The sequence below is a fragment of the Cyrtonyx montezumae genome, unplaced genomic scaffold (assembly GCF_038088225.1).
Source record: "Cyrtonyx montezumae isolate F1298 unplaced genomic scaffold, pur_monq_1.0 scaffold_32, whole genome shotgun sequence".
Lineage (NCBI taxonomy): Eukaryota > Metazoa > Chordata > Aves > Galliformes > Odontophoridae > Cyrtonyx > Cyrtonyx montezumae.
Window position 1 is genome coordinate 2,748,416 of NW_027072037.1, and position 144,179 is coordinate 2,892,594.

At 42.6% G+C, this 144,179-nt stretch overlaps 4 protein-coding genes across 10 annotated transcripts; 2 read left to right on the forward strand and 2 right to left on the reverse strand.

Annotated features, from left to right (window-relative positions):
- Positions 1–8,671: 8,671 nt before the first annotated feature.
- Positions 8,672–32,138, reverse strand: SNAP47 (synaptosome associated protein 47). 3 transcript variants are annotated; one of them, XM_065744962.1, is made up of 5 exons: positions 32,114–32,138; positions 25,919–26,453; positions 21,384–21,868; positions 17,344–17,474; positions 8,672–9,139 (listed from the first exon to the last, which is right to left on the reverse strand). In XM_065744962.1, exons 2-5 carry the CDS (start codon positions 26,413–26,415, stop codon positions 8,993–8,995), a joined length of 1,260 nt encoding a protein of 419 aa, XP_065601034.1. In that variant the 5' UTR covers positions 26,416–26,453; positions 32,114–32,138; the 3' UTR covers positions 8,672–8,992. The 3 variants fall into 3 exon arrangements, with proteins under 3 accessions (XP_065601034.1, XP_065601032.1, XP_065601033.1); XM_065744960.1 differs by having other exon boundaries at positions 25,919–26,474; positions 32,114–32,129; XM_065744961.1 differs by lacking the exon at positions 8,672–9,139 and adding an exon at positions 13,680–14,754 and having other exon boundaries at positions 25,919–26,474; positions 32,114–32,129.
- An 80-nt stretch (positions 32,139–32,218) lies between these two features.
- Positions 32,219–38,078, forward strand: JMJD4 (jumonji domain containing 4). Its single transcript, XM_065744849.1, has 7 exons — positions 32,219–32,304; positions 32,812–33,306; positions 34,169–34,334; positions 35,450–35,575; positions 36,298–36,565; positions 37,096–37,242; positions 37,743–38,078. The coding sequence occupies exons 2-7, from the start codon at positions 33,048–33,050 to the stop codon at positions 38,052–38,054; spliced, it is 1,278 nt and encodes a 425-aa protein (XP_065600921.1). The 5' UTR covers positions 32,219–32,304; positions 32,812–33,047; the 3' UTR covers positions 38,055–38,078.
- Positions 38,079–40,266: 2,188 nt separating this feature from the next.
- ALS2CL (ALS2 C-terminal like) lies at positions 40,267–102,383 on the reverse strand. 5 transcript variants are annotated; one of them, XM_065744855.1, is made up of 26 exons: positions 102,339–102,383; positions 66,382–66,490; positions 64,800–64,992; positions 63,997–64,062; positions 63,373–63,538; positions 62,812–62,940; positions 62,388–62,507; positions 60,550–60,626; positions 60,090–60,156; positions 59,323–59,519; positions 56,218–56,283; positions 55,188–55,286; positions 54,005–54,163; positions 53,616–53,727; positions 51,623–51,700; positions 50,025–50,152; positions 49,091–49,264; positions 48,435–48,528; positions 47,733–47,890; positions 46,246–46,314; positions 45,264–45,437; positions 44,858–44,900; positions 44,366–44,427; positions 43,350–43,499; positions 41,866–41,962; positions 40,267–41,579 (listed from the first exon to the last, which is right to left on the reverse strand). In XM_065744855.1, exons 2-26 carry the CDS (start codon positions 66,485–66,487, stop codon positions 41,508–41,510), a joined length of 2,856 nt encoding a protein of 951 aa, XP_065600927.1. In that variant the 5' UTR covers positions 66,488–66,490; positions 102,339–102,383; the 3' UTR covers positions 40,267–41,507. The 5 variants fall into 5 exon arrangements, with proteins under 5 accessions (XP_065600927.1, XP_065600922.1, XP_065600924.1 ...); XM_065744850.1 differs by lacking the exon at positions 102,339–102,383 and adding an exon at positions 75,654–75,881; XM_065744852.1 differs by lacking the exon at positions 102,339–102,383 and adding an exon at positions 75,263–75,328.
- TMIE (transmembrane inner ear) lies at positions 93,285–119,413 on the forward strand. Its single transcript, XM_065744827.1, has 5 exons — positions 93,285–93,422; positions 99,943–100,060; positions 114,319–114,468; positions 115,714–115,733; positions 119,063–119,413. The coding sequence occupies exons 1-5, from the start codon at positions 93,285–93,287 to the stop codon at positions 119,378–119,380; spliced, it is 744 nt and encodes a 247-aa protein (XP_065600899.1). The 3' UTR covers positions 119,381–119,413.
- The last annotated feature ends 24,766 nt before the right edge of the window (positions 119,414–144,179 follow it).

A 144,179-nucleotide genomic window follows, 5' to 3' on the forward strand; every position in this document is an offset into this window, starting at 1 on the left:
CTAGGCATCCAAAGCATTGCTTATACAGAGGTGAAGTCCTTCGGTACCACTGTGCTGGGTCACTTGGCAATTTCTTTCATGTATGTTGTCATTTTCTGCTATTTAATTTTGAATTTGGGACAACGTCTTATGCAGACATTAATTATGAATTCAGTTGTGGCCTCCGGATTTAGGCTGAGCTTAAAAAAGCAAGCAAGCAGAATAAGTGTACAAACAGTTGTCCTTTCTCAACTGCTCTGGGAGCTTCTCTCAGAGCAATGTTATGTGGCTGGCATGAGGCAGACCAAATCCTTCCAGAGAAAGGCTTCTCATCCCTGCCCCAACTGTTGGTAGGATTTGTTGGATTTGGTGACAAATGCAGTGGGGTAAAGCAAGGACTTTACTTTCAGTTTGGCCATAGCACCGCTCTACAACGCTACACAAGCTATTGGACCACCCAACGCCTTGGTTTTCCCATCTCCAATTTATCAAAATTATACCTGAATACCCCACGATGTGACATTTGTGGAAAGCACGATCTAAAAGCCAGGCTTTGTTATTAAATCTCACCCTGAGTCAGCAAAACACTTAAACACTTAAGATTTAGGGTATGCTTCAAGTGCACTGGGACTCAAACGCCTGATGAAGTGTCGTGCTGAAGAGAGAGGGATTGCTGAGCGGTGGTAACAGACTCCCAGGTCACTGATGGCACTTAATTCTTTAGGACTGACAAAGAGTAAGTTGGAATAAAGCTGAATTCCACTGCAGGGGGGAAAGGGCACTAAGTGTTTACCCGTAAACCCATCTCTCCATCAGTCTGTTACAGAAGGAGCACAGGACCACCAGCAACTTAACTTTGAGCCAATCTCAGAATTACAGAAACAGGAGAAAGATCTTAATTTTAACACAAATCAACACCCTGACTTGCCTTCGTGGCCTCAAAGAAGTTTGTAATGTTCTGAAAGCAAACAGAATTCCATCATTTTGGACATGGGTTAACAAAATCATATTCTCACTTAATCACCAAAACTTGGGGCCCAACCTTTTTGAGAAAAAAATATCATATTACATGATATTTCAGATAAAATTGCTGGATTTGAGAAAACAGTAATTCATGGTCTCCAAACCATACAGTGGTTGTATGTAGATGGTGTAGAAGTGTCTGGTTTGTTATATTTTTAAAACTCTCTGTTTTTGCTGAAGAATATTTCTACAGCAGTCTGTTTGGGAGCCGAACCTCTTTTGTGCTTGCATTCAAACAGCATATTGCTTTCATTTATTTATTATTTTTATGAAAGCATAATAGAAATATGTCTGTGTAGTTCTACAGAGGATGACTTCCTTTGAACAAAACACCGCCCCACAATCTTCCAGCATTTATCTGTTCAGGAAAGGGCAGTCCAGACTCTGGGCCTGGTGTCAAAGACTGATATTATTTTTATTTTGTAGGTGGTGGGTTGTTTTTTTTTTTCTTTTTAACCCATTCATTTGAACATGGGGTTGAATTCACTTGTTTCAGAGTTCCTGAGCAGCTCCTGTGGGTACAACGAAGTCAGGCAATCAGGTCTGATCATGCAAATCCATGTGCAGAGTTTGGTCCAAAGCATACAAAAAAACATCCTTCAATGATGAAAAAAAAATGTTAAACCAAAGTGCCGTCCCTGGAGACTTTCAAGGTCAGGCTGGATGGGGCTCTGAGCACCTGATGGAGCTCTAGATGTCCCTATTCACTGCAGGGGATGGCTTTTAAGGTCTCTTCCAACACTGAGGAGCCTATGATTCTATGTAGAAGGATGTTGCTCATGCATATGCAGAGAAGAGCAATGAAGTTGGTGAAGAGACTGGAAAAAAAAAAGCATACTGAGGAGTGCCTGAGGGAAATGGGATTTTTTGTTTAATCTGCAGAAGAGGAGTCTGGGGGAACACCTCATTACTCTCTACAATGACCCAGAAGGAGATTGTAGTGAGGTGGGGGTCAGTTTCTTTTCTCAGATGGCATGTCTCAGGTCATGCTAGGAAAAATTTAGATTGGATGTTAGGAAAAACTACTTCACAAAGAGGGTGGTCAGGCATTGGAATGGAAGTGGTGGAGTCACCATCCCTGAAGTATTTAAGAGATATGTGGACGTGGCACTAAGGAACATGGCTTAGTGATGAGACTCAGAAGGTCAAATTGATGGCTGGACTTGATGTTCTTGAAGGTCTTTCCAACTTAAAGGATTGTCTGATTCTATGATTATCTGATTCTGTTTGGAGAAGGCTCAATGGAAACTGGAAAGGTGAGAACAAGGAAGGCGAGGAGACAGTAGGGCATCACAGCTCCCCATCGTTAGGTGGGATGGAGGAGGAGTGGGATATAACTATCATGCATAGAATCATGCACATCAGCCTTGAAAGAGAGATAAACTATACCATAAAGTGATTCTTTCTTCATGGAATCCCAGTGCAATGGGAACATCTAGTGTCCAAGAGAAAGTTCTGCCTCTATAAAACACTACTTGAGAGTCCAGTGAAACAAACTCGCCTCTTTTCCACAGCTGCAACTGCAAAAAACCTAACGTGATCACTAGACATCTGAAGAATCAAAGCTAACTCACACAGGGGTAGTAAATAGTCTGAAGACAAATATTAACACTACTGTTTGATCACATAAAATTTCCATTGCTCTTCCTCAACGCTAGTTCATGAGTCATCCTACAATATGCAAGCTTTACTTCAGTATCAAATGCTCCTGCCTTTTCCTATCGTGGCTTATTGACAATTTAGTGTCACCCCTCTACACACAGTCCTCCTTATGGTTCTGCAGTAGGATGCGTTGCCTAGCAAATCTCTGCTCCTCTTTCTGTAGGCCATTAACTCCATTGCATGCATGGGAAAAGCTCTGCAGTTGTGGGAGCCCTGAGCAAAGAGAATGGCCACTTTTTAACGACCTCATTTTTACTTTCACTGCCATATTTAGAGAAATGCTAAGCTTATTAAAACTTATTAATAGCTCAGCTGAGCATATTGTTGTTCATACTACAGTGACAGCCGAAGACCCACTTTGCTGAGTGCTTACAAATGAGCTGGTGATTTCATATCCCAGAGGTTTACCATTAAGTATCTTAAAAACAGGCACCAGGTAAACTATAACAACCAGTTAACCACACAAGAACTGAGGCACAGAATGTTTCCATGCACGTGGAAGATCACAGGGAAAGTTCCTCATCAAGCTGTACCTGAATATACATTTCTCTTAATTATCAACTTTGCACACTGACAAATAGGAATTTTGAGGTCTTGCCATGGTTATGTTCCAACTTCTCCACCTGCTATCACCTCTGTACAACACAGGGAGTGATTTTTACGCGACTTTTTGAAAGCTGTGAGATGAGTTAAAGCTGATAAACCCCCCAGGATTTGCTGTCCAGCATACCCAGCAAGTCCTATCAAAAACACAGCATTAAGTGATTAATACAGTGCAGTAGAGGGGAAAATACAAGCTTGATCTGTAACTTGCTTTTTACACAGATGTTACAAGGAAAAGAATGGAAGCAACCCAGGAGATGCATTTCCTAGGGAGAAATCAAGTGCTGGAAACTGTTTCATCGACCATGGATTGATTCCTTTTCTAGCCCCTGGCATTAAGCAGCTTGGCTGTGCTGTGAGAGCAGAATGGAGATGCTCTCACACAGACAGGAGCCCTTGGCACTGCTGCATATCTGCAATTGCCCTCTCCTGTCACTCTTTGCAACTTCATGGCTGTGAAAAAGAGCACTCTCCGCTGTACATCGCCAACGTGTGCCACACCAAAGACATCAGAGGACTGCAGGGAAAGTATTTCTTTCTCAAAGCAACTGAAGCAGTCCTTGCAGATGTTATCACAAAATCACAGACCGTTTGAGGTCAGAAGGGACTTCTGGGTCTATCTGGTCTCCCCCCTGCTCCTGCAGGACCTCCCAGAGCGGTGCACCAGCACCACATCCAGGTGGTTTTGGATACCTCAAAGGAGAAGACCCCACAACCTCTGGGTACCTGTGTCAGCATAATCTCACTCCCCTCCATGCTTTATAGCTTATCTTAGTCCTCCTTGCAGGCAGATCCTTAACAAAGGTGTCAATAGATCAAGATTCTTAGCTTTTTGGGTGATACCAGAGGGATGAGAAAGTGTTGTTGCCACGTTATAAACGAGAAATTCAAACACTGAGGGAAAGACCTCTGCCAGCCAATAGCACTACCACCAGAAGTGGAATCTTGCCAGACTAAGGGCAGATCTTCCACCTCTCGTTTCTTGAAGTTTCTGAAGTGGCTCCATCCCACCCAGCCCAGAGGATTTCCTTCTCCAGAATCTCAAGTCTTGTTTCCCCTTTGTGTCATGACATAACCCAGTTCTCCAAAGCTCACTCCTTGCTACTAGCTCCTGAATAAATTCTCAGCCAACAAAACCAGAGTTATACCCAAATCGACATTGCCCTTCTCAGAGGCATGAGCCCCACTGCCCCTCTTCTTCCTTACCACTGTCCCACCCCCATGAGCATCCTTGTGGCTCCATGTGTTCTGGAACACCTCCAGAGATGATGACCTCACCACCTCCCTGGGCAGCCCGTGCCAGTGCACTGCCACTCTTTTTATAGATTATTTTTTTCCAGATATCCATCTTCAACCTCCTCTGGTGCAACTTAGGGGCATTTCCTCTTGTCCTAAAAGCTTTTAATACCATCATCCATTTGTCTGTCTTCAGCCCTTTTTTTTTTTTTTGGCTTCCCCAGCCTGAATGATCCAGGATGCAATTAAAGTCTTAGCAAACAATCAAAAAAATATATATATATCACAATGATGCTGGAACTTGAGCTTCTTAATTTTGTTGTTGAATGCTTCTAACTCCCCTACTGCCAAATCATAAAAGGGTTAAAAATCTGCAGGTTTAAAATTAAACCACTTGACAGAAGCCAGGCTGAACTTTTAAACCATTAAGCCAACACTGTTCCACTTCAAACAGGAGGCAGCTTGAATGCAGGGTGCTTGTTTTGCTGTCCTTGCCGCCTGGCTCACAGGCAGCTGGCCCCAAGCACTGCATTTACCTTGGTGAGGCAAAGCTTTTGCCAGTGGCAGCACAGGCTGGGGTGGGTGAGGAGTTGCTGTGCTGCTCACAGGGAGTGGGGCTGGTGGACAAAGCCCCAGTAAGCTGGGATGCATGGATGGGCAGCACCGCCAGCCCCAGTGCTGAGCTGCAGACATGCTGCTGTGGAAGCCAAGCACTATTTACTCTGCAAAGCCCAGCTGTTAAACTGATGACTAGCACCGTTACAAAATTAGTTTTCCCTATACCAGGCTGAGGTTTGATACTGCTCACACACAGCGAGAGGCAAAGGGATACCACTGCCACTGTTTGTCACATTAAAAATTAAACACAGCCCGTTTCTCCCCCGGAGGCTGGCTTCAACACTTGCTCCATTTCCTTCCGTAAGGAGCAAACCAGTGGTTTCAAAGCACTGGCTTTGGAAACAGACAGCTATTATGAGGCTTTAGTTCAATTACTTAATTGCCTGAAAAAGCTCCTTACACCACCCGTCTGAGGGCTGCAGAGTGCCCTGTTTATTACCAGGATTCAGCGATTCCACCGGGGACATTCACACTCTCACGCAGAAATACGTTTAAGTTGCAGCTATTTCAGGCTCACTCATCACTGCCACAAACAGACACTGGATTATGAAGTGACATTAAGACACAGCACGATCTTGTTCTGCTCTGTGCGAGCCGAAAAGCCTTCTCGAGTAAAACCTATTTGTAATTGTAATCTTCCCCCAGTATCACTTCTCTGTTTCTTAACCACAGAAAGATAAAGGTTGGAAAAGACCTCAAGCCAAACCATCAGCCCATCCCACATGCCCACTAACTGTGTCCCTGTCAAGGATGGAGCCCCCAACTTTACACACAGGAAAGACATGCAAAGACCTTACAAGTCCTGCACATAAAAGGCCTGATTTACATTAGAAGTGTGGTTAACTGGAAGTAACAGTTGAGTCGATAAGGAATTAAGGACAGCAATATTGTTTTGCACGTTACCTTCTGCGTCCTCCTTCCACAGACACTATTTGGAAAACATCACTTGGGTTTATGGCAGGATACTCCGGAGTTTCTAAGCACTTCTGGCTGTAACAGAGAGCAAATTATTCTATATTAAGAGAAGATCTGACCACAGTAAAATCCCTGTACTTGTTTACCATGAGGCTGTTGAAGCATCCAAGCAATTCTAAATCCAAAAGCTGGGCAGCTCCTGCACACCAGCCTCCAGGACTGTACCAACTGCCACATACCTCGTTCACCCACTTTGTCCAGCTGATGATGGGTGACATCACGATGGGAGTCACTGTCCCTGGAGGTGTTCAAGGACCACGGAGACGCAGCACTCCACAGTGGTAACGGGCACAGTGCGTTGGGGTTGGACTTGGTGACCTTAGTAGTTCTTCCAGCCTTGATTCTGTGATCCTATAATCATATTGGTAATATTTCATCAGTTCATATCCTAAAACATAACCCTATGAGAAGTTTTACCTTCTGTTTCGTGGTAAGAGAAGGGAGAGGATGGAGCGTTTTTTTTATCGTAACGCCTTGACTGAATAAATACAAGACAGAAGATCACTAGTCCAATATATTTAATAAATTACAGAATGAGACTCCTCCAGGCATTCAAAACTCATCTAGGAGGTAAATGTACATCTCTAGAATGGGCGACCTCTTACAAACTGTATTACAATTTTGTTTTAGCACGGACTCAGACTAACACAAATCACAGATGTGGTATCGGATGCAGCAGCTCATGGTAAAAATTACAACAGTAAAAATATGGCACAAAGAATGCTAAGCTAAATGCTGTGCAATTGCCATTTGCTTTTGGCAGTCTTGATCTAGATGAGTTCAGTGTACACATCCATTCCCAGTCAGCACTAGGGTCAGTTAAGATACATTTTGTGCAAAGTGTAAATTCATGACATAGTTGTGTAAACATAACTTTCCCTTCACAGTAAAACAACAGTGATTTATGTATCAGGAAACAAATAAGAGAATCCCAGACAATAATTTATTTCACACTACACAGCGTATGTATATATCATCACCATATTCAGCAAATAGGTAAAGTGCATGCCAGTAACAACTTTGACTGTAAGTGAAGGACTTGCAGTGCAGAAGCACAACTTCCTCCAACACTAATATGCTAATATGAAGCAATACAAAACAAGGTAGAGTAAGGTGTCAGAAACAACACACTCTATGTGATCTACTGCATATTTCTTTATAAAGTAGGCTGAATTACTCTAAAACAGGAAATTTTCACATCAGCTATTAGTGGAATAAACAGTTCAAAGCTTCACTAGTTAAAAAATATTGCAGGTTGTATTTGAGAGCAATACAAGAGGACATTTTTAATACAAAAACACTTGGGAGAGAAAAAAGAAGAGATTGCAACAGCTGTTTTGAATGAAAGTAGCTGGTCAACAGCAGGACTCAATGAAATGTGAGGTGAAAAGCAATTCTGTCTTTCAAATACTCTGTCATAGGTTGCATTACCTAGAATCCCTCCAATACAGTGTCTATTAAGTTAGGAAGAAAAAACATCTCCCCAGTCCTGTAGACTCAGCAGAGCTGACTGAAAACAAAACCTATTAGACAACAGTTGGCCATATTCCCTTTTATTTTAGAAATGCAGAACTAAGTCTTGAAATGTTTCATCGCCAGTTAGTGCAAATAAATAATAATCAGGAGGCAGACAGATGCACAACAGCAGAATGATGTGCAGGTTTCTACCGTTGCAGCCACAGGCCTCCCCACAAAAAACAGATGATGCTCCCCAAAACACATGAAGAGACAGAGACAAGTGCTTGGGGGATCCCTGGAAACTGAAGGTAGAGATGCAAAGGTACAAGGTGCCTTCCACTAGCCCCCATCAGAAATGTAGCAGCCCAGCTTCAACAAAGTAAGCAGGCACCACACTAAGTGCACACTGGGTTCATGATGCTCTGAGGACAACGAATCCATCAGACCACTATCAAAAATATAAAGCCATTATGTGCAAGGGAGCAATGCACGCAGTGAACTACAAGAGATGCAATGAATAAATTAATCCATGAAAAAAATGACTTCCTCCACTCCAGAATCAATGCTTTCATGAATTCTGACTATTATAAAGGGGAAAAGTAAAACAAAAGGTGTAGGTGTTCATCAAAGATCAGCAATTCCCCATTGGAAAGGAGAAGCATATATTTGACACTCCCTTTTTGTAAGAGACCTAAGTAAGCAAAATGTTCATCCAACGGGAAAGAAAATGAAAGCTGTTCAGTAAGTCAATGTCTGTACCAATACATGCACATTAACTAAAATTCTTCTCTTGATTTCCCTGGACGTGGCACAACAGCCGTGGCCACTAATCCTTCATTACTCTTATAAAATTTCTGAGCACATTAAAAATATGTTTGAAATTTATTAAAACTACTTGTTCAGTGAACACGAGGTTTTATCACCATCATTTGCTCACCTCAGCATTAGCTCACACACACACACAAAAAAAAGCCTCAATGACTTGCAGTCAGACATCTGGCCCTCAGTTCAGCTACTACTTTCAAGAAATAGAAAATTAATAGGTTGCAATCATCTAAAGTAGTCTCATATGCAGTTCATTTCTCCCTTTTTTTGCTGCCGTGAAGAAAAAGCAACCCTTTCAAAAGCAACAACATAAAAAGCAGCGTCAAAAGTTCATTCAGATGAAATCACATCCCTTCATATTTACAGATTTTCTGTAGTAAAGAATCCACTATCACTGTTTCACCGTGATTAAAAGGTTTGGACTTTTTCATCCCTAAAACAGCCCACCAACACCACTCAGGTCTGGAAACGAGTTCAGAACTCTCGTGACATCAGCCCTACTGCACTCCAGACAGTATCACAAACAGCTCCCATGCAAAGTGTCCATACAGAAGCAGTCTTTCAAAAGACAATTCCCTCTTCCCCTCTTCCTCGTGGTGCCATCCCATGGATGCTACGTTAGTTTCCTTATCCTGCGGTTCTGCTTGTCGATGTTCAGTGTCGCACGGTCGACGGAGGCAGTGATGGAATCGAGAGCTTCATCCTGTCTCTCCAGTTCTGCTTCTGTCTCTAAGGCAAGGCTCTTCAACTTCTTCAGTATCTATTGGAAGAAAAAATTCTGACAGTTTTGAGCGGAAAACCACACGATTCTTTGAGAAGCGTAACAGATACGTGGCAGTTCCTTATTTCTTTGTTCTGAATGATCAAATAATTCCAACTCATGCCCTGAAGTGCTCTGGACAAATTTCTCTCCTCCACTGATGCAGTCGCTCCATCATAGAAGACTACCAGATTGGTCAGGAATGATGTGCCTTTGGTGAAGCTGTGCTGTCTCGTATCACCTCCCTATCTTACACGTGCCTTAACATGACTTCTAGGAGGATCTCTTCCATGATCTTCCTGGGTACAGATGTGAGACTGACTGGTCTGCAGTTAACAGAACCTTCCTGTCTTCCCATTTTAAGAACAGAAGCGATGCTTCCCTTTATTCAGACACTGCAAACTTTGTCTAATCACCGTGAGGTTTCCAATATGACAGAGAGTGGCTTGGCAATTACAGCACCTACTTCCTTCTGGCCCCTGTATGTCATCCAGCCCTCTACACTTATGAATATTCTGATGAGAAAACGAGGAACAACAGATGGAGGAACAGCATTATACAACCAATTTACAGTATACTTAGTAATTTACCATATGTGGGACTGTGAGCAATCAGCCAGAGCTACTCCATAAAGACAAAGAAACCCTGTTGTCTGAAAAAGCCAATGCTGGTCCAAAAAGGGCTGAAGCTTCTCAAGTTGAAGGAGAAAGCCAGGCTGATGCATTCCTAAGGGCAGAAGACATCTGTAACAACACTCTACGATGACTTATTAGAACTGTTAGACTTAAATTTTCATCAGGTCACACAACCAATTCCAATAGTGGACTGCAAGAGGCTGCCCCAGGAGAGCAGCAGAGTCACCACCTCTCCGGAGATGATCAAGGAATGTGTAGATGTGGCACTAAGATGGTTTAGTGGGCATGGCAGTGATGGGCTGACTTGGAGATCTCAGAGGTCCTTTCAAACCTTAATGATTTTATGATCTTAATTTCTTACTCTGTAACACCAACTTATTTCAGCAGCACTCCTAAGTTACACCATCACCTTTCATTCCCACTTGTGGCTACTGCCTTTATAAGCCTGGAGGCATGAACTCAAAGCACCTGCCTGATGGGAAAGACTCAGCTGCCTTCTCTCAAATCTACTGGGGAGATTTAGAAAGCAGATCTACACAGAGTCAGAACAATTGGAAATGCACCCTCTCAAACCCTTCAGATCATAAAGGGGCTGTCTTTGCCCCCAGGAAAACAAACTATCAGCCCTAGCAGTCCACAACACCAATGGCTGTGGTACATAAGCAGCTACACAACATCACTGAAGATGCCAAAACTACACAGCACATCTATGGCTTTTGGTATTATAAGAAAATCAGTTGTACTCTATACGCCAGTTTAACTACCATTTTATTATTTCATAACTGGCAAACTTGGTTCTTGCTTTTCATAGCCTTTCTTTAAGAGGAAGCATAAGCCCCCAGAAAGCTGCTATGAAACATCAGCAGCCCCTATTTCCACACATGGGGCTGAATTCCACAGCAATCCCACTGTTTGAAGCTAGGTAAAGTTACTGGTTTGAGAAAAGCAATGAGGAATATTGTATCTAACTGGAATGGCAGGGGAATTTTATGCAGTCAGAATTCTTTGACTAAAGCTGGATGTCAGCCACAATAGCGGGATTTATCTCGTAAAATATCTCTCAGCTCTTTCCATAAATCACAAGCAGCTAGAAATGCAGCTGTGTGAATAACTGGTTTTGCAATTTGGCTGCCAAAGCAAAAATACAAAGCAAACTATGGATCAAGCCTAATCTACCTTTTTTAGTCCTAACCAAAACTACAAGTGAAGAAAAACTCTGCTTCGAACCCAAATGAAATACTTCAGGTTCTACCACTGTAAGAGGAAAGCAAGGCTGAATTCCCCACACTGGAAGTAGTAGATGCGTGTAGGATACACACCAAAAAGAAAAATGATGTGATCAAATCTACCCTGTGTGTGATCCAGGAAATAAGGCTGGGATGAGGTCTTGCCCCTTCTCAGGAAGTAACTACTTGGATTTGAGAAGTCAGAATGTGTTTTCACCTCAGTCCCTCCTTTGAGTTTCTTCTACTTAGGTGTAAAAGTGAACAGTGCTACACGGAGTAACTCCTACCAAGCAACACCGACTGCAGTCTTGCACTCAGGTCGTAGTATAACTAAGAATGGAAGAGACCTCTAAAGGCCTTCTGGTCCACTTCTCCTGGCATAGAGCACTGCCAGCCTCCATGTTCAGCTGACAAAAAGCCTACCAGGTTTCAGACTCCACGCCAACAAATCTCTGTGGTAATTTAAAAGTGAGGTCTGTCCTCTCTTTCAACACATCCTTGTACCACTGCAGCGTGGAAAGCTCAGCTTTCTTGAGCCACATCCTCACCCAGCCCACCTTAGTTTGTGAAATCTGCTGAGTGCAGAAGATCAGCGCTCCCTCCAAGACACCTACACAAAGCTGGGGGCTGGCACAAAAGGATGCAGAAAAGGAGAAGGGACACTCCCTTTCCCACCTCTCCAAAAGGCACGCAATTTATTTATAAGTCAAAGCCATGCCAAAAAAAGCCCAGGTTCACCATGAAAGACATTTTATTTTTAGCTCTAAACCCGATTACTTTTGATAGGCTTCGCATTCATTAGAGCATACTTAACATTTAAAATACAGAAAAAGACACAATTGTTGAGAACAGAAAAGCTTTTAAAATTTGAAAGCAGTAAAATGGAAATTCAGGCTACAGTGCTCTGCTCAGTTCACCTGCCAATTACACTTTGCTTTGAAACACAGCAGGCGATGACTGTGTGGTTACTTGCATGAAAAAAATAAAAGGCAAGTGGCTCACTTTCATCTGCCTTAAACAGTCTGGTAATAAATCTCTTTAAGCCTTTTGTCTAGCAAAGCTTCGACCATTTGAGATGAGCACTGCTACTCCATCCAAAGGGACTTGAAACTATGATGATGCATTTCCCACACAATTCACAGAGCTTGCTGGAAAGAATTAACTGGAATCCAGTACCTGGCCAAAGCTGGTCTCTAGTTTTGTGAAGTGAAACGATGGCAAGATGACTAGTTATCACTGCTTCAGCTCTGTCAGCTGCTTGGAGCAGCAGTTCCTTCTGGGCCAGCATATACTTTAGGTCATGAACAAAACATGAATCTGTTACACGAAGCGGATGGGCAGGTACAATCCCATCAGGGATGCATTTTAAAGGCACTTTTCATCAGACACTGGTAAATCTTAGAGACAGTCTCAGATTTGTGTCACCAAATTACAATTTGGAAAGTCTGACTTAGCTCCCTGGCTCTACTACAAATTCTCTGTGTGCTTCAGGTGAGTTACTGAGTATTTACAAGTGCAAAATTGTCATTGTAAAAAGAAAAACAATGTAAATTTGTCACAAAAACGCAATGTGATATGCTCAGTCATTGAAAGATCTGCAGGTGTGTCGTCTTAGAAAGCTGTTAATTAATAAAGTTATAAAACAGAAATAACACCCTGTGTCAAGTGCTCAACCACAGCAGACTTATGCCTTGCTTCAAGAACAGGTGCCCATCTGAGCCATGCAATTCTAAATTCTCATTAAACCTGTGGGAAGCTAGGCAACACAACTGAGAATGCTATTTAACTGCTCAAGGAGTTACAAGCACTGCCCATTTCTCCCTCCTTTTGCTAAGGAGGAGCTGAGATGATCAGCTAGGCTGCAAACCATTTCCATGCAGACAGAGCTGGAGTAACAACTGAGCACTCTAAGCCCCCAGGATCTTCTCCAGTACTTAACCCTATTATCATTTTGCCACTTCACCTGATGGCTAAACTCAAAGCAGCAAGCATACAAAGACTGTATGCCAAAGGTCTTAACACAGAGATCCAACCTCGGTTTAGGTCCACAGATGTTATCATCATGCAGCTATCTAAAGCTTGTGAAATGCGATTTAGCACCTCAATACACTGAATATCCAGTGGTAAAAATAAGATACAAAAAGTGACAGAGTGCAGAAAATAGTGCCAATTGTAGTTTGAACTCCCCAAAATCCTCAGGTAACCCACTTCACTTTCCCTGTGCAGCTCAGGGAAGGGTCAAAAGCTAAAGCAGAGTACAAAAAACAACAACAAAAAACCAAACAGAAATGGTTCTTGGATACAGGCTCCCAGGTCAAATTCACCTGTCAGGAAGCAGTGAACTGTCACAGTATTCTGAACACTGGTGCAAATAGAGGTTTTGATGTTCATAACCTGTCCTGCTTTCACATGATGCTTCACCTGTGTGCTGAACATACTGGAAGAGAGATGGAAACTGGGACAGCACCTAAGACATTGCAATTTAAAGCTCCATTATAAGCTCAGAACCACATCAGGAACTGAGTGATCTGCACTGAAATAAATAAGGGGCCTGCAGACCTCCTCTGGACTGGGGCTGAGAGATGGAAAGGAACAACAGTTTGCTATACCACTGCAATATAATCTACTAAAAGAGATTTGTCAGAGCCTCATGGAACAAAAGTAGCTTCCATTAAAAAAAATGGATTTACACTGCTGGCAATAGCTATTGAACAGCATGAAAACATCACTACTTGTTTAGTATCTTATTCTTAGTGCCTGATTTCCCCATTATTTCTTCCAGGACTGATAGGGAAATCTGATTTTATCTTTCTCTGCTATTTGGGAACATGAAGCACTGAGGGTGGTGGTGGGATACCACTGGCCTTGTCTGGACAAAAAAAAATATACACAAGCAGTTGTGACAAAGCCAGTTTCACCAGATTCACTATCACCTTTTATTTTGATATCACATTTAAGTTACAACACGAGCAAACACATAGCACCTGTTGCAAGGAACTCAGCACTTTCTCCAGATCATGCTCTCATAAACAAAACCCAGGGCATGATCACAACATGCTTAGATCAGTTGCCTGTTGCATGCTCGTGGCCATGGAATGAGGCCATCCCAATGAGCAAATTTGGTATTTAGCTCTTGGAGTGAATGGTTCCTCAACAAAACACTTTTTCTGTGACCTAACGGTTGTGATTTCCTGAGATGAAGGCATGACAGAAGGGTAACTAAACACTCGGGAGTCCCTAAATGGGGCATAAGACTGAAACAGAACAATCTAGACCTGAGGAGACAGTAAGGAAGTAAATGCTGAAGGTATGCACTGGGATGTGATTTTTTTTTCCAGATGCTGTGGAATTAACTTCTTTAATACTACCTCTGTCTTCATGGCACACACAACGTGCAGACCCAGTAAATAGCAAGACAACAATTCTTTGGCAGGAGGAGCTTAGGAAACTGGAAAACACAGGCTTGGCAAATCTAGTGAACAGAACTACTCCCCCTCCTCTTCAGCTAACATTATTGCATCCCCCCCCACACCCATTGCCATTATGTCAGCCACAGCAAGGCGGTAGGCAGAGGCTCAGCCAGAGACCACAGGAACTGTGCAGGCTTCTTTCTCCATCTCTATAGCACAGAGAAGGAACACAGCTCACATCACCAGTCTGTATTATGTTCAAAACTGTTTCCACACAAATGTCCTGGTGAGGTCTTTTACTCAGGCACCCCGTCACAACCGCAGACCAGCCAGCGCTTCCAGCTCTAATGGGAGGAATTCAGCATCATTCAACAATTCCTTCTGCAAAATAACTGTGATTGTCACAGCAACTACTTTTTCCTTTTTTTTTTTTTTTGTTTTGGAGAGGGGAAGAGACATGAACAGTTAATCTGCTCATTGCAAACTTCTCCAATTCAACCAGTTCAACTTGTTAATCACATAATAAGTAATGAGGTGAACTTAGCAGAGCTGTTCTGGGCTTTGTGATTTGTTTTGGTTCTCGGGTGTTGGCTCTGTTTTATGGGATTTTTTTCATATGGAAAAAAAATGCTCACATTACAGACAACCAAAGAATCTTCAATAAAGGAAACTGTTCAGAAAAAAACCAACGCTGTGGTTAAACAAATGCACCTCCAGCATGACCCTTAATTCATCCATCAGTGTGATATGGCAAATGTCATAGCCCTCAACGCATGCAAATGCATTGCTTTTATAACTATTTACACTACTTTATCTCTAAATGCTTTGCAAATATGAATAACCATCATCCTGTTGATAGACAAAGCAGGAGCTGAACTGAAGTGGTGCAAAGAGGCTCCCTGGAAGCAGCTGCAACAGTGTTAAGATAGCTTCTTGCTGTGGGCTGAAAAGACTTAACGAACTTAAATGCCTTTCTCAACACAGTTACAAGACCTTCCCTCCCTAACACTAGGGGCTGAATACCTAAAAGGTTCTGAGTGGCATTTACCTCGATGCTGCCCTCGATCCTCTTTAGAAGACATCCCCAACCTCCACCACACCTTTAAAATCCACTCTTGCTCACACTTTTCATCTTGACACCTCCTTCCCCTCTAAAGTTCACCACAGTTATTCAATTCTCTTTTAAGCTCCAGAGCACTGAGAAAAAGCAGTGTTTGGAAACCTCCTGGGAACAGCTAGAGAGAAACACCAGTCTGTACTAGATAGGAGGATTCATTCCCAGTTCACACAACTCGCTGGAAGATGCTGAACTCCCTCTGTCACACATTTCCTCTGCTTGTCTAGTCACAGCCAACTGCTTTGATAACATCAAGCACTGACCAAGGTTGTTAGCTGCTCAGCTGTCAAGAACTGGCTCTGGGGAAGCCATTCCTAGAGAGTCTTTTTCTTTTTTCAAGATATAGCAGTATGTGTGTCTTCAAAAGCATTACATGACCACTAACCCTTAATATAATAATATTCAGCTTTTTTGGTCTGGCTGCAAATTAGAATTACAGTGCTGAAAAGCTGACATTTAAGGGAGGAATAACTAGCCCTTCTGAGTACCTAATAGCTGTAACAAGTCCATGTATGAATGATTAATGGAATTGCTGATATCTGTACAACTCTGATTGAGAAATATTCTCTCAAAACCCTCCAAAAGGTCAACACAGCTTCAGAAAATGCTTTTTTTTTTTTTTATAAAGTGACAGATCACAGAGACAAGCTCTTCAAGAGATGAGGAAAAAGGGAGAGCAATTAGAACGTGACTAGTTCACTCTGATTTTGAAAAAGCCCAAATTAGATATTTGAGTCAAAAGATCTTGATTATTTTGATTAATTAAGCAAGTTTGGGTCTAAAAGGCTACATTTATGTGGCATTTTCTAGCAGGAAAAATGAACAGGAGTTTAATAGGCATTACTGCATGTACTTTAAAACTATTAATGTGTGGAACGATGATTAAAAAGGCCTGATTCTCAAGGAACAGGTGCTCAACAATTACTGGGAGAAAAAAATCAGGGCAATTCATAGGCTGTCAATTTGGCATTCAGATCCTCTCCCCACCCACCCCTACCCACAAGTTTACCCCAAATCATCAACTGGTTTAAAAATTCCTGGCTTGGTGTGGTATAAATAAATACCAGAATTGTCTCTAGGGCTCTAGTTAATCATCAAAATGTTCTGTTTTAAATAACAGTGGCCATTCAGCATGGCTTCCAGTCCACCATCCCACACAGAAAATCTTTGAAACTTACATTTAACAAAGGTTAAACCCCCACCTACCCAACTAACTTCTGGTTACTTCTCATGAATATCTATGAATACATTGCAAGAAGTTTTCATTTTTGGTTGCTTAATTCACTGCTGTGTGCTCATGGCTCTCATACGCTCATCTGCTTTGGAAACATCCAGAAACCTGAGCAGAGCACTTCTTATCAGAATTGCTACTCCTCACTAGAAGGAACAAAAAAGAAAAAGGAAAACAGGAAAGAAGCTAAAAGTTATCTGTTAAACTTCTTAATCTACAGATAGAACAGGTTAAATATAAGGTTTTTCCTTGTGTTATTCATCCTCTCATTTGATATATTTTGCCAGTAATTTCCAGTCTGTCCAAAATAGCTAAAAACAAACAGTAAGTTGTCAGTGTATTTTGATCATGAGCTTGAAATACTTTTTTTATTTCTAATGTTTAGGAAAATGAATATTTTGTTAAGAATAATGACTACTGCTCCATTTTAGGGAATCTGCTTTGGCAGGAATGTTGTACAAGATGATCTCCAGAGGTCCCTTTCCAATCCCTATGATTTTATGACTACATTTCCAATGAAGGAAGAAAATGAATGTTGCTAAGGATAAGGAGGGAACAAAACAACTCAGTTATCTCGACTTATACCTGTTTCAACTCTTTTGCCTCCTCCTGAGAGATCTTCTCATGCTTCTGCAGCTGAACCTGGTCATTATCCACCCCTTCTCTGCCTTCCACCGGAGAGCTGGGCTGCACCACTCCTCCCAGGAGTCCTGTGGCTGAAAGAGAAATTCCCATGGTCAAAGACTGCCATCTCCTGTACCAACAGGGAGCACTAGAGTAGTACCAAACAGGCTGAACTCTGCTCTGTAGCAGTTTGCAAGAGGACAAGCTCATTCAGACACACCAGACCCATCCTTGCTTTTGAAGCTAAGTTACCTTAGGAAGGATTCAAGCTGTATTTTGTACAATGCCCAAACTGAAGGCAAGCACACAGCTGAAAGACCATTCTTAAAGGCAGCACCTGAAGAATGTGTTCATCTTGGGCTGTGGGCATGCATCTGAACAGACAACAAGCAGCAGCAATGTACTCCCAACCAGATAAACTAAGAATCTCCACCCGCTGCTTCTTTTTAATCCTTTTAATTAAAGAATTTAAAAGTGATGGACTACAGACAGGGCCAAAGAGTCAAACCAGTGAACCCCTGAAGCAGAAGGGCAGCACTGACGCTAACAGCCACCCCCAGCTAAGCAGCATGAACGCAGTCCCTGGTGTAACATGGCACCTGTCCTTTATTTAAAGCATCAGCTCCTATTGCACTATCTGATACTGCCCAGTGGGGTAGCAGGGACGTGCTGCAAGGAAAGGTTGTTATTTTTGATGCAGATGGGCTCTAAACACCCAAGACGCACATCTTGGCTCCCAGAGGCACTCCAAACATCTCCAAAGCGTTTCCCACTTAAAGAGGCACCAAGAAGGAAGGAAGCTAATGCTACCACTGCCACCTGGGAACAAACAGCCAGAACTGTGCAGGAGAATGACAGCAGATCTTCAGGAGATCAGGCCAGAAAGCACGTCACAAGTCAGAGCTCCCTGACAGGTCCAAGCTGGTGCCCAGCTGGCTGGCTGGCTGACAGCATTCACCTCACTGCTCTGGGTAGTGTTACTTCTCCATGAAAACAGAGACAAAAATCTAAATCAAAAGTACCAAACCTTAAATCCCTCTCAAGTAATTACTGCAAGCTCCTAATCCCTGGACATACTCGGTTATCAGTCTGAGAGTCACTGGACTCAGACACCGTCGAGATTTAAAACAAGCAAATCATTCATTGTACTAATGTTACCCTGTGCAAATGCTCTTTGTACTCAGAAGGGGTAGGAACTGGGCACTGAAAAAACACTGCTTATGGTATATTACTGTCATGGGCTCCATCAAAGGGGAAAGTGGGGAGGGAATGACAGACCTTCCTACAGCAGCAAACAGCCAGACAAGAGTCCGTGTGGTTCTTATCAGCTCCCTGCGCACTAATTACTTCATTAAAAGCATAAAAGTGATCCATTTCACTCCCATTAATCTCTGAGGACAAGAACAGGAAAGGGACATGACAAAGGCACGTAGAAAGAATGGAACAGGAGAAGGAGATCTGGAGATTCTCAGCAATTTCCAGTAACAAACAAACAAAAAAAGAGAGAATGAATAAAAAGGCATAAATATTTAAAAAGCAGAAAAGCAATTTCATTTAGCTTTGTTACATCCATTTGGGTCGCAGGACTTGCTGCCTCCACAAGATGAACTAGCAAAGTGCTGTAAACTCCTAAGAATGAAAACACAGTCACTGTGGCTAAGCAGGGAAAAGGCAGCAGCTTTGAAAGGGATCTAAACTTGTAAATGCCAGTCTCCAGCTATAGGATTAATACAGCACTGCCCTAGACTGCTATAGTGCAAGCACACTGCAGGATCTCTCGAGTCTCTTAGTCTAAGGGAGCTGTTATCACCCATTACTGGTGAGGAAAGTACTGGAATTAATCCATCACAGAAAAACCTCTGTTACAAAACAATCCTTTTTGTGCTCCCTCCAACATTTAAACACTCCATGCAGCTTGGTCCAAAACCAAATAAACGCAGTCAGGAAAGAGGTGCTAAAGTAGTTTCAGATAATCTAGTGTGTATAAGGATAGGAATTAGCGAAGCATTTAAGTGAAATCAAGCCAAAACTTTTAGGGGAAAAAAAAAGTTTTGTTGCATTTAGTTATTCAAACATACAATAAGCACAGCTTTAAGGCAGGCCTTGTGTAAGCAGCCCGGATCTAGAGGAGATTATGGCAGTTGTGGAAGCGTTCACATCCCTGAGCTGAGCTGCCAGCAGCAGAGTACACCAGCAGCCACTTTGCTGTCCCTCCACTGCAAGCATACTTCTCCTGTACACCTCTGAATCAATGTTTGCAACCTGAAATCACGTTCACAATTTATGTGGACTAGGAGGCAGGCGCACATAACGCAGAATACTCCCCCCTGCTTTTAGCAACAGATCAGATAAATGATAACCAACATCATCTTTGCTCGCAGCACGAGAATAGCCCTGGAAAACAAGCGTGGGGTAAAGCACAATCCGTGACTGCCATCTAGTGACAGGGGGCAGGCAGCGGCCGTCTCCAGGGAAGGAACAAACAAGAGTTTTGGTGGAGCTGCAGAAGTCAGGATTTCCATAACCTCCCGTTTTCTTTGCTAGCGTTTCCAACTTCAACAGTCAGAATGCAGGTGGGGGTAGGAGAGCAATATCCTTGAGTCACTGACTCAGCTGCAAACAGAGCAGAGCAGCGGGGAAATTAAGCACAGTAGGGCTGTATAACCAATTATTTTATGTAACCAGTCTTAAGACCATCAGGAACTGAACACCAATTTGCTGGAATAACTCAGTGCTTAAGAAACCAGCAGGTTGTTTTTCCTCTAAGTTGTTGCACCAACACTTCAGTGCCAGATGCCCAAAGACTGACTTCCCTAAAAATTTACAAGCTTTTCCAAGCTATGGCCCTTGACAACTTGTCAACAAGAGTACACAATCCTCCCTGATGAAATCCAGTTTCAGCTTTGTGCTTAGGATTAATCTCATCTATTGTTTTAGTCTCTCTTCTTTACTTTTTATTTTTCATTTATTTCCTGAGAATAAATCCATCCACTGATTTACTCTTCGGTCACTAACGATTAGGGGAAAAAAAGAAGGATTCAGGCATGTTGACAGAAATAAATTCTTTAAAAAATTCATCACCTTTCCAAGTGAATCCAGCTTTGGATTACAAGAAATGAATACAAGCACAACCCTCTCGGAATTTTAGAAGTAGCAGTAGCTTAAGGATTTCCATTCTTACTGTTGTGAAGGAGTTGTACTCCCTCCTCCTGTATTTTTTTTTACAGCCATTTAAACTATGTTTTCACCTGATTTGAAACAAAAAAAATCTCCTAAATCCAAACAATGGAACTTCTTAAACAAATAATGTTTATTTTCACTTGTTTAAAAACCAGAATTCTTCTCACAAGTTATGTGAAAACTTGCTGGACTGCAAGTTTGCTGTAAACCTTTTACAGTTAACTGAACAATGGCTGGATAATAAACAATGCCTCCAGTTGCAAACTGCCAAAGGAAATATAGTAACAGCAGAGGACTCGGAAGCACACGCTCAGAAAAGGAGAATAGGTTTCTAACAACCCTTCCCTACTGAATTGGTCACCACTAGAAAAAGAATGACATCAAAGTTAAAACACAGCCCAGCAGCTGAAACTCAAATTAAGCTAATCCTTTCACAGACCAGTGTGGAGTTGGTGAAAACACCAGCTGAGACTACAGCATTAAAGACAGTTTGGCATATTCTAGTTGTCAGGCCCTCAAGAGACACCTCAGCTTCAGCACCCAGAGCCACAGGTTCTGCTAGTAAATCTGACCATACTCAAATGTTCTCAGCACTTCTGTTACCTCTAGCCTCGCCCTTGCCCTCTCGGCATGGGAGCCTGAAGTCAACTAGCAGTTATTTCTTACATTTTGTTACCAGTGTGGCCTCACCACTGGCTTGGGGGGGTAAGAGAAGGCTTGCCTTATAAACACTTTATAGCACTCAAGAGTTTGAAAGCCACTCAGAAACACCAGGTACTAGCAATAGTGCTTATGGATGGTTTGTTTTGTCTGTCACGTACCTGCTTGCCAAATGGAGGTGCCAAAATCTACCTGAGGAGACTTCCTGGCACCAACAAGTCCTAGGGCATCTTCTAAAAACTGTATCTTCTTGCTAAACTGCATCTCTAAGACTGAAATGGCTTCTGGCATCTTTGCTGACAAGAGCCTGTAAGAGGTGTCGGGCTTCCCAATAAACCTCTGACGGACACTGATTTCATACGGCGTGTGAACTTTGATATCATCCACATCCTTTGATTCGAACCGGTGAACGACCTGAGAATTGCAGTCACTGATTTCCAGGCCAGAAGCGAAGAGCGTGAGTTTTCCTGGCTTCACATTTGAGTCTGTTCTGTGGGTGATAATAACTGGAATTCTAATTATGATTCCTTCCTGGTTCTTCAAATCGGAAACTGTGGCAGTTTCCTTTGGCTTCGTTTCCAACGGTGCTTTCCAGAGCTTGCTGCTAAATGGCCACCAAGAAGGAGATTCGAGTTCTGTCAACAGCCTAGCAAAGAGAAGGGAGTGTTAGAAGGGAAAAGCCAGCAGGAAGGTCGTGCTACCCACCAGTTCAAAGCAAATTACTGCATATGCAAACATCTCTTAAATACTGATTCCAGTCCTCTGCTGTTATGCTTCTCAATCTTATTCACATCTTACCACGATCCATCCTTTTTTTTTTTTTAAAGGAAAAAAAACAGCTTTCTTTTATTTGCTAACAAGTTGGAAAGTGGTCCCAGAATCTCACCATTCCGAAGTGAGAAATTCAACTTCCAACTGGGTTTATTCAGGCCAACTTACAACCATTTGTTCTTCAGCTAACGCTGCCTTTTAGCCCAACGCTTCCACACTTGGCCATCATTCCTGCTGCCTTTTAATACTCCTCCCTACCTCTGTCCCATAGGCTGATGCCACTTTTTGCTTAGCCCCCAGTCCCAAATTCCCACTGCCAGGTCAAACACAAATGAGTACAAGGTTCTGAGCATTGGCTCGACAAATGCAGACAAGAAAGGCATTGTGTGCTTTTTCTGTACACCCAGAGGGAAGAAAGAGTAAGAATCTGGATATGATCCCTCTGCTGTATTTTCTATCAGTTTCCTTCATTATCTTTTTATGTGGTACTGTCCCAAAAAAGGATAAATATCACAGATCTCACTGAGTCTATGCCACCTAGGCAGCCTTTCCACAGGGAAAAAAAAAAAAAAGGAATAAAAGAAAAGGGTTTTGGTTTGATTTAGTTCCATTCCACTGCTCTAACAACTCTGCTGATGACAAGGCAGGTACCACAGTAGCTAAAGTAGATGCTCCTAATGAAGTCAAACTAACTGGAACTAAACAAAACACTGTCCTCTTAGTAAGGAAGGCTATTTACTGTCACACATCCTTGAGACACAAGCCTTACTGGACTGAAATACTTTATATTTCCACTTCATTGCTATTATGGAAAGCCAACTTTATTTAATTCACCACAAAGGCACTGCCTGATAAAACACAAATCACAGTGACGCTCCCAAGACATTGTTAATAATGATTTAATTTCCATGAAAGAATCAGAAAGGTTCTACAAAAGATTTTTCTATTTTAAAATCCAGTTTAATTTGGCTGTAAACACAGTCTAATCTGAAAGTGGAAACTAACTGAACCCCTTGTTTACTAGTCAGAGTAATGCATCAGCTCCAAAACAGGCCTACTTAAACAAGTCCAAAGCAGAAAAGGAAGCACCTTGGGAGCAAATCACATAGGCAGAGGCAGAATGAACTGGTTCAAGAGTATACTCCCAGCTAGAGTGTGGACATCAGATATTTATGTTGACAGCATGCAAGACAGGTCTGGGAGATATCCTGCTGCCCACTGAAGATGCTGTGATACTCCTCAAAAGAAAAAAAAGACAACAATGAAAGAGATGTAACAAAGTTCTGTGCTAACAGAACATGAAATGGCACAGTGACACAGATTTAGGGCTGAATTCTTAAACTACGAGGTTCAACTTAAGTTCAGCATGGGGAAAGATTGAAAAAACCCTCTAAGCTCTGCTAGCTCACAGCATCTTCCAAATTAAAAGCCATCTCCTACCTTATTTGTCATAACTAAATAGAAACTGACCTGATCTCGCTCCTACAGAGCTCGAAGTGCACTGTCTGGCCTTTTGGTGAAGGAAAGAGTGACAAGGTACTCCAGGACAACGACAGCTCATGCCTGCATCTGAATCTATGAGAAGTCATTGAATTCCTACTGTAGTATAAGTTTGCCTCATCACATTTACTGTGAGAAAAGCACACGTGTGTTCACTTACTGAGAACAGCTGCAGTGTGACAAATCCAAACCTCTATTTACACTGCGGCAACTTACTCTTGACAGATTTTAGCCTTAATTTTTATCCCTTTATCCCCTCGCTCTCCCCCTCCCTCCTTTCCCCAGGGAGGAACATCCTGTCTGTGCAATGTCTGATTTACAGTTGAGATTTCTCCATTGTGCAGCCCTGACAAAGGCTCCAGCCAACTTCTCTGGCCCTTCCAGAGAGGAGTCACCCCACTGTATCAACAAACTAGTACATCAGTCTTTATATACAAATGAAAACTTGCAATCAGAGTACCTTGTCCTATAATAGCAATATATTAGAAAGGAGCCAGTTTATTTTTGGTCTTTGAACATCTGCTAGCATGTCAGACTCGGCTCTGCTTATCTGCACACAGTTCCACCAAAAGCAGCTGTATATACCCAAGCACACACAAGAACAGAACTAATAATCAAAAGAAAAAAAATAAAAGCCCACACATACAGCCACAACAAAGTTTTGAAAGCATGAAAATAGAAAAAGGAGCTTTGTTTTATCAAAGAAAACTCCACCACATTGGTGTTGCTATGAAAATCTTTAACTAACACACACAGAAGTCTGCTCCCTCTTAATACTCATCTGCACAAAATCTTTCACATGTGTACAATGGCCCTGAATAATCTCTTCCACTCAGTCTTTTTTCCTCAGTAAGTTCCTAAAGTTAGCAAGAATCAGAGAGATAGATACATCCACATATTTACTTATGTTAATAGTCTGAAATAGGCAATACGAAACAATCAAGCAAGCTTTGAACACATCCATTTTCTACACTGTTCAGGAAGATGAAGAAAGATGTCAATAGTTTACCAGAAGATACTGGGTCAGGAGTGAGAAGGGGAATGGGTTTACTGAATCAAGCTACATACACAAACACTGTTATAAAACAAGTGTTAGAATTCCCTAAAAAACCCCTGGAAGGGAAACCAGCTTGGCTTATGACTACTGGTCCTTGTGTTAGGCTGTGAGGAAATTGGTTCAAATCTACACAGTTGAGATAAAACAAAGCATCACCTAACATTCAGTCAAGGTTTTCCTTTATTTTTCCATAATTAAAATCAAAGCATTTAGCTCTTCAGATTCACGAGGACAAGTAATACCTCCCAGTGCATCTTAACCCAAAATGAAACCCTCTTCCAAAAATAATGAGCAGCTGTTTATTTTCCCAGTCTCTGTTTATTGCTACAGAACTTTAAAATCTATTGCTGAAGCTTTCCGTTATCTTGGCTTTCCTTTAAAGGGCACAGGGAGTATCACCAGAATCAATGTGAAATCAACACTTTCCTTGAGACATGATATCTTTCTAAAAACAAATGCTTCTTCCAAGAACAATGAATTTGAACTTTTAGAGTGTTTGTTTCTTTATGCAGGTGTCAGAGCTTCCACAAAGACACACACAGCTACAGATCTTCAAATGGGACAATACTATTAATCTCGTCTAATTTGGACTGCCACTGAGTCCAACTTGCAGCATACAAAACAGAATGGAGTAATTCATTTTAAATGGTAATCATTAAATAAGAAAGCTGAAACGCTCTGCGACACCAACCGCTTATTATTCAAGAGTTTTGCAACAGCCAAAGGTACAAAACATCTCAAGTGCTCTCCAGAGCTCTTTTCTATTGCCTAAACTCAATCCTTAAGACACCGTTTAAAAATAAAAATTAGCCACTGTGTGCCTGAGCTTACCACAGATATTCCATCACTGCATTCCACCTACAGCCATCTCCCTGACTACATCTGCACCACAGACCCAGCCCTCACTGCTGTGCATAACAGCAAATCCAAAGCCCTCAACTACACCTGATAAAAACATGAATACCAGAATGTGCCATTCAGCAGGAGCACTCATTTGTATCTTACTCCTAACTAGTTTCCAATTTTCCCAATACAAGACATGTTACTCTTCTAGAGATCTCAAACATTTCTGCCAATCAAAACTCAGAAGAGCTTGAAAAGTCATCTGAAGGACAGAGGACACCTATGTACTGAAATTAATTCCTCCAGGGAGGAAGAAATGTTAGACAGTAGAAATGCAGGAACAATATCTCAATTTGTTGCTCAATATCTCAACGACAACTAGATTGACAAGAGACCATCACAGGCTTAAACTTTTACTGCAAATCAACACTTGGTTTCCTAAAGATTTCTGTGCATCTCTTATGGCAACAAAAAAAAAAAATCACACAACTATTACTTAACTCAGAAGATGTTACAGTACCATACCTGTCTGCGACATCCATATCCCCTTCAATCTTGTTGAGTCCTCTCATGATGTTATCAAACTGCTCGCCCTGGTAATGCAGCACTTTTGCTGTGTCCTCCAGCCGTTTCTGAGACCCAGACAATAACCCAGTCAGTTCCTTTCCTTTTGTTGACTGCAAGGCTGCTGCTTCTGCTCCTGCACCTTGACTTGACAGCAGCTGCTCCCTCCAGAAGTGCTCGAGGATGTTGAACACTGCATTTCTGCTGGGCTGCAAAGAACTGAACCAGTGCTTGGTGTTCTTCTCCAAGATGGTAAGAGAGCTGAAGATTAAATTTGATGATTCCTTCTTGATCTCACTGATACTAGAAAGATGGAAGTTGACCAAAACCTCCCCGGTCTTGTCAGCTGTAAATTTGATTGCCACAGGGGTCAGTGAGAGTCTGCCAGAGACCCATTGCTTGTTGGTATCCAAGTAGTAAGAACAAGGCCAGCTATGGATACGTATGTCTTCGTTCATCAGCTCGCTGTTCCAATCCTCTTCCTCAGCAGCAATGCCTTCAAAGCCAGAAAAAGAAACTAGAATGAAAGTGAAAAAACATTATGCAAGAATTTTTAACAGCATATAAAAGGTAACATTGCAAACACTCAAATAATGAACCCTATCCACAGCTGGCTTCCAGTACATTCATTATATCCTTCTGAGTACTGACAAAACAGATTCGGGAACTGGTACAGATGGTTTACAAAAGTTGGTAACTGTTACTAACTATTTCCCTCTGAGAAATGAAACAGAAAAAAACACCTCAGCCTTTCTGAACAGGACTGCCAGCAATATCATCCACTCCATAACAGCACTGCCACCCCTTCTAAGAATGTTCTCATCATGTTTAAGCACATGGTTTACAACAGCATCAACTTCAAATGAGCACTGCATTAACTCACTTGATATTGCTCTATGGGCAGGTGCTTTTTAATCAGATTACTCCACATTCATGTGCCTACATTCATAATTTTGCATGGAGGAGAATCTATCAACAACAGAAACACACAAAGTTTTCACCAATTTTGAATCTTTCACATGCCCTTTTTTACTGGAAAGCTATTATGTAAGAAGTCTTCTACTCCCCACCCATGAAATAACTGGTCCTTCTCTTCCCACTCTGAGCTATCAACAGTCAGTTGACATGTTCCCAGATAAAATTACAAATATCCCCAGATGAAAAAGATGCCACAGAGGTATGGCAAGAGCTGTCCTGGCATGTGGAACAATTCAGTAGGAATGACAGCAAAGCAAAGCTTAATAAAAGAGCCAGGGGAACTGATAGCTTAGCTAAGTGCAAACTGGCAACACCCAGGACAATGGCAATTTCATTACACTTCAGACAGCCCACATCTTCCAGGATGCCTGTGATGCTACCTGATGATGTAAATTTAATCCCATAAGGCTTGCTCACTAGCATCTGGAATCCCCAGCAGACAAACACCAAGCTGTCATGTGCTTTAAGGCCTGACCTGGTTAAAACAAAACAATCTTAAGTTTGGAATGGTCAATTAAATGAAACATATTGGGACCTGCACCCCTTCCCAAATTCCCAAAGATGTTTCTTGTACCCAGAAAGTCAGACTGTTTGTTGCAACATCTGTGCTAATTTTCAGCATGAGCATTAAAGACCAATTATGTTCCAAAACTTAATTCCCTGTGAATAATCATTACACAATAATGATTTAATTATTAAATCTTATATTAGATTATTCACTTATTCATAATTATTCTTCTCAAAATCCTGAATGTATTATAGCACAACCTACAGAATAATGCATAGCATTATCACAAAGTGCTCAGTTACTTTGAGAACAAAACACATGAGAAGATAAAGCCCTACAAAACCCCCTGTCAGACTGATACTGTGTGTAACTTCTGTAAGTGTAACTGACAACTGTATCAGTATGCGTACAAGAGTGTAAAAGTTACATGACTATTTAAAATCACTGACACTTGAAACTAAATCATATTATAGCTCTGTAAAACAGGAATTACAGAATCACAAACGTAGATTAGGTTTAACTGCCTGAAACTGCCTGGATTTGACACTTTGAGTTCTCCAGTTTAGTAAAACATTTTCAGAGATATCACCTTCTCCCTTACTGACAGTACATATTCAAAGACTTGAAATTGTCACCCACTCTGCTCGTTTGTAAGACAGCATACATATTATGCTTCAGCATTCAGCTTCTGTCACAAATACTGGTGCCAGTAATACGATAGCCAAAAAATAGTAAACCAAAATAAACATCTTGTATTTCATCCTCAAGCTTCTCATGCTCTAAACATACTGCTGTTAAATTAACTTCACAGAAACAAACAACACATCAGCAGCCTCCCTGTCCAACAGGGTGCCATGTTTAGGACCAACCCCACCACCACCACCCCCAATTTCAAGAGGATAAAACTTGTTACTGTTGCTTTCCTAAAAAACGCAGCCACCACCATGCTGCCCACAGCAAGCTCCTTCCTTGAGGTGCTATTTTATAAACAATATATAAAAAGAATACAGAAACGGAGGCACTGAAAGATGACAAACATTGTAGAGGATCACAGAAGAAAGCAGGAAGCAAAAAGGATCTTTCTTAGCCCTCACTGCTGAGACAGGCACAGTAGAACAAAATGTCAACTGGAAAACAACTCCTAGTCCCTGCTAAAAGCAGCAGCCACCCTCACAAGGCACAGCCAGGGCAAGGAGAAAGTTAACAAGTAAAAAACTTGTGTAAAATCTCAGCATAGAGCCTGTTTTCACAGCCTGAGTCCTACAAACCACCAGCTGCTCCCAGTAAAAGCAGCATGTCCTCTGAAGCCTGTTCATTACCCATACAATTATAAAAACATAAGCAGCCTCACAGCTGTGCCATTCAAGTACATTTCTAAATCACCTCCCTCCAAGCTCCTTACCTCTGTCTGGAGTTGTGGAAATCTCAGACAGTTTTTTGGGAACTGCTACGTTTACAAATCTGTCCATCCGTATGTAAAAGGTTTTCCTTTTTCTCTTCAAAGCCCAAGACAGCAGGTGAAATAAAAATTACATGTATCCAACAGAGGAAGTATGCTTACCCCTGGATCTAAGAGTAAAGAAGTCTTCTCAGACCAGGGGAAGAAACAAAGCTGTCACTTGACTGGTGTATATGTACGTGTGTGTGCCTTGCATCATATGACTTTTGACTCACCTGAGAGCTCACAGTCTTTGCCTGACAGTCAGCTTCTTTTCGTGCCTGAGGCCAGAATTTCCCAACAAAAGCCTATTTGCTAATTAAATCTATTGTTTCAGTACATTTTTCCCAACATAATCATGCTTTAACTAGAAGCAGCTCTGCACAAGTTAGTCCTCCACCCTCTCCCCCCACATCAGAGAAGAAATTTAAACACAGGATGAATGAAAACGCACATGAGGAAAACCAAGGATTACTTTATTCAACAACAAACAAAACAGATATCGTGGTAGACAACATTGCAACTGTTTAAAAGCATTAGACAGCAAGCTATTAATTTAAGACAAGACTTCACGGGGTTTAATTAAAACAGATGACAAACTTAAACAGCATCAAACAAAAATAAAGATGAGCACAACCATATGAAGTCAGCTGGAGAAAAAGCATTGTATATTTGCTTCACGTAGGATGCTGGTATACTGCATCTTTTAAATCACTGATGGATACTAACCTGCAATTACAGCTCCTGAGCAACTAAAAATCCTGACATCCTAATATTTTTCTAACTGTGCTCTCCTTGAGCTAATATTAAGGAAATTTCTACGTGGCCATCTCATAAACCAACTCTTGATTCTATTAAGAAGAGTTAATAGCTTCTTTTCTATACAGTGGAAGAGCCACCTAGAGTGATTTCACAATGAATTCCTTCACATTTTACAAACAAACAGAAGTTTGCCTACACGGTCATCTACCCAGCAGAACATCCAGGTGGTTTCTCCCAGAGCAGAATGTGGGCAATGTGCTGCTATCTCCAACACAGCAGCCCTTCACACTGAGTGCACTACCACACACAGCAAGAACTAGGATCAGCAGCAATGACATGGGGATTATTTTTGACAGTGTCACCACAACATTGCCTAAATTCTTTAGCTAACACACAAGTGGTGGCTGACTCTATAAAAAGAAGGTGACTCAGCTTCTCTTGTGAGGTGATGTGAGATCACTTAATTACATGTTAATTGCCCCAGGTGTGAGGAGATGCTACATATGCTCTGAGAAGATGCTGTCACCTCACAAGCAGAGCATCATCCCTTCACAATGCACCTACCTCAGAGCCTCCAGAACTCAGTCACAGCTTCTTGTCATCTTGCTAATTAACTGCAAAATGTTTCTCCATATGTCTCAATGTATTGATGTTTGCTTTTGGTCCTCCTTCATAGAAGAGCTCCATAAGCTCAGCACATGGATGGTCTATTCCCAAACTGTACCATCTCACAAATGAACAATTCTGTCAGCCCAGCAACTCTTATTTTAAGAACACTTAATAGGACTGTCAAGTTGTGAGTCCTCCTTTTTAATGGAAGGTTTATCATGATGCTCCCACCAAGCTTGTAGCTTTTCTATTCCCCTAAATATGCTAAAAGACACATTGTACTTAGAGGAGACACTCCCAGAAATACAACAGGTAAAGATTCACAGTAACTGTGCTGTGAGAGATTCATCTCCACGTGCTCCAAAAGACCAACAGACCCCTGCTAAGGGATAGCTCCAGGCCAAGGGGCTTCTCCATAGAATATCCTGAGTTGGAAGGGACCCATATGGATCACTGAGTACAGATACTGAGTACTCCACACGGCACCACCCAAAATCAGACTGTATGCTTGATATAAAGCAGCTCTCTTGAAGACCATAATTCCACCAAACCCTCCTGCATCTGATTAAATACAAGCTGCCTTACTTCCCACATCAGCCCCTGCACCACCCATATTAGCACTCATCAGCTTTCCCTTCAATCTTGACCCTGCCTTTACCCCACCATTTCAACACTCTGCTTCTCAAGTCCCACTTTTTTTTTTCTCCCAAGCCACATAATCATTAAAGTTGGAAAAGAATACCAAGTTGTCCACTAAACAACGTCCCTCAGCACCACATCTCCACGGTTCTTGAATGTCTTCTAGGAACGTGACTCCATCACCTCCCCAGGCAGCCTGTGCCAACGCATTACAACTCTTCCTGAGAAGAAATTTTTCCAAATATCCAACCTGAACCTCCTCTGGTGCAACTTGAAAGCCACTACATCTCATCCCATCACTGTTAGTTGGGAAAAAAAAAAAAAAAAAAAGAGGCTGATCCAACCTCGCTCCAACGTCCTTTCAGGAAGTTGCCAAGAGCAATAAGCTCTTCACTGGATCTCCTCTTCTCCAGAACCCTGTTCCCTCAGTTGTTCCCTGTAAGGTCAGACGACCCTTCACAGCTTTGCTGCTCTTCTTTGAACGTGCTCCTAGGCCTCAGTGCCATTCTCATTGTAAGGAGCCCAGAACTGCAGACAGCCCCCTGCCCCACCTCAGCAGCAAGCCCTTCTCTCTGCCCACTTTTCCTCCCACAGCTCACCCCTTTCTCCTTCCCAAATGCCATCTCCAAGACTCACTATTCCCTTCCTTTCCCAAAGCTGGACCTCCCCATTCCTAAAAAAAACACACTTTCCTACCTTTTCCATCCATTTTCCCCAGTATGAAAACAGCCTTCCTCCTCCTTACCCTGAATGCAACACAGTCACCTGCTCACACATTAACAACACAGCAGACGGGGGTGGATACAGTACATCTTAAAGGTCCCCTCGAACCCAAGCCTTCCGGCAAACAGATCGCAGAACGGTAGGGGTTGGATGGGATCACCTAAATGACACCCCTTTCTTTCCCCCGTCTATCACAGGACTCAGAAGGAGACGAAAACCTTTTTCCGTCCAACACTTCCACGCCACGGACCGCTACAACCCTCACCTCTCCATGCCAAACCCTTACAACCTCCCCTCAGCCACAGCCACATCCTCCGCCATCCCTATCCCCTCACAGGCAGGCCAGACCCTCACCCCACCCCTCCATCTTCACCCATTCCGTCCGAACTGCCCTCCCTACACCCTAACCCCCACCTCCTCCCTCCAAACCCCGGCTAAGCATCCCTCACCTCCCCGCCCCTTCCCATCCCTGCGCGGCCCCAGCCCGACCCACACCAACCTCCCTCACAGCAGCGCAGCCCGCAGCGACGCTCTGCGCATGCGCCCGCCGCCCGCTTCTATTGGCCGAGCCGAGCGCCGCTGCGCACCCCTTCTCCCGCTCCCCCCGACCCCTCCCCCCCGACGCTGAGGTTCCGGGAGCGCTGAGGGACTCCGTTCCTCCCTCCGCCTCTCGCCCCGCGGGGGCCGGGGGTGAGTATCCGCCTCTCGGTGTCCCCTCCGCTCCCCTCGTTCCCATCTGCTGCACGGACGGGTCGCGAGCCCAACGGGGGACGAAGTGTGCGTCGTCCTATGGCGTCCGGGTGCTGTTGAGGGGATGGGGGGGAGCGCCAAATGGCGGCGCCGCCCGCCCGCGCAGTGCTGCCCTCAGCGCCTGCAGTGCTGCCCGCAGCGCCTGCTGTCGTCTGTAGGCCGTCCCCGAGCTGTGTGCCCGCTCCTTCTGTGCTCAGCCGCATTCCTTGTTTATTAAACCTTTGTGTGTGTTTCGATCGGTTTTTTATCGTATTTTACCCCCTTGGAGCTGCCCACATCGTGAGGGCTCTGAGGGCGGTGGACGCTCCCTGAGCTGTGTCCTCACCTCACGAAGCAGCCCCAGCACGGTCACTTATTTCCTCAAGCCCTCGCTGTGTATCTGTGTGCGTTCCCAGCACTTCACCAGGAGCAGATTTCCCTCTGACATCGGTATTTCTGCTGTTCTAGGTGACGGGGAAACAGCAGCATCTCCACAGTGTGCTACCTGGCTTTGTTACATTGATCGTTACAAAGCATGGAAGATCCTGTTTATCCCAGCACGGTGCACAACTTCCTCCTTTACCTCTGAACGTTTGTATTTCCCACGAGCTGACACAGACCGAGAGGATCGAGGCATGTTTTGAGGAAAAGGTTTTCTACTCTGGCATCTGATCCGAGCTGCCTTGAAGGAGCATCCTGCCTGCATGGACAGGGCAACATTTGCCTGTTCCACCGCCTTTTTTCGTGACTACAGCAGTTCAGCTCAGGGCACGTGCCCCGCAGGACACGTTGACTTCATCGATAAAATCGAATCGTTCACTTATTCGGACTTTTTTCGGGATTATTTGATTCCCAACCAGCCCTGTGTTTTCTCTGAGAAATTCACTGATGGTTGGGGCAGCAGGAGGAATTGGGTGACTTGGGGTGGGAAGCCCGATTTCGATCATCTGCTGCAGGAGTTTGGTAAGTCATGGTGTTTTTGATACCTCATTGAAACATACGCTGAATGAAAACAAACTTCGTTTTGTTCATTTAAAAATTGAACCATTGGGCAAAACAAAATGATTTCTACAAACTTTGATTTGAAGTTAATGCACACGTTTTTCTGTACTTTTTGTTTCATTCGTGTTCTAATCTTGAATTTATATCCTTAATGAAATAAAATCAAAGTATTATTGATTTATAGAATCATACAGTCATTTAAGTTGGAAGGGACCTTTAAAGGCCATCTAGTTCAACTCCCCTGCGAGGAACAGAGACATGTGCAGTTGGATCAGGGTGCTCAGATCCCTGTCCATAACCATACTAATTTGTATACCTGCCTGACTTTAACTTCAGGAACGGCCTAACACTTAATAATAGACAAAAAAAAAAAAAAAGGATTACTACTTACAGTGAAAAATCTCAGAACAAGTCATTAGTCTGTAAGTTACTGATATATTTAACACGTATCAATTCCAAATTCATAGTGCAGTTTATTAAGAAGAAACTGAAGATCACATTAAGTAAACATCCTATGGTCTGAATCATGTTTGCCCAGAACTGTGGTATCAGGAGTGAGTGCAGTGCAAGCTGTTGTTGCTTTATGTATTTGGGCTGTGCTTAGCATGACAGTGCCCAGGCATTAGTGGTCTCTAAAGTTGATAAGGTTAAAAGAGCTCAGTTTCAGCAATATAGAATCATTAAAGTTGGAAAAGACCTCTAAGGTAATCTACTCCAACAATCTACCAACCTCCAGCATTGCCCATTAAACCATGTCCCAAAGCAGTTACTCTGTTCATGAGCTTTTCTGTTCCCATTTGAGTTCAAAGAGTTTGTATTTCAGGAGAGGCTATAGTACCTGTTGCCAACTGTGATGTCAAGGAATACAACTCTAACCCAAAAGAGCAGCTCCCCTTCAAGGAGTACATAAGTTACTGGAAAGAGTACATTAAAAATGGCTACCGTTCATCTCGAGGGTGCCTTTATCTAAAGGACTGGCACCTGAGCAGGTAAGAAAGCACTGTGAAAACCCCTGTGTGCCACACACAAATGAGAGGTACTGGGGAGCCTTAATTCTTGTCTTTTTACTGCTCAAGTGTTCAAATGCTGACAGTGCTATTTGTTAGCACCTGGCCACTGAAATCTGTCCTGTATTGCACTGTTCTTGGGATACTAAATACAGTGAGAGTCTTAAAGAGATCACTGTTTCCTGAAGAAGCTCACATTCTTGAGCACTGGCCTTTCCACTTGTCTTTTAAATGACTGCAAGCTATGCAGGAGCCATGTGCCTGTACATTTGTCTTTTGTTTGACTGCTACTTCTTAAAAAGAAGGGTAACATTATAATCTTACATAACTCCGTGAGCATTCTCTTTTATTTTTTCTTGAACAGGCTATAATCCTTTACTATCCATTTTCTTTTCTGTTAACCTTCCCAGCCATTAAGACTCTTCAGCCTGTGCAGCTTTGCTTTACCCCAGCCTGCTGCTTGTGAGGTGCTTGCACTGTCCATGCCTGGCTAGGAGTTTTATACCTTTTCATCCAAAACTCTTCCTCCTTAAATGTGTCCTGCTTCTAATCCAACTTCCTTGTTTTCAGTTCTGGTTCTCACTTTTGAATGTGCCGCTGACTTAAAATAAGGGAAATTAGTCAGTGCCCACCTCCCCTTTTCACTTAACACAGGCACCAGAGCAGTGGCTTGCTTCAGAAAATCTGCTCATGTGGCCTTGGTGGGAAAAGGGCAGCATGTACTGTAAGAAGAGGCCAGGCACTTGTTAAAAGCCTACAGCCTGGCTAACCCATATCCTCAGTCTGTCATCTAATTTGACAACTGGTCTTGCAGCCATCTCATCTGAAGAGAATGTGTTTACTAGAGTCTGTCTTTGTCATAATTAGGATTCTTCTAAGTAGCTAACCTTCACAGCTTTCCCAGGAGGCAGAAAAGCACTATTGCATATGTTTTTCAATGGAATTCGGAGCTGTAAATGAAATAAAGGAGAAGGAAACAAATATTAATGTCCTGCTAGAGACCTAGTAGGTCTCTGCTTCTAGATTTGGGGAATTTAGGTAGAGGGAACAGTGCTTCATTTTTCTGAGTCCCATGTCCAATGCATTATCTTTTGAAGAGCTTTCCCAGAGCAAGATGTTTATACAACCCCTGTGTATTTCTCATCTGACTGGCTGAATGAATACTGGGATGCTATAGCTGTGGATGATTACCGGTTTGTCTACATGGGACCTAAAGGTTCATGGTAAGACAGTTTGGTTTTTGTCATCGTTACATACTCTTTTGTTGTTTGTTTGTTTTTTAAGATTAATTTTACAGGGGATTATCACACTTTATTTCAGGATATCATTTTGCTGCAGAGGAAAATGCAGCCAGACTGCACAGTGCTATACCTGAACACAGCAGTCTTGTTTCTCAAGCAGATGATTAGTTTCTGGATGTGATCTGTCCTTATTCAGTCAGCTCAGGTGCTTTTGGACTGCAGAAAGCCCTGAGTAGTTTCCACAGAATCTGTAAAATGATCAGCTGCCTTACAAAATGTTCTAGAGATGAAAAGCCTTGGGGAATCGTCAGCCTCTTGTGACTTGCAGAGCCAACAGAAGCCTCGGAGGGGTGCTAATGAGTTGGTCAGGTTATTTTGCAGGTGAAAGATTGAGGTGAGCTTTGGCGGTACTGTCAGTATTCCCAGCAGTTCACATCACAGGATCTGCTACAGTTGAAAAACTTATATGACAGATTCAAAATTAACTGATGGAGAACCACTGGATATAAAACACTGCAATACCATAGCGTGAAGATGCAGTGGTCACTTAATACCTAAATCAGTCAAGATTAAATTAAGATGACAGTTTGGAATTGGGTTTCTGCAGTTAAGGTTGACTTCTGTGTGTTTGATTCTCAAAGATCTTAATTCACTGTAAAGATTTTAGGCACTGTCTTTACTTAAACCTCTGATTTGTCCCTCAGGACTCCATTCCATGCTGATGTCTTCCGTTCCTATAGCTGGTCAGCTAATATATGTGGGAGAAAGAAATGGCTGCTCTACCCCCCAGGACAGGAGGATTACCTGAAAGACTGCCACGGCAACTTGCCTTTCGATGTGACTGCACCTGGTCTTCAGGACAGGAGTGTTTACCCTCGCTACAACCAAAGCCAACCCCCTGTGGAAATTGTGCAGGAAGCAGGGGAGATAGTTTTCATCCCCAGTGGATGGCATCATCAAGTTTACAACCTGGTAAGATAACTGGTACCAGCATTTTCATAACACAGAGAGATAATCAGGCTTGAATCAGAACAAACTGTAATTGCCACAGTGTTTTGTGGACGTTGAAAGTCTGAGCTTCAAAAAAAATTTAGAGAGATTAATGGAAAAGTCTTTCAGTAGCTACTCAAGATGGCAGCTAATAGCAGCCTCAAACTCAGAAGCTCCGTGGATCACTGACAGCTAGAAAATACAAAAGCACAGAAATGAAAGATACTGTGTCTGCTCTCTGTTTTCTTATGCACTTCCTTATTAGATGCTACTCATCACTGAGAAATAGGATATCAGTTTTGTTTTCTAACTGTAAATTGCAGATGACTGTTGGAAAATGCTAACACACTTGTCTTTGTGATTAGAAACCACAAACAAACAACAACCTTGTTCCCTTTCTCCCCCACTCTGCCAGTCCCCACGTTTTTGCCTCTGTGAAAAGCTTGATGTTACAGCTGTTCTCTTGCATTGTGCTACTTAAAGATTAATGACTCTTTAAACTATTCCCTCAGGAGGATACCATTTCTATTAACCACAACTGGGTGAATGGCTGCAACGTAGCTATTATGTGGTGCTTCCTGCAGGATGAATTAGCAGCTGTCCAGAGAGAAATCAATGAGTGGAAGGACCCTATGGATGATTGGCACCTACAGTGTCAGGTATAACAACATATTGCTGACTGCCTGACCTGTCATTAGAGGATCAGATATTTCAGGGGTGCATTGTAACACTTTATTATACCTCTAAGACACACAATCTTTAACCTTATAGCTGGAATTAGGATATGATTCCTAGGTAAATAGGAACTGGTGACAACTTCATTTCTCAGAAAATTTTACTTGAGTAGGATGGGGAAAGGCTTGTTTCAGTACATATTTGCTATGTCATGGAGATTAGGATGTTGTCTGAAAACTAATGCTTCAGTGTCTCTTCTTCAGCTATCAAGGTTAGCATTAATGTTGGGATCAATCAAAGTAGTAATTAATGTCCCTTTTTTAAAACATAAGTGCTTTTCCATTTAAAGAACAGAAACGACAGATAACGAGCTATGGTTATTTACAATTCTGGGTAGCTACTAGCTCGATAAATTCAGTCCCTGTAATTCTTACTGTAAATAAAAGAGTTGCCTCCATTTCAGTACCATTTTTTTTTCCCCTAGTTGATCATGAAATCTTGCACTGGTATAGACTACAAGGAGTTCTACAATTTCCTCAAAGTCATTGCAGAGAACAGGATTTCTATCTTGGAAAACGGCCTCGATGATGAAGCTTCAGCAAAGAACACCCCAAAAGCTGCTATTTCCACCTTGGGTATGCTCCATGCAGTGTTTGATTTGAAGAGGACTGTGAAAGTGTTAACATCTCTGAGTGCTAATGAAGATTTCAAGAAACTAGACCTGACCTCGCTTTCTCCACCTCCGGAGGCATTGCTCCACCACTTGAAAGCAGCAATAGATACAGCACTACTCTAACTTCCTACCTGTTCTGCTACTTGTAAAATGGGTGTTTGTAGAAGAATGACTCCTCCCTGTTTGACAGCTGTTGCTATTCAGGTACAAAGAGCCTTCCTGTAGAGTGGGGAGAGAGTATATTCCTAAAATGTAGTTTTTAAATTTGAGCTTCTGGAACAATTAGGAAAACAACTCTTAGCTAACAGGGTGGGAAAAAAAACCACTGTACTCTGATAAATGAAGGCCTGCTGCTGAGTATGAATTCAGGGAAAGGGGAACAGCAGTTCTCTGTGGAACAAGCTTACATCTGACAGAGCTAAATACTGAGACTGAAGTGGTCTGCAGCTTATTTCTACTACTGAAAGCACGGTATGCAGACAGCTAGCCTGCACTGCAGGCTCCTGCTAAATCATTGCAGGTCACAGCTAAATTACTGTAAGACCTGTCTTGTTTCCAGGTGTAGCTTAGATTTCTTATTGCTTCCCCTGAAGCCTAAGCTGTCTCAACAGCTGTAGCTTAGGTATGAAAGAACTGACTACTGGTTTCTTACACCGTGGCATCGCTAAAGCTAAAAGTCTCAGGTATGCTTGGCTTTCATGTTGCTCTAGGGCCTGCAGGACTAAATATAACCTACAAAGAAGATGAAGTCCTGCTAGCAACTCTATCATTAATAATTTAACAAGCTCAAAACCTCATTTCTACGTGCTATTTCAAGGCACAATATTCTGTCAAGCAGAGACTTGATTAATCAGGGAAGCTAGCAAGTAACCTTGTATTATCTCCTTGAAAAGCCATGCTTTTAACAACAAATGGCACTACTGCATGGTTACAGAGCACAATTTGCTACCTGAATGCTACCCTTGAGCTCTTTAGAGCATTTCTAGTGAAGTACCCCTCTTGCTTTTACTGGTTGGCAAGAAAACCTAGAAGCACAAATGGCTGCACACTGTTACCTTAAGTTGCCCCTTTAGGGCTCACTTGAATTATTGATCAAAGACTTCCTGAATTTTTAAAGAGAGTTGATTGGTGAGAGCAACAAACAAACTTAGGAGTCTTCAATAGGCTGAAAAATCTCCTTGTTTTCTAGATAATCCTGTGGAGTTTGTACATGCATGCATTTCGCATGTCCTATTTTGTAGTAAGTAGAAGTTCAGCATTTTGAGTAGGAAATGGTGCTTGAAAGTAAAATATCCAAAGCATGGAAAAATGCAGTATAAAGAAAACAGCCTTTTTTAAAACAGCTGTGACTACATCTCTGTGATTCAGCCTTCTGGCAGAGTGTTTTTTTGGACTGAGAAATTGCCAGTTTTAGGCAACTGAAATTAAAAAGTTCACAGCTGTCACTTATGTTTTACACCCTCCAAGGCAGGCAGCTGGAGCTTCTCTTCCTTAGAAGAATGAGATTTCATAAAGATAAGAAACTATTTTTAAGCTGATGATCAGTGTAGTGCTAGGAAGGCATGGTTTTGGTCACGTGTTTCCCAGTCTCACTGCATGCTGTGTAAACTGGTATTGGCACCATCCACTTTAAACACCCATGGAGCTCACTGCAATTTTAAAAAGGTTTTGCTTAGCTGAACATTACTTTTCATTTCACGTCAATGCAAGTCAAGCTTTTACACTGAAACTGCTATCTCAGTATACCCAGGGTGAGTTCAGACACTCAAAACTGATGGTATAAATTTTCTGTGATTCAAATTCCAGGCAGCAATTCTCGGGGAAGAAACATCATCTCTGCTATTAGTTCCTCTTCCCTGTGAAATACTGATAAGAAGATAGGACAACATGGTAGGGTAGCTAACAGGTGTTCAAATGAAGGAAGGTGAGTCACTACCACTCACTCTTACTTTTCTTTTCCCTTTGAGCTGTCCCTGCACTACAGCATCTTGAGCCCTGAAAATGTGTGACAGCTCTCCTTCACAAGGGCTTTTAAGGCATAGTGAGGTCAGTGTGAAACAATGAGGAAATTGAGTTTAATTGCAGCAAATTAGCTGAAAGTTTCAGCTACGTTCTCCATACTGATTCTGCAGGGAAAAAGAGCACAGGAATTTATTGGTTCAGCCTCTCTTCCATTAAGAAACTGATTTGCAGTTTAAATTCTTCCATCCCCGTGAATAATCAGGGCAATAAGAGAGCCATAGATCTACTGAAGTTAAAAAATGAATAAGTAAAGGAAATCCACACAAGAATCTGAAGACAGCAACAAGGTTGAAATAAGGAAGCCTGGAATCTCTCAAAAATGAAACAGTTTTATTTAAATACAGTTACTGTAAAACATACATTAGGATGCTCTTACACCAACATATTAACTGTTGTAACCAGTGTACTATTTATTAAAGCATAATACTTAATGACAAACAGGAAGAAACAGTCTGTAGAGTTTTGATTTGTTTTCCTGAAGCCACAGACCTGGACCATTTAGAAGTTAAATGGTTAAAAATAATAATAATAATAAAAAGCAGGATAAAATCTAGTTCAAAAGAGCTTTTGCTCCAATACACAATCCACACATCAGTATTTTCATCTGAGAGCAATAGCATACCAAATATCCCTTTACCTTTTTTAAAGGCAGGATTAAAAACCAGGACAATTCTAATCTGATCTGTGCCCCACTGGTGTCAGTGGGTGTTCTGTCAGCACAAGGCTGTGCACCCAGGAAAACCAATGTTTCTGCAGCTCTGTCAGTGCAGAAGGCCAAATGTTTTTGTGTTTTCTCACCAGTGTTTGAGATCTCTTACCTTTTAGGCACACGCAAGCCCCTGCAGAATTAGAAAGCAGCACCAAACACTTTCGAGGTGCAACTGTGATATCCCTGAGATGTAATAGGAGTTGGTGAAGTATAAATTTACATTTAGAAGTGTTTTGAAACAGAGAAGTTAATCAATAGCAGCATTATGGTGCAATGGAGAGGTACAGAATTTGGCAAAGGGAGGAAGACAAGTGGAAAGATCTTCCTCTTGGGGATGCAAGAAGAGCCACCTCATTCCAGGAACATGTTTAGGATACAGACAGTCTCTCTTGTCCATCCCACGTTTCTACCATCCACGAGTCCCATCACAAAGGCTCTTCAGGCTTCGTTTGACCGCTTTCGACTGAATAATCTCCCTTCATGTCTGTTTACCAGTGCAAAACAAGCACAGCCACGGAGAAAACAGTTAAATGGAGTTTCAAGGGAAAGAGGTGGATTGCTGTTTTCAGGATCGTGAAATCAACAAGGGCAAAAGAAAGCTTCTCCACTTTCCAGCACAAGCTGAGGTTGCATAGAAGGCTTTCAGCCCACGGCACTTGCACGTCTGTGCTTTATAATAGCAGCTAGCCTACTAGAAAACCTAGCAAGAGCCCCTCCTCTGGAAAATAACCATCCTTCCCCTTCTTAAAGGCATCTGGAGCAGCAGTGTCTTGATTCCTTCTTCATCCAACAGTGTTCGGTCAAGAAAGCGTGGCAGGAAGGATGCTCCCTGCTGGTCCTGGGGCTCAGGAGGTGTGAGCCACGTGGCAGTTCTCTCTTTGGTGGAGTCTCATCTTTTGTATGTGTTCATAGCATGACTGGGCAAGAAAGAGAGCAACCCATTTAGAAGTTTTCAAGCTTCTTATCAAGTTTTTATCTCTTGCACATACAGTGAAGCTACAGTGCCCCCCAGGACAAGATGAAGTCTGCGTACTATAATAGTAAAAGTATTCTCTTGACTAGAAGGAAAATAACCTGTGCTAGGGATATAAAAAACCCTCTAAAATTAAATGAGTGTAGAGAGCATCAGTGTGTCTCTACCATTCAAGAAAGGTCTTCCCTATGGCAGCTTGTAACTGTCACTGTTAAAAACTATTTTCTTACCTCCAATGCTGTTAACAGAAAGTCGTACAATCCTCCTTGATTGGTGGGGTCCATCAAGTCTCTGATCAGATGGATTTCAGCTCCTAGGTGCTGAATTCTAAAGAAAAACACCATGATTAGAACAAATCTCTGAGCACCAGCACTTACAGATATGTATCTGCAATCAGATATTATCACAGAATTGTAGGGGTTGAAAGGGACCTCTAGAGATCATTGAGTCCAACCTCCCTGCCAAAGCAGCTCTCAGCCCAGGTTGCACAGGTGGACATCCAGGTGGGTCCTGAACATCTCCAGAGAAGGAGATTATGGAGAAGGAGAGAGAGATCTGCAAGTCCATTGCTGATTCCTTCAACATCACCTTGATCTTCCAAAAGCTGAGTCTTTGAAGTACCCTGTGTGACAGGATCTCAGCAAAGATGCCTAGCCCTAAGAAAATTTCAGGTCCTCTATTTTGTGCATTCAGTCCCCCCCCTTCCTCTGTCATCTACAATCAAGAAAGCTGCCTACCATACAAACCTGGATCATCCCATAGCAAAAAAAATAAATAAAAATTAAATAAGCACTTTCTGGATTTCAAAATTCAGCTCCAAGTTAGAACATTTCACCCTTTTTTTGGCACCAAGAACATCCAAGTCAGTCAAGGACTTGGGCTCAAACCTGCCAGAATAAAAAAGGTGCAGTTTCATTCTGCTGGATGTAAGCAGGTTCCTGCAGTTCCAGTAAGAGCAGCACAGACACAGCCTCTTTGGCAGAACTGTTACAATTACAGTCATTCCTACATGAGGAAAAACTAATTACTACATGGTCAGTATTCAAGACATTCCTAGTCTCCAAACTGAACCACACTGCCTCACTGAGAACAAAAAGTGGAGAGATTTCTCATAGCTTTATGAGGGCAGAAAGCAGTCAGCCCTTATCTGTTCACCCTCAAAATACAGCATCAACTAATCCATCAGCCTTTCTATAGCTCTTCCAAATCCCTTGAAAAAGAACTGAATACGATTAACATCTGCAAGAAGGGCAGCAAGGTAACCAGAGCACATTTCTTGCACATTTGCAATGGATGGAATAAGACTTTTTCCTTTTGAAGATCTGTTCTTCCATCACATCTCTCTCAACCCAGTGTGCAGATAATTCCCATGACAGTCTCAGCAATTGGCCTTCAAAGACTTCATATTCTTTTTTTTGTATAATAACTTCGGATGCCAGTCAGACTGCATTTCTCATGACAGCCCTGAACCATTCTCTGGGACAAGAGTTGGACACCTAGGAAATCCCTAGCCATATCATATCGTGACCAACACCACTAGAGCACAGCTGGCAGATTGTAAGACACAAGAACCCAAATACAACTCAGCAGGATGCACATTAAAACACAATCCTGAGTTTTACATTAACCTTATATGGCTTGGAAATGTAGATGCCCTTTCTTGAGTTGAGTTAGTTCACAACCATGGGATTGAGAAGTGAAAAACACCACTTACTTAGCTCGTGATACAACATACATCAGTAGGGGCAAGAGGTCATCCATGGGAAGCTTGTATTCTTTTTCCACCACTCGGGACACAGTGCTCTCTATCTCTTCATATGTCTTCTGGAGGATCAGCAGCTTTTCCCGGGGATCCACTGTGGTGCTATCAGTGTGAAAACAGGTATGTCAAAGGTGTTTCCACTACACAAGTCAAGAGATAAAGCAGTAGCACTTGAAGATACAAAAAGACACCAAGTAGACCCTCACGCTACAAGAAGCAGCATGCTGATCATCTCAAATGGCTGCACCAAAGAAAAAAGTCAAACAGGATGATACCAGGAGGTATCAGGAGGGACCAGTTGGACTTTGAGTCTTCCCATGAGCACCCTCGTGCCACCTTTCATTTTACATGAGTCACTCAAGTAAAACTTCAGGGTATGAAATGAATCCCTGGGCAGCTCTATCAAGAAAACTGCTCTTGCAAGGGAATAATACAGGTAACGTATCTATAACATTGCCCACCACGTCCTGAAAAGGTGTATGTTGTCCATGCTGCTTTCATGGAGAGACTCTCACCAGGGCTAGAATACACAAAGACCTCAGAACTTCCATCTGATGTCTTTCTCAACACTTTTCTGTACCATATCGTCACTCCTACTTGCTACTGTAGCACTATTCCCTAGACTGGCCCTCAAGACAATAAATCAAGCAGAGCTTCTTGAATCAAACTCTGTTTTTCTAACTTTAACATCTTGGAACACCATACTGGCAGGATATCCCTCACTTAGCTCCATCCATGTGCCCAGAGCAAGGGCTTCTATCATGACCTGGCAGAAATAGCCAGGTCCAATCTGCTGAGCACATTCACATGAGCAAACTCCTTTCCATCACAGCCAGATTTCATGTAAGAATGTCCCAGCAAAATTAAGTGGAGATATTTTCCAAGGAAGGATTGTGTTTAAACACTTTAAATATTGTCTTGACATCCTGGGGGAAAGAAAGAGTGAGAAGTTGAAGATGGTGACTTACATCAACTTCTGCAAACACTCTGTGGCAGACAGAAAACACTTGTCTTTGATCAGGGACCGCCTCTGCAAAGGAGACAAAGAGTTGTGTCTCTGCCAGAGCATCTCTCCAAGAGCCACCCCATGCCTCCTCAGTGCTGGATGCAAAATAAGCATATTTTCTGCTCACAAGGGGGCAAAATAGTGCTGTTTTATATAGTGTCACTGCTGACAAGTGGAACTGTAGATATTTAAGTGTGCACCAACTCAGGTGTCTTTGAAAAAGCCACCAAGCAGAACACTACAAAGCAATCCTATGCAGAATGCTTATTCCCACCCAGGGCTGTTGATATATGGTAGTTGCAGATGGTAACTAAATCATCACACATCAGCTAGCTACCGAGTGCAGTGCCTCTGTGCTTACTTATGTTAAGCTCCACCATGAGCTGGCACCAACATGTACCTCCACACCATCTCTCTAACACGCCAAAGTTAGCTTTTTAGGGCTACTTCTTACCTGGTTGGTTGTCAAGGTGAGGTCTTTCAGAGGCCAAAGGTGTCTGAAATAAGATTACAGAAACAAAAGTTTTAAAAGGCAGATGTCTATGTCTCAACTCCATCCTCAGCCAGACTTCATTATTAATGCCTCCTCATTGAAAGCCTTACAGGTACAATATGTAGAGTTCTCTACTCTCACCACATGGCTACAGGAAAAAAATAATAGCTCAGACTTGTTGACCTGAATGTAGGGTTGATTTTACTTATGGATGGAAGCCTAGGAAAGACTTAGCTAAAGCTAACAGTGGATCAAAGTACTAACACGTTATACCTTCATTCCTTTTGTGCCACCAGAGCTTACCCTGACTGTTAGCTTCCCAGCTGATATCAGTAGGATGCATCCTGAAGTAAAAGAGGTCACTTACTTCTGTACATCCAGAAACTCTAGCAGCTTGATGTCAGGAAATAGACTTAGGTCCACAATCCCTTGACAGTAGAGGTCATCTTCCCTTTCATGATAGAGCATGTAGAGCATGAAAAGCTCGGGGTAGAAGCAGGGCAAGATCAATGGAAGGACCACACTGTATGCCTTCTGGTCACTACAGCAGAGAAAAGAAAAGCTGAGTCCTGTAGTGAAGTCTATAATCTTGATAAGACCAAGAGCTATGCAGATACACAGGAGCCAGCATAAGAAACAACTCCTAGGACTGCAAAATCTGCAAAGAGCACTTGTTATTTCTTAAGCAAGAAAGAAATTTAATAGATGAAGCCTCTTTCCAGCTGCTTACCATTCCATCAACCCCTTGAATTCACCCACCCCACAAAGGGATGTCTGTAGATTACAGTGGAAAGAAATCCAGACCAAGTTTGGATAGACACAAAACAAAGATATCTCTACCCACCCCCAAAAAGCCTACACTTGTGTCTCCCACAATTACTCCTAGCTTCCTATTCTAAGAATGTTGTGTCTTCTGCCTTTTCTGCCAAATTTCCAGCTCCCTTTTTCCAAACCTGACTTTTTCTTGGCAATGGCATCGAAATCTCCATCCCTGGAATAAGCAAGCTCCTGAGATAATGCAAAGCACATGGTAGTTCTGGGGCTGCTGTCTTGCATACAGCTGTGCTCCTGCACAGTAGTTCATGCGAGTTACCTTGCAAGGCTGTGTTCCATACACCTCCAAATCCCCACATTTTTATTCTGCTACAGAACGCAATTAGGAGAAGTTGCTCTCCTGGAAATCACTGAGAGCTTTGCAGTCATAGAGAATCGTGTGAGAAGTAGACCTGAGTCTACTTCTACATACTATATGATTGCACAAATGAAATCATATTAGCACTCACTGCGTTTTAGAAGACACCTCATAGGTTCAAGCAATCTAAGGTTAAACTATCCATGGTGACACATACCTTACCTCTCCATCCACACATTTCACAGGTGGTTGACCTTTCTGTTCCAGTGCCAGATGGAGCAAACCCCTATAACATAAGCGGAACCAAATTGTGTTTCTCTGAAGACGTAGTTTGTGCTTCTAGTCACTCTGTTTTCTTCTACATTGAAACCTCTATTAAGAGTTTTACAGAATGATTTCTGGCTCCAGGAGCCATTCTCTATTACCAGACTAAGTATCACAATTCAAGGGCATTCTCCATCACTAGCAAAAGTTGCCAAAAATTAACAAGTGCTTTAAAATATAACTTCTGAAGACAAAGGCAGTCACTCCAGAAATCCTAACTAGTCTTCATTGAGCACCCTCTTTTTGTATTCCCACTTAAGAGAGACGAGGTTTTGTCACCTGTCACACCAGCAAGTTCTCTAATCCATCTACGAATGTTGAAGTTTTGTCATATTACATACTGACACAGTAGTTTGGGTTTACTGTTATACTTCCAAGCCAAAACTGCCTAATAACAAAAAAGGACTGGGGAGATGTTGCCTGCTCTTGGTACACATGCATCACTGTAGTAACCTTAGCCAGGAGCACAGCACAGCAAGGTGGTTCTCTCTCCCACACTGCAGCTGAAAGGCCTTGAGTCATAAATGAAGCTTTCCAAGGTATGGGCTGAGCTCAGAAACTCGTGAAGTTTCATATCACCCAACACTTAGGTCATCAACCCTGTTGTACTGTTCATGAACAGATTCCCTCTACTAATCCATCTCACGACACAGACATATAGCAGATGAACTGAGTCAAATCCATCTCGTTCCCATCAGACTGCTCTAGGACAAGTAACTCTTGCTGGCAGCCTTCCTCAGTACTCAAGGCTACACTGATAACAGCTTTTATTCAGCCTAGCTTTTTTAAGGCAATATCTTACTCCAGTATAGTTAGAGGCAGAGCTGAAAAGGTATTCAAGCAACAACACAGCCCCAGTCATACCTTTGATCCTTTCCTTATGTACCCATGGGCACATGCACATGACTGAACAACCACCATTCAGAGTTACTACCCAAACCAGCCAAACCTCAGTGACATGCTTACACTGCACGTTCTTAATTCCTGTTGAGTTGAGGCACGTTAATCTGAAATCACTTTTCACTCAAATATAGATATTGAGAACCACACTGCTTGCATGCTTTGATATACTTTGCTACTCTTGTTACTTATTCATATTTGTGCTTATCTAAACGAAGTATACTATGAGTAAGAGCTCATTACACAGCCATATTTCAACGATGCTTAGTCACATTAAAGCCATACCCCATGGTCTGTGTAATGAGCAATGGATGTAATACAATTCCAAGGTCCATAAGAGCTTAGGTATTTCTTTATCTAACACTGTTTTGAAGCCTCCCAAAAAGTGTAGTTTGAAATAAAACCATCCCAACACAAAGGAATTATCCCAATGATGTACTTTGTACACCCACTGGAAATGTCTCCGACTTCTTTACTTACTGGTAAAACTCCCATATTTTCTTTGCATAGTACTTGACTTCCTCTTGTGCCATAGTCAGCAAGTGTCTGTTGGCCCCAATCCCAGAATAAGTTGCCTGAAAAGCTATTGTCAAGGCCTTCAGCAGCTTTCCCAGTGGGTGCAGAGAAGAGTTCAATGCCTGATGATAGAGCAAAGTTAAGGTTTACAAGTCAGTCTTTGCCATCAGCAGAGGAGAAATACTGAAAGGCAACCCAGCTATCCTTTGCCAGCCAAGGAGAATAAACCTGGAGAGACAGATTACAATTCTGGTCTATTTTAACTGCCAAAAGCCCAATCTCCTTCCATAAATGAGCTTAACAGATCTTGCTGCTGTGATGATCTTTGCTGTGATATGCAAAAAAGGGCAAAGGCCTCAAGGTAAGCCTGACTGAGTGAAAAACAGGAGTTCACAGAAGTGGAATAATCATTTCCAGCTCCTGGTTACTTCCGAACACTGTTTGAGAACCAAGAGTAAAGCTTTATCACCATTTTCCTGACCTGTACAGAGGCATACAAAATGAATGTCCACAAAGCATGGGAGAAAACCCTCTTCTTCACAAACAGAGATATTCGCACTCATTTTAGTCACTAACTGCATTGCTGCTGCTTTCTATTAGCATACAGAAGTTACTATGACTTGTGTCTGTATTTCGTGGACAGACACAGATCTTTTTAGATCTCACCTTCTCTAAATAGTTCTGTAGTGACCCCAGTTCATGGTGCTGGACAAGCTCTTCAAGAATATCTTCTGTCTTCCAGGACCCTTCCTCAGCCCCCCTGAAAATAGTAAAGAGGTGAGAAAGGAAAGCCATGTAGGCCAAATCCAATCGGTATTGTGGGTGGGACACAAAGGGGGAAATGGAACAAAGGAATTTTACTTTACTCTTTCAAAAGGAATTGCCCCACCTACTTATAGAAGCTAGGTTGCCTAAATTCATTGTCTTCAGCTCTGGTCTGAATTACATCCTGCAGATGTTCATCAGAGCTTTTTGGGACACCTTCATAGCAAAGGAGTTCGGCCTGAATATGTTGATGATCTCAGTTAGGCCTCCCTCAACTAGAAGAGCAGCCTGAAATGGGTGGCCCACATGCAGATGCTTATATTTAGTCAAATAAATTCCATATTGAACATTCACACGTAAGAATCAGCCTCAACAGCACAAGTTTAGACTTAAAAGTCATCCTTCTCCAAGAAAGGAACGTTTCATGGACAGGAATAGCAGGATAATGCTATTCCTACGGTTTCACAGCTTCAGCACAAGTCAGAATCAAACACAGACCACCGTTCTGTTTACACAAATGGCTCCTCCGTTGCAATGATGGCATGCAGCACTAGTACCTTTGGCAGAAGAGATACTCCTGAGATCTCCGGAGTTCCTTGCTTGTTTGTATGTGGAATCCCGTAAAAGATTCCTCCATTTCTTCTTTGCAGCCAGAATGGATGAACTCCAGGAACTGGTCATAGATTCCCTTCCATCTCTTCTCCACCGGGAACTCCTTGAGGCCCAGCTGACTGCACAACATAACATGGCGTTAGTCTTCTTTGAGGAAGGGTGCAATCACTTCAGACTTCACTTTTTAAATATGGAAAGTTCTCCAGAATCAGATACCAACACAAGAACTGTGGGTGCAGAGAAGGTCACTAGTGCCTAACTGGTGAGTAAGACAAAAACAGACTATTATCCTGGCAATGAGATACTTTGGGCTGAGAGAAAATAATTCATGGTGCATGGGACAGCAGTAATGTGAAACTGCACTGATTAATTTCTGCTCCACCCAGGGTATTCTAAAGACAGACTTTGCTATCTCTTTCCTTTGCTACCTTCTTTGCTTTCCTCTCTCTGAAGTATCAACTGGAAATGTTCAGATAGGAGCACAGGGGGTCAGAAAAGGAGCAGGCAATATATTTCAGCAACCTAGCTTTGCCTGTATAGCTTCAGACCTGTCAGTGCATGTGCCATTGCATACACAGAGAAACGTGTGCACGCTTGAACAAACCACTTCCCAAACTCTCTCCAGATTGAGGATGGGAGCATGGGTGGCCACTGGGAAAGACAGGGGCTGAACATCTGTTTTCCACTTCCCACGTGACATTAATTTTAATGACAAGTAGTGCTCTCCCTCTCCTCCTCCTTTTCCTGTATAAACACTAGTTTTCAGATCAACGTTTTCAGGCAAGGACTGCTTTTATCCCTGTAGGAACTGATCCAGGACTTTTCCAGGTGCCTACAAAATAAAAGCCACAACCCAAGAAATCAGGTGGTTTTGCTCACGCTTTGGTTATTCTCTCATCCAGCTGCTCGTTTGATGTATTCAGGACACCTTGTGTCTGAAGGCCTTGGCCTGATTTGTTAGTAAAAGTTCCCTCCAGAATAAAGCCATTGGCAAATGACAGCTTCCCCTGCAACAGAGAAATATGGGATTACTGTGCCAAGATCTCATTAGCAAGAGGAAACAAGCTGGACCAAGACTTCAAATTCTCTTTTCCACAGAGCCAGCTCCTGACATGGTGACTAAGAACAACTTCCAACACTGATGTGAATGTTCTTAGCATTCAAAACAGTAGTACTATTAAGGTAACTATCACTGGAGAAAACACATTCCCAGTATTGAATGACACACAAAGGATTGTGGATGGGAAGACCATCACAATCACAGAGTAAGACTTCTGTGTTATACTTGACAACAAGTAGCCAATATCTTTGAGTTATAAAATTTTCTAGCTTGAAAGACATGGAACTGAAATTCCTCCTCTATTTTTCCACTGCTTGTTAAAACCACAAGGAGGTTTGGCTTCATAGATAGAGGGAAACATAAGATAGTCACCATAAAAGCTTTCAAAACGTTTTCTGCTACCAAGAAAAACCTTAAATTCTCTGGGGCCAATACAGGAGAAGACGTGCAGTAGCTTGATTCAAACTTTAAAGAATTTAATTAAACCAAATTCGAAGTCAAACAATATTGAAACAAATCTGTCTTCCAAAGCAAACCTGAAATTCATACTACTAATACCAGGAGGCATTCTATCTTCACATAATGAGCAGATTTTTTAAAGCTAACCACTCAAGCTAAACATTAATTTTGGAGGAAGCTGCATTCGAACACTACAATCAGTCTCTGCAAAATTCACCCCAGTGCCCCTGGCAGAAGAAGATTACAACAAATGCTTCCTCCCGTGACAAGTCAGTAAATGATGGGGCTGATTTGCAGTTGTTACCATCACTCATCAGTTGTTAACGTCAGCTCAGTCTGATCTGACCACACACTTCCTGTCAGACTTGCCGTACTTTTCTGTAACAAGCTGGAGGACTAGTTTTCCCTGCAGTAGAGCACTTAGTGATCACTTTGACTAGATATTTTGGTTAAAGATCAACTGAAAAAATGTTGAACGTGTCAGTGCAGCGACCAGATTGTAAAATCAAACTTCCAACATCGTTCAGCTACATTAACACACCCTGGTTATGTCAGCATAACATTGGGTCTGTAACTGTTTTGTTTGCTGCATCATTTCCTGTGCTCCCAAACCACTATAAAGGCTAAAACACTTGTTCTGAGAATACAACATCCTAATGGCAACTGTGAAATGCAACCAGAAGTCTCCAACAAATGGCAATAACGACTAAAAAACAAACCCTCAAGTTAAAAACAATGCAATGCCCAAAGCCCCTAGACCCATGTTGCTTGAAATCTCCCTGCTGTAGTTTCCATCATGTAAATGAGAGGGATAACAAAACAAGATATAACAAAACTAAAATAGTGTTACAATAAATTGTTATTTCATCTCAGCCTTTCTACATAGCTGCTTGCCCTCTGTGAAGCTAGTGGATTCCTCGAAGCTTATACCCTCTCCCTCCAGAAAATATGTGCTCACCTTTCCAACAAATGTTAGATCTTGCGTGAAGTTTCCTTCATAGACTGAGTCATCTTCCAAGAGCAGAATCCCAGAACCCTTCATTTAAAAGCAGAAGTAGTGAATTCATGACATTAAGCTCGTGCTTACTACTATTAATCTAGAAACGGCCGTTGGCTCCGAATTATTTATGGGCTGCAGATTCTGAGAACCTTTCTGAAAGCCCAAAATGCCATCAGCAACATTAAAGAGAAAAGCAAGGAGGTGGTCTACAGCCATAAAGCTAGGCATCACAGCATGGAGGAGACGTACTGAGCAGGCAGGTGGTTTGAAGTGACAGTACTACTACAATTATCTTCATAGAGCAAGAAACGAAAGGCAGTTTCCTGCTCCAAGAGTGGGCAATTTCCTGCTCCAAGAGTGGTCACCAAGAATTGTGACATGGATCAGCTCATGGTCCTTCGAGTTTTATGACCTTCTGGTGACTCTTAACCAGCTGCGTCATTCTTCGTAAGCGCACTAAGAGAAAAGAGGAAGGCAGCTGCCATGTAGGATTAGCTTTGTCCTTTGCTGTGCAGTCAGCAGGGCATTAATAAGCTTCTCCTAGGCACTCATAAAATGACTCGCTCCATTGCCTCCCAGCTCCCACGGGTGCTTACAGTAGCATGCATTTCAGGGAAAGAACACAAAGATGCAGAACAGACACAGGATAACTTATGCCAAAGGGGTAAGATACTTCTCACTGAGGCTTGGCCCAAGGTTTGAGCCCGGAGGTTTATTCATCCCCACGCCAGCCAGAATATGTGGTCACTTTTAAAGCTGTAACACATTTTCCACTGGAATGGTTTTCCTGATGGAAAGTGCCCTTTTTTGGCAAAAACAAAAGGTTTCCAGGGGAAGCTTCTTGGCCCCACCAATTTTCCACTAGGAAAACTGAAGCGATTGCTTCCCTCTCGCAAACCTTGTGAAGTTGAGGAGCCTTTGGCAGCTGGTAGCCCAAAAGACTGCTTTATTTTGGTTCCCCACAGATGGAACTTGAATGGAAAGCCCTTCCAACAGTTTCCATGCTAAACGTTTTGTCCTAATTTGGTGCGAGGGGAGGGGGGTTGTTTGCTTTTTTAAGTGCACATATTTCATGAGATGAAATACTTTTATTTCCAAGCCAGCTCTCCCATGCCAGTTCCTCACACCAACACCTAACTTCCAATGAATTGGAAAGACAACTTAACATAGGTATGCTCACATTGGCAAGGTAAAGACTTAATAAATTCCAAGACAGACACAGTATCGTATTTACCAGCAGAGAATTTGACACGTGAGTTCTGTTCTAGAATTGTGACCTGAAGAAGGCTAAACCTACAAGTGTCTTAGCATGAGCAAGAAGTGACAGCCTCACTTTTTGTTCTTATCTGTACTTCATGAAGGTGATAAGAATCATAGAATCATATAATTGCTCAGGTTGGAAAAAGACCTTCAAGATCATCAAGTCCAGCCTCAATCTAACCATACTACCCTAACAATCCACTGCTAAATCACGTCTCTGAGCACCACATCCAAACATATTTTAAACACATGATGGTGACTCAAGCACCTCCTTGGGAAGCCTATTTCAGCACTTAACAACCCTTTCTGTAAATAAGTTTTAATTTATATCCAACCTGAACATCCCCGGCTCAACTTGAGGTCATTCCCCGATGTCCTGTCACCACTCTCACTGCAATCACCTTTCAGATATTTGAAGAGAGCAATGAGGTCTCAACCTCCTCTTCCTCAGAGTAAACAGCTCCAGTTCCTTCAGTCACTTCTCAAAGGGGATATTCTCCAGAAAGAAACAGAAGACTTTATCTAGGCTCTGTTCTTCAAAAATGCTATTGTAGTAAAATATCAGTGTTTGATTTTCCTTGTCTTCTGTTTTCCCTCAGAGAGTAATTACAAAGTGAAATCTTAATCTAGTCCTTGATGGAGGAATTCCATGTCACATTACCTAGATAATCCACTGAAAATGGATACTCACCACCATTTTATCAGCATGAAACGTCCTTTGATAGCAGACACCTGACTGGGTGACTACAATGCCTTGTCCATGTTTGTGATCATCAAGCCATGTCCCTATGTATCTCTCCCCTCTGAAAAACAAGAGAAAAAAAAGTAAGATTTTTTCCTTGATTCACTACATTTCAGTCAATTTGAAGCATCACATACAGAGTGCTCCATGAAGCACAAAAGCCAGACTTAACTGCACAAACACAGCTCAGATTCCCCAGGAGTTCAAGCAGTGTAGCAGAGGCTGAACACTTTCGCTTTCATCCTCAAATCCCCATCAGACATGAGGTTTTCCTCATGCCAATAGATTGGACAAACTGTCGGGAACTTAAAGCCATCTCTGATCCATACTGCCTTTACCTGTCTTTGTCTTCCCAGACTCCATATCCATTCTTCTTGTCGTTTTCCCACTGTCCTGTATATTTAAATGGATGCTCAGCTGAGAAGTTCTCCAGTATCCCAAATCCTTGACGCACATCATTTTTGAAGTAGCCTTTGTAGACCATATCATTCCCATATCTGCAGGGAGCAAGTACATACTAAGACAGTGCATATTTGATGGCTATTATTGGAGTAGGAAGGCAAGAAAATAAGCAGATTGGGCTCATCTGCCTGCTAACTATTGCACATATTTGGCTGGTGGCTCTGGAGCTTGTGGCAGCACACTATTAGAAAAATGCATCACCCAATTCAATCACTCCACACATAGCTTCCAACATTACCTAAGCACACTCCACTTAGGCCTGCAATTGTCTTGGGAGAGGCTGCTCAAGTCCTTGACCTCTTGCCAGCCAGGTCCCAGTGACTACTGGTAAATCCAGGGTGGGAGTAGGTCAGATTGGGCAGGAAGCTAGAACTGCCTTCCCCTTCCTACACTCACCAGCCACCCCTTCTCCTGGGGTCACCCCTCTGGGAAGAATTGCTTCTCAGAGCTCTAGCCATGCTGGACAACAGATCTTCTTAACTGCTATAGAAAACACTTCAGCTAAGCAGAGCTGTCATCTTTAGTGGTCAACGTGCTTTCACGTTATACACTACACAGCAGCACAGCACTGTTCAGTTGGCTTTAAGTTCCCTAGTGGCTTCTCCACGTGCTATAAACTATGTTTTATTCATAAATAAGAAGTTTCATGTCCTTTGTTTTATGTCTTCTCCGGAAGGTTTGGTTCAGACAGCACCGTCAGATGAGAGAGAATGAATGCTGTGTGCTCCACCACATCTGTCCAGGGCTCGTGGCAACAACAGGAACGAACGCCAATGAGATTCTCACTTACAGGACATAGAGGATGTTCTGCTGGGCAGTTACAATGGCTTTAGCTCATGGAGAAGCTCTTATTATTCTGATGTTCCGGAGACTTAGGCTGCATGGCTTCTTCATCAGCCCTATCTCCAAAGCAAACAAAGCCAAAACCAAAAGCCACCCAGGCCTGAATTATCCTGGATTTTACACTGCAACTTGCCCTTCCATAGCAACGTGGGAACATTTCACCTGTTATATACACAGTTCCCTTTTCTCCAGAGTCCATCTTTAGCTTTTACTTACTCACAGATTCCATAGCCTCTCATCTTGCCCTCAAACCAGTGGCACTTATAGCAGTCGTATCGGTCTTCAGATCGGCGAGGGACGAGGCATATTCCAAACCTACAGAGTGCATATGGTAGAGGTCAGCATGGCAACAAGTGACTCAGCTGTACTGGATAAAGTTTAAAAACTAAGAACCTGCCAAAGAGATTTACATGGCTGGGGCTAGGTTTACCTCTGACATCAAAGGAAAGTTTTCTTAACCTCAACTCAAAGTATTTGAGACTTTTTTTTTTCCTCTCTTAAAAATCCAGTCTATTCTGGAACTCATTCAGAAATAAGACATCTAAAAAATGTTACTTTCAAAAAGTTTTAGGAAAATAATGTCTCAATTTTTTGGCATGGTTTATTTCCCTTGAAAAAGGGGGTGTAAGAGTTCATAAGTTCATAAGGTTGGAAAGGACCTATAAGATCATCTAGTCCAACCATCCTCCTATCACTATCTCTACCCAACTACTAAATTAAGTCCTTAAGCACCTCATCTAAACGCTTCTTGAACAGCGCTAGGGATGGTGCCTCAACCACCTCCCTAGGCAGGCCATTCCAGTGCCTGACCACTCTTTCAGAAAAGAAATGCTTCCTGAGGTCTAATCTAAATCTTCCCTGGCGCAACTTGTGGCCATTCCCTCTCGTCCTGTCATTACTTATCAAAGAGATTTTAAGAGATTTAAAAATTACTTTTCAAGGTATTTTATATGATCTATTTCATCTAGAGTTAGAGATCATGTGGTGATATTAATCCAATCGTATGAAGATATCTCCATCTGAACAGGTTCTATGCATTCTCTGCTTTTTGTTGTTGTTGTCACTAGCAGCAAAAAGTTTCAACTCATCAAGTCTACTGCAGGTGTCCAAAATCAGACAAATTGAGCTCTTACATTACATTCCTGTTTCTCTAGGAGGAGCTATTTCTCAGCTTATTTTGATAGCAAGTATGCAATCAAAACAATTGTGGTTTTTTGTTGTTTGTTGGTTTGTTTTTAGGGCTTACCCATGCTCCAAACCCTCTTTGAAGTCTCCAACATGATTGCGTCCATCCCGCCACTTCAGTGTCCCCCTGCAGTGTGAAGCAAGCATTACATAAGGGTTACCACCAGCATCATTCATAGTTGGACAGAAGTTATCAAAGTACAACCTAGAGATTGCTAACATAAAAACATTTCCTCTGGGGACAGAGAGAGAAATGTTCTTCATGCACCTTGGACTGTGCCAAAGGGTTTCAATACTCTGAAGTTTTTATGCTGTAGAATGAGCTGGAAGAATTTTCTTCCAAACTCCCTCATCTCAAAATTTTAGAGTTGCTGGGTCATTCATTTAGGACAATGTACACGATCCTTTTGTAATTACAGTGTAGTACGTGATCAGGCCAGCTGAAGTTCCAGCATGGCACATCCCTGTAGACAAGTTAATGACACCATGGCCCAGAAATTCACTCTGACAGATGCTGTGAAAACAAAAGAGACAAGCACTGGCCTAAAGGGATTATATCTTTCCATCTGTTTTGTGCTGGGGTTGTAGAAATGATTACATGAGATAACAATGCAACAATGAGACTAGAACAGTCAGTGCCATGCGTGCTCAAATTATTGCATAGATAATGCACAGCTGGGAATGAGTTTCCTCCAGCTCCCTGTCTCCCCCTCCACCCAACACCCACTCACTGTTTTTAAATCTTGCATCAGCCCAGACACAGCCATCTGCCTACAACCAAAGACAATACAAGATGGTGCAGTACCAAAGCCATGATGCATTGTCTTGACTTTCATCAACGTTGTTGTTCTAAACACCTACACAAGACAGACTTCTTTGGGTATTAGCACACAGCAAAGCGGTCACATCAACTTACATACATTTAAAATACATCTCCTTTTGCTTTGTAGTATCAGTGAAAGAAAAGGAAAGCAAACCAGACAGAATTCTAGCTCCAGCCACGTGGATGGTTCAAGCTATTCTCAACAGGGCTGCCTGCCTCCTTCACTTCAAGGCATCAGAAGTACTGAGACAGAATGGCAAAGAATGCAGAAATTATTACTGGAGAGCCCTGATTTGCACAACCACAGCCTTCTCCTCATGTGCTTTGCCATGCCAGTCTCTCCCTCAGAGGAAGAGGAGCCACCAAGGCCAGCGTTGAACTTCTATAACCCTGTATTAGTAGCACTTTCAGCAGTGGGAAGGAAAGCCTAGTAACCAAGCAATCAGTCAGTTCTGCCACAGGTTTCTTGGGATACTTCAGTTAAGTCACTTAATCTCAAGCAACAGAGATTTTCCTTCTTCACAACACTCCTCCATCCCTAACACGTCAAGGGGCAAAGTGCAAGGAAAGTGCATTTCTCTCTTGTGTCTGCATACAGGGGCTTTCTAATCTCCATTGGGAATGCAGGTGCTGGGTAAGGTTCAATAGGAACAAACCGTGTAAACAGATAAATAAAAACAAATCACATTTAGGAAGTATAAAACTTCAGTAACAACCTTGGGTTTGGTATCTTCATTTCTATCTGTCCTCAAAGAGATTTCAGCTAGGATCATTTAACCTTTCTTTCACAAATTGCTCCTTTTTGGCCAAGCTCTTTCTTAAACTTAGGTTGGACTTCACGAGCAGTTCCCACATTTTAATAGATTTTCAGACCACGGGGAAAAAGTTTCCCTTTTTATAATTGCCTTTTTTTTTCCCCTCCCTTCCTCATGATGGTATGATTTTATGCCTCAGGCTGACATTATAGTAATAGATGTTAGCTCAAGTCTAACTCCTAATTATAAGCATAATCCAGTGCATTGCCCTCAATGTGATCATTACCACATTAGGGGCAGCCTCTACAATCTGCTACATAAACCAGTGTAATTAGCAAGACATCTACTATACAGTAGATCAGATGGCAGGACTCAAGCTTTAACCAAGCCCTGAAAGGAAATAGGCATGTAAGTCTCAACTGCCCTCTGAATTTGTCCTCAACACCAGGTTTCTCTGGAAGCAAGAGAGGCAGGAATCAGAGAAGCCAGCCCACCCACCTCAGAAGACCACCAGCCCACAGTTTGTGTTCCAGACAATCAGAATGGGATGGAATATCCCGTGTCCACAGCCATTCTGTGGAGTCCTCAGTACAGGAGAGACCATGGACTTGTTGGAGCATGTCCAGAGGAGGGACACAAAAATGATCTGAAGGATGAAACACCTCCATTATGAGAACAGTCAGAGAGCTGGGGCTGTTCAGTCCAGAGATGGTTCTGGCAGAGCTGATAGCAGCTTTTCAGTATCTAAAGGAGGGATATAAGAAAGAAGGGGACAGACTATTCCTCATCCTTGGAGAGGTTCAAGGTCAGGCTGGACCAGGTCCCTGTTCATTGCAGGGGAATATGTCTAGATGGTCTTTAAAGGTCCCTTCCAATTCAAACAATTCTACAATTCTATGATCTATACATCCACTGGATCCATTGGTGTTACATCATTACACCAGCCCAGAAGGCTGACCGTATCCTGGGCCATATCAAAAAAGAGGTGACCAGCAGGGTGAGGGAGGTGACTGTCCCCCTCTGCTCCATCCTTGTAAGACCCCATCTGGAGTATTGCACCCCACCCTGGGGCCCCCAACACAAAAAGAATGCAAAGATATTGGAGCAGGACTAGAGGGGGGCCACAAAGGTGATCAAAAGACTGGGATACCTCTGCTATTAAGAAAGGCTGAGGCAGCTGGTCTGATTTAGTTTGGAGAAGAGAAGGTTTCAGGGAGATGTCATCATGACCTTCCAGTACTTCAGTGAAGCTTACAAGCAGGAGAGGGACCAGTTTCACACAAGCAGTTAGTGATAGGACAAGGGAAGATGTCTTTAAACTAAAACAGTGGAAATTTAGATTAGAATTGAGGAAGAAATTATTTACTCAGAGGGCTGTGAGCCCCTGCCACTGCTGCCCAAAGAGGCTGTGGATGGCCCAGCCCTGGAAGTGTTCAAGGCTATGCTGGATGAGGCAGCCTGATCTGGTGAGTGGCTGGAACTAGATGACCTTCTAACCTAAGACATTCTACATCCTATGATTAGGCCATCTTTGCATGGCCATCCTTGCATGCTCCTGCTCAGAAAAGGGGCAGAAAAGGCTTCTTACTTGCCATGAGGCTTTCCCCAGTGCCATTCACCCTCATAGGTTGCACTTTTGAACTTGCTCTCCAGCCTGAAGACGTAGGTGAAGAAGCGGCAGGATGAGGGCTCGGTGCCTTCTCCAGTTTTACCCCACAGGGGGAAATCTCGCTTCCCATTCAAAGCCTGCCGGATAGCTTGGTTCAGCTTCCACTGCCAAACAGCCTAGGAACAGAGGAAGAGCAATGCTGAAGCGAGGAAAACAAAACAGCTCCCAGCAGCAAGGCATCGAATCACAAAACATTGAGTTGGAAGAACCTCACCACGATCACCAAGTCCAGCTCCTAGCTACGTGTGGCACCATCCAATACCAAACCCCATGTCTGAGAGTGGTGCCCCAATGCTCTGTGAGCTCCAGCAGCTCAGGGCCGTGCCCACTGCCCTGGGGAGATGTGCCATAAGGAGGGGAATGTCCCTTCCCTCACCCAGCAGTGCTTTAGTTAATGAGGGGGAAAAAAAGGCCACAAAAATCACAGACAAAAGGTTTCAGCTACATTTAAGCAGCTGTAGAGCCCACTAATGTGCCTTCAGATTAAGAAGCTGCTTAATGGTATAGAATCATAGAGTGGTTTGGGTTGGAAGGGACCTCAAAGATCATCTATATGTCAGCTTCCACTCAGTAGGCAATGTTTTGATCTCACTACAGAGCTGCCACCCTCTCTATGCTGTCTGCCTATTTCAAGGCTTGGTAGATGGTATTTTCAGGTGAACAAAAAGGCCCTGACCACTGCTAACCTTCATCTGTGGGTCTCTGGCAGAGAGAACGAATGTTTCTTCTGGGGTTATGATGCAGAGTCCATACCTGTGAAGCAAAAGACATTTCAAGGACTATGACAAACACGTATCAGTCAAACAGAAGCTCATTTCTCTTCAGAAGCTAACACTGTTTTCACAGCCAATTCTTCTTTCTGAAGATGTAATCAACTAGTGAACTCATCTTTGTTCTCTATGTCTGCAGACAAAACCATTTTATTACTCACTGATTTCAAGATGTCAGCAAAACACAGGCAGTGCAAGTCCAAGCTACTGTGATACTGTCTGAGGAGTGCTGCAGTTGCCTGTGGCCCAGAAGCAACTCCACTAGGTGGAAAGAAGCTGATACGAAAGTTTGAACCATCCTCTCAGTTCCACAATCAAGTAATTAAGATGAAAACTTTCCCCACACACTTCTTCCAGAGGAGAATTTTCCACTTACTGTCCCGGAGCTGATTTTTCCCTGCAGGTTTCATCTACCCACACAAGCTTCAGATCAAAGCTCTGAAAGCTGTTTCCCTGGAACAAAAGGGAGAAGACATTATGTTGACAGAAACTCTACACTTTGCCCTTGCCATGTCAATCCATTGAACAGTGGTGCAAGATTGGCAGCACAGTAAATACACTCTTTCATAGTCCACGTATCTATCCTCACATTACAATGACAAACTTCAGAGGCTGAAAGAAATGTAGGAGAAGGAAGAAAGTTATTAGTTTATCACTTAGAAGTGGTGGTCCGTAATTCCATAACAGTAACAGACCTTCTATTCCAAGGCACCTTCTTAGATGGTACTCAGCTCTACAATATTTTCTTCCCTATCATATGACAGCATTCTCAAACCATCCCTGCCATATAACCCACTCTAGTTTCACTTATGATGTGTAGGATATAAATGCCAGATAATACAGCCACACACAGCCTACAGGGACATTTGTGGAATCACTGTTTTAACTGAGAAAACACCAAACTGAAGAAAAAGTTGAAATATTAGGTGAAGATCATATTTCACATTACATCTCCCTTCAGTGGAGGAAGTCTGCATTATAGAGCTGCATTCTGTAAGGATGAAGTTGAACAAGGTTGGATATCAACATTGTGGAGTTGCCATGAATTATCACTGATGAACCCACCAGATTTAGATAGAAAAGAAGGTTTGGATTCCCAGCACCAGAGCCCTCACCTGCAGTCCCCAGCTAGCAGCCCAAGACAACCAGTTCAACCCCAGTTCAGTTATGTCTCCACGTGCCTTGATAACAGTCATAGCAGCAGATGAGACATCGTGGGAGGGAACTGTTGACTGAGGAGAGATTTCTACAATGCAGATATCTCTGTGTTGGATGGTTACCCTCAGCTCTCATCCTGGCTAATGGAACTGAGGGCATGATTCAACTCATCCTAATTTTGGCATCTAAAACGGGTCAGATGAACCACACCCAGAGAGCATGTGTTTCTCTCCCTGACTATTAAGGAAGCCTGGGGGGGGGGAGGGGGTTGGTGGGGGGATTTGCTCAGACCTGGGAAATCTGTAACGTAAAGCTGAATGATGGAATTGTCACCCCATTTCCTCAGGCCTAGACCCTGACAACCAAGCTGCTTGAGACTGCTCAGCATTATCACAGGGACTGATGTGCCAAAGAGTCCAAAAGATGCATCAGCTCACATGGCAGTTGTGTTTAGACACCTGAGGCACTGGCACATTATACTAAGGAGCAAGCAGAGAGAGGTGCATATGGAGAGCCAAGCTAGATTACAGGTGCTGTCAGTCAGATAGATATAACATGCTGCAGAACAGCTTTGAACAAATGCTATGTGTTCATCAAGACGCTTCCTGTCTGCTCCACACTCTAGCCCTATATCCCTGACATAGCCCTAAGAACACCCACAACTTCTACTCCCATGCCACTAGCAGTGTGGACCACAAAACATCATATCTAGTGCCATGTACAAGTGTTAACAGCACAGGATCTTTGATCCATGAGGACCTCTTTGAATGAGCAAGAACAAAAAAGATCAGATTCAAATGCAGGCATGGGCTTGGGTTACCACCTGTGGTAGCTGGGTAGCACACGTTTACTAGGAAAAAAAGATATATAGATATACTTCTATTCCTATTTCTCTGGGATTTCTTCTCTTACTACCCAGTCCAAACCACGGGTCCATGGATCTGAGATGGTTTTGAGAACAGCAAGCTCTGCTGCAGTTTCAGTTTTACAGGAACGTAAACGTCAGTGTCATTCTGTGCTGTTTTTCCAATCTGCCTTCGAGGTTGGAAAATTCACCTGAATTAGCACAAGGACGTCATCAAAGAGCAAGATTCGATCTGATCGATTTGTACTGGAAGAGATAGGAAGATTTCGGCTATCTTCCAGCAGCCTCCTTTCAGGAACACACAGCATGTCCTGCGAAAAGAACCACAAAGATCAAGGTTGTAGACCAAAAGCAGCAGGAAACTATTTGCAAGAAGACATGCAAGTCAGGTCAACAGCTTTTGCAGATGCCTACTGATAGCAGACACAGGGTTCAGCTCCCACAGAGCTAGTGGCCACAAGGTTTCTTCAATGCTTGCATGCTGTCCTGCTCTGCTGGATTCCAAACCAAGCCCCAAATGAATGATTTATGTCAAATTTCCTCCGTGGATAAACGAAGTGTAAGACCCCTAAGTGTAAGCACCCCATCGAGCCACGCTGGGTGTCTGTGACTCACTGTGAATTTGTAGCCCAAGGATTTCCATAAGCTCTTGGTAAAACAAGCTTCATCCAGGACTTGGCTAATGAAAGACTTCAGCTTCATGTATTCCTTGACAGCACTGGCAACAATGTCCTTTTCAGAGCCCTGATAAAGGAAGGCAGGGCTTGAATGATGCTTCAGGTAAGGGTGTGCAGGGCTACTCTCTAGGCTACAGCTACAGAAAAAACCTCAGCAGCTCTGAATTCAAAGTATTAATGAAAGTTAATCCTCCAAACCCACTTGCAAGGAAAGCCTCCCAAATCTAACATTATCCCTGCCACCAGCTGTGTGATACTTCAGGCCACTTACACGTCCCTTAGCAGCTCATCTCTATGATGAGCAGCCTGAACTATGCTCACTGCTTTGAGACCCTCAGGTGGACTCTGCCCTAACAGTGCTTGTTATCATCACCATGGCTGTGCACATCTGCCTCTCAGCCCCCTTTAGATTCTCTCCCACCACCACAAAACCCTGCAACCTCTCTATGTAAGTTGTTAACCCCTGCCAGCAAGGTAAAAATCATATAAAGCCTCCTACCTCTTTGAGAACCTCATTCAGCTTGGTAAGGAGAAGTATATATTGCTCAACGTGGTCCCGGATAGGTTTGTGAAGGACAGTGTACAAGGCCAATGACATGGAGGTCTCAGAGGTGAAGTCGGTGAGGAACTGTTTCAGCACTGTCTTGTGGTGCTTCCAGGCTTCACTGCAAGGTGGCACATTAGGAGAAAGGTCCACTGACTAGTTTGTTTTTCCTCTGCAAACTGCTGTTACTCTGTTTCCCAAACCAATTTGTTCTGCCTCGGGCTCTGCTGTCTTGGCAAATACAAGTCACAGGCACAGATGTACAGAATATGGCATAACTTCCACAATGGTTTGCACTCTGAGTGTCTCAGATGAAGTAAATCCACTCATGGCCATCACTCATCTTTTCATTTGCTCTTTTCCAAGAGACTTTGACAACATCTGGACTAAGCAGTAGAAAATCCCTGCCAGATTCGCACACAATCCTTTCTCAGTTCCCTCTCTTTACCTGAATTCTCATATTTACTGAATTCCACTCCCCAGAATCTTTCAGCTAGCTGCAAAGAGATGCAGGGACATATGCAGAGGAAACATTTCAACAGCTACTGTTCTTAGATGAACGTTTTTGAGCCCACTGACCTTTTGCTTTTCGTGGCATGTTCAAAGCCGTGGACTACGACGTAGTTGGCAAAAGTGACAAAATACCTGTTAGCAAGAAAAAACTCAGAGTCAGAAGTAAAATTAACCATGAGGATTAAGAGAAAGATGGAAGAAGCTCGCCTGAAAATCCACTAACAGGTCCAGCTTTCCAAGGCAGCCAGAAAGATACAGCTATGTAACTCTCACTTTGGCTCGCTCCCCTGTGTCAACTCCTTCATTGACTTCTGCACTAGCATTGTTTTAGGAAGTTTAAGTCTTGGCTTTTAGCATAAGCAGAAGTTGTGCAACAGCGCTGGAGAACAGATCTACAAAGGCTAAGCTTAGGATATCAGCTTCAGATGTATGAATTTCTGTTGCTTGAAGCAAAAATACACGATTTATTGATGGTAAATTTAAACCAAAGCGTCCGTGTCAATGTATTGTATCTCTCACTAGAGGGAGATCGAGCTGTATTTTTGGTTAGACAAAATAAAACACTAAGTTTTCTTCCAGTAGTGATTTCAGACAAGTTGGGTATTCTGTCCAGATAAATGATCATTTATTACATTTTCAGAACCACGTATTTACTGCTGATTTTCAGATCCCTAAGTACAGCTTTTGAATACTCCTATATCACTCCAAAAAGGATGAGACATCATAGGATTTAAGGCTGCATGGAGCGAGTCAGCAGAGGTGACACCAACAAACAGGACTGAGGATATTAAATGCATCCCTTTTGCACCAGCCTACCATGGTTGGCAGAGTTAGTTGATGGGTTTGGTACCTTATTCTTCTTTACTTACTGGATGTACAAGCTTAGGAACAGGTCTCCTTTCCAGACAATGTAAATATCCTGAATGCAGAGTGACTGGGAAGTGCTGCATTTTTGCTTCACTATCCGGTAATTCTCTTCCGTGAGGTTCCAGAGAGCTTGAAATTGATCATTCAGGAGCAAAAAGAGCTTAAAGTTCTCCTTTCCTTTCTGGTCACTAGGCTCTTTGGGAAAGAAATGGAGAAGAAAAAGCTATCAGAAATCCCTGACTCTAGGAAATTTTGTGGAAGACGCTGCCTTTATCTTGTATTCAATCCAATTTATCAGTGTAAAGCACATACATTATCACAGGAAAGTAATCACAGGGAGGAAGGAGGTGACAATTATTTAGGGTTTGGTTTCCACGAGTAATTGTATGAAGTACCCACCTGAAGGCCTTCTCCTTTCCACACTTGTGGGAATTGTGGTCACAGCAGCCTGCAAGGCTCAGACCCAGCTCAGACACGAGCACTGGAGGAAAATTTGTGGAGGTTTTGCCCTTGGACCAAAGGATTGATCCCAATCTCCTTGGAGAGCAGACCCAGAAGGAAATACAGCATAAGAGGGAAGCAGTTTTCAGGACTAATCCAGACTCACCACTGTAGGCCAGGCAAGCTTGTGAATATTTATAGTACTGTTACTGAAGTGCAGCTGCTCTGATATACTGCCAGCTTAGAAACTGCACCCATCTATCAAAGCCAGGCATGAAAATGGACCAAGAAAGGGGAGGCAGAATGAGCACAATGTAGGGGTCATAAGTATGTGGGAAGCATTCTGGATTTCCATGGACCATGCTGGAAAGAAGCCTTAGAGATAACACTGCTCAGAATCTGTATTACAGAACCAGTCACAGAATCGTAGGGGTTGGAAGAGACTTCTGGAGAACACCTACTCCAACCTCCCTGCTAAAGCAGGTACACGTCCAAGAAGGGCCAAGTGGGTTCTGAGTATCCCCAGAGAAGGAGATTTCATCACCTCTGAGGCAGCTAGTTACAGTGCTCTGCCACCCTCACAGTAAAGTTCTTTCTCATGTTCACAAGGAACTTCCTATATTCCAGTCTGTGCCCACCACCCACCATCCTGTCACTAATTATCACTGAAAAATCCTGGTCCCACCCTCTTGACACCCTTAAGAGGCTGATAAGCAAACTGATCTGATCCCCACTCAGCCTTCTTCCCTTCCCCAAGGCTCTCAGCCTTCCTTCATAAGAGAGATGCTCCAGACCCTCAATCATTTTTGTGGTCACATCTCTCTTGAACTGGGGAGCCCAGAACTGAGCACAGTACTGCAGATGTGGCCTCATCAGGGCAGATCAGAAGGGGAGAACCTCCTCTGACCTGCACCCAACCTAATACAACCTCTAAAACCAATACGAATCACAGACCCTGGCTTGCATGAAAGGTTGTAGGCAACCTTAAGAACAGTCTTAAATTGAATAGCTCTACCTATTGCTTACTCCAACAAGTCAGCCCCCAGTGAATTCTCAGTCATTGTGTTTCTAGTGTAATTCCCTTTGTGTGCACCAGTTAGTCAAGGCAAGAACTAGAGACAAAGAATATCTTCTCTGACATACCTGACTGCAGCAGAGGCTTGAAGATGAGGGCATCCATCCGTGCCAGGCATGCTGAAAAGTTTTCTTCCACCTGGAGCAAAGATGCAGAAGCTTCAGCTGCACACATGTCCTGGATACAACACAGAAAGCACACATCAGCTCCCTGCACGACTATCCAGCTACCAGTGGCTGCAGTGTTCATCTCAAACACTCAGTCTTTCCTGACAGAGCTGTTAGCTGTCCTCAAAAAGCATTTTAAAAGCATTAGAAGAAGAAACAGAAACCCAATAGCTCAAAGATGAGGTGGTGTCACAGACTGCCTGCTCTCCTGGTGGCCCAACTGAAGATCAGCTCCTGTAGACCACGATATTCCTCTACGTGCAGGGATGGCCCTAAACTTCTTGAAGTGCGTTCATCCTGCTTGGTGTCAGATTTGGTCTCCCAGAGGGAAAACCCCGTAGTACAAGGCTCAAAAGATGAAGCAGAGCATCTCACCCCATCTCTCCTCTCCAGTTTTCTACCCTTGCACCACACTCTGCACCTTTTGGCATTGTAAGCAATCGTATGGAGCTGCAGAGCCTTGCCAGCCATTGCAAAGTGTCCAACCCTCTGAGGGAGCAGAGCTCAGGCGTTGCTCCTTCCTGAATAAGGCACTATGCTGCTGGTTAAATGTCACAACTCCTGTGTCAGCTGAAGGAATGCTTCCCTAAAGTGGAAGTGGGCAGAGCTTAAAGAGACAAAAAATGAAATTAAAAAAAATAAAAACCACTACGTGAGCACAATCCAGCAGCTTCCTCCTTCCCAGCCTAATGACCCAAAAGAAACATACCAGAGGAAGTGAGCGTGAGCCAACTAATAGCATGTCATGAGGGACTAACAGGGGGAAAAGCCCTGGTGATAAAAATAGTATGGATGGAGACAGATCATATCACTAATGGAGGAAAAAAACACAGTGAATCTAGTTACACTTCATTTAAAGCATTACTTTGAACACCTGACCATAGACTATAAGAAGATCCCCTTGGACAATAGGTTATAAGGGACTATCTCATTTTCAAGATTCTTGAAGGCTGGACTCATTGCTAAATAAGTTTAAGTTCCCCAAACTTTCCAAACCCTGCTCAGGAGCTCCCTTCCTACGTCAGTCTGGAGCTTGGATTGAAATGGTATCATAGAATAAGGTACACTTTGCAGTTTGGATGGTTAACTGGCTTGGTTTCAAGCAGTTGCTCAAGTTCAGACACAACTAGCTGCACGATTGAATGATTATTTTCTCCTCAGTAATCACTGCCTCTTAAATAACGCTGGTCTGAAAAAAGGGGAAACAATAAAAAGATTCCATAGTCTTATTAAGTTGTGAGTCTTCATACATCAAGCTCCGCATGACCACCAGGCTATTTTTTGCAGCAACATTGCTGAATCGTCCCAGAGGAAAGCTCTGAGCATGCAAACAGGTCAAAAGCTGGAATCTAGACTCCTCACCACTCCCATGGAGAGCAGCAGAGCCAGGAACAAAGCAGAACAACAGCCAGCCCTCACCCAAGAGCACCATGAGGACAGGGCAGACAGATATTTTTTTTCCCTACCACCAGTAGAACCCCCTGTCTTGTAGAGACAAAGATAAAGGTGCTTCATATAGGTACTAAGGGAGCATTCAAGCTTGTATGGACTTCCAAGCTTGCTTAATCAGAGAATAAAATCAGGCTTCTGGCCTTAAGTTGTACCAGAGCAGGTTCAAGTTGGATGTGAGGAAAAATTTCTGGTAATGCACTGACACAGGCTGCCCAAGGAGGTGGTGGAGTCACTGTCCCTGGAGGTGTTCAAGAACCACGGAGATGTGGTAGTGAAGGACGTGGTCAGCAGGCATGGTGGAGGTGGGTTGGACTTGGTGATCCCAGTGGTCTTTTCCAACTTCAGTGATTCTAGGATTCTATGATTCTTTAGAATGGTTTTTATTCTGGGCAGAACAAAAAAGATGGGTGATATATGCCAGGATCAGAAAGTCTTTCCCAAACCTTCCTCATATCAAAATAGCCAGAGAAACCACCCAACCACACACAGCTGGCTTAATGGAAACAAAAAGGCTTGAAACAAGGGTACAGATACCCACAGCACCATGATGAGCCATGAGCAGTGGGGCAGGAAGCTGAGGGACAGGAAGCTGAGGGACACACGTGCAACATCCCAGCTCCAATCTAAAGCTAATTTGGTTGTTTTTTTCCAGTGAAAGAACTGGAGGGGTCCTACCAGATGTCCAGAGGGGACTCACTGATCTGCAGCATTGCCCCTTTCAACCATGAGCTGGTCTCACACTCAAACCCTTGCCCATCTGCAATCACAGTTCATTAAGGGTCTGCCACCTACCATGTCTTGAGCTGGGCTAATTCCAGCCCTAACACAGTAGTTTGGGATCATTTGCTGAATGAATCAGCAGCACCAATCACAGAACATCTCTTCCATAACCACAGAAAGACCTAAGTTGCCACATCACATCAGCTGCTAAGGTAAACGTGAGTTCCAGCCATCATTTCCATGCTTTCCCCATCAGTTCTATGAAAACAGCATCTGTACATTTATTCTAGCCCAGTCAGACAGAGAGGATTTGAAATTCATCACCTGATGAACAAAACCGATGTTGACTCAGGCACAGGGCACAAAAGAAACAACCACGACTGTCTGGAGGTCACACTGTACATTTGCTTACATGAAAAACCGAACAGCAGAAATCTGAGGCTGTCACATCCTTCCCCCTTCTTGGGCTCAGCTCTCACACGACTCTGTGGTTTTGTAATTCTGTGTTACAGGAAGGGCCAGGCAAGCTTGAGCAGAGCTACTATGAAGCCCATTCAGAAGTGCACTCTTCTTGAGTGGCTCTGCTGCTGCTGGGGGAAAAAGACCTTCAAAGATGGCAGAATCACAAGATGCGCATGTCCAAGGAAGGGCCCAAGCACAGCAGTTGCTGATAGAAAGAAGGGGAAAAAGAAAAAACAAAACCAACTTTGAGAAATAACATCTACAGGAGTTGCTAGATCTCTGTAACCCATTGTGTTCTTGGACTATCTGCTGAGCAATGCAATGGGGGAAGAATGAAAGGGTGATGGAACAGTTAATATCAACACAAGCATTCCCTGACCATCTAACGAATGGAGCAGCCTGGGTCATTGGGAGGAGCATTCAACCTCAAGAGAATCTAACCAAAAAACTACTGAATGTGTATTACAACAGGAAAACACATCTCTCAAGAAGCCACAATGGGTAGTTACACTCAGCTGGAGGAAATTGCAAGAAGAGTGGGTGGAACTCTTAGAAAACCAAATAAAAAGTTATTTTGGTGAATTGCTGAGCTTCGTTTCCAGTTTTCTGAAGAACCCCTTTCTATTTTGAAGTTCGTAGCTCCAAGGCAACAGTTCTACCATGAAAATGTCTGGAAAGCCCCATACGCATCAGATGCGACGTAAAATTTTTCCTGGAAATGCATCCAGTCAGAAAACTTCTAAATTAAGGAGCAATTTGAATCTTCACACAGGGACTATTCATTTTCCATTTTCCTCTTGTGAATCCCCTTTTGTACTGAAGATTATCAGTCAATAAAAGTTAAGACTTCTCAGGTAGAAGTAGCATGGCATGAACAATAGATTTATGCTCAGAGCATTTTAATACTTAACTGTTTGGAATGGAAATGCCATGACCACGTTTGCTATAGTCCCTCCATTTCTTAAACTGCCCTCTTTCCCTGCATCAGACTTCCTAAAGTAAATTATGCTGAAGTTCCTCCAATTTCCTCCCCATCCTTGCAGCTCCTGATCTTTTTACTTACACAAGCCTCAGAAATAAGACCAGTCAAACATTTTGTTACACTCAGTCCTCAAAGCAATCAGGTTTCCCTTCTCGGTCCTTTGAGAGGCAGAAAAGTTATTGCTCCCACATAGTTCAAGAGGTACCATCTTACTGTAGACCATGTCTCAATTGAGTACATCATCTTGGCAGTGGCAGGGATAAAGCTGCAATAATTCAAGCTGTCATTCACAAACAAATAAATGCTTCTAAATTGAAGCAAAGAGGCACAGAAGATAACTTTCTGTCAGAGTAAATCCTGAACCGTACTTCAGATATTCCCTTTCAACTTCTAGGCTACTTTCTCTCACACCAGTAATGATGTTGCCCCTCCCAAAAGCAACTAAATCCCTCTGAGGATGCAATAGAGAGCACGAATGCTTACTCCTGGACAGACAAATATCTTTCCACTTGGCAGCAGAAAGCAGCTTGGAGCATCTTAAAGTGCAAAGTTCTCTTGATCCTTCAGTTTACAGCTCCAAAGGATGAACATTATAGAGCAGAATAACACAGCTCTGCACAAAATCAACCAGTGGCAAGCTCCTTTCTCAAAAATTAGCAGATAAACCTATTAAAAGTTTGTCACACTGAGTTCATGTAGACCAACACTTCATGTCACATCACAGTGGCATTTTGAGACAAATAAAGGGACCTTAAACTGGAATGAACATAAACCTAAATTTTTCTTCACCTCCGCCAACTCAATAACTGTATTGTTATGATTAACATGACCAAATTTTTATTTAATTATTTTGTGGAGAGTGGTGGGGAAGAGGTAATGGATTAGCAGTTAGGGATCATTTTAAGGGGATAGAGGAAAGGAAATACTCGAGTTTGGACCCTGGACCCTAGCTTCTTTACCAGGTTAGTTTTTAACCTAGATCTTTTCCCCAGCTTGATTTAAAGTACCACCCCATAAATGTGCCCACAAACACAATGGGATCTCCTCTTTCATTAGCAGTGACAGCTCAGAGTCCATGAACTCACAAACTCGTTAGGCCACGGGGACAAACTGGTGACCTGTGCTGAGACACTGCTCCTCTTATAATCCCAACCTTGGCTGCTTTCCTCTAAGGACCAAGCTTCCCATGCAACTAATTGCATTTCCAACCGCCATCTCCCTCACGTGTCATGCTCCAGCTGAGTCTGCATTCAGGCCAGCACAAAGACCATTCTGTCATGCAGAAAAAACAGCCCTGAGCTTTGTTTAACCAACACCAGCACTGGAGTGAATGCTCCTGTTCAGAATTTCTCTTGTCAAGCCTCACGATGAATTAGCATCCAACTTACTAGAGCCACCTCATAGACACCAGAAACACAAACTGTGCAAGTTAAGAGAGAATTAGGAATTAGTGAGGTAAGAAGACTATAAAAGTAGAAAAAGAGCAACAGAGGTGGTAGTTCTTTGAATTAGGCTTTAGTATGGAGTACAGGGAATGTGCAGACGCCAGCAGAAGTTTGTCTGTGAAAGATCTCAGGGGTCTTGGTTCGATGTTTTCCTAAGATGAGGAACAGAGCAATAAAAGCAGGTAGGCACAGTTCACGACAACGTTTAAAAAACACAAGAGAATGAACACATCCACCAAGACTCTCACCTTCCATGTGAGATGCTTGGGCTCTTGGGCCAGGCTCCCATGCAGCAAACATCTGGAGCACAACACAGCCAGCTCTGCCCTTAGGCAATGGGGCTGGCTCTGGGCAACCAGTAGGATGTCTTATGTTGCTCACCTTCACAGAATCACAGAACTGTAGGGGTTGAAAGGGACCTCTAGAGATCATCAAGTCCAAACCCCCTGCCAAAGCAGCTCCCTAGCCCAGGTTGCACAGGTAGGCATCCAGGCAGGTCCTGAACATCTCCAGAGAAGGAGACTCCACCACCTCTCTGGGTAAATATGTGGAACTCACTGCCATGAGAATTTGTGGTTGCTATGTGTGTATTATACACAGCGTTCAAAAGTGGCTGGATAAGTCCATAGAAGAAAAATCAATTAAAACCTAATAAAAACAAAGTCATCAGCTCCAGCTCAGGAAGTCCCCAAGAAGGCAAGTGCATATGGAAGAATTGTTATTACATCTCTTTCCAGTTTTCCACACTGTTATGCTCCAACCATGTTTTTCTGCTTTATCAGAGGTGAGGTAGCCTGGCTTAATACCACTGATTTTACACAGTCGTAAAATCATTTGCAGGTCACGTCCATGACAGGACCTCAGGCAATGAGAATAATGTAAGGTAGAAAAAACAAAGACCAAGTTAAAATGTCATCAGATTTTGGGTAACAGTGGATAGCCAGGAGCTCACGAAGGGTCAAACATGCATTCAGCCATCTCTGTATAAAATGGTGTTATTGAATTTTTTCAGCCCAATGCAGACTTCTGTCTTTGTCCATCTTCAAAACAGGAAGCTATGAGTGGGGGAGGAGAGCATGTTTCTTTCTCATTTTTTTTTCTTCAAAAACAGGGAAAGCAAAAGCTTTGCATAAGCATCAAATGACTGAAGTATGTTGTTTTGTTTTCATTCTTCCCCAAACCCAGACTGGGAGGAGCTCATGTCCTTTCCTTAGGAAGCTTCCTCTTGAGCCCAATAAAAACCACCACAAACCTTCAGCTGACTTGAAAAGGACAAAGCCCATCTGCCCCCACTGGCTGTGTAAGGGCTGAATTACCCACCTCAGATCCCTCTTGTAACCAACAAAGATTCGAGTCACATGAAAAGCTCAACTTAATTCAGACTAAGTGAGATAAGTGGACCTTTGGGCATCCCTGGTCTCTGTTCACTAGCTACAGAATTAAACAACTGCAATATGACATTTTACTTGTTAATAGCTAACGCTAGAGATCACTCTCACGACAACGAGGGCTATCATTCAGCCCTTGCAAATAACAAGGCAAGTATCATAAGTATGATAAGGCTTGCAGGTGAGATTATGTTTATTTAGTGCTTTAATCTCCTTGGTCCTATGCCTCCCATTATTGTTATCACTTGCAAACAGCACATGCAAGTGGAAACAGAACCATTCTGACCCTGCAATTGATATTCAACACAAAATGACTTAAGAGTTATTGGATGAAACTCCAAGCCAAATTTGAAGTAACAGCAGGTTGTCCAAAGGCATGTAAAGAAATGAAGTCATGAGAAGTGACAACTCAAGTTCACCATTGTGGAGTGAGACAATTATGGGAAAGCTAGAAGACTATATTTTGGTACAATATTACCGTCATGTCTTTGGTAGCAACTTTGGGAACTGGAGCTCCACTTCCTTGTCCCTACACTCCTAATATGCTTACTTTGCTTTTCCAAAGGGCCTCAAAAAACAAAAGAAATGATGGAGGTCCCTGCCAAGTGATACCTAAAAAGCCTGAGGACACAAACCCTTTAGAATGGCATCCCCAGTGTCTGCCAGAAATAGAGCAGGGTTAGAGTCCATACAAAAGCAGAGGAATGAAACAAGAAGTTTTGCCTGGATTAGGGTCATCCCTGCACTCTCCCCCAGTGCTCAAGGCATTACCAAAGACATAGCGCTGTAGGAAGCTCCCAGGGTTTAATCAAGGCCTTCAGGAGCTCTTGGAGGACAAATTACAATGTGAAGTCAGGACAGACCTGCCAGCCGTCACCAGTGCTTCTAACCTCTGATCATCATTCCAAGACACCGCAGCTCACTGAGGTGCTGTCAGTGCCAAAACCCAGGTCTTTTGATGACCTGAAGAGCTGGTCAGAAGCCCTGGCAGAACTGTTCCACAAGAAAATTCCTGTTCGTTGAGCCCCAAATACTTTGCATGAGTGTCTTACAGTTGAAGAAGAACGTAAACAATTCCCTACCAGTCTGGCAGTAAGAGCAACAGATACAGCTCGGCCTCTTCCCGAGGTCCACTCCCACTGTGATCCCCCAGCAACCAGCTGATGCACTGGGGATCCCAAAGGATGCAAAACCCTACCTGGTCCTAGTATTGTTTATGGATATCCCTCTGGAACATGCTTCTGTCGTTTGCCTCCAGAACACGCTCCCAAAACGAAAGCAGGGTCTTGACAGACAGTTCTGCCTGTTGTCCTTACAAATCCTCAAGAATTGCAGCTTGTTGGGAACTGAAGTTACAGCAGTAGTGAAAGCACCTCGTTTGGGGAGCAGCTGCTCGAGGAAGCTTCCTGGCCATAGGAAATTTCCACAAAGAAGCACAGGTTTGGTTCAGGTCCAAATTAAACAATGTCAAAGTTTAAAAACAACAAACCCTCCTGTGCACCGCAGCTCCTCCTCTTTTGGCTTTGAAGACCTTATTGTTTGTTATTTATTAAAAAAAAAAAAAGACAAAAAAGAACCAAAAACAAATCACAGAACCCTTCAGAGTGTTGCTGCTCCTCTATCACTGGGCCTTTGACCCAGACTTTTCTATCAACACATAAACCAACTGCAAGTTTTTGACTGCTTCCCTCCCTTGCCGAAACCAGAGAGCTGAACAGCCTCACTCTTCATGACTAATTAGTTGGGTATTGGTTTCTTTACTCTGCTGGGCGAGATGTGCAACCCCAGCACGAAGGCACAGTTTGGAGTCTCATTTCATCAGGTGCCTGCTTGCCTGGCATGGGTGGAAAATTCCTCCCCAAATTCAGGAAGAAGCCCCAACACAGAGCATTGGACAGGAGGGGGACCGCATGTGAATGTTCTGTGCAGCATCTCTTGATGGAAAATGAAAGGTGAGAGCAAGCAGAGGATATTACAGCTCTGGATCAGAATAGGAATTAAATAACTTAAATACGATGTGCCTTCTTTATACAGGGCAGTACGTCTAGACGAAACAAAGATCTGCATGCAAGTGCATTTGGCACTCCAGGAAAGTGCATTCCACATCTGTGGTCACTTGCATGGGTACAATTCCTACCCGTAGAAAACATTCCCCAACTTGACACTGCTTCAGAAGTTTTATCCTTAAATCTTAATTCTTATATCACCGTAAGGCGGATCTCCCTGATCTCGCACCCTTCCTGCACCACACGGCTGCACGTAAGCCTCAAGATTAACGAGAGCACAACCAACCAACCCACCCCGCTCGCAAAACCCCAAAATAACCAACGTACCTTGCACAAGGCGGCCAATTAAAATTCCCCTGTGCTCAGTGCTATGGCAGCAGCGGCTCCGAGCTCCCAGCCCTGAAATACCCACAGCCGCTGCTCTCCCCTCCCACCGCTCCCTCCCACATCCAGTGAAACACAGATCTGGGCCTGTTCATTAAACGAGACACCCACAGGGCCCGGGGAGAGTTACGAAACCCACATGAAATGAGGTTTCTACAGCAATTGATTCCCCCCCCCCCCCACCTCCCTTTTTAAAACGCTCTATGAGCACGTGCATCTATCGGGAGAAAACCAAACCAAAACATGAAACTGAAATGGGAATCAACAGAATATGCTCTTTTTTTCTTCCCCAGCGTGCAGTGACAGTGCTCAGCTTTAATCCCTTTTCACCTACGTTGCATTTCCAGAGCTGTTTGCCAAGCTCCTGTACTTCCATCCCTGTTCTGCCGGTCTCTCTCCTCACGTAACTTCTGCACTTGGCTGGAGGAGCTCACAGGAGGCATTTCCCTGGGAAATTGGACATTGGGACATTTCCTGCTATTCAGAGCTGGCAGTGTGTGGCAGACACCGCACGTGATGCACACAGACTGTCCTTGGCTAATCCCAGCTAGTGAAAATAGTGCCCTTCTTTTATAAAATACACTGAAAAATTAAAAATAGGAAAATGCGAGGAGAAAAACAAATGGGGGAGGGAGAGGAATCAGGGGCTCTGTGGGGAGGGAACGAAAATCAGAGAGGTGGGGAAAAAAAAAGGAAATAAAGAGAACAAAAAGAGGGGAAAAAGGAAACAGATGAAAAGGAAAAATAAAAGGGGAAAAGAAAAGAGGGGGGAAAAGGAAAAAGAAATGGAAAAAAAAAAAAACACAACAAAACTGACTCCATCCATCAGAAGGATTAAGAGTACTCCCAGCCACACATATCAGAGGTTCAAACTGCATCCATGCCCAGAGCATAAAGCCCAGACTTCTTTTCCCCAGTCAGTCTGCAATTAGCAAACTCCCACGTGCACTCTGACAAGGCAGCAGCCTGCACCGCACGCTGGCTCTCCCCATCAGGAAAAAACAAATATGCTGCACGACAAAAACCCCGCACCCTACCCGTCTGCTTCAAAGCACAAACAAAGCTCCATTCTTTCCCAGTGCTCCAACATGTTCTGACTCAGCCACTCTCCTCTCCTCTGGCTTTATGACGTCCAGGACTTCTCCAAGCTAGGGGAACTCACAGCAGGCAGAAGGATGAGGACAATCCAGTTTCATGTAGCAAGGATGCGTGGGATGCCTTGATCACCTTTTTTTCAGAGGGGTTCTTCGGTCACGTTGACTTCCTTCCTAATTTCCCAGCCCCACAGGATGTTTTTGGAGTGGGATGTGGCCATAACTCACTGTCTACCTCAACACAATGGTTTGTAGGATGCAGACAGAGCAGCAACCCTCATGCATCCAACACTGGGAAGGACGGAGCCTAGGGATTGGAAAGGGTGAGTGAGCACTGAGCTCATTGCTGGCCTCTGACTTGCTCTGCAAGCTGAGAAGGTAAGAAGTCAGTGATCAAGACTTCAGCATGACTATAGACCTTTCTCTTCCTACCTCAAATTGGGAATTACATCAGATTTCCCACATCAGGAGGCAGTGCTAACCCACCAGGGACTGGATGACAGATGGGCATCTTGCCACTCAAGACAGCTTACACAAAAGTGCTTGAGTCCAGGAGGACCTTCCAACATCCAGACCATGAATGAACGGAGATTTCTCCATGACAGTGCTTATGCAGAGTTCTACTCTGCAGAATAGGTTTCAGAGGTCACAGTGCAAAGCATTTCCTCACTGCTCTTGGTTTGTGGATCTCCAGTGGATTCGTACGTAAGGCCCAGGAGCTCTGCTCCCTTCAGGTTCACCCCACTGAGTACATTAGGACCTGGACCTCAAGCTCAGCTTTGTGACTTGGAAATGTGTTCCTTGAAATCCCGTTTTATCCCCTCCATGCCCTTCAACACTATTCTGGTAAAGCTGCAGTGAGAACCTGTGCTGACATAGAGTGATACAACCATTTGCTTTCGGACACCTCTTTTTCTTTCACTTGCACTTCCTTATGCTCCTGCTTGTTTGCTGCCTTTCTTCTCCCAACTTATCCACTGGCCTGATAACCCTCAGGCCTTCAGCTGCCTCTGTCTAATCTGCTTTCTTCATATTCCTTTGAGCAGCTTCACATCCCTGAAACCTCTGTCCTCAGCACTGAAAGAACTCCATCTTCCAGACCAAGATACTTCCCACCATCAGCTGCATGGACAGCTCACCCGGTGGTGCAGCAAATATCAGATTGCCACAGTTTTTACTGCATCAATTGACCTTGTTTTACTACAGAAATCCCAAAATGAGAGTGATTTGCTCCTACTTGCACAAGCTGTCCTAGAGCAAGGACCGGTGACTGTCCTGCAGCCTTCAGCACATTGTGCATGCCCCAAACCTGGAGGGGCTCAAGACCAGGTTGGATGAGGCCCTGGACAACCTGATCTGGTGAGGGACAACCCAAGAACTGCATTTTTCCCTTAAAAATTAAATTACAAGTTGATAGACTTTCAACAGCAAAAGCCAAATCAAAATCAGGGACACTTTGAATGCCAGAGTCTTACAGTGAAGGAATCTACACCTGGAGCTTTGTGAAGCTTCTTCTGCTAATACATTTTGTTGAGTATACTCAATGGTTTTCAACTGAAGTCTTTAAAAACCTTCTCTATCAGGTCTGGGTCTCCCTCATTATGCAACCAGATCATTATTAATGAAATAATCTCCAGCTCTCTGTAGTCACAGATCCCAAAGATGGAGTGATACGGTTTCCACATGGGAGCTTAAGGGATGCCACCAGCATTACTCTGTCCACAGCCAGCAATGACATGTGCTGAAGGCTTTGTATTTTGTTCCTCGGCTTGACTCCAGTTTTACAGTTTTGTCTCCCGCACTTACAAGTGCCCTTCTGTCTGGGTAGTGCAGCTTAAAGACAGATATAAAATCATCACAACAAAAGAGCTAATAAGGAATCAGAAGAGAGGCAGTGCAGTACAGTGGTACCGACAAACATGCCTTCTCTAAGAGGTCCAGGTCTGGCCTAATTAAGAAGCAGCAAGATGGCATTCAGCCACCTATGTCAATTAAAAGCATGAACGCATCAAGAAAATACAAAACTGGCTTTGATCAAGAAAACTAAGAGAAGCTTGCCTTGTTCCTCGCGCTCTCAGTTTTTAACCATGGAAACTGGATCCTCCACCAAGTCTCACCCCAGTTTTATAATTACTGAGAAAAATCTTTTCTTCAAGTACAGCTTCCCTGAAACAAGTGGCATTTTTCTACCAAGAATGGGTTTTCTAGGGCTTGTTTCTCATTGCTTTGGACTATTTATAGCCTACGTTCCTCTACTGATATCAGGCAAATTTTTGAGTTCTGGGGCTAATGGCACTGCATGTGCTGAGTCAGTGCTGCTGGCTGGCACATCTTTCTGTCGCCAAGGCAATACCACCCCATGTTACAAGAACCAACCATTCTGGAAATAGCTGCCTCGTGACTCACACAGTTACAAGAACATCCTTGACGATGCCAGCTCCGATAGAAGGTTACTGAAGAATGCCTCAGAGCAGCAACACAGTCTGCAGCCTCCAATTCTCACAGTGCCACTCAGAAAAACCTCAGCTCCTGCTGAGGCTGAACAACAGAGGCTGCTGGAAGATGTGAAAAAACTTATTTTTCACCCCCCAAAAAAGTTCTGAAAGTTCTCCTAGCATAAATCTAAGTATCAAATGGTTTACTTTTCCCTTCAAAAAGCTGCTGTTTTTTTTTAAATATAGAAACACAGAATGATCTGGGTTGGAAGGGACCTTTAAGATCATATAATTCCAACCTCCTGCTATAGGCAGGGATATTTTCCACTAGGCCATGTTGTTCAAAGCCCCATCCAGCCTGGCCTTGCATGCTTCCAGGGAGTGGGCATCCACAACCACACTAGGCAACCTGTTCCAGTGTCTCATCACCCTCACAGTAAAGAATTTCTTCCTAATATCTAGACTAAATCTACCCTCTTCTAGTTTAAACCCATTTTCCCTCATTCTGTGGCTGCATGCCATTATAAAAAGTCCATCCTCAGCTCTCCCAATGGCCCCCTCCAGGTACTGGAAGGAGGCTATAAGGTCCTCCTTAAGCCTACTCTTCTCCAGGCTGAAGAGCCCCAGCTCTCTCAGCCCATCCCCCCCACAGGAGGAGTCCCAGCTCTCTGATCACCTTTGTGGTCCTCAACAGCTTTTCTTACTTCTCAGTGCATCTTAAGAGTTTCAGACACACATCGGCATCAAGCAAAACGAGAGCTGAGTTGAGAGATGAGGAGGAGATACAAATCAAAGATGGCACCGGGCCCATGTTCCCAGCTAGCACCAGCATGTTACCTCTGCTGCCTTGCTCCAGGCATGGCCCAGGACTGTCTGGTGCCTTGGCAGGGATGGGGGCAATTGTAGTTGCCAGGACCTCACTGGATCTTCTTACTGTAACATAGTGGTGGTTTTATTACCCAACCACGTACACTTCAATTCCTGTGCCTCGCAAGCCCAGAAACATGGTAATTGCGTGTGCCATTGGGAAACTGTGCATGGAAACAGTAGCTAGATGTATGTATTTATTCATATCTCATGCAAAAGAACTTACACAACCCTTCATGACTATCAAATTTGTCCTAGTTGTTTTCACTGAGGCAACACAAGTTTTTTTTTTCTCTTAAGGGTGAGATCGGCATGCAATGCAGGTGTGCTTAGAAAACAAGCAGAAAACTAGGATTGACAATGAGTACAGACATGCTTTCTACACCTGAGCAACCATTCACTTGTAAACAAGTATAGAAACAAATCACTTCTAGAAATTCTTCAGTCACATCAGCATGCACAATAACAAATTCAAGTAATATACATTGCAAACTGTCATGCGCATACTTTTATACTCTCCACACAAGATGGAGTGATGATGAGACAAGATCAGGGATGGATTGCAACAAGAGAGGCCAGGAGCAGGACCAGCACAGAGCAACCATAAGAAAAGGCACGGAAAAGTTTGTACTTCTTTGTTCTGTTTTTTCACAAAAGTCACAATCCACATTGAGATTATTTTCTTACTATATTCATTTCCTTCCATAGAAAATAAACTATTAACCTTCATGAAGGGTTTAGAGGGTACTACATCTTTCTACAGCTACCAGTCTCTGTGCCTACTAGATGGAGATCAGAGTATGAGAGTATCTACCAGATCGTGGTACTGATCCTACAACGGCTCTCTGCTTGAAGACTCAAGAGAACTGATTGCTACAAGTATGAACAGTCTACTCATTTCAGTTTTGTTTAAGCAGCTCTAAATCCCATTTCCCCATCTGTTTACATGCAAGTCTGTCCCACCTAGTTCTCACCACTGGCACAGCATATGTTCCAACACCAGTAAGGACTCACTATTAATTCTTCAACAAGTGGAGGTGCAGTTATCACAAAGGCATGGACGAAGCCCTGGACAGAAAGTTGCTTTGGTTAAGTGAAACCAGTTGGTAGATGGCCTTCACCAACCTGGCTCTCTTTAAGGTAAGCAGCAAAAAACAAACAGGAGCACACTGGCCATCAGCATAGTGAACTAAATGCTCATCCTGATCCAAGTCCCAAAAAGTACCCAAGAATGACATGTGATAGTCACCCTGTGCCTGTTAGTCAAGCTGTACCAGTTCTTTAGGCTGTTGGACAAATACCACCTGCAACAAGGTGGTGCTGAAACTGTTCATCACCAGCTGCACCAACTGGTCCCATCCTCAGCTTGTCCCACACAGCACTGTAGATGAGCCTGCAAAGACAGAACAACCAGATGGCCATGGGGGTGATGGTCAACGTGTTGGGATCAACTGAGATGTCTATCATGCAGTAGATGCCTTCAAAACGTCAGGGTGCTAGGTGGCTCTCAGGACCTTAGAGGGCCCAGAGAGTTTGCAGACACTTTTCTCAAACAAGGGGCACTTCTGCAATTGTACCAGGCCACTCATCACGTCCAAAGACGAGCTCAAGTGCACATGTAACATCACGTGGTCCTGTGATTAATGTGCTTACTCTAATCCAGAGAACAAAACAAATAAAAAATACCAGCCCATAGAGCAGCTACTTAATATATTGCCAGCCAGCCAGTTCAGGAGATGCATAAGAACTCTATTTAGATGATTACTTTTCTTTGTAAAGACAAACAGAAACAATACAGTAGTCTTTAAATAAACCCATAATGCCCATTTAGCTACAGGAATGAACCGTGACTTGCAATTCAAACTGTTTATTGCTTTATAGTAGTTTGTCCAGCTATGGCCTCTTGCTGAAGAGGGAAACAAACACCAGCCTCTGGCAGCCAGTCCCAATTACTTAAGAGCTGTAGTATGTGCAGAAAGCATGAAAACAGATGAAAATAGACCCGTGCAGCACCTGGCTGTCACCTTTCAGCTTGGAACTACTTCTATGCAAAGTTATCCATCTAGTAACTGAAAATCTGAAATAAGTTTATGGAAACTTAATAAAAAACAACAACAAAAATGCGGTAATCTTTCGTTGTAGAAGAACAACAGCAACCCTTCAGGCTCTTAAAATAACATGCAATTTGACTGAGTCAGGGCAGAGAAGTGGTACTGGAGAGATAGGTAGGTACTCATGGCCTGTGTCCTTTTGGGGTGCAGAACTTCCCAGATGGGGATTGGCACAGCGTTATCCCATTCTTGACTACAGAGGAGAGTGACTTTTACCTGGGCTCTTCCAAACAATCTGAGCAGGGTGTCACAACCCTAGCTTCAATACTGGGACCTTCCTCCCACTCCTTGGCAAAGCTCTGTCTCGTGTATTCAGTTGATGGATCAGAGAAATCCGATAGCCAGAGGCACCTGGCACATGGAGACACGAAACAGGAGCAAAGATGCATAGGTGCAGAGATATGACAGCGCTGCTGAGGGACGGTGCAGAAAATCTAATTGATTTCTGCTGTTTCTCAATGCATGGGATGTTTCTGACTTGAGGCCAAGACCAGTCCCCTGCTTATCACCCAGCTGGCTTTTATCCATCACACCTGATAACAACCGCCTTTTCATTTGGGAGGCTGGGAAGGGCTTTCTCCACCCGCAAACATACACAGCGTGGGAGCAGTTGACAAGGGGCAAGCCATGAAAGAGCAAATCAGAAAACTGAGGTGAGCCACAGCCCAGTCTTCCCCACACTCCCATCCCTCCCAGTTCCCCAAACCTTTGTTGGGACAGCAGTGTAGGTCAGACAGCACAACAGCCAACCACTTCTGCTGTGAAAGCAATGAGTCACTACGAAACTGTCCCAAGAGGTCAAGCAGACCAGGATGTGATCTTCCCACTGCACAAGAGTTGTGGCCTTCTTCTTACCACTGCACCATGGAGTCCTGGTTTGACCTCTCCCTTCACACAGGGACAGCCAGGTCCTGCCCCACTGGGCTGGATGAGACCTACAACCACAGGGCATGTCACCGACATGAATCCAGCAACCCAGAGATGTGGTGCTGAAAGAGCAAAGGCACCTTGTCTGACAGAATGTGCCATGCACCATGACATCTTGCTGCGGCAGTACACATCTTGTTGATTTTGCAAATTTTTGCCTCTTTGCAGAGAGGAAACAGACAGCATTCCTGATTCACAGAGGCAGAGATGGAAGGATTTTGCTGAATTCAGCCACCTCAGATTGGCCTGTATCTTAAGTGTGGATGTACCCACAAAATAAGTGCATCCCAGCCCTGTGAAATACCTTAACACTAAACGTTGGAGAGAGACACTAGCATGCAGTGAATATAACCCTGCTTCAAAGCTATAGCTCTCAGACCTTCAGCACAGCACAGAGAATAATCCTTTGCAATTACAACCACAACGTCCCACGAGACCACCCCAACAGCACCTCCCACCCAAACATCACCCGAACACAAAGCCCCTTTGACAGATTCATTCGAGTTATAAGGGCCCCTTTAAAGGCCATGTAGTCCAGCCCTCCTGCAGGGACCCCCACAGCTCCATCAGGTGCTCAGAGTCACATCCAGCCTAATCTTGGGTGTCTCCATGCATGGGGCACCACCACCTCTCTGGGCAACCTGTGCTGGTGCTACACTGTTCTTATCATAAAACCTTTTTTCTTATAGCCAATCTACACCTCCCCTCTTTTCATTTGAAACCACTTCCCCCCCCCCTCCTTATGCTATCCCCTCTTACCATGGGCTGAGCTGTCAGCTGGGGACAAGCAGCCGTGGACGTGGAAAGCAGAATGTGGAAAGCAGAACCAGTGCTAAAAAGCACCCGGTTCTGTCTTTTCAGCTGCTTTATTTACTCATTTTAAAAAGAAAGGGGGAAGGAAAAAAAAAAAGTGTAATAAATAAATAAATAAATCAAATCGAGGAAGTAATGTTTCTCTCCCAAAAACGCTCTGCAAAACATTCTTGGTAGACGTGGAAACCCCTGGCGGGCTGCCAGCCCTTGGCAGGTCTCCGCAATTAAGGTTTCAGAAAGCAACTCAACCCTCAAATAGCTTTGAGGGAATTTAAAGGAGAAACGGCAGCCCATTGGTAGGCAGCACTGGGGTTGCTCCTCGGTTTCCCTATGGGGAAAGCTTGTCACACTCCTGTGTAACTGAGGACTGGCAAACTTGTGATGGAGCAGGTTGAAAACGACTGCAGCCTCCACGCTTCTGCAAAAGAGATTTCCTAGACACGGCCTGCAGGGACAGAGGGTAACTGGGAGGATGGAGGGGGATGCATTTTTGCTGTGCACTGAGGATTAAACTGCAGCAGAAGGTATTTAAGAAGTTCTGCTCCTCCCGTGCCTTAGGGCTGCCTTGTCTTTGCTCGTGATTGTGCCGGAGAGCAATGAGGAGCTGGGAGCATGGGCTGCTCTGCCTGGAAGTCTGAGAGCACAGAGAGCAAGGAAGCGTGTGGGCTTTGGACCTCACAGCTCTGGGAAGAGCAAGAGAACAGAGAATAATGCTTAAGAGCATGGGTTTTTTTTAAGGGGAGCAAGTGAACAGGAATGAACCCATGCTTAGGTCTCAGACTTCCATCAGCGGTGCATGCAAGCTGTTTTATGACGTGTGAGTGAGCATGAACACAACGAGCCAGATGCCCAATGCATTTGCATTAGCAACCTCTTGTTAAGAGCTCCCAGTTCCATGGTAAAAGCTAGAAAGAAGTAAGGTGACTCACTGCCCTGCTTTCTGCTTACCAGCATGGGACATTTTCCTGGGATACCTGACCCTGAATCTCCCACGATTCTTTGTCCACAGCCCAAATGCAGGCAGGCAGCGAGGAAACCCCAGGGTGAAGAAAAAGATGAGGAGCCAGGAGCCACATCTCCATCCACTTGCAGTGATTTGACTTCAACACAGAGCCAACTTGCATGGTTCAGGACTGCTACATTCTCCAAAACTTATCAGCAAGATGGAACATCTAACAAGATCCACACTTCCCTTATTTCTCAGAAAGATAGAAAAGACAGGAGATAACAGGAAGCTGGCAAGGCATTGTGGTTTCACCAGGAGTCTGATGGTCATCCACCAACCAGAGAGTACATAAAAAACATGTGCAATCTGGGCTATTACTGATCTTACCTGGTGAGGTGTCATTGCTGGCAGGATCGTATGTTGGAAAAGACAACCACTTCCCCTCTTTACAAAGCTCACTTCCTCACTATTGCTAAATTCAGAAGTTTTGCAATACTTTTTCTCTCTGAAAAGCATCCTTCAGATGCCAGGTCAACTGAGTAAAAGTAAATCCTTGCATGGGAGTTTCCTTGTCATGAATAGAAGTTATTAAAAAAAAAGAGAGAGAGAGAGAGAGAGAGAGAGAAACTCTCATTTAAAATCCCAACAGGAGATTCTGCTCTGACCTGCTGAAGGTGTTTTTAAGTTGTCCCAAAGGAAGAAGCTGAAACGAAGTTATGAAGTGCTGGAGATTGCAAAAAATCTGTTTTGTTTTTTTTTTTTTCCCTGAAAACTAAAAGGAGCAGCAACTTCAGTGATCCACATATCGAATAAAGAAATCTGGAGTAAAAACACTATCAGGTTTATTTGTGCTGTTTTTTGCATAGCTCTTGCCACAAGGGATTCCCAGCAGCAGTTTGATGCCACAGCAGTCTTGGTTCTTGAGTACATAAGGGATTCACAGTCTAACTTGCTCTGTGCATTTTTTAGAAAATATCTACACCTCTTTAGACCCCACAAATAAAACGATATGTACAGTGTTGAACTCCTAGCCCATAGGCAAGATGCTAATAATAAAATACAGTCTGGAAATGGCATTCCAGGAGCTTAGGGAGACCAAGCTGTGTTTGAACGAGGGCACAGCAGGTACATGTGCACAGAGCCCTCTTGGCTGAGGCAGTTTTCTCTAAAATGAAGCAGTCCCACGTGTAGCAGGACTAGCAGCCCAACTTGCCATGGGTTTGGGCTCTGCAGTTGCATTTGCTGGTGTCTAGCAAGATGCAGGCACAAACCAAAGGTGCCCACAGAAGCTATGCCCAGATCCTCTGGTGTCACAGAATCAGAATCACAGAATTGTAGGGGTCAGGAGGAAACTGAGATCCTCCAGATCAGCTTTCCTGCTAAAGCAAGTCCTCTACAATAGGTGACACATGAAAGCACCAAGGCAACTCTTGAATACCTCCAGAGGAAAGAGTCTCCATCACCTCTCAGGGCAGCCTGTTCCAGGGCACTGATATCCTCGCAGTAAATAAGTTCTTCCTCGTGTTCATGTGGAAGTTCCTGTGTTCTAGTTTGCATCCACTGCTCCTTGTCCTGTCTCTGGGAACTGCTGAAAAGTGCCTGGCCCCATCCTCCTGGCCCACATCCTTTGTGTATTTATAAGCAATGGTCAGATTCCCTCTCTCAGCCTTCCCTTTCTCCAGCCCTCAGTCTTTCCCCATCAGGATGTGCACCTGAGAGTCTGCAGCTCCCTGCTGGACTCTCTTCATCAGTTCCCTGTCTGCCTGGAACTGGGGAGCCCAGAACTGGACCCAGTTCTCCAGTTGTGGCCTCTCCAGGACAGACTAGAAGGGGAAGAGAACCTTCCTCACCTTGCTGACCACTTTCATTGGAGATGAGAACCTTGGAGATGAGACACTGAGGGCCGTGGTCAGTGGTCATGGTGGGGATGTGTTGGCATTTGGACTAGAGGTCTTTTACAGCCTTAATTATTCTTGTCCTCGTTGAATTTCACAAGGTTCCTCTTTGACCAACACTCAGCCTGTCAAGGTCAAGCAAGAATTAACCTCATATCATCCTTCCTCAGGGAGGATAGCTAATAAAATTTTATCCAGCATCACATTTTTAAAACAAATTACACAGAAATTTAGCATCTCCCTGACTGCTATCCCTTGGCCAGTTTCAACTGAATTAAAACAACAGCAACAAAGCTTTAGAAATCCAGATGAGGGAAGGTAAAGCAGTGAAAGGGAGAAAGGAGCAGGTGAAATATCCTGTCCAAAACCCCAATTTCTTTAATAAATGAAGGTTGAAAAAGAACAAGTCACCCAGCTCAGTGAAGCATTGTTTGGGATCTCAGAGCCCCAGACGGGATTTCCATAAGGTAAGGGAGAATCAAGCTGCACAACTTCTGAGACAGAGGCATAATTTTCTGCCTCAGTGCTGCCACCATCTGTTGTCTGCTGATGAGCCCAATAACTCAGCATTCTGCATCTCCTTTTCACCTTGCCCTATTCTTACATTTCTTTTTTCAAGAGCACCATTTCCCATTATCTCATGAGTGGGAACAAAGCAGTGAGCATTCACCATAAAACTGCAAACGCAATGGAGAACCAAACTGCTGCTCTTCCCCCAATGAGATGGGCACACCAGCATCTTTCCTCTTCCCTGCAGTCTTCACAATCTAATCAGTAATGCCTTAAAGCTCACCTACCAATTTGAGCTTATAAAATATTAATCTGCTGTTTAGCTATTTCTCCTGAAGTTGTGCTTAATTCTAATAGGGTTACAATACAATAGCAGAAAGGACCAGATCCTCCCAGACCTCACTGCTTCTTTTCTTATCAAAAACCCCAGACTTCTCCCAGCAAATAATATTACAGTAAGTTACTTTGGGTATAGAAGAATACAGTTAACTCGGTGAACTCCAAGAGTTTTGGAATTTTTGTTGTTTCAAAATACAGTAAAACAGGACTGATACAAGGCCTTGAGTGTCTGCATCATATGGGATATTGCACCTGGTTCTGGGGTTACAATACACAAAATACAGCACAGAAAAGATGAGGAGCTTCTGGAGATGGTCCAGAGAAGGGCCATGAAGATGATCCAAGGTCTGGTGTACACCACAAAGACAGGGGAGACCTCATTACAGCCTTCCAGTATTTAAAGGGAGATTTTGAACAGGAGGGAAATCAACTTTATACATCAGTAGATAGCGACGGGACAAGGGATAATGGTTTTAAACTAAAAGAGGGAAGATTTAGATTAGATGTCAGGGGGAAGCTTGTCATTGGGAGGCACTGGAACAGGCTGACCAGAGAGACTGGGGATGCCCTGATCCTGGAGGTGTTTAAAGCCAGGTCGAGTGAGGCACTGGGCAACCTGATCTAGTACTTGATCCAGCAGCTAGCAGCCCTGCCAGGGGGTTGGAACTTGCTCATGCTTGAGGTCTTTTCTAACCCAAACCATTCTGTGAATCTCTGATCATGATGTTTCAAAAGCAAACAAGCTCAGGACCTTTGTGTTTTATGCTTCTCGTAGCAAAGAAGATTGGAAAGTTATTTTTAAGCAATTTTTGGTAGCTGGACTCCAAGGCAGATCTTTAATAATCCATCTCCTAATACTGTTGGGAGGAAATAAAAATAGGATTCCTAGTCCAGCACTCAGTTATTCCTCAGAAACAAGAAAGCTACAGCTGGAAAGTTCATAAAACTCTTAGAATCATTAAGGATATAAAAGACCTCTAAGATCATCAAGGCCAACGTTCAACCCATCCCCACCATGCCCACTCATAGAATCATAAAGGTTGGAAAAGACCTCTACCAAGAACATTAAGTCCAACCATTGACACATCACCACCATGCCTACTAAAACACGTCTAAGTGAACATACTCAGTGCATTCATCTGGGTTCAGTCTCTAAGACTTCTTTAATCTAGCAAAGTACTGTAATCTGGTTTATCCAATCACTCTCCTCTTCCTCCTCTTTTTCAATCTGTGGCCAAAGACAGAAGGACAGCCCAGTTGAGAGTCCTACACTCCCTCAAATCTATGCCTTCGTTTTCTATCTTATCCAGAGAAATTCCTTGAGTCCTTCGAGCAGACCTGAGCCCTGCAGCTTTAGCTCCTACTGCCTACCATGCATAGAATCATGGAGTGGTTGGGGTTGGAAGAGACCTTTAAGATCACCTAGTTCCAACCCCCCTGCTGTAGGCAGGGACACCTACCTGTAGACCAGGTTGCTCACAGCCCCATCCAGCCTGGCCTTGAGTACTTCCACAGAGAGGGCATCCACAGCCTCAATGGCAACCTGTTCCAGTGTCTCACCACCCTCACAGTGAAGAATTTCTTCCTAATATCTATGCAGATGCTCTTTCCAGTTGCCATCCACCCTCTCCAGGCTTAAAGATCAGATGAAACTGCAAACTGCAGCAACACATCCCCTCAAGGTCCTCCAGGGATGAAAGATGTTTTTAAAATCTAGAGACAAGAAATTCACATCTCTAGTAACACTGATCTCTGCTAGCATAGGGTAGCTACGAAGCTGATGATGCATCAGCTTGGCTTACAGCCCTATTTTACTAAGGGAAGAGACTTCTCTCAGGGAAGAAAACAAGGGCAAGAGAGCTGGAATCAGTCAGACAGCTGTAAAGAAGGAAAAAAAAAGCCACAGTTTCAATGAGTGGACTGCTTTCCTTGTGAGGAGCAGCAGGAGCTCCAAGTGCTTCTTCACTCCCTGCATCCCTCTCTACGAAGCCTGGCTGGAGAAGCAGCAGAGCACTCTGTAAGCGACACCAATCTAATTAATTAATGACTCCCAGCATCGTGTCTCTGGCTGCTGGGCTAGCAGGAAGGCAGGGCTGGGACAGCACGCAGCAGTTTCTGGTAAACGCTGCATGCTGCTGACAGCTAGCTCAGTTATTCATCACCTCTCCTGCTTTGGTCTACGGCACAGAGCAAGTCAGAGATTATTCTGGGCAGAGAAGATGGCGTGGGATCCACCCTTGCAGCATCCTCTCTCCTGGATGAGGTCTTCCTCCCTCTTCTTGTCGTGCTCCAGAGCTGCCGTGGCACAGTTAATTGAGGTAAGGAACAACCTGCTTTGTGGGTTAGGGGTTCAGGGGTGGCCAGAAATCCTGCTTTTTCCATGCAAGGGTGGAAAGTGGGGAATTTAAGGTGGCTCTGAGGAGATAGAGGCTCCTTCAGGCAGCGCTTGTTGCTTTTTGCAGGCCCAGTACTGTAAAAGAGCTGCTTTTAAAATGCCCACAGCTAGCTATCATAAAATCATTAAGGCTGGAAGAGGCCACAGTGATCATCTAAACCAACCCCAGCCCATCCCCACTAACCACATCCCTCAGTGCCACATCTTCATGGCTCTTAAACGCTTACAGGGAGTGTAACTCCACCATCTCCCTGGTTAAAGCATGATGATCGATCACAGGAGGCACTCAATGCTCCTTCGATCCCACAACGTGGACTGAGACAGCATGGAAATGCACAGCACAGCTCTTCCAGCCCCACATTGCCTGTCTAACAAGTGCCCCATGACACGCACTCGGGGAAGGAGGAGGACCAGGTTTGGCCCAGGTGATCCTGTCCATGGAGGCATCTGTCCAGGTTAAGTGGACATGTTTCTCCCTCTGCCTTCTCTCATTTCCTCAAGTTCAACCAAAATGTTAGCTCTGGAGGTGATGCTCCCCACCCATAGCTCATGTGGCCATCCAGCACATCTGGGATGAAACAAGGGGGAAGAGCAGATTGCACTTTGACAGCAGCTACAGCTACTTTCTACTTTCAGAAGTAAGAGAGCCCTCCAGAATCACAGCTACCAAAAATTTCAGAGTTGTTTTCAACTTCTTAATCACTTTTCCTACTTAAAAGGCTGAGCCATGTTAGAAGAAGGTCTGAGGTCAGAGCCCTTGTGATCTGGTGCTGATGAGGAGCATCAACGTGTTTAACAGCAGAGCTCACTCTGCTCACATTCTCAACTTTAGCTATGCTGTTCAAAAATGCTGCCATGCTGCGTAGCTGCATCTGCTTTAAGGGATCTATAATGGGCCAGAAGAAGAAAAGTAGCTTCATCATGATAGATCTTAGCTTCCCTACCTGTTCTGCTTCTCACCTGGCCTCACATCAAGCCAGGTCCAATCTCTGTAGCCTTAGGTCTCCATGTTTTAACAGTTTACCACCAATGCATCAGAGGTGACAAGAGCTGTGCTGAGTTCATATCCCCACCCACTGTTCTGCCTCATCTCTGTCTCAATCTAGACTTACTTAATATGATATTTTCAGATGAACCTATGAACCCATCTCATCTGGCTGTAGTATAACATCCCCAGCAAGCCAAATCAGCACCTGAATGCTCCTTTGGAAATGCACTCAGACTGCTGTAGGCATTTTCCCAAGCTGTTCAACCTACAGCAGTTCTCAAGGTGACAAGCCAGGCAGAACTTTCTCTTACGGTGCACATCAGACAATATGCTTCACTGAAGCCGAGTCACTTTGCAGTCCCAGCTTCCACCTCACCAAAAAGATTATTATTTTAACCTTCCTTGCCATTTCCAGCGCCCAGACAACCACCTGAATAAGCAGCCTGACGTTTTCTGTTTGAGGATAGATATTTCACAGACACACACTTCCCAGGATTTGACTTCATGCCAAAGCAGAGCAAGGATAAATGTCAAAATTAGTGAGATGGTTATAAAACAGGTGTGGCTTTCTGATCTGTTTTACTTATACCGGACTCTTGGAAACATGTCCATTTCTTATACCACATTGGAGCTGCTCAGCAGATTAATTACCAAAAGATATCCCAAACTGTGATTAGATGATAAGCCATATTCTGTATTTCATAGAACCATTTAGGTTGGAACGGACTCTTAAAGGCTACCTAGTCCAACTCCCTGCAGTGAAAAGGGACAGCTACAGCTCAAGCAGACTTAAGGCAGGTGAATTACATGCAGCACTAAAGCTCTGCAAGGATTTTTTATTTTTACTTCAAATAGTAACACAATATTGCAAATAATTCAATTTGAGCTAAGCCAGCCTGGTGGAGCCAACTGAGAGAGGTCAAAGGGAGTGGACATCAGAGCATATCAGCGAGCACAAAAGAAAAGCAAACAAACCCACAATAAGGTGGAGTGAGGAAACCAGATGCTCTTGGTTAGTGATGTCCAAGTGTTTCTAAATGTGCATAACTGTGTGCATTTTCCACTGAGAGAGAGGATGCAATAAGAGCCTCTGATTATTGAATCTAATTGCACTGACAAAAAGCTTTTCTCTGTCATTGATATTTTATCTACGCATATACAAGGCGAAAGTTAAGATTAGCAAACTGCCCCTGGACCAGGTACATCTAGAATTAGCTCTGTGGGCTTCTCAGGGCCTGCCCATTTAGTGCCCTAGAAGCATCCCAGTAACATGCCTTGCTGAGACCTATGCTTCAGAGTTGGGAGCTCTTCCCCAAGAACATCTTGTCCAACTTCAGCTGTAACTGTACAGATTGGTGAAGACAAACACCCATGTACCTTTATCTAGGCGACTCTCACACCCCACATGTAAAATGCATTCACAAGCTCAGAAGTTACCACGTGCTAGTTAAGTCTCTAGGTTAGTTTGGAGCTTCCTAGACAAAAGGTAAAACCCTGTCCCTAGGAAGTCATGTAAAAAAGTCACCAGAAGCTTCATCAAACTATAACCATGGACTCACAGAACCATATCACCGTAAAGGTTGGAAAAGATGACTAAGAGTTCATGTCAACCCTGCCTACAGCAGTGGGGTTGGAACTAGGTGATCTTTAAGGTCTCCTCCTACCCGAGCCATTCTATGATCACCAAGTCCAACCTCAGCTCACCCCCACTGTGCCCACTGACCACATCCCTCAGTGCCACATCTCCACATTTCTTGAACACCCCCAGGTGACTCCACCATCTCCCTGGGCAGCCCTGTACCAGTACATTATCACTCTTTCTGAGAAGAAATTTTTCCCAATATCCAACCTGACCCTGCCCCAGCCATCACCTCTCATCCTATCACTAATACCTGGGAGCAAAGCCCAGCCCCCACTTCAGTACCACCTCCTTTCAGGGAGTTGTAGAGAGCAAAATTGTTGCCCATTCTCTTTATTAATATGGCAAAAATAATAATGATGTTTCCAGTCTCCCTACATCCTAGCCTGGACTCCATGTAAAAAATCTGTAGCATAGATTCAATAGTAGGGCAAAGATGAAAGTGTTTTGGTTTTTTTTTTCCCCCACTATTTTTTAATGCCTTCAGTTTATATTATACATAGCCACGTATTGTTGGACTCGAGGGCCAGTATCCCTCATTAGTAGCCTACAAGTGAATGTGATGGATGGGACTGTATGCAATGCCTAAAAAAGCTCAGAGGTGTGATTATAGTTGAAACAAAGATAGGTAAAATTACAGAGTGGACTCCTGAGGTTGATTTCCCATGTGACCACAGATTGAATTCAATAGCTGACAATAGAAGAACAAATAGAAAAATAATAATACAAGAAAATAAACACAGGCAGCACAGATGATGATCTAACAGTGAAGTGTTAGCTTTAAGAAAAGAATTTTTAAGAAAGATATAAGTACTCCAGGTCAGATGAAATAAAAATATTATAGAGGTTACAAACCATTACAATGTTTTTTTTTCCTGAAAATTCTTTGTCATATCCCTCTGAGAGAGAGGCCCAGATCCCAAAACATGTGAACTTCAGGAAAAAGCAGACGTGCTCTCATACCAGTCTAGTTACTTGAAGAGGTAATGCACCTATGAATCAGAGCATGGTCTCTGCAAACAGTGATCCTAAATCCTACAGGGAGGCTAAAGAGATTGTTCTGGGACTGCTGCCATTCTCGGATGAAAAGAAGCATCGGGTTTCAATCTTAAATTGGTGTTCACAGGACTGTGAATTGGTCCAGGTATGAAAAAAAATAAGGTTCCAGGAGGGAATGAGGGATGCTGAAGGCAACAGCAAATCTACTCTGTAATCTAATGGCAAATACCAAATTTGTCAGCTATCACGGTCGAATCATCACAGTCAATATTTTTTCCCCCAACCCTCTATTCACAAACATTAAGCTGCTGGAGACAGGAGCTCTACTTGCTATCTCCTTTCCACAGGGACTTACACCTTTGCTGCCTCCTCACCCCGTCCCAGCCCCAGTCACTACTGACAGTTCCTCTGCTTGAAATGAATCAAACAAAGGAAACTGGAAACTTCTTGTAAGAAGAACCAGTGTCAAACTGTTCTGACCTAAAAATGCAACATGCCTGGAAGTGATTTAGTGCTCTAGGGGTTTTGTAGATGTTTTACAGCCCCAAGAGCCCAATGTCAGCTCAGCCCCTGTTTCTCGTGGATTGGTTTCTGCCTCCTCCCAGCCTTTACAGGGCACTTGGAGGAGCTGCAAAAGCAATGCCTGCACACAGTACAGAGGTTATCACTTCTGAGACACAAAGAAAACTTTCCCTGTCCTCCTCAAAAGTCAAGGCCATAGTATCCAGCAGGGTTTGGGATGGATAACCACAGTCACATCTTGTGCTTTCAGAGGTTGGGGACTTCTGAAGCAAAAAAACTGGAAGTCAAAGGTGGCATTTACCTGCTCCAAGTTGGTCATCCTGGGATTCGACACTCAAATCTGAGCTACTGACTATAGGCAACTTCTTATGTGTGCAGATATAGTGGTGGGACAAGGGTGAATGGCTTTACATTAAAAGAGGGGAAATTTGGATTAGAAGTTATGAAGTAAAGTTATACTTTACTCAGAAGGTGCTGAGGAACTGGCATTGCTGATCAGAGAAGTTGTGGATGCCCCATCCCTGGAGGTACTCAAGGTGAGGTTGTATGGGGCCCTGAGCAGCATGACCTGGTAGTAGCAATCTGCCCATAGCAGGAGGTTGGAACTGGATGACCTTTAAGGTCATTTCCAACCCAAGCTGTTCTATGATTCTGTGATCAACAAGTGACTTGAGTGCCTCAGTTTCCATAGGAGATGTAGTCAATGCAGTCAGAGTCTTTATAAAGAGTGTCCTACTGTCCTGCTAGGAAGCCCCAAACCAGCAGTTTGTCTTTGGGCTTAACAGTCATAACTGGTGCTGGGAAGGAGTTGATTTCACTTTTCTCAGCATAGCAGTCTAATTGTATTTATTTTAGTGCTGTACACTGCCTGTTTGTTTGTTTTTTTTATCTGTGCTCTCTGGAGCCTGTAATGTATAGCAGCTGTCTTGCACAGATGAAGCAGTGCTGTTATTCATCATCCCAACTATAATCTCTTCATCCACCTGTACCTCCTCTACCTCTGGACCACTTGTGACCAAGGGCACAAGTTCAATCTCGATAGAGCTCTAAGTATAATTTCTATGAGGTTTAGGTTGGTTGGTTTCCCTTCTGGAGCTTTGTAAGAGTTGCCTTGCTCCATAATTTCATCTCTGCTTTGTTTCAACTCCTTACATCTTTTCCTTTTGCCTCTGAACCAAGCAATCTTTTATCTTGGCACTTATTGCCAAGCACATACCAGTAACTCCAAATCTTGACACTTATTGCTAAGCACAAGTCAACAGCTCAACTTTCCTACAGCTAATAAGAATGACTTTCATTAAGATGTTGGTTTTTTTTTCCTCCTGCACACTGTATTTGCCATCACCAAAAGCTAAGAGGTTTAAGTGTGGGCCAGCACTGCATCTTTCCATCCACTCATGAATTCTGAAAGCTTCTTCTGTCAAGAGGTAGCAATGCAGACTCAGCCCCTCTGTCACCAAGTCCCATTGCACGCACACAGGTTGTTGCCACAAATGAGCAATAATTTATTAAGCTGTGGTAGCTTGATCACTATGCTACAGTAATTTCACTGAATATTTCTGCCCTAGTGTTCTCAGTGCATATTCTAAGAACACAATAAAGACTTAATGTGATTAAACTTCTGCATGAATGATCAGGACTCAGCAGTAGTTGCGCTTTATGCTCTTTCCCCTTGAACTTCTGTCTAAAATAGTCTAGACATTCTGCTACTTCATACACTGGTTTACATCAAGAGCTTTTGTGAAACCAAAGAAAGTAGAGAAAGCCAAGTTGATCTCGTTTCTTCCCTGCAATGCAAGTTCAATCTCATTTAAAGATACACTTCTTGTCCACAACTACCTTGACAATTGGCCATAAATTGGTGACAAATGCTTCAACCACTGACCTTCCTGCTACTTCTGGTAAGAACATGCATCTTTCTGTGTACTTATACCTCTATCCCACCCCAAAAAGTCGTACACCACTCATCTAACAGCCTATTCTTCCTGCATTATTCAGACTGCAGAGCCTTTAATCATCAAAATATCACCTACTCTATGTTCCACCTCTGATGTTTTCTGCATATACAGTGCAGCAGTTAAAGGGGGATGTCCCCAGGTGCCCCATCTCTATGGTTGTAGAACACCTCCAGAGATGGTAACCCCACCAACTCCCTGGGCAGCCTGTGCCAGTGCATTACCACTCTTCCTGAGAATACATTTTTTCCTAATATCAAACTTGAACTTCCCTTGGGACAACTTAAGCCCACAGTTTCCTTTGCCCAACAGCTTTCCTCTCTACATCTGGCTCCCTTTCTCAGCTTTCCATCAGAAACAAGTCTGGAAGGAAATATCCATCCTTTGGAGAACTATGATTCCCAAGAGGACAAAATCACACTGAATACTTCACATAAAACAAACATCTTTGATTCAGGTAAAGGCTACCCCTAAAGGATATCTTAAAGGGTTTGCAAAAACTATAAAGAACTCCTGGTATTTGAAAATTGAGGTCTTTCAGCAGTGAGTGTCACAGATTCCTCCTACATTTTTTTCCAGATATCCCTACAGAACCACACCACTCTTGTCAGATTTTCTTTCTCCTTTCATTCAGCTGCAGCAATTCTGGGTTTTGAGCACTAAATGCTCCTTGTCCAACCCCAGCACTAGAGCGAGGCCATATGGTGCTGAGTAACTAAGGCATCTTGGAAGAAACATGTTCATGCAGCAGTTCTACCACAAAAAATGGGCTCTGAATAGGATCCCCTGGGAGCCAAAGCACTCCAGACTCAACGGGAAGCATCCCTCATTAGGAATAGTCTTAATTATGATTTGTATTGCATAAATAGGCAAGTAATTGGAGAGCAGCACCAGCACTCTAGTATCCATTACAACTGTGCTTTAACAGAGCTTTCATGGGCTGAAAAGGAAAGAGGAGGGAGACAGACATGCATCTTTTTGAGATTTTTTTTTATTTTTAGAAATGAAGTGCTTTTAGACTCTACCAAAAGACTATTGCCAGTTCAGATCAAGCTCTACATTTGTAAGAGTTGGATTTGATGATGGTCCTTTCCAGTTTGGGACATTCTATATTTTTACCATTCAGATATAAGCCTGTATTCCCTGTTCATTTCAGAGGCATTTGTCTACATGACCTTAACAGTCCTTTCCAACTCAAATGATTTTGTAATAAGCCAATGAACATGTTTTGCCAACAACCCCTCTGAAACCTCACTAGCAAGTTTTAACTCTGTTGTGCTGTACCTCAGCATATCATAACATGAAGTTCAGTGGCAGTGAGTGCTTGTTAACCTCTAATCTTCTAGGACACCAGTTAAGAGAATAAACATTGCTTGTTGGGATGCATGACCCAAAGGGACCAAAGGGATTAGTGTAGACAACCCGAGGAGTAACATTTATCCTCTTAACACACCTGAGAAATGCCTTTACCCCTAATCCAGAGATGGGGAACTGAGGCACAGAAAGCTAAGAACTGAATCTAGAGTGAGCCCTTGCTATACCATCTGTCAGCACCTAGTTTCTATGGAAGCTATCAGGTTTGTGTCCATTTTGCATCTAACTAGGCATTCATGATAATCTTCCTTATACACTCACAGCACAATTCATTTCAATGTCTACACATTTGATGCATTCATGTGACACGAGGGCTCTCAGCAAATAGATCTTAGCTAACTCCTTCAATGCAAACAGCTCCTTGCTGTCTACTGGTGAACATATATACACACACAAACATGTATGTCCCTGCTCTTTTCTTGAATCTAAACTCTTTGGTGCTGCCTGTGCCCAACAACCTCTCTTTCACCATTTTAACAGAATTAGGACCCCATAGTAGGGGTCCTAGACCCCTAAAGTGTCCTTCCATAATTTACAGAAGAGCCTAAGTACCTATTCCTGTATCAAACCCCCCAGTTTGTTTCCCTTCAAAACACTGAGGCAAAATCCTCTGTTATCAGTGGAGAAACTGTGGCACTGGGCAAATTCACAACATGAGGTAGACAACATGAGGCCTATTAGATACAAGATTTGCTGACTTTGTCTCATATCCAAGGACAGACACAGTTTTACTAAACCATAGCACAGTGGCGATGGGCTGGACTAGATGATATTAGAGGTCTTCTCCAACTTTTGACAATTCTATGATTCTTCAGAGGCTGAGACCACTGCTATGACATTCCTATGAAGTTTATTGCCACGCGAGATATCCAATAGGAGTACACTTATGATGGAGGAACAGTGTGATACCTGCCCCCTGCTGGATGGGCAACTGAAGGGTTGTAGCACCTCAGATTAAACTAGGCACCTGTGTTTCAGAGGCCAGATCTTCCCCCACCTCACATTTTTTAAGCTAAGGAGCTATTAAAAAATAAGAAATTGCATGTCATCCAAGTTCCTGAGTCCTCCCCCACTCAGTAGGAACATTCAGCAGCAGTGGCATTGAAACTAGCTGTTCTGTTCTTTAAAGTCCTTTTTAATCCAGCCTTGCCTTGAATGTCTCCAGGGATGAGGCATCCACATCCTCTCTGGGCAACATGTTCCAGTGCATCACAACCTTCAGAGTGAAAAAATTCCTCCTATTATCTAACCTCAGATTCTCCTGTCTTAATTTAAAACCATTCCCCCTTGTCCCATCACTATCAACCCCAGTCATTCCCCTTCCTGTCTATACGCTCCCTTCAAATACTAAAAGGCTTCAATGAGGTCTTCCCAGAGCCTTCTCCAAAGACTTCATAGTACAGATATTCAAAGCTCAGACATAGAATCACACTGAAGTATAAGCTTGGAGAAACTCCACGGTTGGAAAATGGGAGATACAACAAATTCAGGTCCTTTCTTGCAGCCCTGCTGCTCCTTGGACAAATAATCTACTCCATAGCAGCTATAGTGGGGCCAGTGCAGATCTGTTCCTGCAGTCCATGGGGTAGCTTCATGAGAGGAGGAAAAGTGTGGGGTCAAGAAGGGAATGTGCATAAAAGAGTACAGACCCTATAGCTTCCAATGCCAGAACTCCAGCCTGAGACAATCAGATTCCACTTCTGCCTGCAGAAGTGCAGCTCTTATAGTATAGCACGATGGGAAGAAAATTAAAATAAGCAACTAAACTCAAAGGTTAGCACAGAGTGCTATGACATCTGTCCTGTTTGATCTGGCAGCAGTTCTGCAGTGTTTCTCCAGGACTCAGGAGCAAGATACTCTGCAAGCTCAGAGAGGATCCCACACCTAGAGGTCTGGTTGCTGGGGCCAAGTGAGAAAGAGCACAAGTGCTGAGCTACATTCCATGGGAGCTGCTTTAACCCTCAGCTCCATTTCTTGTCCCTCGCCTGTGCCTGGACACTGATTTGAACCATCTGCACAGGCTCATCTAGTTGCCTTAGACCTCTGCCACCCCAGACCTGTCCCACAGCCTTTATTCAGAAGTGGTGGGATGGGGTCTTGCTGATGGGAAGCCTGCTTTGGTGTTTGTATTGCACTCCCCAACTCAAGGGAACAGCCAGCTCCTTTTAAGCCTCAACATTTAGTTCTTTTGCTATTTGCTTGTTCATCTAGATCATCTTCAGTTAGATATAAGGAAAAAATCTTCTGCACTGAGGGTAGTGAGACACTGGCACAGGTTGCCCAGTAATCTGGTTGATGCCACAACACTGCAGACTATCAAAGTATGGTTGGACAAGGCCCAGGGCAACCTGATCTAGCAGTGGGTCCCTGTTTATTGCAGAGGACTAGATGGCCTTCAGAGGTCCCATCCAACTTTAAGGATTCTATGATCTAGCCCCAGCAAAGCAGATGGCACTGCAGTGCAACCTGCAGAGAAAAGTCATGTCATTCTTGGCAATTAAGCCTTAAAAAGAAAAATCCTCCTAAACCCAGAAGATGAACTCTTTAGAAAAAGGTGAAATTTGACAAAGAAATTCTTGTTGCCATTATTCCTTAATTGTGAAAATTGGCAGCACCTCAAACATACTTCAAAACAGCAAATGCTTGAGATACATCTCCAGCAAAGTTCCCACTCCCTGAAAACCTCTGAATTGTTGTTGAGCCAGAAGACCAGGGCTCATTCCAGTGTTCCTGCCCTCTTTCCCAATCTGTTCTACAGTGATTCTTGCAAATCCTAAACCACATTTTTTTTTCTTCTCCATCTCTCATTCCCAGGCCACCACAGAACCCCCCAAAAAGAAACCGGACCCTGTCACCTCGGAGACGGTGGTGATCTGGGGGCTGCGCCTCTGGCAGGTGATTGGTATCTTTGCCATCTTTGTCCTGGCAGTCAGTAAGTTGCAATTCTCTGCCTTGCACCAACCACAGCTCTACCTTCAGTAGGATCTGGGCCTGACTCAACCCAAGAAGGACTACAGACCCAATGGCCACAGAAGCCTCAGGCTGAGGCTCTTTGATACCTTAAAGAAAACACCCAGTGAAGCCACTGAAGTAGAAAAGAGGGGCAGATGGAAGTCTTTGAGGGAACCACAGTTGGGCCACAATGGCTCCATCCTGTAATGCACTGATCCTAGCTGGTGGTGTCCTAGAGCAGAATAGAGACTATAGGATTATTCCATAGGTAGGAGTGTGTCAGCTGCAGTACCACAGTCAGGCTCAAATGCATCTTACAGCTGTAGTTTTGCCCTGTCACATTATTTGGCCAAAGTCCTGCCCTGTCACACAACCCATACAGGACATACACACAATCATAGAATATCCCAAGTTGGAAGAGACCCATAAGGATCTTTAAGTCCAATTCCTGCCTCCACACAGGAGGTCTGCGGGCACAGATAAATCCGTTACTAGGGCACCTGGCTGTTATTCTGGGTGCCAAGACTCCTCTCTTGATTTTAGCAAGGCTTTTGAGACCCAAAAAAGTCCTTTGGGGATCCATTCATCAGGATGCCACTGGCTCACATCCAGTGATAGCAATGGGATCAAGCTCTCTTCTAGCACACTTTGAAGATATGTTTAGCTACAACTGATTCCCCACTTCATCTAGTTTCATTCTCACACAGCTCACCTCCAGGGAATGTTATTTAAGCTAGCTTCATAGTGCACTGCAAACTATCATCATAAGCTTGCTTATGAGAATATCACTTTGGATAAGGCTATAACCATGGAAGTTCAAAGGAAGGATCTTCTGCTCTCTCCTTGAGCTAACAACACCACACAAATGTAGGTCAACTGAATGTAAGACACACCTGATAGACCCATTTCTGTTTCTCATTTCCTTCTTACTCTCTAGGCATTTGTGAAGCGTTTAAGTAATTTTTTTTTTAGCATCCTACCAGGAAAGGACATGGTTCTGGGCAACCTACTCTGAGTAGCCCTGTTTGAGCACGAGTTTGGACTAGATGTCCTCCAGAGATCCCTTCCAACCTCAATCATTCTGTGAAATGAAGTTACACTGCCTCATCTATAATTCCTTTGAATCTGCTTTAGGTGTGGGTGAGTAGGCCTCCACAGCCTGTCCCTCATCCCTTGAAAGTCAATCCCATCAACTCAGAGACTGACTCAAGTCCTTACCCACGACAGAGAGGACATCACCTCCAAGGCCACATGATTTTAGGCACACCTAAGTCTTACACTGTCAAAGCCTCCTCTTTGGCTGCTGTAGGTAGTCCGTAGCAGACCTTTCCCAGTAGCATTCCTATTATGTTCCCACAGGGCTTAAACCGGAGACACAATTTCAAAGCAGCTAGAAGCATTTTCCTCTCTTTTGTTTCCCCATATTGCTCTATCAAGTGCAAGCACCACACCCCTCACCCAAAGTCTACAGGGTAAGTACTCCTACAGCTTACCTGTTTTCAATCAATGATGCTTATCCTAATTCATCACATGCCACAACACCCTTGGTAAACAAGCTCAAGAATCTCTAGAGAGGAAAGTAAACATAGCCAACTATTTAATCCCGGTGACTCCATGCACCAGGGTGAAAAACACATCCAAATTAGGTAGGAAACTAAGAATGCAAGTATACTTGTGGAAGGGTTTATTTCAGGTTGTTTTCTTTGGTTGATACACATCCTATTGTAAGAAGGCTTTCACTCTTAGGTGAGATTACTTTGTTGTTTGTTAGAAAATTGGTTTATATATCCCAGGTTACTCAGGGTAACTAGAAACATCACCAAGTCAAGTGGTGCACCACTTAGAGTAAAAAACAAACAAGTTCTCACTCGTTACTCAAAAACCTCTATAGGAAGAAACAAACATCCATTATGTCAGCCTGCTATGGATACACGTTATGCATGGGAAAGTATTTTTTAAGGAAATTGCATGTTTTAGGCTCGCTGAGCCTCAGATCAATGAAAAGATTAAGTACACGACAACTTGGAAAGGAGACAGTTTATGGTACTAGCTCAACAAGTTTGAAGAACCCACTTCCCCCAGTGAGTAAAGTGTATTGAATATAAATATATCAGCTTAAGCTATACATTCTGCCAGCCTTACGAGGGAAGAAACCATTAGGTGAAGAAAACAACTACGAATGTCTCTCATCCAAATCAAAAGGGGGCAGTTCAAATTGAACCACATTAGATTAACTGAATCCCTCAGTCAGTTCTCACCCATTTCTTGTGTCTTGCTCCAGCAACATCTCCCTCCTCCTTTGCTTCACGATCCCCAAAGCAGTGGTGGTTCCCCAGCTTTACCAGGAAAGTTCTAGCTCTCAAGAGCAGGCACAGGTTTTTGTTTGAGTGAGCTTAAGTATCACTCCAGAAATCTAGAAAATAAGCCTCTTTTCCGACGAGAGGAATGCTGAAGAGGAGCTTTTCCTCGTCCCAGAAGCACCTTCTAAGGCAGAGCAAGAGAGCACAATGATCTCATAGCATTAAGAACAATACAGCGTCCATCCCAGGGCTTTTCAGAGCCTGGGCACGATCCCATTGGCTTACAATCTCACCTCATTATCAATGCTTTAGGGCCTTAAGGGTGTGCCTACTTTGTCATCTGAGATGTGTTTGAAGTGAATATCCATACCAACCCCATTCTGAGTGGTCATGGAGCACTCAGACTGGATTCCTTTCGGTTAAAATGGAAAGATAACACAATTGCTCTAGAAATATACAATCCCTGACAAATATAGTGCTAAGATTACTTACATCCTTATGACCGGAGCAGACCTTCTTCACAGCCCCAGTCCTGAAGCCTACCAGGTGTGGTACCCCACTCTTTCCCACCCCACAAATTCACACCTGTTGAGCAACTGGGCTTGGACATAGCGCTATTTTTCTGCTGCTTCCACCTCTTGCTCTTAGCAACTTCCACAAGGTGGCACCATCACATAAGAAAAGACAGAAAAATGGTCAAACCCGAAACCGTTTACTGCTTTAATGAAACGAAAAGGCACTTTCTTCTGTTTTTAACATGAGCCACCGAAGAGAGCAACAAGTCAGTGAGATCCTCTAAGTCATAATACGATCTTTGAGAGTGTTGTGAATCAGATAGATGCCTCCGAGCTCTTCAGACCAGAAGACCAATAATATTTGCATACCTGATTGCAGGAGGGTTTTCTGCCTCTCCGGATAGCCAGCTTGCTCAGATGTTGTAAGAAACCATTTTCCAGCTCCTCCTGTCAGCCCAATCTCTCTCCAACTTTTTCCTTTTCTTCTGTCCTGTGATAGGATACGAGTCATGAAAATCATGACTCAACAAAATGCAAACAATCATGAGTCAACAAAATGCAAACAAAAAGTTTGAGAGTACAGCATCCCGTGGCAGAAAGTGTGAACTCATGGCAGAGGGAGAATGACATCCAGGTAATGGTGGAGTTATAACTATAAGGGATAAAATCATAGCATGATTAAGGTTGGGAGCCATCACTAAGATCAAGTTCAACCATCAACCCATCACCATCATGCCCACTGAAATGAGGGATACATTGTTCAATCATCACATTATTCTTATTTATTTACTAAAATATCAGGAATGCTATGCTTTTTTGCTGCTACAGGTGAAGGCACAAGCAAGGTCAATTTTAAAGTAAGCAGACATTACAGAAAGATCTGGAAGGAGAGGGAGAAAATAACTATAAATGTTACTATTCAAAGCAGTCAACACACTGCTGTCCTCAGTCCTCAAAATTTATGTCTTTGGTTGAAGAAAACCTTCTTCTTTGGTTGTTTTAATCAGGAAGAGAAAGACTATTATGTTCAGAAGTCTCTTGAGGGTGTGTCCTGAAATCCTTATCGGGGCTGCCTGGTGACCTGGTTGATAAGAATGGAGACCACTGTCAAGCTGGGGCACCTAGCAGAGACAGCAATAGCACCTGGTCTGATTCTCAGACAGACTTTGATAAGATGACAGTGCGCAACTGAGATGGGATTTGCTGCCAGGAGGACTTGATTTACTCAGGAGCATTTTCATCTAGCTGCTGTGTCTGGCTTTTCCTTTTTCTTTCCTTTGTGAAAGAATGTAAATAGGGAACTGAGGCCCAACGCTATCTCTCTGATAAATGGGATTGTGTCAGAATCTCATGCATAGGCTCTTTCATCCATGAAGATCAATGGCTAAGCACCAACAGCAAAATGTGATGCTGTGATGAAGTAGGTGGACCTTATCTATCCCTAGGAGAGCCATCAGCCTGCCCAGTGTGTTCTCCATTAGCTCACCTTTTCCTTCTATAGGGCACAGTAGCCACCATAAACATCTACTCAAGCCTGTGAGCTGTTCATTTCCCTCAAGGGATGCTACTTTGGTGCTAAGGCCCCACATCAGCTCATCGCTGTGTTTATGCACAGTCTCAGGTGTGTTGGGACCAGTCCATCAGAGGTCTGCTCTTATAGAGTCCATCTTCATCTGTACCGTGGTATTTGAGGAACCACAGGCAGGGAGAGGCTCTTTTATCAGTCTTTTTTGAATCTTTGCTCTGCTGAATGACAAAAGTAAAGGAGAAATTGGGATGGTATGAGGGACTTATGTCAGGAGATTCCCAAATGGCAGTAGGGCTGTCAATCCACCCCACTGCCACGTTCCAGATTCATGGAATCATGGTCTTGAGCCTTGTATTCAGCTGCAGCATTCTAGGTTTGTGCCTTGTGCTCAGCTCAAGACCAAGTTGGCTTTGGATTGCACTTATTTATCATGCCAAGGAGCTGCTCTGAGCTAAGCTGGCACTGCACATTTGTCAACACTGAACATGCCAATGGTTCAAGAGGAGCATAAAACAGTGTGAGAGCTCAAGGCAGGCTCACATGGAACAGATGCATTCCAGTAATGAAGTATTATTTAACAAGCATCAACAAAGCTGTTCAACATCTTGAATGCAATTAACGGAGCACAGTTTAATTTGAAGCACTAGAGGCTTTATTTACCAGCTTGCTCTGGATATTGATGTACAAATGCCAGACAAAAGATTTACACAGTTACTTATCTATTACTTTTTGAATAGAACTGTCCAGATGTTTCCATTAACGTGCAGAATTTCCAGCAAGGCACAGACAACTTAGTATGGCTCAGGGATGCTTCAGATGGTGCTTTTTTAGCCATTTATCTACAAATGCTGCATCTCTAGCAGCACAGGGTATGAGAAACACTAGTTGAGGTTCTGTGGAAGAGGTGGATGCAATGGGACAGTCCCCTACCACAGAAAACTACTTGGGGCAAGGAAAGGCTCTTACATTGGACAACATTTGACATCTTTACTAGCCTCATCCCAAGCAGTCACATGGAAAACTTGTGTGTTAAACATTTCCTTGTGTTTTAGAGCTGTATTGCATGTGTCACTACAAAGTATCCCAAGTCCCAAACTTAATGATGCTATAGCATGTGTAGCTCAAGCCAAACATGAAAAGGGAGTGCTTAAGAGGAATTCAGTCTTTTAAATAGGAAAGACCACTTCTTTTATACCCCAATGACTAACAAGTAGATATTCTGCCTCCTTGATGATAATTGATAACAAATAACCTATACTGTTCTTGTTTTATGCAATGATGTCAATTTAATCTTCCATTGTTGTGCACGTTGTTATGTACTTGTGCACTAATAGTCACAGACTGGGACTGGAAGTGGCTGCACTGCTGCACAAGGTGAGATCTGCACTGGCCAGACATCAGCTGTATATGCTTTATGGAGCTGAAGTCAAAGGTCAGTTTGCTTCTTCCATTTGCCACTTGATCAGCTCTTCAAATCCTGATGCATTATTACTGTTGTTATTTCAATAGATCATCACAATTCTAACTCCCACTTGCTCTTCATGTGCAAATCCATGCCTGTACCCCCCCCAGCACACACACAGGGAGTTTTCTGTACACAGTGTAGGGGCGTAAGCCAGTATTTCATGCAAAATCACACAAGCATCAGCCTCAAGATCAATAAAGACTTTGCAGATTCCTGGAGTGAGGCAAATAACAGACTACATCCCTGGTCCTCAGTTGGTATAACTGAATGGACATAACAGCTCTATGTTTCTTGCAATTAATCTGTGTGTGTGTGTCTGTAGGACTACATTAGGGTGGATATTAGGAAAAATTTCTACTCCCAGAGTGGCAATGCAGTGGCACAGGCTGCCCAGGGCAGAGGTGAAGTTACTGTCCCTGAAGGTGTTCAAGAACCATGGAGATGTGGCACTGAAGGATGCAGTTAGTGGGCGTGGGTTAGATTTGGTGATCTTAATGACCTTTTCCAACCTTAATAATTCTAAGAGGCCTTGTGGCAGACCAGTCTGCAAGCAGAGATTAAATCCCAGTCTCCCTTTTTTATCTGCCCAAGTCTCAAGATTAGGTGTGAGTATTGGAACTCTGGGTTTTGTTGCTACCTTTAGTTTGGTGGAAAAGACAAGCCCAACGTATTGGCTATGTTTTGATCTTAGCCTCACACAGCTGCAATGTGTGCTCCTCCTTGTATGATGACAGTGGTGTGGGTTCAGTCTCATTCCTGCAGTGGTAAATCCCAACACTGCTCCAGCTCTTTAAGATGGGGCTGTTAGAGAAAGACCAAGTTTACCCTTAGAAAATGTTGTGTGAAGGACCCCAAAAAAGATGTATAAGCAATCAGCAGCTTTATTTAATTAGGGCTTTTGTTAATTAACAGCTCAGTTTGCCAACCAAACATCTAATGAGAATTTAACTGCTAGAATTCATCTCACCAATGAAGAGACATTTTCAGAATCGGCATCCAGAGCAACAAGATGAGAGAACAAGTGTTTAAGATATCTACACAGAAATGAGATGGCCTTCATCCTCATCTGCCCTGGTACCCTGCTTGGATCTACTGGGATGCTCCATGGAGCTCCTGATGACGAGTAGCTTGTGTGTCCCCCATGTTCCTTTAACAGACCAAAATTTTTGCAAGGAAACACTCACTCTGGTGAAATGTCTAACCCCAACCCATAGATTTCACTCATTATCTCAAAATAAATGCAAAACAACTGCTGTTAAAGCTGTCATCCTTGCCAATAGATCTCAAAAATAAATAAATAAATAAGGTGGAAGGACCTATGGAAGGAGAATTAATTCAGACAGGACTGCATGAACAGCAAGGAATATATATACACATCTTATCAACGGAATAAATAGGCATCCAGTGTCGACTGGATGATAATTAGTAAAATTATTACCAGAGCAATGCAAAAAGTTTAAGTTCAGGGTGATATTGCAGTAAAGAGTTACCTGAATGCGTTAGCAGGAGTCAGCAAGAGGTAGGAAGGTGTTTGCACCTCTGACTGCTGTCCTGGAAAGGTCCATGCACCTCTATAATGCTGAAACAAGCAAGGAGTTGCAAGAAAAATAAGTCAAGCCCCTCACCTGGAGAAGAATATTCTAATAAGAGCTTCTCCGAGCGCTGAGTCTGGCTTGTCAGGAAGAAGATCAAGAGGCCACTAACAAATACTGAAGGACTGCAGAAGGAATAAAGGCATTAACAAATTATTTTAGTCTACTGGATAAAGCAAGAACAGAGTCTGGAAATTAAACCGAGGTCAATTTAAAGGAGAATTTGTGAAATAAATGTAGCAAGGGAGGTGACTAAGCATTGCCACACTCTCCAACTTTTACTGCTCTCCCCAGAGGACAGTGGGATTCAGTCCAGCACACGTTATTGCACTCAGGCAGTAATTAAACATAATAACTTGCAACATACAAAGAGGTCAGATGATGTGATGTAATGGTGCAAACAGGCCTTCATTTCCAGACACCGGGAAAATATCCCGTGCAGGGGTGCAGTTAAGCCTGATGGCTGAGCAATTATTGGAGCAGCCCCAGCCCCTCACAGTAACTCTGTCAGCATCTTCTCGGGGTGTTTTGCAGAGCTGGACATGATTTCTTGCAGTTAAGTTGATACAGCTATTGAGCCTGAAGTCTAGAGCTCCTGTTCGCTGACTCCTAACTTTGCTTACTAAGAAATTCATAAGTTAATTGGAGCACTAGGGTTTCCTTGAAAAAACTCCCCTAGGGTTCAAAAGGATCTAGAAAGAACAACTATCATCCCATCTCCAAGCTGGACTTGAACCATCCCTTCTTCCCTTAAAGTCATCTCAAGCAGATAGTGTTTAAATAAGAGTGACGCAGTTAGCTTGCCATTGAATACATCTGCATTAATTGTTTGCATTATTAACAATGGCATGGCTGCCTCATTAACTCAAAAGTAGCACAGGCTACTTTGCTAAACGTTAATTATATGCCTCAGTGGCAGACTATATCTTTTCAGCTTCAAAGGGAACAAACCTACTGTGTATTGCAGCCAATTTTCATCCAATTTATGAGATTGTTCCGGTCTCAGTCATAGCTCTGCTAAGAGTCCAAACCAAAGTGTCTCTGGAGAAGATATTTAATTTATATTAACTCCTAACTCCTAAGAGAATTGAGCTGGTTTTATTTTTATTATTTTTTTTTCTTTTTAAGTTTACTTCTCAGCTAAATTAGAAGTGTTACTGTTGATGTGCTAAATGCCATTAAGAAAGGAAAGAGGACATGAATAAAGAAACTTGGCCATGAGAGTATTTGGTTTGAGCCAGAAAAGCTCCCTTCAGTCCTTTGCTTATACTCTTACCTCACTTCAATTAATAAACAAAATTTTACTTCAAGCATATCGGAGTGACCCGCAGTCATTATTAGCCAAGGGCACCTACTTGTTTATGGTGCAAATCAGGTATTTACATTTGCTCTGTGTTTCAGATGATGTTCTCAGGTGATTTCAGTTCTTTGAAGCCACTTCTCAGCTCCTCCAACCTGAATGCTATTAGATGAACACATTAGGAAGACATTGACCCCTGTGAAGTTTAGTGGAAATAAAAGAAAGGGTCAAGTCTCAGAGTTCCTCATTATTAGGAGATGCACTCAGTGATCTTTATGGTTCCCCTCCAGCTCTGGATAATCTATGATTTCCTCAATCAATTTTTATAGTATTTGCAGGAGAAAGAAAATATATCACTGACAACTTTTCTTTTGCCATCACAGGTCACAAAAAAGTTGATTTGAAAATATCTGTTTCATAAAGGACCACAGAATACTTGTTTCCTTCTTGGAAAGTTACATTTTGCATGACCAGGCTGACAAAAGCAATGTAAAATGATTTGATGCATTGTCAGCTTGAATCATCATGGTGAAAACACGTTGTGCAGGATCAGAAGAGACTTCCTAATTCAAAACAACACTGTTGCTTCAAAAACAAGAGGCTGAACTCGACCAATGAAATGTCAGGCAACTGAAAAGGAGAGGGGAAAAAAAAAAAAAGCAAAAGATAGGAAAATATTTTTTAGGAGATGAGAAAGCAACCCAGAACATGTCACTAGAAAATAGAAAGCTCGTGTTTTAAATTTGAGCTGCATGGAGGATGGTTATTATTACAAGACTGTGTATTGTTAATAGAGAAAAACTGAGAGAACTGAAAATGACCCCAGTATGTTTTGTAGCACAGGTTGTCTCTTCTTTTGCCTCGTGTAGTTCGACAACAGAGAAACCATGAATGATGTCACTGCTTCAGGCTTTATACTGAATATCCTTTCCGACCTTCCCTGGTGCTGTAACATCTCAGGCAGATTACTTTGAGCTCATTGAAGCACCAGACAGACATTAAGACAGTTAATTAACTTAGTGTGCATTTCAGAAGGCTTCTCTGCCTACTTGTAATGTTGAAATGAAAACTGAAATCCTGGAAAGGAAAAGGAGAGCTCCAGCATGAAAGAATGAAGCTTCGTATTATTCGATAGCAGCTTGATTAAAGCATACACCTGGGAATAACAAACATTCATGGCTTCAAGTCAGTATTGTGCTTGTCAGAAGAAAAGCATAACAACATATTCTCAATCACATCCAAGCTGAATGGGTCCTCCAGTTGCCTCATCTGATGGACTCAGAATCAAAAGCGATCAAGTAATTACTATTTGTGGTCAAGTTATCACCATTCAACAGAGCTACAGTTAAGATTTCTTTGCCTATTCTTATTTCAAACAAAATCTTTAAGCTACTTTCACTGCATACCTTACCCTAGTGCAGATTTTATGTGGTGTTTTTTACGGTAATTCATCTGCCCTGACAGCATGGGCCCATCAGTTAATGGGCTCAGTTGATGCCACTGTATGTACTGAGTTTTTGTAAGAGGATTACTTTGATGTTCTCATGGAAGAGAGTGCAATCTAATTCTTGATGTTATCTTACAGGAATGGATATTTTTAAACAACAGTCCTTATTATAAACAATCCTCACGTGAAAGTCTGGTGTCTCCAAACATCTGATAGGGAATGAGAATTTCACTCTTTCATTCCAAAGAAGGAGATTCACCTCTTCTGAAGTGATCATATGTACGCCTCAGTGTAAATCTCTGGTGACAGTTGTCTGGCCTCTGGCTTTTGCTTCAGGGGATCACAACTCTCTGAGGTCCATGGTCAGACCCCAGTCTCTACCTTTACTTTTGGGACGTGCCAACCAGGCAGATGAATTCCACAGCCTCATGTCCAACCTGGATGGAAAAGCAAAGAAATCCAACAGGCAGTCATTTCCCACTAGCAATGAAATGATAGTTCGTAGAATCATAGAATCATTCAGGTTGGAAAAGACCTCTAAGATCACCAAGTCCAACCCCAACCCATTCCCACCATGCTCACTGACCATGACTCTTAGTGCCACACCTCCAGGGATGGTGACTCTACCACACATCTGGGCATCGTGTGCCAGTGCATCACCACTCTTTTGGAGAAGAAATTTTTCCTAATATTCAATCTGAACCCCACCCCTGAGCCCACTGCCTCTTGGATTATCGCTGTTATCTGGGAGAAGAGGCCGACCCCATCTCACCACAACCTCCTTTGAGAGAGTTGTAGAGAGTGATGAGGTCTCCCCTGAGCCTCCTCTTCTCCAGACTTCTCAACCCCAGCTCCCTCAGCTGTTCCCCATCAGACTTGTGCTCTAGACCCCTCACAGCTTCATTGTCCTTCTCTGGACATGCCCCGGGGCTTCAGTGTCTTCTTGTAGTAAGGGGCTCAACACTAAACACAGCACTTGAGGTGCAGCCTCACCAGTGCTGAGTACAGAGGAAGATCACCTCCTGCTCCTCCTGGCTGCACTATTGCTAATACAAGCCAGGATGCCATTGACCTTCTTGGCCACCTGGACACACTGTAGGCTTGTGTTCAGTCAGTCAACATGCCAGTGTTCCTGGCATCAGTCTCAATGTCCTAAAGCTCTGTACCAAAATCTTATCCACTTTCCTATTGTAAAAGATAATGACATTCAGTTCAACGCTTATTCCTCTGCATGTCCTTGAGCCTCACACTGAGCTTGCAAGGGAGATAGAGATAAGAAATAGCACTCTTATTTTCCCATAACCCCCTTCCTCCAGTGGCTGGTTATGGATCTTTTCATACCCCAAGATAAAATAAGTCCCTAATACCTCAGTACAGCACTTCATTAGAAAGTTAAACGGAGAGCAAACCAATTATGTCATGTAGCAACAAATTCTTTTGTCTTTTGTAATTGAGAATAAGTGGATCTGTGAAAGATACAACAACCCCTATTTCTTCCCTCAGGGCTGTGTTAACTGCTGGGATAGCAGCAGACTTCTTGACTTCCAAGGGCTTTGACCCATCTCTCTGTGCTTTGCTTGAAAGCTGACAATCTCAACTTTTATCAGTCCCCAGGAAATGTGGTATTAATTTTCTTGAGTGTCAGGAGAGGATTTCCCAGCTCAACTGACATTCAGAATGCCTTTAGGAAAACAATGGATCCTGATTTAATAGCCAGTAGAGAAAAAGCACAGACCCCACTCCTCTCATTAAATTGCTTCCCTGTTTTCTGTCGCTGTTCAAATGCATGCTTGTGCCTGGCCATACCCAACTGCTGGGTGGTTTTTTTTGTCTGCCAGCACAAGTAGGGCTGTGCCACACATTGTTTGCAGCGTGGCTTGGCACTCTGGCCAGGTGTACCAGGAGACAGCCCTGAGAAGCAGTGCAGACCCATGCACATGCCTTCCTGATGTGCTCACGTCACCCACCTGCAAGCTGCCAACATTGTACTGCCAATAACACTGTATGGGTATCTTGCTCTCTTTTCATGAGACAAGTCAAAGGTTTGTTGCTCTGAGCTTGTTGCTGACCCTCATGGAAGACCAGGGATAAAAGCATCTTGATTGCTTCCCCAGTTACAAGTTATTACAATGTCATGTTGTTTTAGAGCATCGGATGTCTCAGCCTGTTGTGACATTAGATGGCCCTGAATGTGACTCCAGTACAGAGCCTGCAGAGCAAACTGCTTAAAGGGAGTGGTATTTTTGGCAGCTAAAAGAGATAGGGGAGCTGCTGCACTTTGGTTGGCAGCTTTATACCAGTCGCAATTAAAACATTAAGAAAGGTGTTTTATTACTGCCCTTTTTTCTTCCATGATATGAAGACATCATGCAGATTTTATTCCTGGTTAATGTGATTCCCTGCTTAGAGAGGCTGGACTGGCATAGGGCAAACTTTTAGGATAAAAACTGACACCAAAAAATGGTCTACATGATGGTGTTGTGCAGGCTCTCTTCACAAGGATTTTACTCCTGGTTGAATGAGAAATGCTCACATTTGGAACAGAACAGAACCAATTCTTTTTGTCTTTTCCTTGAATTAGTCCCAGATGTCTGATCCTTTGCCCATGACTGAAAAAGGAAGCCAGAGCAGGTGACTAGACTGATGAAATATGAAGAAAGATGGATGATAGAGCTGATACAGCATGAGAGAGCTGTTAAAGTAAGAGCAGAGCGTGTAAAACTGACCATTCAACATCTTTCTGCTCACAAGTTTCTGCTCCTCAGCAGAATTTGTTTCTACAAGGCATATTAATAGGTTTAAGCATGTAGATAGCTTGAATGGGTCAACTTACATTGCCCTTCCTTTTATAAGGTTGCCCAGGAAAGAGCAACTCAAAAGTTCATGTTGCCCATGAGATCTCGTGCTTCTTTACATGGCCCAAACCTGTGGTCCAAATAATCACATGGTTACTAGTTTCAAAGACACCTTGCCTCTTTTCCTGAAGTTCTGCTTTGTTGTTTTCAGAGGTTATACATGGAATCAATTATTTGGTCAAGCCCATGAAGTCCTTGTCTAGGCAACAAAGCTATTCCATTATAATGAATTGCCTGAATCATGGATAGATCTGCAGGTGGAAATTCTGAAGTGGTGTATAGATTTGAGCATGAATGAGATATATCTCTTTCTAGAAGTAAAAGAATCAGCTGCATCCTTAAGTCATATGAAGAAGCCAAGCTGATGAAAGGGAGCATGATGAAATAATGACATGATTTAGGAGATCTGGATGCAATTCTTGACCTGCCCTGAATGGATTTGGATGAAAGTCAGTAAAGGATAGATCGAGCTCTTGTTCTGAATCTATTTTGAAGGGTTTTAAGCATTCCTATCTTCATAGCTTTCTCCAGCTGGAAATCCATAGCCCAGGGATCTACCTGCTACAATAACAGATGGCTAAGACGTGATGTCAGAAATTTCCAGCATTAATATACAGTTGAAGGGCGACAGTACATCTTAATTGCTACTGCTATTTTCCAAGGAGATAAGGATTTTTAGCTGCTGATGTTCTTATATCCTTCCACAGTTTGAAAAGAAGTCTGATGCACACTGATACATAGTCAGAGGGTTGTGAGGCACTGGCACTGCTGCCCAGAGTAGTGTGGCTGCCCCATCCCCAGCAGTGCCCAAATCCAGGCTGGATGGGACCCTGGGCAGCCTGAGCTGGTGGGGGAAACCTGCAAACAGAAGAGATTGGAACTGGGTAATCTTTAAGGCCCCTTCCGAACCAAGCCGTTCTATGATTCTGTGAAATCTACAGGATGAAAGTAAAACTAGTGACTTATGCTCAGAAACTGCACTGACTGACATGTATGGCTGAAAGCAATGTTCCACATTAGCATTGGAGGACACAATCAGTTCTTTACCATAACTCAGCTGAAAGAGTAAGAATTCTTAATTTTCAGATTGTTTCAAATTGTGTGACTCGATTCCTCAGATGAATACTTCCACTGATGTGAATGGCTCCAAGTTCTCACTTCAGGAAACCAGCCAGTGCTAAACAGAGATATACTCATTTAAGATGAATGCTCTTGCTTCTCTTTCTCCTTTCCTAGTTATTACCCTGTGCTGTATCTTCAAGTGCCGGATTCCCCGAACGAAGAAAGAGATTGAGGCACGATATGCTCAACGGCAAGCAGCCAAGACATATGCAGACAAACTGGAGACTGTGCCACCACTCAATGAGCTGACAGAGATCCCTGGAGGTACTTTGCATGCCCTCAACTACACATAAGACCTGTCTCTTCTTTGGGGTTGTATTCTGCGTGCATGAATGGGAAGGGTTAGGTCTATGTATAAGTCAATATGGCGGCTTGAGCACAACTGTGAAGATATTGCCATTAGTTGGTGAGTCCCTTCAGTTCACATGCATTATTCTAAACCTGCAGCACATGTGGCAGCAGATACAGTCATTCAGATGAAGGGAACATTTTCTCCAATAGTGTAAGTTAGGGTTACTCCTTTGCACTTCATATTTAAAAATTCCAAAGAATCTGAATCCTTTTAGGGGATAGTTTCTGGGTTGGAGGTCAGTAGGAACAAAAAAAAGAAATGTTTCTAAAACTTCACACCACCCATTTGCCCCATTTGGATGGTCAAGAATTTTTCTGTCATTGGTCTCTGCTTCTCTCACTCTCCTTTCCTGATTCTGTACCCTAGGCTCTACTGAAACTCTCCCAACTCTCTCTGGTCATGTCCAGTCCAGACCTCTCAGCTCCCTGCCTGTGCTGAAAGAAGAAGATGAAATGGCCCTACAAGGAAATTAGGGGACTGCCTTCCTGTCTGTCTGTCTGTCTATGGCTTCTCTTTTCCGTGGCTTCCTATGAGACCCATCATGCCTTGGACTCTCTGCTTCTCAGCTCCCTTTCTGCATTTCACCTCTGTTTTCACAGTGACTTCTAATGACAATTTTATTTCTTTTTGTTCTGTTTTGCTGTGTCTCTGCAAGCTTTGTAGAAACCTGGTTTCTTTAACTGACAACGTTATGTTTCAATTCATGAAACTGATGAAAGAGGTAGACAACATAATTGTGTGACTTTAGTCCTACACCAGCAAAATGCAGAAACGTGCTTAATAGTAAGCACTTACACATACCTCAGTGTTTCCAAAGTATTCAGACACCTGACTACACCAACATCATAAACTGAAGATGGACAGACTGCTCTCTGGAGCTGAACACAGTTGGCCATGAATAAACCCTTGCCCATGGCAAAATCAAAGGCCACCCCAAGGTCTAGTTAACACTTACACACACATATACACATATATCTGTAAGAAATCGCACATTGAAGTACTTAATATTGTATCCTTTGACTTCCTGGCCAAAATGCCAAATTCTGTAAGAGTCCTAAGATTCCAGAGAATATGAAGTTCAACGCACGTAGTTAGCAGAAAGCCAAACTCATTCATCTGCAACATCCTCTTTCTGCCTAGCTGTTAATTCTAGAAAGCCTATAAATTCAGTGTTAAAGTATCCCAAAGAGACAGAGAGGGCTTTTGGGCAGCAGAATGACAGTTTCACTACATACTTTTGGATCTCCAATAAGCAGCCCCCACAACACAGCAGTGTGTAGTGAAAATTTAATTGGAGCATGGTAAAATATCACATCATGAATAAATCACCGTAAGAAAGCAATTTATTTGAAGTTACCTGCACCATACAGCCTTTATGCCATGAAATGTATGAACAGTTGACCACACTTTGACCTTGTGAGAATCCCACAGCCATGGTCCTTGCATGGTGCAGGAATTAAGTGGATAACACGTTGTTGAGAGGCTCATGAGGTCTGATTATGGCTCCTGAATACATGTGCTCTGAACCTCCTGGTCTTTTGTGGGTAAATATAAATACACCCTGAAGGGGTTGGGACTGAGGAGGGATCCATCCATCCCCAAGTGTTTTATGCACATCTGTGGAGAAGTCTGCTTCAATTCTAGACGTTGTTCATTCAGGGAGTGTTGAAGCACTGGAACAGGTTGCCTGGGGAAGCTGTGGGTGCCTCTTCTTTGGAGGCATTCAAAGCCAGGATGGATGAGCAGCCTGATCTGGTGGGTGGCAACCAGCCCATAACAGGGATTGGAACTGGATGATCTATAAGTTCTCTTCCAGCCCAAACCACTATATGATTCTATAATCCACAGTGAAAAACACAAAGGATTTGATCCCTTTCACAGTAGAGGAGATGCTAAAGTGAAAGAGGTAAATTGTGCCTTAAAAATGCCTGGATGTTTCCAGTCTTGGAGACCCAAATGGACTGACAAAGATATCAATGCTTAAATGGTAGATGCAAAAGCCAGGGGTGATCAAACCCACTAGTCTGTCCTCCTTTTGAGATCAGTGTGAATCGTGACCTCAGAAGGTTTTCATTTTGTGATTTAGGCATTACAATGGAATGTATGAAAACGTTCAGGCCTCATCTCCGTGCTATTATTTTTGTTCCTGTCTGTACAGAGTGTTATAGACTGCCGTGTTGCTCCACTGGCACTTGGCAGCCCACCTTGATTTATGTGGTCATGAAATATAATGTATGTGTTCATTGACTGTATATATACTTTCACTGTGACAACTCCCAGTAGTCCCAGTCGAGGCCAAAGAGACAACCTGAATGATTTTAATTACTGAATGACCATTAAATGCTGTAAAGCTTTTTGTAGTTGTCAAATGCTATTAATCACAAATGTATTACAATGGTTAAATACTCTCATTTCTTGGCATCATTTGACTCTGTGATGGATTATTATAGCTGCCAAATTTCTCTCAATGTACTTTTCTGAGTGCTGTACGTGTCAAGCCCTTTTTTATGGACATAAAAGAAAACAGACTTTAGGTTTCAGTGTATAAAATGTTAGAAACAATTTATTATGCCCTGTCTCACAGTCTGTGGGAGGGGTACAAGCAGAAGTGGGCCCTTGCTGTGAGTTGAAATGTGCTGTCTGGATCCATGGCTTGGGAGATCTTCAAGTATTCTTGCTCAGCTGACTTCTGGGAGAGTTTATCTGCTTCCTTACACGTTTCTCCAGGAAACAGATACTGTTGGTTTTGTCTGCTTTGTTTGTTTGTTCAGTTTTGTGTTTTCCTTCTTTGTTTTTTGGTGTTTTTTTTTCCTCTCCTTTTTCATGTGAGATATCTGGATTTCCCCATTGGTTTTAAGAAAGAGTCTGCATTGTTCCACTTCCACCTGTATGTACCAGTTCCCAAGGTCAAAGGATAATATTTTATATCAGTGTGTAAGCAGAAAGAATACTTTTGGTGAACATTATAAATGCAGGTTCTATTCATCCTTATATTACACTGCTGTCACCTGGAAATGACTCTACAGATATCCATAGCAGGGAAGTTCTGGGGTTGCTTGGCTCCATGTAGGGGTTGAGACACCTCACTAAAAGTTCACCCTTTACCAAATTACCTCCTGAGCCAGTTCACTGTCATCTTTCCTTGGCATCTTATCTTAGGTGTCAGCTGAAGAAAGCTAAACAGTGACCAGTAATCCTCCATGTACTCAGGTCATGGCCAGGTCATTCTGACATCTTGGCTGAGCTTAATAATTAAGTTGTGCTAACATGGTTGCATGGTTGTTTATTTACACATCTGAGTCCTGCAATGGGGCTTTCCAGGAAAGGAGATCACGGGAAACTTAACACATTTTCACTTGTTTTTTTTTTCCAAAACTTCCTACCTTGCTGGTCGTGAGCAAAAGAAAAATTTTCCATGAGAAATAAATGTGAACTGATCTGTATTTGAGCATCGTATTGCAGCTTGAAAGTTCAGTGCATCAAGTTCTAAGCTCAGAAATACTTTTAGGAAAAGTAACCAATTATATTAGAAGTAAAAAAAGAAATCAATAAATTCATATCCTTTCTTAGGGTAATTTGTCTGCAGACCCAGTGTTACATATGGGTCTTCTTATGTGGTCACTGAATCCAAGTTATTCCTAAGTAAAGACATTCCATAAGTAAAGATACTATCAGAATCCTACAACTATTATGGATTATGTGTTAAAACATGACAAAACAGAGCTATGTACAGAGCTCTCTCTCTGTATGAGAGCTAATTGTTATGTGCCCATGGTATGTTTTTGGCATTAATTACAATGGTGCAGGCAGGAAACCAGTCCCATGGTGCCAAATCTGGACAGAGTGTAAGAAGATCCCAATTTGTAGCCCTGTGCTGAGCCACACATCCTCTGCTTGTCTGTCTCTGAGAGCAGAGACCCCCAGCAGAGGGTCCACTGCCCACTCTCAGCTATAGGATGAAAACGTAGAAAACCAAGCAGGGGAGCAAAACAAAAATACAACCAAACAAGCAAACCAAACCAAACCAAAATAATAATAATAATAAAAGCAAAATCCAAACCAATCAAAGAAACAAAAAGAAATGAAAAACAGGCTGGGGTTGTATTGAATTAGATCAGAGAGGCTTCAGTTCCTTTGCCTGGAAGGAGACCACTCCACACTGAATGCCTTTATTGGGAAATGCTCATGGACTGTTGTTCAAAGTGCAAGGACCCGTTCTGGTGAATGGAAGTTATTTCCTCCAACAAAGCCAAAACTCAGCTCTTGAAATTATCAGCTCTGCTTTACTTTATTAGTCTATCTTCTCAAAACAAAGCCATGAAAAATTGCTAGCCAGTGAGAAAAACAACTGTAGGGACAAAGCAACAGTGTTCTACTTTTGTCCAGGGTTTGACTGCAGGGAGCAAAAGTTTTACCTTCTTCCCATCTGTTGTCACTCCAATTTAACTGCCTCTTTATTTTCTTTTTCCATCCTCACGTACAGCACAGGTAACAGAAGAAAAAAAGGAAGAAGTTCCCACTGTCTCTGGAAAAGTGGACAAGGCTCAGGGTAAGAAAGATGCATCCAAAGGCTCCAAGAAGAAGGATGGTGAGAAGGACCAGAAAGATGGATCCAAGAAAGAAGGGAAGGATGCCAAGAAAAAAGATGGAGAAAAAGGAGAAAAGGGAGAAAAAGGAGAAAAGGGAGAAAAAGGCAGTAATGACAAGAAACAAGGAGGTGGAAAGAAAGGTGAAAAAGAAGGTGAAGTAGCAAAACCAGGAGGAAGCTCCAAAGCTAATGGCAAAGCTGGTGGGAACGCCAAAGCTCCAGCAAAGAAGAAGTGACCCTGCTGAAAGACTGGCAGTATTTTGTGCAGGGCAATGCTGTATTTTTGTGGGTGCAGCACTGGAAGCAGAGAGCACCTGCTGTCTCCGGGCACTCAGGCTATTGAGTGCCAGTAGATATACAGACTGATATATTTTGAAGACCAAGTCTCTATTTTTTTGTCCACCAAAGAAAAATCTGACAATCTGGCTGAACAATGGCCTGCAAAAATATGTCCTGTTGGGACTATGTGATAATAACTGGGATTGAACTACAGCCTGGAGTGAGAACCTGGTGTGTGGATGAGCACGGAAACAGAGATGTGCATTCCTTAAACTAATGGGAAGACGCAATTGTTAAAATTTGTTCTTCTTGAAGACCTAGAGGCTTTTGATGAACATAACTAACACCCACCTAAACTGGGTTTGCACATTTTAGGTGTTAATTAAATTCTCAGTGCTGAAACCCAAAGAACAGAGTTTTCTAAGTCATAGCTCACGTGGTTCCTGAGAGCTGACTTGGACACGAAGGAGAAAGCTTTCCTTCCTTCTCTGATATCTCTTTCTCTGAACTCCTGAAGAAAGTACTTCTTTCAACACAAAACTGCCTGTTTCCCAGAAGATGTATTCACCTTTTTCTCTTTTCTAATGAAAGACACATCAATCAAGCTGCAGGAAGATGTGCACAGAATAAAAAGGCAGACTGCATCAGTGCTGCTGTGGGCAGGAGCTGTCCCTGATTTCTTATCTCTTCCAGGGAGGCTGCAGATGATGAGAGCCCTCTGAGATAAAAAGGATGTGAAAGCCCAACATGTTGCAGCAGAACTCAGGGTCTCCAGGGAGTATTCATATCTTCCCTCTTCCTGAACAGATTTGAAGCCAGGGATTTTACTACACTTCTATATCTACTATTTCTCTCACCTCCCAGAGGATTTTCTGGAGTACTTGTAACAGCAGCAGATCTTCTCCTAGTGTGTTCTGTAAATCTCTTAGCAATTTATGCCTTAAGATTAACAGCCATGATAGCATGGAGTATTCAGGCTCACAAATACAAAGCATTCACACTAATGAGAATTTGCAAGCTATCTTGGTTACTGAATCTCTCCCCACTGTTTCTGCTGGGCACAGTGTCTATTAATATATAGACCAGTGTAATTTTGTCTGCACTGTAGGGCAAGGAGGGAGCCAGATGGGACTCCTTATGGGTCCCTTCCAACTTGGGGTATTCTATGATTCCAAGATCTTCAGTAGGTTATAAGATCAAGACCCATGAGTTAGGTTTATATGAATCCATCTAATTTTCTATCCATTCTGTGGTTTCAACACACACGGAGAGCTGATCTACCCCTGCAAAGACACTTCTCGTTCATCCCATCTTTCCCTTCCGTTTTCTCCTTTTCAACCCATCCCATTCTGGTGGAAAATGAATGTAAAATGAGGGGTATTTTCTGCTGTATTAATGAGATTATCAGTTCATGAAAGGCCCCCAAACCACTACAGCTAGTGAAGGGATAATGTAGGATTGACAGAATCACAGAATCATAGAACATCCCGAGTTGGATGGGATCCATAAGGATCACTGAGTCCAACTTGCAGAGTCGAGGAACGAGGATGGGAACGATGCTCACAACCACATAAATGTTTGGTAGTGGAGTGAAAGGAGACACTTCACTGGTCCCAGGTATAATCTGGCATTCCATACAGGAAGTAGTTCTGACCCTATGTGCAAACAAGTGTTTGGAGCCCTAAATCTCCATCCACGGCCATGAAACCCATGACAAGTATAAACAGAATAGTGGAATTCTAGAGTCATGAAGGCTGAGAAAGGCCTCTATGATCAAGTCCAACCCCAGCCCAGCCCCACTGACGGTGTCACCCAGTGCCACATCACATCTCCAGGGATCGTTACTCCACTGCCTCCCTGGGCAGCCTGTGCCAGTGCATTACCACTACTTTGGAGAAAATATTGTTCCTAATATCCAACCTGAACCTCCCCTGGTGCAACTTAAAGCCATTACCCTCTTGTCCTGTCACGGTTACCTTGAAGAAAAGGCTGATACCCACCTTGCTATAACCTCCTTTCTGGAAGATACGAAGTGATAAGGTCACCCCTGAGCCTCCTCTTCTCCAGACTGAACAACTGCACTTCCCTTGGCTGCTCCCCATCAGACCTTTAAGGAGTGAAAAGCTAGTCATGAGTGGCAGAGCTGCTTCCAACTCTCTCCTCAGCCTGAGAGATCTCTATTGCACAGGTTTATGGCACAGGACAACTACCAAGCTGTGGGTAGGATTGGGAAATGGACTTTTATCCACCACTGGAACAAATGGGGATATGAGAGTCACACAGCTGCAGTGGAAGCCATTAGGGAAGATAATTAAAAAAGAAATATCTATTTTCTGGCAGTCGGAATTGCCTGAATGCACAGAGGTCAGTCCCTGGGAGCTGCACAAATGAGCTTACTGCACCTGAGCTGAGTGTGTATGTTAGGGTCTGAATGGATGCTTAAATCTTACAGACTCCACTTCACAGGTATAAGCCTTTGTAGGATGGGATCCAGCTGTGATCATAGCAAGAAGGACCACTTTCCTGTCCTGTAGCTTTGAGAAGGATCAGCTCAAGCTCACCTGGATGGGTACATCACCTTATCTCCTATTTGTCACTTACAATGTATGGGTAGGATGAAGGAAATGCATTACAGTGAGCTGCAGACATTCAGGAAAACATATCTCTGAACAAAAATGTGTCATAATACATGAAGTAGGCATGGAAAGAACGAAATGTATAGGCATGGCCCAAAACTGATGTGTGTGTTCTCCAAGCTTGTATTACAGTGGCCAGTATATTACTGAAATGTGTATTACTGAAACGTGTAAAATAACATTGCTGGAGTGGAGCACACTCACCAAAATGAGACATAGAACTGCTTTTCACACCACCAGATGGAGAAATTGCATTAGAAAAAATTACAATCACAGCTTCTGAAGCTTTGCAAGATGATTCATTAATGACAGAATTGGAGATAAACTGATTTCACTGGGAACAAAAGTGTGACAGCAAATCCTAAAGCAGGATTAAAGACTCAAGGCTCTGACACTGGGGTATTAGTGATCATTCTTCTGCTTTCATTGTGTGGTGTGTGCATGACATGGGTGGTGAGAAGGAATCAAACAGGTATTACAGAGTCAGGATGAGGAAGGATCTTGCAGGATCTCCTGCTCTCCACTAGAGGGTTCCTTGTTCTTCGTGCTATTAATCAGACAGCTTTAAAGGTAGTTCTCACTGGGTGGATTATTTTGTCTTATTTGTGGTGTTCAGCTGAGCCTGGCTTTTGTTACATCTCGTCTTTGATCTAAAGAAGGCTTTCACACCATCACTTTATCCACCTGAGACATCATCTTCTTCCAATATTATTCCTCCTTTTGTTAATAGATCTGATGGCTTAAAATCTCACCAATGACATAAAAGTCATCAGGAAAACACTCATTGCCTTCAGGGGATGAAGATGGAGCTGGACTGTTCCCAGAAGGCTGCAGTAAGGATCATGAGTCTGGATGATCAAGTCAACATGAGGGGGCTGGGAAGCTGGAGTTTTGAATTTCATCCTGGCTTACTTGGGAAAAAAAAAGCCCGTGGATAAACTGCAGGCATTATTATTAGTATTGTTGTTATTTCCCTCAGTTTCCTCCATTGTTTTGTCTTTTAATGTTACTGATGAAAAGCAATGTAAAAAATGGTCACAGATTTGTGCTGTTCTTCCTGGAGATGGTACACCCACAATACATCTATTGCTAGCCAGTTGCATGATACACTTTCAACACACTTGCAGCTCCCTCTGAAGGATGGAGCCCCCTGGAGTTATTAAAGCAGCCCCAGAGACTTTCAAGGAAAAACAATATTCTTTTTGTTCTCCTTTTGTGTACTTTCTTACACAATGTGACTCTGAACAAATTGTGACTGGTTTCATAACACAGGTTTAAGTATTAGCAGTGTCCTGGCTCTGCCCTCTCTGTGCCCATCTCCCTTTTGAGATGGATCAAGGAAGAAATCTGGACTACCAGTGCTGTCCTGATAACTTGATTAGACCCATGGAGAACAAATGAGACCTTCCCTAACACTGGTAGTTTCCTTCTTCCACCTGGTGACATACAGAGTCCCCAACCTGAGGTAAAGATCTTTCTCCTTCCAGTGGCCAAAATGAATAAACAAGTGAACAAATGGATCAACCCCCAGATACTTCCAGGTCTGGAGATGGAGCATTTCACCTGTAGATCATGGTTGATCTTAATGTTATGGGGATGTTTGGCCACTATTTTATTTTATTTTTTTATTTTTTTATTTTATTTTATTTTATTTTATTTTATTTTATTTTATTTTATTTTATTTTATTTTATTTTATTTTATTTTATTTTATTTTATTTTATTTTATTTTGTTTTGTTTTGTTTTGTTTTGTTTTATTTTGTTTTATTTTGTTTTATTTATTTATTTCAATTTTTGTAGGCTTAGAGAAGAAAAAAAATACGGTCATTTTCAGAAATAAAGAGTTTCTTTCCCTATTTTTGCTTCCTTTTATTTTGGAGGGTCAGGAATTTGGGCACTTTGAACATGTTCCTGCATACTCAGGGATGAAACACCCTCTTGAAGCGTAACTCCATCCACACTAAGGTGCACCATGCGAAAATGAGGAGAACACGAGCTCTCTACTATTTCTAATTTCACATAGCACTTTGTTTCTCACTCCTCGTATTTCTATACAGAAAGCCAAAATATTTTTTTGGTCCTATTCTTTTCTGACTGAAGAAAGTGTATCTTCTTTTGCTGATGTACTGAACCCCTCATGCACACTGAGGTGCTTCATGCAGGGTAACTGGAACACAAAAGACAGTCTGCTTAATGTCACAAGCAAAATCTGGGACAATGGATAGTATTTGACCACTGATCTTGTGAAACAGGACTTTGTGTATATTTCATTCTTAAGACACTCGAGGGACTTGATCTATCATAATAGTGGTAAAGCCTCCCTGATCTTTGCTATCTTCTCTTACCATAAAACTGCCCATCAAACCAATTTTTTTGCAGGGTGGTCATGGGATACAATAGGATTGCTCCTACTTAAGGCACGATAGAAATGCATGTTCACTTTCAAAGTCCGCTGTTGAGAAACTGAAGAGGTGATGCACTGCCCTGGAGGAGGTCATTCTGCTTTAAAGAGAGTGAAGGGAAAATGGGGAAAGAAAGACAGAGACTTTTGTAATTTAACTTTCTTCTGACTCTCTCAGGTCTGTGATTTTGTAGATCAGACAGGCTTCTTTTACAAGGAAACAGGGGGAGTCCACCAGAAAAGCATCACTGTGTGCTTGACCTGATCTTTTTTGCCTTCCCTGTGTAGTTCTGTGCTGCTATTCAGAACAAGAGGTGTCAGGCACCTTTGGCTAACCTGACACTGGAAGGATGCTGGATTTTGGTGGCCTTTGGACAGACAACCTATCTTATGTTCCTCTGTAACACTTTCTATGATCTATAATCCTTTCTACATTCCTCTGTAACATATCCTACTTGCTGCCTGAGGTCTGCAGCCACTCAGGGCCATCACGTCCAAGCTCTTGGATGACTTGTGCTGCTTTGCTGTCCCTTTGGAACTGAGACCCATTGTGATGGTCTCTACCTGTTACTATTCCATAGAATGAATGGTAGAATCATTAAGGTTGAAAAAGGCCACTAAGATCATCCACTCCAACACCACCATGCCCACTAAAACAAAAAGTATTTCTACCTCTTGAAGACCTTGCCATCCCATTGCATGCAAAATCCTACCTATGGCTGACCAAGCAAGCTCTGAACTGTCTGTCCCTCACCATAAGGAGGGATGGCTTTGAGGCAGACATTCTGAAAGCAGAAGGCTATCTCTGTTTTGCAGTAAGGTTCTGTCCTCTGTCATTAGTCCCTGCTACAGAATGAAGCACTGCTCTCCCTCCATCGCAGCCTCAATCTCCTTGGTTCCAGGCACATCTCTTTCTTTGCTCAAAGATAGAAAGAAGCAGATGGGAGGCTTTCTTCATAGGCAGTGCATTCAGAATCCCAATTTAATGAGTTTGTTTTACAGGCCTTCAAATATTCCCTGGCTCCGTGCTATCACGCAGTGGTGTATCTTACTAATGCCAATGCTTCCATATGGGGATTATGATTTTTTAAAATTCATTTTAAACATCCCTGGAGACTTTATTAAAACTTCCTGTAAGACGACAGGGAGTCTAATACAGAGGGAAAGAAACAGGAACTTCGATTTTCACCAGAACAGGGGCTTGATTTTATAAATGAAACACACTCCTGCTCTCCCCCACCCTGTCCCCATTCCATTTCCCCTTCCCCAGCTCATAAAACAGACCCTAGGATCAATGCCCCATGTGTATACAAATAGAGACTACACGTTTAATTCCTGTGGCTTTCTGTCCAATGTGTGGCTGAGCCAGAAGAGGGACAGAAATGCTGTGTAGGGGCACAAGTCCCATCCTGGTTGGAACATGCTGTCAAGAGCAAGAGGTTGGGACAGCAGATACATGGACAAGGAAGGCAGGATGCTCACTAAGGGTCGCTTGTGCTGGATATTTCTAGTTATTAATGGAAGAACTTAACACACATTTCTCCTTTTTGTTTCCTTAGAGGCAGGGAGAGCTGGTCCAAGCCCATCCACTGAGTGGTGGCATGGAGTTGAGAGGATGGGTACCAGGGTGCTGGTGTCTGTAGCATTGTTGCTTGGAAAGCTCTCTCTCCTGGGGAACACAGACCATCAGCCAACAGCAAAAATATCACAAGGAGTTACAAGTCCTTCTGAAATCCTATCCTCTCTGCAAGATCTGTTGCATGATGGATAAGCATGTTTCAGGCTATGCAGCCTCTGAACTCCAAGGGACAGGAGAGGAAAGAATGGGGGTTCAGGGGGTTCACAAACACTGCAGGGACAGAGGCATGCTGGCTTCTTTGCTAGAATGGTCTTTATAAGCCCATGCTGGGTTTTTAAGAGCTAGATGTGAGGAAAAGACCTGGATGTGGAGGCTGTGAATGCAGAATCCCAAATGAAGATGCAGAACCCAACAGTACAGGCTGCAAACAAGCTCTCTTCCTAAAAGGCTTCTGGGAACCAACCAAAGACTAAACTTATTATAGGTACAAGCAACATTCTAGAGCCTTACAGTCCGGGGGCCCTGAAGGATGTGATCCATTTGATCCTAATAGAAAATCAGCAGTTTGTGGTGGCTGTGCACTTGAAAACACTGGAAGGGAGATGCCCAAAGCGGATACAGCATGAGGAGTGTCATGGTGCTGGGACTAATTTCATAGCAAGAAGCATGAGATTGAGCCCGGTTTGTTGAGGTGCGTATGAGAGACAGAGCATAGGGGACTCTGATCAAGTTCAGGTACACTATGAGCAAGAAAAGGAAATATACTGGTTTCTGGATTTGGCTGAACAGTTATAACTGTCTTTCATTTACACATTTGGTGATGAGGGTATCCATCTCCAAACATTGTTTGGAACTCCAGTTATCTTAACATGTCTCCTTCCTGAGGTGTGTATAAAATGGAGAATGAGTGACCAGTATGACAGAGCAGTGATGGATTAAAGCTGAACCTCCCACAGAGCTGAACAGCAGTAGAAAAATAGCTAAAAAATAACAGCTACAGATGGCAGAGCTGCAGCTTCATCTTCAAAAACAGCAGTGTGAACTAGGCCAAGACAGATGGAAAAGGGCAAAAAAAGTCAAGTGGTCCAACAGAGAAGATAGTGAGCAGTTTGACATATACCTGGAAAAAAAAATGCAGGAAAAGACCAAACATATGGTAATTGTAGAAGCACAAATGGACACACCCAGTGATAGGCCAACTACATGGCCATAACAAAGCTAAGCACAATTGGATTTAGGACAGACACTTGTTAAGTTTGGCACAAACTTAATCCTTGCTGTACTTAGAGAAGTCACTTGTGTTGGTAAAGAAGTGAGCCATCACCCATTTCTTGACCCAGCAGCTATCTTCCTCTCCAGGATATAATCTGAAACAGCCCACTTGCATTCAGATTGTGCAGTTGGAAGGACTGCTGGCTTATGAGAATGCCTGAATAATACCCAGGAACTGTTCTGGAAAATATTAGATGAAAGATGAACTTCAGATTTTCTTCTTGCTCCCTGCAAAAGTCTCAAAAGTGGGACCTCTGTGTCCAATGTCAAGGTACCATATTTGTCAGTCAGCTTTTCTTTTTTCTCTCCAGTTAGAACCCTTGCAAGACTCAAAGCATTTTGAGGAATACATTCCTCAGGGAAAATCCTCAAAGGGAACCAATTGCTTGTCCACAGCTAGGGAGTAAGTAAAATATCTGACTTGGGCCTTTTGAACCTCAGTCCTCTTTGGCAGACTTGAAAAGCCCAACCAAGCACAAGAGCAGGCAGGAATAAAGGACATGTAACTTATGTAAGCACTGATCTGTTCTCATTTGGGATTTTACCCATATTTAAAAAATTATAAATTTGCAATAGGATTTAGTACTCTTGATTTAGATATCTAATAACTTATGCATAGCATGTGAAAGGCATTGAAAAAAAATGAAAGCTGGAAAACTGTTCTGTTTAATTCAAACTACTATGTTCCTCATAGGAGAGGACCTAAGGACCTTTTAGAAACTATACATGAATTAGAAACCAGTGGAAATGAGACCTCCAAGACACTGTTCTAGCAAAACAGCCATATCACATCTGATCCAATAATACAGTTTAATTTTTTCTGCAACTTCATAGATAGTCTGCCAAATCAGATTGTCCTACCAGCCAAAAATATCTCAGAAGGCTGCCAGATCTTTCCAGACAAATTCCACAAACTGAATATTTTATCCTGTTACGTAGTAGAGAGAGATAAACAGAATGAAGAATCCATTTTATTCTAATAGCTGAGTATATAAGAAATATTTTGATCTGAAGATTTGAAGAGAAGCACTTAAGCAGCACAGAAAACTAATAGCTAAGAGGTACTAAAGAAGGTTTAGAGGAAATTAAACCTGTTTTATTTGGTTCTTTTACTTCTGTTCAACTTACAGCTTTCCAAGCACTATTTCAACAGTCAAAAGTTTTTGAATAGGAGAGAAGTGACTGAATGCAACTCCTTTGTTGTACAGGAGCAGAAAATACAAAACATGGTTGGCAAAGGCTTAATGAATGCTGAAACACAGCAAACATCACTGTAATTATCTTGTGAGTTTGGTCGTCTTATGCTATGTTTGGAGACATTGGTGAAGGTTAAAGTGAAGCACACAGAGATGTGGAATTAATGGCTTACAAAGGAAAATGAAGCAAAGTTTTTATTGTAGAGAAGGCCAAGGAAAAGCTTGGAAATAACTTTCACAGTCTTTAAGGACAGCTAAATAGATTGAAGAAATACAATGCTTTCCTGGTCAGCTATGGACAAAACAAGCAAAACTGAACTTAATTACAGATAGAGATATTTAGGACAGATAGCTGAACAAATACTAAATGGCAAGAATCATGAGGAATTGAAACATCCTTCATTTCAGAATTTTAAAATCATCTTAGATGCAATTCAGTGTTGGTTTAAGTGAAGCTGATTCAGTACTGGAGTGAGAACATGGAGCTAGTTGACTGCTTGACTAGAAGAGTGGTGGTTTTGGACACACTGAATGTACCACGTTGGAATTCATGAGGCCAGATTAGACAATGGGGGCATCCTTATTTCCTGGGGGTTTCTATTTTCAGAGCTCCATATTTCCAGGCCTTCCAAAATAAATATTAATTCAAATGAAGAAAAAAAAAAAAGGATAAAAGTTCACTTGAATTTTACCCAGTCTTTTTCTATGTGGAGACAAATAACAGTGTCTCCTTTATGCAGGTGATCTGCCCTTCCAAAATTTAAGTGCATATTGAAATGCCTGAAGCACAGTTAGAAAAAAAGGCAGTGCGATGGTTGGAATTTTAGCTCAAATTTTGGGATCAAGGCCCTGTTCTGTCACATGCTTCACACTGGGCTTCAATAATTAATTTCTCCTCTCTGTGCACTGATCAATTCCTATGCAGGAGGGAAAGAAGAGCTCTGCCTTGTTTCAAGGCACTATAAGGAACAATATATTATAACTCAGGGACGCAGAGCTGTTCTCAAAGAGAGCATAGAAAACCTCCAAAAACTGTTTAAAACTAAAAGGGTGGTAACATTGATTCTGGCAGCCAGAAATTTTGTTTACATAGTGATTTCAGACAGCTTACAGGCCATTTTGAGACCTCGGTAAAATTCACAGCATAGACAAGACCTCATTGTCCTTTCTTTCCTAAAAATAACTCGCATTCTCCTGCTTCCCAGAAGTTAGTTTGCCTTTGTAGCCATAAATATTGCGTTTTTGCTGAATCATTTCCCAACACTCTTCATCACGATCTGTTAAAGCCCAGTTTAGGACATCTTGTGTTGCCAAAGTTAAGAAGTCAAAAACCATGAGTCAGAACCAAACGTTCCCACGAACCAGGCCTGTAACCAAGAGACACCTTCAAAGAGGTAAATGTACATGTATATAACCTGTGTACCTGCATCTTTTACATCTTCTGTGTTTTGGATCCCCCTGACAAAGATAAAAGTCTTCCTTACCTGGACCAGCCCTTCCAAGATGTCCTCTGAGGAGACCGGTGGGATCTTCAATTCTTTGAAATCCCCTTCAGGCAGGTTCTTTCAGAATCACTGTTTCCTGGTGATAATTCTTCCTCATATCCAACTTAAATCTACCCTCTTCCAGTTTAAAACTGCCACCCCTTGTCCTGACACTTCAGGCCATGATAAAAAATCTTTCTCCATCTTCTTTATAAGCCTGTTTTGTATATTAAAGGGCACAACAGGGTCTTCCATGCATTTATCTTTTTCAGGCTAAACAGGGACATGGGAGGTTTCAAAGCAGGATTTTGGTATGGTTGTATAGGCAGCAGACATGCTCTTAGAAGTTGCTCATTTAAAGTCCTGAAGAGCTTGATTAGATTTGAATGATGTCCTTTGTTCTGTAAGCTAGCCAAGAAAATAACCCTTAGTGTATAGAAGAAACACTTGAAACTTCTAAAAAACTAAACAAATTCTCCCTCCTTCTGAAATGGTAGTACCAAGGTCTTGTATCCATCTACACTATTGAGTTAAAGAATATCAAAGGACTTCCCCTAGAGCACAATTCTTCTCATCCATACAGTTAAATTCTTTTGTTGTTGGCCAATGCCAATTAGTATTTTTTCAGAAGATGCTCAGTCCTGTTTTGAGGTTTGCATAAGCCAAGGACTGCTCCTAATACAGAGTGGCCTCAGGGCTACTGGAAAGGCCCTGCCCTGTTTTACTTACAGATTTAAATATAGTAGAGTTGGGTTCATACCAAGGAGAACATGGAAGTCTCCTGGTTTGGCTCCAACTTCCTCTTTGTTTTACAAATGTAGATATGACCCATGAAAACACTGCAACATTTCAGAGGGGCGGGCTAGATCCAATATTTATAGGTTTAGTATAATTATGTGGTTCCTGTTCTGTCTCTCTCAATTTCTAGACAAGGTTTTATTTTATAACTGTCAAGTTTTTGTTCCTCCAAATGAATCATTGATATTAGACACACATACAACACTGTGATAAGTGTTCTACAAATGCCAGAGACATATCAGAGATGCTAAATTTGTTATCGTGGAAATGGATATTATGAAGTCAACTACACAGCAGAGACAGAGAGGAGAGATTTTTGCATAACCTTGAAGTTAGGCAAAATACTTATTGATATAGTACTAAAGAAAGTTGGCAGCTGAATAGGGAAAGCTTAGAAAGTTATCTTTTGCTCAGTGAAATAGTCTGATTCAAGGATAAAATACTGAGAAAAAGAAGAAAGAATGAAATACACTGTCACTAGTTAGAGGCTTTAACTTAGAGATTGGCATCAAAGTGATTGAAAGCTGTGGTCCACATTCAGTGATGCCCATTTACTTTTCCTATCCATTTTTCACTCTTTATTATCCCATCTGTTCAGAAGTATTTTATTTTATTTTATTTTATTTTATTTTATTTTATTTTATTTTATTTTATTTTATTTTTTATTTTATTTTATTTTATTTTATTTTATTTTATTTTATTTTATTTTATTTTATTTTATTTTATTTTATTTATTTTGTTTTGTTTCATTTTGTTTTTTCCTTTGGTTGCTGTAGTTCTTTTCAGAGTCTTTTCTTTTTCCTCCTCTTCTTCTTACCAGCAGGATTTCATAAAAGGCCTTTGATATTTCTTATGAGGGAAAACATACACAGGTTTCTCTGATGAGGGATTTCAGACCAAGGCACACTGTGGAAAGAGGGAAACAAAGGGAAGCAGGAGAGATCAGAAAAGAGATCAGGAAAGGGCAGCTGTGACATGAAGGCCCTCTGAGTTTTCCATCTGGTCTATTACTTACCTGCCCACCTGATGGGGATGCCTGGGACACCATCTGAGGTACTTCTCAAATAGCCTGAAGTGCCAAAGTGCAGTCAGATGAACAGACCTTGGTGTTGATTCCTAGAGCTTCAGCTCATACTGAAACACCATGAACAGGTAATTCAAAGATTGTTTCTGATTAGATCAATGGATAGGTTTTGGAGACTCAAATACTGAAACACGTGATGTATCCCTACCCAGAAACATGAAGATATAGTGGTCCTCCTCCAAAAAATGGAACTCATTTCCTGATCCTCTTTGGACTAGTCTCCATCCAGTTCACCTTTCCAGGAAAAAATACATACACAGAAAAAAGAAAATTAAAAGAGATTATCTCCTTAAATTCTTACAAAAGAGCTCAGAATAATAAATGGAGAAAAGTATGTAGCATTTGAACAGAAACAAGAATAAGGGCAATAAAACCTTTGCCAGGGGAATACTGTGTATGTCTCTTGTCAGGATGGCAAGAGTTGTCTCCCTGCAGTGATGTTAGATCCAAGTCAGTAAATGTCCAGTGTGAAGAATGGTTTGGGGGTTGGCATGTTCATTTACTGAAACAGATGATCTGCATGAGTATGGGTAGAACTGCTAGGGGAATGAGATGGCAACTAGACATAAGCAATGTGGAGCCTGGGAGCAGGAGAGGGAGGAAGTGGCTACATAATGATAATGGTGTTCTGTGGAGTATGAGATAAGGACTCATATATCTCTGAAAAATTGTTAGTAAGGATGAGACTATGGAAACTAACGGTCAAATATCCCAGAAATTCCCAATAAGCCATCAAGCATGATACTATTAACTTGGTGCTGCTCTCAGCCTCCCTGGGTATTTGAAATAGGAGTGTTAGCTATAAGCTAGCAAAGAAATGCCTTGTTCTGAGTAAATCAGGCTCTTGTAATTAACTCACTTCTGAGACCTAAAGAAAATCACTGACTGAATCTCTAGAGTCTTCCAACTTCTTCAGCCTGGGGCTGGGTAAACTGAGTCACAGAAATAGGATTTCTATGACTAAGTACAGATTTATCAGACTTCCAGTGTCTATATCTGGGCAAACTATCCAGCTGTGAGATAAAGAGGTTCACACTACATTGAACAAGCTGAATGACAAGGCTCAAATCTTTGTAAGAGATTCTCTGGGGTCCAGTTATAGAACCAATTCTGTTCAGCATTACCTACAACTGGGATGCAGAACTTTAATGCAACTTTATTAGATTTGCTGATGACACTAACTGGGAAGTGCTGTTGACTCTCTTGAGGGAGAAGAGGCCTTGTAGAGGGATCTAGGTAGATCAGTGCATTGGACTTTCATCACCAGCATGAAGTTCAACAAGGGTAAATAGCAATTCTGCACCTGGTGTGAAGCAATGCCAGACAAAGGTACAGCCTTGGAGATGCTTGACTGAAGGGCAGCTCAGCAGAAAGGGATCTGGGGTGCTGGCTGACAGCAGGCTCAGCATGAGCCAGCAGTGTGTCCTGGTAGCCAAGAGAAAGAGCTCAAAGAGGGAATTAATGGGCTCATAGACCTTCCTGTGTTCTTCTCTGGCTCTGCCCTGCCTTGAGAAGGAGGCAGTATTGAAGAACCCAAAATTTCTGAGTGCTTTGTAAACTTTAAACACCACCAAATAAATCACAATATTTACTGGGCGAGATGGCTTTTAATTCGGGCCTTTGAAGGCTGATATAGACTGGATCTTTCTGAAACAAAAAAAAGGAAAAAAAAAAGGAAAAAAAAACAACAACCCCAAACCAACCAACCGAACATACAAAATACAATCAAACAGTGACAACAAAGCAAGGATTGCCTTTTCAGCACAGCAGAACACCAGGCTTTTGCATCCAACCTTTTCATAGTAAGTGGTCCAACTATGTTCTTTGATGTCACCATCCTCTTGCAACTTTAGCAGAATGAAAATAGCCATGAATATCATCAATCTCTGGGCAGATGCATTTCTACATCCTTCAATGCACATCCAGCAGCCTTTCACAGGACAGGAAAAGCAACAACAAACTTTCACATGAAAGCCTAGCTATTCATCAGAAAATCAGCTAGATAAAAAAATGCTGAAGTCTGAAATTCTCTCCCCCTGTCTGGTTTCACTCAATGGCTTCCAGATTGCATGCATTTGGTTTATAAAATTAAAGATGTGCTCCCCCCTCCCCTAATTACCAGGGACTCAAATTCAGTTTGGGATTAAAACCTTTTGTGTGTGCTTCTTAAGTCCTCCCCAGAAGTTCTGCCATTGGAATTTGGCCAACCATTTTGTTGATGATGCATGAGCTGGAACCAAACAGAGATGATTTTTCCATTAACAGCTTTGGCTCTGCAGATCCAACAGGAGTAAAATATTAGTTTTGCTTGCTAAAGAATCCACTTTGATTCGAAGACACAATAAAACAGATCTTTGGGGAAAGGGGCTCATGTTCCTAGAGAATCACTTTCCTAACTGCAACCATACCAGTGCACAAGGCTATACAAAACTCTTAGGGCTCTTGTTACAGGCAGTCAAGAATCCAAAGGTTCAATTCTCCAAGGTTCTTAAGGCTTTTGCCTTAAAAAAAAGCTTAGAGCAAGCAGCTGAGCTTGCTAAACTTCTGTCAATATGTTTCTTTTTCTATTTTTTTTAATCTGCATAAAATATTGATTTTGCCTACCATGCAGATCTATGAAACTAACACCAATTTAGTTTGGGACACTGCTGGAGTTTTGCTTGACTCCATTCAAAGAGTGACAGAATGGGTAGAAAACTTTCTCTTCACTGGAAGATAAAATATATTCTGGGTACGTGTTAGGCAGTGTGGTTAAAGGTATGTCCTAAAGAGGACCTAGATGAAGTTGGACATTAAGGTCTTTGCAGGAGACTCAGAAACTTTAGTTACTATCTGTCATATTTTATCCAGTGGCTGCTATACTGAGCGGTGCTCAGTACAGAGGCTACTGCTGCCTTCTTATTCATCATTCAGTGCATTTCTGCATAGACTTAAAAGGAATTAAAAGATCAGAGTAAGACTAAGGTGCTCTATGAAGATATGTATTAAGGAGGGCATTCATATTTCAAGGGTCCTCTCTGCTGCTTTCACAGTCAGAGGAGGGGAAAATGTATTTCAGAAGCTGCAGCAGTGTTCTATGGAAAGTGTGGAAGAGGAGCTGCAGGTGGGCTTCGTGAGGCCTATTGAAATATCAAGCTGCTTCTTTCTTGTTTGTGCATACTATAGTTCATGTGCTAATGAAGAGGACTGTAGGACATGCAGATCTGCAATGGAATAGGTGTCCAGATGTGTGTAAAGAAATTGTAAGGCACCACTTGTTTTGTGGTAGAGAAAGCTCCCCCTCATACCAACCCAAAATCCTTACTTTTAAAAAGACTAAGTGCAGCTGATCAAGATTATGCTTTGAAAACCACTGAAAAAGCTTTAAGCATCCAGCAATATTTGGCCAAAGAACAGAAGTGACGCTTATTCAGTGAATTTAGCAGAGCTAACCAAACAATTTTCTTTCATCTTTGTGTGTGTGTGTGTTTCTGTGAGCATGCTTTAGCCTTTGGGTCTACTCCAGATTCATTAATCATGCAGTAAATCAGTGTAGCAAATAAGAATTCATACAGCAGAATCATGGTATGATGGCAAAAGTAATAAATAGGCAGAAGGAAAACATCTTCATTTTCAAGTGCTGATCTGTAGAGGTTGGTTCTCTGTTACTAGCAGTGCAAGGAGCAGAGAAACACCACATATACTCCACCTCAATGGCCTTGGGAATGTGCTGGAAGTGCCCAACCACAGTGAGTTTAAGCTATGTGTTGTGTGACGTGAACATCCAACATGTTCAGCCCCAGCAAAATTCCAATTTTTCCCTTGAGCGAAGGCTGCTCTTCTGAAAAGCTGTGGCTGAGGACCTGAGGCAGTCACGAGGCGTACAAATTGCATGTATGGCAAAGCTGGTCTCCCATTTGGGTTTCACTGATGGTAAAAACATGCCCTCCTGTGCAACACTTTGGTGTGATATACCAGTTGGCTTGGGTATGAGAATATCTGCAGCGTTATAACTCTATCAGTGAGTGATGATTTTCAAGCTATTTCATGCTGAACTCTCTGCAAATCCCGTTACTTGAAAACCTGAAAAAGTTCAACTGTAAAAGTGCTTGAAATAGTAATAAAGGAAATAACACTGCACAGAATCTGGTGGCTGGAAATATGCCTGAGTTTTATCCCCAGATTTTCCTTTAATGTCTATGTGTATTGACACACAGAGATTTGCAATGGAATGGGAAATAAGCTTTTATTGAAGAAGCCTATATAAAGTCATTGGATGTTTAGGGCAGGTCATGTCTCTCTGAATTTCCCTCAAATGCCACAGAGAAAAATAGTGAAATCAGCAATACAATTCTCTTTCTTCAGTGATTCAGGCATCCTGATCTAAAATTCCTGAGTCTTATATAGCTAAGTAATTTTACATAACCCCAATCTATTACTCAGCAGTTCCAGAGATTTTTTTATGACTTCTGTATTTAGGACATGAAGACAAGGAAAAAAAGAAAACTGGAATTTCTAATGTTGTTGGTGTTTAACAGGAAAATGTTGTGAACTTTAGCTGGTCTGTCTGTATTGGTTGTTAGTCTTGCCTTCCTGCTCAAAGCTTGTGGTATCTCCAATGGCTTGTACCTGGAGCAAGTCAACCAAACTCAGATATAGAGAGTAACAGAGATAATTGCATAGATAAATCTACAAGCTATGGGAGTTGAACTGGCCCACTGCCTTGGAACACTGAGTATCTAAGGCTGAGAAGTTACTGAGTCATATCAAAATATCAAAAGATACAGACAAGACATGGCTAGGGTTCATGATGCCACAGCTAACCTACACAGAGTTCTCTCTCTCTCTATTGTGAAGCAACTTCTGATGTTTACTGTTAGAGGTACAACATCAAAATCATTTGGAGTACAAATTTAATGCAGCCTGCTGTGTCCCGGATCCAAATCCTCTACCTGTTTTACATAGGGAATGTGAGCTAGCAGCCCTTGCATGGAAGAAACTGAGTAGTTCCAGAGGAAATCAGGATGAAGCATGTATGCATTTATTTTTGTAGAGATAGTTACCCAAATGCAGGCATTCAGTTGAGAATCCCCTCTTCATTTAAATGACATAGCTGATCTGGAAAGCTATGAATACCTCTTCTGTTCAGGCTTGTAGATCTGTCTCCATCATCATTTTCAGGCCTCAGCTTTACTATACACGTGGTGCCTTTTAATTAGTAAATTCCTTAGTGTTTTTTTCTTCAGTGACAGATAACCCCATGTCCACCTGCCCTTCAACAACTTCATTGTCTTGTAGTAGAAAGTTCACCTTCCTTATTATAATTATTTTTTTAATGAATTAATCCATCTTTTGGAGATATGAACCCAGTCAGCACTGTTAATATTAGATGGTGAGATGATTAATGCTTCAATAAAATTTATCTTGAGTTTCTTTTCTGTTATTAACACAGTGCACTGTACAGGGAAATGGATTCATTTGCTTGTTTATTTACTAGGAGACTGAGGCACAGAGGTCAATCTTGGAATTTGTGTTGAGTTCTCTGCAGATTGGATCATTGCTCAAGGAGGTAATAAATAATAGGAATGACAATTACAAAATAGAGTCAAAGAGTAGAAGACAAAAATGTCTTTGCTACTATAGCATAATGGTGCACCCACATCATTCCTATGTATTCAGGAAAGTACACTTTAAGATTAGAAAAGGATAAGAGAAGGATGACAGAGGCAATCAAATACTCCCCGTTCTTCAGCTTGGTAAATCATGAAATTCATGAAAGGCGATGAGGTGAAAAAAAGTGAACAAGAAAGAACAACCCATTTAACAGAGCACCTGGTAAAATTGTGGAGGAACACACATCAAAAACAAATGAGAAGAACACACATTAAAACAAATGAGAGGAAGCCTTTTTCTGCCAAGCTCATATCCTGTAACACGTTGTCATGGGAAGCTGTGGAGTCCAAATATACAGATAGGCTTGTAAAATGAAGGCAAACCCACTGAGGATCCTCTTCAGAGGATTATTAAATTCAAGGGTCTGGATTCAAATTCCAGCTCAGGAAGCTGCTGAGCTATGTAGTGTCAGATCCTGAGAGGTTATTCTTGATACAGGATAGCTCCCCTACATATCCCATTTCTTCAACTCTTTCCTTTTAGGATGGGTCACACAGAATTTTGGCTTGACTGAACAGAGCCACTAAGAGGAGATGTAGAAACAGACTACTGTCATGGCAGCTCTTTTATTGCTGTCTTCATGGCCCCAGCAATAAGTTAGCTATTTGTCTGCCAGATAAAATATGATAAATCCAACAACTACTGTCTGAACACGTTCATAACTTTGCAACCTTGGTGCCTCCTATTTTTCCTTCAGCTGTCACTGTTATGAGAAGGATCAACCTGATGGTACTGTTTCAGTTCCTTTTCCATTTGAGGTGTAACCAATTGTATCACAACAAAATATCGAAGGCAAAATAACAGGACCCTCTGAATGTGCAGACATCTCCTTAGGAGCAAATGCACAAAGCTGCTGAGGTTACTTTGGGATGTTAACTCACATCTCACAATGACAATGAACTCATCTGTGCACTGAACACCAATAAATTTTTCATATCTTATTTGTGATATTAATTCAGACTGAAAGGTTAAATCCCTGAAAAATATCCTAATTAACTGTCTTAAATTAACTCAATCTTGAGTGCTTTACTTGGAATTAAAACTAAGATGAAAAAGACTGAATATACTTTTTAATTTGATTTAGGCTGTGCTATTCTATGCAACTTGTCATGTATTTTTAATGTTTCACAAAACTCTTTTTCAAAGCACTTAAACAGTTGCTCTTCAATCATGTCTCTGGGATCAAGTCAGTTTTACTAGACAGATCACGAGAAGTCTAAAACTGCTAAGTGGTTGAGTCACTCATTTTGGAGGTCCATCCCCTACTCCACAGCCTTCCACATTATGTAGAAAACCATCAGGTAGTAAATACTCTGGTAAGAACTTACAAGAACTGATGTTCTCATGAGGAAATGCTCTCACAAAGAAGCATAGCCCTCTGTTCTGTTGGAATAGGGCACCTTGAATTTCATAGAATCATAGAATATCCCAAGTCAGAAGAGATCCACAAGGATCAATGAGTCTGACTCCTGCCTCTACACAGGATCAGCCAAAAATCAGACCACATGTCCAAGAGCACTTCTTGAGCAACATCTATGGATTGCCTGATCTGGGATAACCCATTCTTCTGAGGTTTCAGGTTTGGTTTTGGGAGATGGAAAATAAACACCAGGAATTGACATGAAATAAGACAGTACAACATTGTTTTAATTATGAGCTACTTCATCTCACTTCTGACACTCAGCTGTTTGTTCAGTAAAAAAAGAGTACTGATATCTACATGCTTTTCAAAGGCAATCTAGGCAACTGCAGTTTTACTCTTGGATGCATTGAATGAATGGGTTCTGGTGGCTGTTAAACATGGAGGAAATCATTCTTCCAGCTGAAGCTTAAAGTTAAAACCTTTATGTTTGCTTTTAAATTGGAAACGTTTTAGGTGCCTTAATTGAACTATCTATCTGCCTCTTTCTCTGAATGCAAATTTTTGCTTCCCAGAATAATCCTTTGCTAACAAGTGAGTCAGAATACCTATGAAAAACAGCTGTCCAGCGACTTCTGTGTGTACACAGAATTTTTTGTTAATGGCAAATTTCTGTTCACCTCATTTTCTGCTTGGTGTACGCTCCTGAGATTTGCAGTCATGGCTGAACAGACATAGCTAAGTAACTATTTCCCACAAAGGTCCAAAAACTGGAGGTCATGAAGGTCAGATTAAAACAGACAAAAGAAGATCAACTGCTCCCTAGTTCTTTAATAGTTTCCAAGTTAAAGCACTTTCCAGCATGGGAAAATCTTGAAATACAGACTTGTTCAAGTCCACTTCATTTCTTAAATACCAGGACAGAAAATATTCTGTTCAAGGACGCCCTTTGTCATCCCTGTCAAATTGTCTTCTACAACAAGCAATAGGTCAAGGATGAGAAGAAACTAGAAAGCATTCCTATCTCAGCAATTACAACTCCCAGATGGGTGATCTCTGCTGGGATATCATCCGAGTTTATGGAGTTGATGTCTGCCTGATGCAAAACATAGGATATTTGAAGACTAATTTGTGCTTTCATCTGTGTAAGTCATGAGCAGAACATCCCATGGAAAACCTACTCCACTAACCATTATTTGTAATTATCAGTGTGAGCACACAGGTAGTGCCAGTAAGATCAGGTCTAGAGTGCAATTTACAAATTGCCACACAGATTGCTGAGGAGTTACTTAGAGGGGCATCCTTGCTTTTGTGAGTACACCGGAGACACTTCAATTAACACATAGACCGTGAGGTGCTTGAAATGCATTTCATAAGATAGCTTTGCATAACATCTGTTAGATATACATTAGCTTTCAGTTCTAAGGCCAAGTGGACTCATTTTAAAAGGTGCTTAAATCATAAAACACACGAGCTGTCTAGGTTGGCCAACACAAGCAAAAAAGAGTACACCTGCATTTTTTTTCTAACAGCATGAAGAATTTAAAGCACATGAAGGTGATACGTGAGCAGTCACCTCCTGGATGTGGGCAACAGAAAATGCTAGGTGAGATCAGTTTGTATAGAGAGAAAATGACTGTGGTGGAGACTCGGGGTCGTGTAACAGTGTTCTCAGCACAGGACAGCTGTTTCCCAATTGCACACAGTTTTATTCAGTTGCCTGCTCATCATCAGTTTGCGTGCTTCTGGACCAGAGACCCACAATAAGGAGGGATCCTCCAGGGCAATTCAAATGGCATTACATTCTGTCATTTGAGCAAACTTTTCTCAGATCTTCACTGTCTCTAATGGCAGATTAATTGCTCAAAGATCATTTAATCATGCCAAATTCTACAGATTGCTTCTGACCCTTAATGTATATGTGCTGAGGAAGAAGCTCCTGTAATTACATTAGTGCTGACTGTAGGTTCCTAAGAACTCCTCAGAGACAATGTTTTCCAAAGCTGACAATTAGAAACCTCCAGCTGAAGAGAAGTTACATCTTAAAATTAATAGACTACTTGAATTCAGAGACAGAAAAAAAAAAAAAGGTAACTGGTCACTAGAATTATGAGGAACGTGTCTCCTGGATGCAAAATAGAAAACATTTTATTTTCCTTCATTCATAGAATCATAAAATGTCTTGGTTTGGAAGGGACCCCAAAAGGATTATCAAGTTCCAACCCCCCTGCCACAGACAGGGCCACCAAACTCCAGATCTGGTACTAGACCAAACCTCTGTCTCTTACATTATAAGTACATTCAGGGCTTGATCACAATATGGGTTAAAGAGATCTTACAAGCTATGGGGAAAAGAAAGGCATAGCTGCTCCTTCAAACCTGAGAGGGCTGGGGAGAAAATTAAACATTGTCTTTTGGAACAGAAAGATGGGATTTTTCCCTCACTGTGAAGAACCACCTTTTTCTCATTTAAAGGCAATTTCATGGCCCAGGCCAAAATTGCAAGTAAAACCATATCAGATATTAGAATAATCTTCTTAGTCATTAGGGCAGAGCAGCCCTGGGATTGAGGAGAGAAGTGGGATTTCTGACACCAGAGTTTCTCAAAGCAATTGAGTGAACACCCATCATGATTTAGTTGGTTGTGTCTGCAGGCAACCACTCCTATGCTTTTAGGGTTGCATGTCCTTCCACCACACAATCCCATCTCCTGCTGTTTTTCCCCATAGGTCATACTTTCAGATGTCTCAATATGCTTTGCTGCTTCTTCATCTCTTTGGAACCTCACTGAGAATCATGTCCAGTTCAGCAAAGTTGTAGGACCCTGGATAAGGTCTCATGGATGTTGATTTTTGCCTACAGTGCATCTGAGCACTACATTAGGTTCTGCAGCATCTGTGACATGAAGGATGGAGTCTCCTTGCCTCTCTGGATTTCAAGCAGTCATTCCTTTACCTGCTCTCATAGGGGTAAAAATCCCTGCTGAAATACAGAAATGGTGTGTCCACAAAAAGAGGGGAAGCAAAGGGGCAGAGAGGGATGAAGTCTCTCCTAAACTGCCACTGCTGAGGATAGTTGCAAACTTCAAAACTCCTAGCAAAATTTGAAGCTGGCACAGAGCTCATTTTCTGACACATCTCAGAATTTTCCCATGTTTCAGTGAGTAACGATGGGAAATGGCACATGAGGTTGGTTTTGTGAAGTTGGGCAGGAATAGCAGGTAGCAGTATAAGCTCAGTGGCTGGGCAAGACTTGTGAATGAGAAGCAGCACTCCGCATTATAGCTGTAATTATCCAGAGAACACCATTGCCATCATTACAAAAATAGCATTGTTCTGGGGTGAGAGAGAAGAAAGAAAAAGAAAAGAAACATTCATCTGTTTATTAAGTATTATAGATGTGTAAATAATTGCTGCAGCAGGGTATTCCTTTATTAAATCATTTATTCTTCTATTAAATCTCCACTATAAATAGCCAGGTACACTGATAAATCACAAACAGGTATACATTGATATTTTGAAGTTTTTCTTGTATTTTTCTTTTTACACGAGGACTGTGAAAGTTTGTTATTTGAGTAGATAATCAAATCTACAGACTCATGAGAACCAGTGGCCACAAATATCAGCTAAAACAGACTGGGAATCATCTCAGCTGTAGGTATCGGGTCTCAGCCAGCAATTTCATGCATGATAGATGGGAGGAATTGCTTGCTGGGACTGGCTCTCTCTAGCAAAAATGATGCAAGGAAAGAAGAATTTGCTGATGGCACGATTTGGGAAGAATGGTGAAATAACATGCTAACGTACAGAGCAATACTGTAAAAAAGAAAAGAAAGAGAGAAAAGAAAGGAAAGAAAAAAAGAAAAGAAAGGAAAGAGAAAAAGAAAGAGAAAAGAGAAAAGAGAGAAAAGAGAGAAAAGAGAAAAAAGAAAGAAAAGAAAAGAAAAGAAAAGAAAAGAAAAGAAAAGAAAAGAAAAGAAAAGAAAAGAAAAGAAAAGAAAAGAAAAGAAAAGAAAAGAAAAGAAAAGAAAAGAAAAGAAAAGAAAAGAAAAGAAAAGAAAAGAAAAGAAAAGAAAAGAAAAGAAAAGAAAAGAAAGAAAAGAAAAGAAAAGAAAAGAAAGAAAAGAAAAGAAAAGAAAAGAAAAGAAAAGAAAAGAAAAGAAAAGAAAAGAAAAGAAAAGAAAAGAAAAGAAAAGAAAAGAAAAGAAAAGAAAAGAAAAGAAAAGAAAAGAAAAGAAAAGAAAAGAAAAGAAAAGAAAAGAAAAGAAAAGAAAAGAAAAGAAAAGAAAAGAAAAGAAAAGAAAAGAAAAGAAAAGAAAGAAAAAAATAGAGAAAGAAAGAAAGAAAGAAAGAAAGAAAGAAAGAAAGAAAGAAAGAAAGAAAGAAAGAAAGAAAGAAAGAAAGAAAGAAAGAAAGAAAGAAAGAAAGAAAGAAAGAAAAGAAAGAAAGAAAGAAAGAAAGAAAGAAAGAAAGAAAGAAAGAAAGAAAGAAAGAAAGAAAGAAAGAAAGAAAGAAAGAAAGAAAGAAAGAAAGAAAGAAAGAAAGAAAGAAAGAAAGAAAGAAAGAAAGAAAGAAAGAAAGAAAGAAAGAAAGAAAGAAAGAAAGAAAGAAAGAAAGAAAGAAAGAAAGAAAGAAAGAAAGAAAGAAAGAAAAGAAAGAAAAGAAAGAAAGAAAGAAAGAAAAGAAAGAAGGAAAGAAAGAAAAGAAAGAAGGAAAGAAAGAAAAGAAAGAGAAAGAGAAAGAAATCTTTTCTGGGGCTCCACTTTCTTTGTACCAGCTAGACATAGCTGGCAATCCATTTAGAAATGTTCATTTGTTCTTTGCTTCAGATCTTAATTTTTAAATGTATGAACGTGCAAAGAGGGTTATTAAATTGAGATTCATCTGGGTTGCTTTGTGTTTCTCCAATCTCTCAGCTATATCCGTGAGTTCAGAGCTCTGCTGTAGCAGGGATTTGTGGGGAGGTGGTTGGGTGAAAGATCTCTCTGTATGACCTGGTTATTCCTGATGTTGCTGTCCACATTCTCTTAATTTGAATAGTTAGTGCTTAACTGCATAACCGACAGACTATTTCTCCCCAGCAAAAATACAAGAAGTTGCAACAGATCAGAATTTTCTCCACTCACATTCAACATGACTCCTTAAATCCATTTTGTGCACAATGGGAGGTCCATCACACACGGGCCATCAGCAGGGCTGGACATTCCTCCTTTTTCCCAGTATTTGTTTTCCCATGACACAACTCCATGAGGACAAATCCCTCCACCAGAGGAGTGCAAGGATGTTGCTTCTTTGC

Bases quoted from the DNA above. Each gene is read 5' to 3' on its own strand.
- SNAP47 (XM_065744962.1), bottom strand. From the start codon at position 26,415: ATGAACGAAGACATACGTATCCATAGCTGGCCTTGTTCTTACTACTTG. The intron at 21,869-25,918 runs GTATGGTACTGT...TCTCTTTGCTAG, and splicing joins GATATGGATGTCGCAGACAG to GCTGTTGACAGAACTCGAAT. The intron at 17,475-21,383 runs GTACGTGACAGA...TTTCTCTTTCAG, and splicing joins CACCTCCATTTGGCAAGCAG to CCACAGGACTCCTGGGAGGA.
- JMJD4 (XM_065744849.1), top strand. From the start codon at position 33,048: ATGGACAGGGCAACATTTGCCTGTTCCACCGCCTTTTTTCGTGACTAC. The intron at 34,335-35,449 runs GTAAGAAAGCAC...TATCTTTTGAAG, and splicing joins AAGGACTGGCACCTGAGCAG to AGCTTTCCCAGAGCAAGATG. The intron at 37,243-37,742 runs GTATAACAACAT...TTTTTCCCCTAG, and splicing joins ATTGGCACCTACAGTGTCAG to TTGATCATGAAATCTTGCAC.
- ALS2CL (XM_065744850.1), bottom strand. From the start codon at position 75,695: ATGGAAGTACAGGAGCTTGGCAAACAGCTCTGGAAATGCAAC. The intron at 62,508-62,811 runs GTGAGTCACAGA...TTCTTTTCGCAG, and splicing joins CCTTGGGCTACAAATTCACA to GACATGCTGTGTGTTCCTGA. The intron at 60,627-62,387 runs GTGAATTTTCCA...CTTTTGTTCCAG, and splicing joins ACGTCCTTGTGCTAATTCAG to GGAAACAGCTTTCAGAGCTT.
- TMIE (XM_065744827.1), top strand. From the start codon at position 93,285: ATGGTCTCTGCAAACAGTGATCCTAAATCCTACAGGGAGGCTAAAGAG. The intron at 93,423-99,942 runs GTATGAAAAAAA...TCTCATTCCCAG, and splicing joins AGGACTGTGAATTGGTCCAG to GCCACCACAGAACCCCCCAA. The intron at 115,734-119,062 runs GTATCCCAAAGA...GAAGAAAAAAAG, and splicing joins CCTATAAATTCAGTGTTAAA to GAAGAAGTTCCCACTGTCTC.